The sequence below is a fragment of the Amborella trichopoda genome, chromosome 11 (genome assembly GCF_054954075.1).
Source record: "Amborella trichopoda isolate Santa Cruz 75 chromosome 11, AtrichopodaSantaCruz75HAP2 v2.0, whole genome shotgun sequence".
Classification (NCBI taxonomy): Eukaryota; Viridiplantae; Streptophyta; class Magnoliopsida; order Amborellales; family Amborellaceae; genus Amborella; species Amborella trichopoda.
The window spans coordinates 5,413,908-5,556,656 of NC_142346.1; the positions used below are offsets into that span (position 1 = coordinate 5,413,908).

The 142,749-nt window shown below is 34.6% G+C and overlaps 6 protein-coding genes and 1 long non-coding RNA gene across 7 annotated transcripts in view; 5 read left to right on the plus strand and 2 right to left on the minus strand.

Annotated features, from left to right (window-relative positions):
* Positions 1–2,362, plus strand: part of LOC148779700 (serine decarboxylase-like) — a 15,437-nt gene extending 13,075 nt beyond the window's left edge. Inside the window, exon 6 of the mRNA XM_088851677.1 lies at positions 1,679–2,362. Within this exon, the coding sequence (XP_088707803.1) occupies positions 1,679–2,245 (567 nt within the window). The 3' untranslated portion in view covers positions 2,246–2,362. The remainder of the gene's footprint in view (positions 1–1,678) is intronic.
* A 26,531-nt stretch (positions 2,363–28,893) lies between these two features.
* Positions 28,894–33,915, plus strand: LOC18444520 (serine decarboxylase). Its single transcript, XM_006854458.4, has 6 exons — positions 28,894–29,359; positions 29,741–30,115; positions 31,604–31,835; positions 32,049–32,242; positions 32,330–32,466; positions 33,222–33,915. Exons 2-6 carry the CDS (start codon positions 29,779–29,781, stop codon positions 33,786–33,788), a joined length of 1,467 nt encoding a protein of 488 aa, XP_006854520.1. The 5' UTR covers positions 28,894–29,359; positions 29,741–29,778; the 3' UTR covers positions 33,789–33,915.
* LOC18444291 (abscisic acid 8'-hydroxylase 3) lies at positions 33,216–37,795 on the minus strand. The gene is made up of 9 exons (XM_006854459.4): positions 37,290–37,795; positions 36,135–36,453; positions 35,852–36,004; positions 35,248–35,502; positions 34,823–34,912; positions 34,639–34,717; positions 34,422–34,528; positions 34,216–34,334; positions 33,216–34,120 (listed from the first exon to the last, which is right to left on the minus strand). Exons 1-9 carry the CDS (start codon positions 37,505–37,507, stop codon positions 33,994–33,996), a joined length of 1,467 nt encoding a protein of 488 aa, XP_006854521.2. The 5' UTR covers positions 37,508–37,795; the 3' UTR covers positions 33,216–33,993.
* Positions 37,796–41,249: 3,454 nt separating this feature from the next.
* LOC18444327 (transcription factor VIP1) lies at positions 41,250–54,564 on the minus strand. Its single transcript, XM_006854460.4, has 4 exons — positions 54,044–54,564; positions 53,415–53,547; positions 42,281–42,365; positions 41,250–41,841 (listed from the first exon to the last, which is right to left on the minus strand). The coding sequence occupies exons 1-4, from the start codon at positions 54,553–54,555 to the stop codon at positions 41,588–41,590; spliced, it is 984 nt and encodes a 327-aa protein (XP_006854522.2). The 5' UTR covers positions 54,556–54,564; the 3' UTR covers positions 41,250–41,587.
* A 17,870-nt stretch (positions 54,565–72,434) lies between these two features.
* Positions 72,435–75,288, plus strand: LOC148779701 (uncharacterized). The gene is made up of 2 exons (XR_016044139.1): positions 72,435–72,597; positions 72,700–75,288. It is a non-coding gene; the product is annotated as an uncharacterized LOC148779701 (long non-coding RNA).
* Positions 75,289–101,299: 26,011 nt separating this feature from the next.
* On the plus strand, positions 101,300–103,398 carry LOC18426794 (vacuolar iron transporter homolog 4). The gene has a single exon (XM_006833432.3). It carries the CDS (start codon positions 102,502–102,504, stop codon positions 103,126–103,128), a length of 627 nt encoding a protein of 208 aa, XP_006833495.1. The 5' UTR covers positions 101,300–102,501; the 3' UTR covers positions 103,129–103,398.
* Positions 103,399–121,592: 18,194 nt separating this feature from the next.
* On the plus strand, positions 121,593–122,371 carry LOC18444284 (vacuolar iron transporter homolog 4). The gene has a single exon (XM_006854461.3). It carries the CDS (start codon positions 121,617–121,619, stop codon positions 122,253–122,255), a length of 639 nt encoding a protein of 212 aa, XP_006854523.3. The 5' UTR covers positions 121,593–121,616; the 3' UTR covers positions 122,256–122,371.
* Positions 122,372–142,749: the final 20,378 nt, after the last annotated feature.

A 142,749-nucleotide genomic window follows, 5' to 3' on the forward strand; every position in this document is an offset into this window, starting at 1 on the left:
TATTTGTAAGACAAAAGCAAGATTGTCCCAAAATTTTTTTAAGGTCAATCACAAATAATAAAATATATTAATAGCCTATAGCCTAACCAACCGGGTAACATTAAATAAATAAATGTGAAAACTCGCTCGTTTACAGGTGTTCGTTTTTTTTACATTTGGAAAAAAAAAACCGGTTTTGAACTGGTCAAGTTGGGGGTTCCAACCCTTGGAGGGTGGACCCCTGGAACCAGTAAGTACTGGGCTCAGCTAGTGGCTAAGTCTATGTAAACTGGCTTGTTCAAGTTCAACCCGCCCACTGCTCATGCATGTATGGATATCAGGATGATGGAGGAGAATAGGACTTATTTCGGGTTGGGTCCCACTCCTCCATCACCATCCTTCCTTTCTTTAGATGGTGGTACAACAATGGTTTTTTATATTCTATTGGCTTATGGTATGTGCAATGATATCTCTTGAAAATGTAATACGTAACTTAAGCAATAGTATATTTGAGATTTTATAGGTATATACTGTAATCAAATAATTGTAATAGCCAATATTTTCAATAACGAAATCGCAAAGATTCTTTTGATTGTTAAATTAGAATTAAGTTTGGAGGAATTTTAAATTACAACATGCACCTTCCTACAATTGAAAAAAACCACTCAAAAGTAATTATTAGGCACTTTAACGCAATTTATGGTAAAAAAGAATTAGGAGAGAGATTTTGTATGTTCAAAAATAAAAAAAAAAAGAAAATTTGGATCACCACTACGATGGTGAATCCTATAAATACGTGCACACACTCGTGGTAACAAGAAACAAGCTTTTACTAAAGAGGTTGGACTTTTTTTGGGGTGTGGTTTACATAAGTTGTCAATCAAAGTAAGGCACTCCCCCCAAAATTTATCAATAGATGCAATTTTGGTGCCCTAGACTCATGTGATAGTTCAAAAATCTATTTTTAATACTAACTATAAAATTTACGGAAAATTTTTATATGAAGCCGAGGCTCTAAACAATCACATTAGAGCCCACATCAAAGATTTCACTAGAAGAGGTTGTTTGGATGCTCAAATATTCTCAAATTAACATCTCGACATCAAGATGCTTGGACATGAGAAAAAAAATAGATTTCAAGTTTTGGAAATAGTGCATCTTGTAATGCATTTTTGGGCCGTCAATTTTCATGATTTTCAAACTTTCATATATCTGCTCGATCTACACTACTTTTGAAGCTTTAAATTTTATAATTAAAGTTGAAAATATATTTTAAAGCTATTAGAAAGCTTTTCAAATTGAAAGCACATTTCTCGATACTACTTGAAGGTGGGCCTTACTTTGATGGTTTAGAGCCTCGCCTCTATAAAAGCCGCACCCAAAATCAAAAGCTCCAAAAATAGTATAGATCGGGTAGATCTAAAAATACTTAAAAATCATGAAAATGGGTGGTCCAGATAATGTCTTAAAAAAAAATACAATATTTTTAAGCCTTCAAAGTCATTTTTCTTTGTTTTTTCATATCTATACATCGCGAGATCAAGATAATAAATTTGAACATTTTCCAATATCAAAACCACTTCTATTGATAGGTTTTTGAGTTCCACCTTACTATACAATATAAGATTGATGCCTTGTATAAACTTTCTCCCGTTTCTTCACTATAAAGCTCTTGTACTGATTATCCTCATGCAAACAGGCACCAAAACTCAGTTTCAAGAGGCCAATTGGAAGCATCAGTATATCCGGGCACAAGTTCATGGGATGCCCTATGCCATGTGGGGTTCAAATAACAAGGTTGGAGCACATCAAGGCCCTCTCTAGGGATGTCGAATATATTGGTAGTAAGGATGCAACCATCATAGGTGCCCGAAATGGCCATGCGCCCATCTTTTTATGGCACACTCTCAATAGAAAGGGCCATCGTGGGTTCCAAAATGAAGTGCAAATGTGCATAAGAAATGCCCATTACTTGAGAGATCGTCTTAGAAGTGCAGGGGTCAGTGCCATGCTCAATGATCTGAGCAACACAGTGGTGTTTGAAAGGCCACAAGATGAGGAATTTGTTCGAAAATGGCAGCTTGCTTGTCAGAGGAACATTACGCATATTGTTGTTATGCCCCATGTCACTGTTGAGAAGCTCGATGATTTCATGAAAGAGTTGATTGAGAAGAGGTCGACTTGGTTCGGGGATGGGAAGGCTCAAGCTCCTTGCATTGCTGATGAAATTGGGGATGAGAATTGTACTTGTGCTTGTCACAACTGATGCCTGATTCATGCCATGGCTTTTAGATTCTATTTTATTCGTTGTAATGGTAATAGCAGTAGTAGGATGTCAACTTCGGACCGTAGCACCAACACAAGGCATTAATTTTATTCACTTATTTTTAATTCAATGTATAATTCTTTCCTAATGAGTTATGACATCACTGACGGTATGGCTTTTAATAGGGTAAAATGATGGACAAGGACTCGTTTAGCCAATCTTAATTAATTGAAAAAAATCTATCATGATGATGATATAACTCTCCTTTTGTAATTTTTCAGCAAGCGGTCTTAAAATAGAATATGCATTTTCCCTCCTTTTATATTCAAACTCCAAGAAGTCTACGCTTATTTTGGTAAACTGATATGGAGTTTATATGGGAGTTGTCCTATTGTTTTGCTTCGAGATTGCCGTTATGTGAAAGGCACATAGGCTCAACAACGATCGGGTATTTGCTCTTGGGCATGCGACCTAGTTGTCTTCCATCAGTGGCGTCAATCTTAAAAGAAAATAAATTTTAAATTTTAAGTCATTTGAAGGGATTATACACTATATGACGAGTTATATCTAGGAGGCCGCAGTTATTTTTAGTCATTAGAGGCAAATTAGACGGTGTGAGGTATGTCATACAGTTTGAGAATTTTTTTTTAACTGTTACTTTAGTCAAAGACACTCTTACACCAACGTGATTTAAAATTTGATGGATAAGAGTGATTGTGACTTCTTTGTACAAAAAAAAACAAAAAAACAAAAATTGTATACAATGAGACCATTTACCTTTCATTCAAGGTAGTCACAATTACTTATAGACATCTGATGTGAAATTTGATAGCTTTGAACCGTCACAAAGTTCGAAAAAATTTATTTTGAAGTTTGAGCTTGGTCAATGGAATAAATACATCCATTCAATTTTACATCCAATAGTCAAGATTAATTATGGCCAATTTTATATCAAAAGTAAATGGTCTCATTCTATACTTTTCCAAAAAAAAAAAATCTCATTTTATTCTTTTCCTTATTTTAAAGGGTATGATTTGTACAAGTTGCCAACCTTATACTATAAAAGTAAGGTGCATCTAAAAAATCCACCTAAAGGGCGGTGAAACCTTTGCAATTAAAAAATAATAATTATTTTTTCACTTTAATTATGAAATTGAAATCTCCAAATACGGTGCAGATCGACCAACCTATATGTACTTGAAAATCTTGAAAATAGATTATATAGATAATGTGTTATAAGATGCACTATTGTTAAGACGTGATATCCATTTTTTCTTTCATGCTCATATATCTCAAGGTTAAGATAATTAATTGCAAGGTTTTTTTACATTGAAATAACTTTTTGGTTTGATTTTTTAGGTGCACATCACTTTAATAGGATGAGGTTGACCCCTTATATAATGCTTCTTCTATTTTAAATTCTGGCTTTGGACCTTCTAAACTGTTTATTTTAATTCTTTTGGATTATTAAATTTGAACTTCTACCAAAATGCATCTAAAGCAACTTAGGAATGCTTCATATCGTACAGCCAAAAGATTTTATGATATCATGGGAGTACATTTTTCATGTACTCTCTTGAATAAAACCCAATTTAGGAGTAATCTTAATAATCCAAATTTTGATGATGCAGCCTCTTCAACATATAGATTAAACTCAAGAAGAAATATTCTAAATCGCACTCTCTATGCAGTTAAAAAAAAAAAAAAAAAGAGGGCCAAAGATTGACCAGAGATAGTCTAATTTTTTGAAGGCGCGATCTACTGTTAGAACATTCAAAAACAAACAAACAAAGAGAAAAGAACTGTGTTAGAGAACTCAAAATTTAATTTTATATTTTAAAAAATAATCATCCATTCATTATTTGGTGCTTTCTAAAATTTCATATTAAAAAAAAAATAAAAATTTGATAGGGCTGCAGTTCTATGATAATAACAAGGGCTGCAGCCTCCACGCGGCCCATTAATTTGGACGGTCCCTATCATTTCCACAGTGAATCTCAGTCGCTCTAAATTTCCTCTCTTCTTCCTTAAATCCCTCTCTGATATCCTTGAAAAATTAGAAGATTCATTATATTTGTACTCTTCATTTTCCCTCTCATCTCTTTATGTACTTCTCCATATCCATACCTCTCTCTTCCAACTGCCCGACTTTCGCTATGATTGTCTGTTTAGATGAGTGGTGTAGAAGGCTGCAGCTCAACTCTAATAAAAAGGGGTGCAGCCGCGGCATCTTTTAAAAAAAGATAAGCTTTATATGCTTCCTCTACAGCATAAAACTTATATATTTCCTCTTATCCAACCATCTATTTTGAATGGAGCGTTAAGATTATTCCAATCATAATGTCACGTCTCTAAATTATTTTATTTTTAATTTTTTTTATAAACTATTTTGAGATCAAATTTTGGACGTCTAATCCTCTATTTAACTCGCATTAGCAAAAAAATATAAAAAAATTATTTCCATTAAAATAAAATGACCAAATATCCCTAAAAGTTTCAAAGGGTATTTTGGTTATTATATTTTATCGAAAAATTATTTTTCATATTTTTTATAGGTGCGCCCCAATGGGAAAATGGCATGTACCAAATTTCATATTCATACAATTTGTACAAAAAAAATAAAAATAAAATACTTTGAGATGTTGGATCTAAGATCAAACGGTGAGTAGCTCTCTTGATCAAAATTGGACGACTGGATGGTACGGGAAGGATAATTCTTATGTACAATAGAGAAAGTATAGAAACCTTTCCCGTAAAAATTTTCCAAATTAATTTTCGGCGCTGGTACGTGTATATCCATTCGTAGATTTTCCCAATATGCCGGATTTGGACCGCACCTCGTGTAAGCACTCGATGCGGTTTCTATGCGGCCAGACCACATATTATAGAAATGCAAGCTTGGCAATAAATATACTTTTTAAATATAGTTTGATCCTAATATTTAGATAATATATAATTTTTAACATGGAGATCATAAATACGAAAAACGTAAAATTTTAAAAATTAAAAATAATAATTATATTGAGAAAATATTTGGACCGTTAGTTACCATTGTTTTTAGATGGACCACCTATTTCCATCCATCTTTAGAATGGATGCTTTAATACCTCGGGACACCGCCGTAAGGAAGAAATATTATCCAGCCCGCATGAAACAATTTTCCTTAAGCATTTCCCTTATGGGTGCAGTGGGCATAGGGATGCATCCGTAGCGGTAGAGGTAACGTTCACCTTCAAATTTTATCATAGTATAAATTTTTGATATAAAATATTACTAAGATTATGTCATAATCTATTTTTATATCTAATTATAAAATTTTAAATTTCAAAAATGATTAAAATCAAGTAGATCGATAAACATTTAAAAATATTGAAAATGAACGGTATAGATAATATGTTGTAAAATATATTATTTTTTACACTTAAAATCTTTTTATTTTTCATGATCATACATGAGATTATATGATTAATCAAAAGGTTTTGGATTTTTTTAGGTGCATCCGTAGCTCTACAATATACGGTTACATCCTTATATAATTTTTTTCCCACCCTTTTTCACAACTTGGACGTTAATGATCGAGAGAGTACAATTATTGGTGATTGCCATTGCTCACGTCACGTCAGCATCGTCGTGGACATATTGAATATTCAAGGACTCATGCGGGCCACCGCGTCGAATTATTGAGTCGCTCTACTCCCACTCTTCTCTCCTCCCGTCGTTTATTGTTTTTTGAAAAAAAATATGGGTGGCCCTGATCGGCCACCCCAAAAATCTTTTCCAATCCATCCATCCATCCATGATTCGAATCGGGCAGATTCACAGGTTTCAATTCAAAAAACCTTCTTAAAATATCACTAAAAATTTTAAAACCAGTGTTTTTTGAGTTTCCCAAAAAATTAAGGATAGTACATTATGTATTTTCATTATTTTATAAAAATACATGAATATTGAGACATCATTACCTTGTCTAGATGCCTATTAACGGTTCATTCATACTACTGGAAAAAGAGCTTCTAAAATACAAACTAGAATAGAGTATACAACAATCAAAATACAAACTAATACTAAAATGAAAGGTGGTGTCGTTTTTTCCTTTTCATCGCCATGATGCATTTCAGTAAATTCTTTCAACAATTCATTATGTCGATTCATGTACGCTTCAAAATCCTCGGTGCCAATCTGACTATACTCACAACCCCCGCGATTGGAGAACTATTGCTCTTATTGCCCGAAATCCCCTTGTCCAAACATCATCGTAACCTCTTCGTTCTTGCTCATTATTGTTTCTCTTAAAATAGAACACATGCTTGCACATTGCATCTAAGTAAATAAACTTATATGCTTTATGACATTAAAAAAAATTCATCAAAACAATATTGCATAAAGATCCGGAAAAAAACTGTTAATAAAAAATACTACCATATTATCTAATTAAAGAAAAAAGACATAACTTTCGTAAAAAAAGATATGTTATTGATAGAAGGAATATATTGTCTACAATAACATAACTGGCTACATATATATATATATATATATATATATATATATATATATATATATATAGTGCGGTTTGTATAGAGCGTAGGCTCTAAACAATCATATTAGAGCCTACCTTCAAATAGTATCAATAAATGTGGTTTCAATATTTGAAATCTTTGTGATAGCCTTAAAATATATTTCCATATTTATTTATAAAATTTAAAGCTTCAAAAATAGTGTAGATCGATGTATCTATGAAAACTTAAAAATCTTGAAAATTGACGGTCCAAAAATGTGTTACAAAATACACTATTTCCAAAACTTGCAATCCTTTTTTTTCTCTTGTCCATGCATCTTTATGTCGAGATGATCAATTTGACGATATTTGGGCATCAAAATAACCTCTTCTAGTGAAATTTTTAAGATAGGCTCAAATTTGATTGTTTAGAGCCTCGGATCTATATAAACTTTTCCTTTTATATGTATATATATGCTTATTATCTATCCTAAAATGTAGTGTATGATTGCATATTAATGCATCTAAATAAATGAATAAATATATTTTATAACAATTTAAAAATCAGAATAATATTGCATAAAAAATTCAATTAACAAAAAGATAATAAAAAATACTACCATATTATCAGATTAAGTCACTAAAGTAAAACAACATACATGCATAAATTTTAAATTTTATTGCATTAAAAAATTGAAGATAAAATAAAAAATAAAAGTTTTTTTCCATGAAATTGTAAATTCATGAGATAAAATTAAATATAATTACAAAAAAAAAATTGAAAACAAATACTAATTCTCATGTTGTATATATCAAGAGCCTATATTCGTCAAAATCCCTAATTTTATTCAGAAAAATAATTAAAAAATAATTAATTGGAAAAACCCTATAATGTATCAAGAAGTATTTTGACAAAATTGACCACGAATCTTTGTAATAAGACAAATCCAGTTAATGATCGTGTGAAAAACTAGATTTTCTTCAAAATACAAAAAATTTGATACATAATAGTCTAAATCGAGCTCAAAATCATAGGATTGGCAATTTTTTCAAAACCACGAGAAAAAACATAGAAAAAAATCATAACAAAAATAATATAAAAATTGCGAAACAATAAATCAATATCCAGATAGATTTGTGAGATAGATTTGTGAACTGAAGCTATGAGGATCAAAATGCATACCTTAGTTTGATCAAAATTGACTTGATTATCAAACGGGTTGTTCAAGTTGGATCACCGTCAAAATCAAAATTTCGAACAAAATTAACCTTGAATATTTATGCAATCAAACAAATCAACCCAATGATCATGTGACGAACTAGATTTGCTTGAAAACGCACAAAATTTGACATGGTTCTCAGCCCGAGAAAAACTCATAAGACATTGTCACCAAAAATTTCATATATTTTTTTTCAATTATTAGATCATTGTTTTATAACCAATATACAGTCAATTCAATTCAATAACACACTGAAAATATCTTAAGAAAGCTTCAAAATCTCTGAAAAAGGCATCCAAAGAGGACCCCGTGATTTCAAAAGCTGTGAAAAAGCCACGATAAACGGACTTGGCGATTCATTGTAGCGAATTGCCGATCTGGATCGCGTGTAACTACATTTTATAATATGGATCATCTAGATTCCAATATATTGAGGGATCTAGATCTGGATCGTTATCGATGATTCTCAATCTAGATCTCAATATATTGAGGGATCTGGATCGCTGTCGATGATTCTCAATTTGAATCCCAATATATTGAAAGATCTGAATCGCTATCGATAATTCTCAATCTGAATCGAGCAATTCCGATATGAATCAATGAATTTTCAAATCCTAATTGAAACGGTTCAACATAGCCAACACGCAACAAAATAACACAACACTTGCATGATGACAAGTGGCAAAGTACTACAATGAGGAGAGAGACAAAACATCCTTCACTACGAGTAACATACACCGCCACTAAAACTATCTAAAAATTATCTAAAAATTTCTAAAACTACATCCATACCTCTTTTCCCATACTTTTATTTTTTTATTTTCTGAAATACCTTTCATGTATCAACTGCTATACACCCCATACCACTCTGCTTCACCCTATATGAAGAGAAGCATCATGACACTCACAGTGCGGCAATGCTCATAAAGTAATAGAGGGAAGAGAGTATGGGGTGAAACAAGGAGTTATATGATGGGTATTTTGGAAAAGAAAAGTAAAATGTGGAAAAATGTGTATAAATATAGTTTTAGAAAAATTTAGGTTTTTCTCAAATTTCAAGAAAAAAAAAGCAATCTATTTTTTATAATTACCCTATATAAAATATGATAATTGTTTAAAACAAAGATTCAAAATACTAACAAATTAACATTTCATGCACCCAAGCTCTCTAGAACTGCACATTGTACATCTGATATTTAGGGTTGATTGGCATGCATATCTTGACTCGCCGGCGCACTTGGAGGTTGTCAATCGAGTTCTCAATATTCATATCTTCTGAAGAAAGCAACCATGCTAATTCTGGTTAAGTTTTTGTAATCAGATCATGGAACTGATGCATGAATTGCATAACAGATTGGCTCCACATTTTCTTAAGGAGACGATCACAAGGTTTAGAAGATTGCCTCGGCCAAGTTACTCCGCCCCTGACCTAGGAGAGTAATTCAACTGCATTTGGACTAGGCGGAGTTGCGTAAACCCAAACAAATTTTTTTTTTTTAAAAAAATAAAGGGTAAAATAATTACTAAAAAATAGTTTCAAAAAGGAAAAATAAGAAAGTTTATATAAATTATTAGATGGCTAAAAAGATGAAAAAAAATCTACAAAAGATGGAAATGTTTTAGTTAGATCTTGAATATTTCTAAACAAATTTAGACAAAGAGAAAATAAATATGAAAGTTCCCAAATCACTTTAAGAAAACTATCAAAATAATCTAAAAACTTAATTCTAACTAATTTAGTGGCATTTTCTAAAAAAATTGCATCTTTTTTATTTTTATAATTTTTACGTCTTTTATTAGGGTGGAGCAAACTGTCATGGAGCTCGCCCCAACTCTTCCTCAACATATTACTTGGCCGAGCCCGAGTGGACTTGGCCAAGTTTCTAAACTGTGCTTCAAAGGTTCAACCGTGGACCTCACTTGTACAAATAAGGTCGATTCGCCACAAGACCAATGGCCACACAACATCAAGATAAGGATTTATCATAGGACAATAAGATCATTACTTTTGGTTCGTACCGCATGCTATCCGATTTTGCATCTACCATCAATAATGATGACTATGACCTCCTTGTAACAATTTAATATCTAACTAATAAAGGTGGTCGGGACCTCACATATGATCTTGTAATATATTATTTTTTATTTGTTTTATAGTTTAGCTGTATTGTAGAATCAAACAAATGCATATACACCAATAGATTACAAGCACGTGTTCTTTAGAATGCGTCTTTTTAGTGGACACCAGGGTTTTAAAAAACGCCGAGTCGAGCCCGGCTCGACTCTGGAATCGCCACAGAAAACGGGAACCGCTCGTGTTTAGAGAGAACCGAGCAGTTTCAAACAGTAAATCGTACTCCGACACGTGTGACAAGCGGACACGTGCACATGGACACGTGCGACAAGCAAACACGTGCGACAAAATCACGTGTGAGGTTACCCCAATGTTTCCGCGTAAATACCTTAGTTCATATTACATAGGCATTTATATACCAAAGTTGAATACCCATCTTTCGATGTGGGATAATTTCCAAACATCATTAAACGAAAACGGAATGTAAATATATTCTATTAATCAGCAACTTATAATCACATGTGGCGAGACAGCGGGATGTTTATGACCTTTGCTACTTTGCTTGATGTCCTAAGGTTGAATCAACCTTGGGACATCAAGTGAAGTAGCAAAGGTCATAAACATCCCGTTGTCTCGCCGCACGTGTCTGTGTGCACATGTCCTCTTATTGCACGTGTCGGAGTGGTGACGTTAGAACCGCCGGTTGATGACGTCAGAACTGCCGGTTGATGATGTCATCGTACGGTTTACTGTTTAAAACCGCCCGGTTCTCTCTAAACACGGGCGGTTCCCTTTTTATGTGTGGAACCGGCTCCTTCTGTGGCGATTCCCGAATCGAACCAGACGAGTCCTGCTGGACTCGACGTTTTTTAAAACCCTGGTGGATACCATTAATATTTGAAGCTTGGATTTTATCAATTGGGTTTGAAATGGATTGGACATTTAACTTTAATGTACGGAGCATAATATTGCCGCATGGCTTCATATTCAACCTCCCCTAGATTCAAACAAATGAGAATTGGACGTTAGGGCTCCATTCATTATTTTCATGACAATAATTTCATGTTTCTTGTGTATTTGTTCTATAAATAACCTTCCCTTGATTCAGACAAATGAAATTATGTGTGACATCGAAATTCAAATTTAGAAAACAAACATAAGTTAGTTCGAAATAGAAATGGACCACATCAATAATTCATTTTCAAGTTCATATTCTGGAACACCAATATAGGTATACCTGCTTCTTGTGAATGATATGGGGCAGGGGAATGCTTTCAACATTTAATGTGCCAGCCTCATGCATTGTTCTTTATTTGTTTCTCATATGCTTAAAATCCCATTGGAAAAACAAACCATGTGTATTTTTGTAACATATGGACTCTTGAGAGCAAATAAAAGTACAAGGTAGAAAAGCTCAATTTTTTTGTTTAAGCTAAGGAATTTATTTTTAAAATGATGAATTCAATGATGTTTTATAAGTAATTTTCCTAAACAAGTAATAAGTTATTTCCAATCGAATGTCCTCGGTAATAAATGTATATTGCCGTGCAGATGCCTTTGATTCAAACCAGTATTTGATCACTAGGGTGAGCTGTTGAGTCCGAGTATCCCGGATCGGACTCAGGGATCTTAAAAAATTTCAAATATATTTTAAGAAAGAGTAATGATCCTATAGGATCCTCTCCCACCCATGTGTATAGAACCCTAAAGGATCACCATTAAATTTGACAATAAAAATTTATTTGTAATATATATTTTTAATATTTTCTATCATTTTGAAAAAGATTAGAAATTGTTTTGGCCATAAATATTTATTTTTACATTTTCCCTTCGTTTTGAATTATTTCTAAAATACCCCCATTATGTATATTTTTTTAATAATCTATTTTTCACTGCGATGCATTTTGTTCATTTTTACTTAAAACATTTTTTTCCATTTTTGGGACTTTTTGTATTTTTATCTTTTTAACATTTTTTGGCTTGGCTGTATGTGGCCTGAGTTACTCGGCTTGCCCATGGGCCAAGCACCGTTTTGAGCACTGGTTCAAACAAGCAAAATTATACGGGACAAGGACACACGGAGCAGCTACAATGTGCAGTAGGGGTGGTAATGTATCGGGTCAGGTCTGGGTCGACCAGGACTTAGACCCGATCCATACCTAACTTGGATCTAGGGTTTTGGACACGGTCCCAACCCATCAAGACCAAAACTTGGACCCAGACCCAACCCCAGTTCGGGTCTGAGTTTAGAACCTAACAAAAATATTTTGAAAAAATATTCAAAAAGTATATTTCAAATACCATCCCTTAAATTTTCCCTTCACTCACCCTAAGCGCACATAAAGGAGATGAGTTCCATTAGGTAGCCAGCCAATGTACTTTGCCACATCTTATCATGAATCTTGAACCTATGTGTGGCTTTTGATAGAGCAAAATGGCGAAACAGGATTCGTATAACGGACCCCAAATGTTTGGAAACAGGCTGTAATGATGATGATGATACACACACACATCATACTATTGTCATTCCCCAAAATTTACAATAGTGAATTTAAACAAAAGAAACAAAGAGAAAATTTCATCATAACTATGACTTCTTCAAAAATTGGTCCTGTTGTGCCTTCAACTATGGAGACTACAATTACCCTGAAAATTTTTTACCATAGTTTGATGAGTTTGGCTACTCGGTAAGTGATCATCATAGTCCTCAAAAATAATCATAGTCGGAAGATGTAAGCATTTTAAAAAAGGGAGGTCTATTAGAAACAATGCGAGCAAAAAACATTTATGGATAACAATTGCACTTTCAGAAATGCACAATTAAACATAATCCAAATAATTGAAATGCATATAAATATTTTAACAACAATGCATAACTCAAAGGATTTCATAAAATACCCTACTGGCGTCCCAAGTAGGTCACCTATATACCCCACCAGCATCCTGGATGGGTCTAAACAACCCCTGCAGGTCCAAACATATCTCACAGGCGTCCCGAATAAGTCCAAATAGTTCCTATCGGCCTAACCAGATAGGTCCAAATAATCCTTGCAGGTCCAAACATACCTCATCGACGTTCCGATGAGTCCAAATAGTCCCTAGCGGCATAAACGGATAGCTCCAAATAATCCATGCAGGTCCAAATGTACCTCATCGACGTACCGGATGAGTCTAAATAGTCCCTATAGGCGTCCCAGATATGTCCACATATACTTAAATTATCTCATAAACTCTTTAACATCAGTAAGCATCAACATCGTATATTCAAAGTATCATTGAAATCATTAACAGGAATTCACTTGAAGCAATTTAAACAATTACTTTCATTGAAATATTTGTAAGTAACCAATCAAACAATTTGGATAAAAATTGCAGAAAGGTAGCAGATCGAACAGGTATATTTGAAATGGAATCCAACAGGCAGTCGATTATCAATTTAAGAGCTTTTATTGAAATCCAAGGTTAAACAATGGAATGTAATTTCATAATTAATTATTTTACAGGAATAGGTAAAACTTATAGTATCTAAAATTCATAGAAAAACAAAAATACAATTAAATGCAGAAATGCGTAAATCTCACAGTATTGGCAGTATTATAATTAATTGTAGAAATATCAATTTTTCACATAATGATTTTACCAGAAATGACATCACTTACACATATTTAAAAGTCATAATAATAGGCAGAAATTTTATTTTTAATAATTTACAATGTCTAAATCTCTAATAAACAAAAATAATAATTTTAACAGAAAAAAAATGATACCATATGCTCATAAAATTACAGTATAAAAATGGTGAACAGAATATTTTTCAAGATAATGAGATCATTTACCTATAATATTTGAGAGGAAATTTTCGATAAAATTCGGCTAGAGAGAAGGAGTTTACTGCGTTCTTTAATTCACAAAAAGGGCTCAACGTTATTGAGAGGGAAGGGCGTAAGTGAGAGTGTTTTTGCAAAGAAAGAATCCAACTCGTTCTCCTCTTTTTAAACATAAAAAAAATATTATTATAATATATTATTAACCCACCTCATACATAAGGTGTATAGAAGGTGTTACATTAACACTTAAAAGCCCACGTCCCTAAAGAGCGTGGCACAAGAAACAAAAGGTGAAGGTAAAAAGAGTCAAAAAAAAAAAAAATGATGGTCCCTAAAGACCAAATTATTTGTATGGACCATCAAAGGTAAAAGAATTTTTTTTTTTTTTTTTTTTTTTTTTTAAAAAAAAAATTTAGGATTGTTACACATATATAGGCAAATTTAACAAAATATCTTGTATATAGTATGTGTGTGTATATGTATATATAAGTAGTGATTTCATGCAACGATTGTATAGTAATATAAACAACCTTCAAAAACGATATTATGACTATTTGTTTGATCCAAATTTTAAATTATATATTCTTTTCATTCTAATGAACAATCACAAGAAATAAAAATTTGAAAATACAACTTAAAAAGTGTTTTTTTAGCCCAATTAACATAAACCATTCATTTTGATATATATATATATATATATATATATATATATATATATATATATATATATATATATATGGCAATTATTTCATGCAACGGTTGTATCACAGTAAACTTACACACACATTCTCTTCATCCTCATAATAAATCCTACGGAAAAAATAATTCAATTTACACCTTAGATATGGTCAAAATTAGTACCCTCCAACATTGAAAAAAACTATATCTAGGGCATTTTTTCAAATTTACCTTGGATACAAAGTGGTCACAATTCCTTACAATTATTTGATGTGAAATTTGATAGCTTGGATGTGTCATAAAGTTTGAGAATCTTTTGAAGTTTGAGCTTGGTCAATAGAACAATTGCAACTGCCCAATTTCACATCCAATGGTCAAGATTAATGTGACCACCTTGTATCAAAGGTAAATGATCTCATTCTATTCTTTCCCTTATTTTTATTTTCTTTTCATGATATTGTTTGTAGGGAGTGTGTATGAGCTTGTTATTTGTTATCCTATCCAGCCCAAAAATATTGTCCAGAATGGCAGGGTCTGGAGTTTTATTTTCCCAAGTTAACAACATTAATCCCAAAATTTAATAAAAAATAAAAATTGGAAAATGGTTTGATAGGGCTGCATCCCCGTCTAAATAAGTAAAGTCTTACTTCATAATTCATTAAAAATTGCAATTCAAGTGTTGAAAAAACTTTAAATCGATCATCCCTGCTTGAACATTATGGTTGTGCAAAAATTTTATGATTTCAAATTCTAAAAATGGTGTATATTACAATAAATCTTCTAGACCACTCATTTCACCCCAAAAAATAAGTGTTCACAGATCCACAAAATCAATACTATTTTTTAAGTTTCAAATTTTATTATCGATGTTGAAAATTAATTTTAGAGCCATCATGGAGATTTCATATACCAAAAGTGCTTTCCAAATGAGGATTTGAAGTGAGGCTCTTTTTTATATATATAAAGCCTAGGCCCTATAAAAACTTCATCAAAGAAAAAAAAAGAGCACAGCCCTGCATTACTTTGTGTGTGTGTGGGGATTTACCACACACCAAGGGGACCATGAATTGAAAGGGATGGAACATCTGTACTTTAACCTATTAAGGACCACCTTTCGCTACCATGGCGTCATGTTTATGAAATGAATTATTAGGAGTTGGGACCCCCTTTCATCATTTTGGTGACAACACCTTCTTTTAGATTTCTTGTATGTTTTTTTTCAAAAAATTATCTTTTATTTCAAAACTACTATAAGATGAAAACCTTATATAAATTTTTTTCTTGGTTAACTTTACCATGACGAATCAATGGAAAGTTGTATATGCATCATTAAAAGAAAACAGAAATTTTTTTATATAAGGTGTCACTTAAACAATTGAAGTAAGTTGCCCATTATAAATCCTCTCAAAGACATTGTTTTAATATTGAAAAACTCTCCAATTGATCATCTTGACCCTGGTCTGTATAAAATGAAGAAAGTCTTGAAAATTATTATTTTATAATAAATTATCGAGATCATCTAATTTTAAAATTTTTAATTATTTATAGATCCGCTTGATATGTACCTTTTTTTTAAGTTTAAACTTCACAGCTAGGCATGTAAATAGATTTTCAAGAAATTATAAGATTTTTGACCCCCAAACTGCATATCTAAGTAAATTTTAGAGGTAAAGTGGGAGCCTTGTACGAACGTCACCCAGTCACCAATAACAATACAAGCATGTGTTTGAAATAGAAATGTATAGTGGGGCCACAACAGCAACTTTAGGAATAGCATACAAACATGTGTTCGAAATAGAAATGTATAGTGTCCACATCACCCTCTCTCAAAAAAAGGGGTTGAGGTGGTGGTGGTAGCATCTGCGCACCCACTTACTACATTGTGGTTTCCATTTTTACAGGTAACACTTTTCAATTTTAACTTTCTAATTTATTAAATAAAACGACAGAGGTTGTCTTCCCCACTGAATTACCCCAAAAAAAAAAAAAAAAAACCTCTCTCTAAAAGCTTGATGAGAAGGTTTGTGGATTAGAGAATGCTTTCAAGAACTAATGTGCCATATATTGCATTATTAGGAATTTAATTTTGGACATGGTGTTGGTGAGTTAGCTGACTCACCTATTACCGTGTAGTCCCTTGCCTATCTAATATCCATCTCTAAGATGGATGTCAAAAAATGTTACATCCATAAAAAATTAAAATGCATAGTGAAGAAAGGAATTCACAAAATAAAATTTAGATTTTTTGAAAAAGAAAATTTTTAAATTTAGATCGATGTCATGGTTGAGATTATTAAATTCTGAAATTTTTTGATCGAATACTCATCTTTGAGATATATTTTATAAGGAGACTGCACAAAAATAATATGAGTCGGCATACTCACTAAACACTTTTCTTTTAATTTTAATTACCACATAATTGTAGAGGAGTAATTTAATTTTTATTTCATAACTTTGGAATTTTAATAAATAAAGGCATGTGTTACCTTTACGTGATATCAGTGAATTAGAGGACCTCAGTAGGATAGGTCATTTGTCTCAAAATTTTAGGAATCTATTACAAATTATACGATTATTCAAAATCTATTACAAGTTATGGTTTCTTTGTTAGCTGAGTGATTCACAAAAGGAAAAAGTTGATATAAGGTTGCAGCCTTATACTGAGTCGCACAGTCTTTTGGTTCACTACCTTGGGCTATTCTGATCTCATCAAGGGATGATCATACTAACCATCATCAGTTGTGCTCTACACCTAGGTTTTCCAACTCGACTGGCCTAACACATTAACTCAAGTCTGAGTATCGGTAAATGGCATTTGCCTCTCTTGATCCCTCTTGACCATAATCTCTTGGTCCCTACGGACCAGACTCCCACTATAATTCATTGTTCCACTATAATGCATTGTTCCACTCAACAGTAAGTATCAAAAGAGTTTGAAACCATTAGTTCTTTACCACTTTGATTCCTTACAAAGAGCATCTAGAACTAGTTTAGCATCGCTTTGATTCCTTACAATGAGGGGTTTGGTTGTTGTAGACTAATTTGATTCCTTAAATTAGGCGTATGGGCACTAAATAATTCTTGGGGTGTGGTTTCCATAAGGTTGCAACCTTAAACAATCTCTAAATTTTATCATATAACTTTGGTGTAAAATTTTTTAGAATTATCTAATAATCTATTTTCATATCTAATTATAAAATTTTAAGTTTCAAAAATGGTTAAAATCAAGTAGATCTATAAATATATGAAAATCTTGAAAATTGACGGTCTAAATAATATGTTGCAAGATGCACTATTTATGGGATTCAAAATCTGTTATATATATATATATATATATATACACATTACATCTCGATGTCAAGATTATCAATTACAAAGGTGAAAAACATTAAAACAACCTTTTCCGATGGATTTTTGAGGTGCCTATGTAAACATACATTTTAAGATAGCAACCTTATATAAACTTTTTCCTAATTCTTGACCGCTTTTATTTCTTACAATCAAACCACTGATATTTCAAAATAACTTATAAGAAAACAAAAAAGAACAATAGCAAATAAATATAAAATATATGTGATATTTTTGTAATATAAGTCTTGCATTAATTTAAAAAGAGTTTCGGGGGACAAAATACTCAACCCTCAAAAAACATGAAATTAGGGGACATTATTTTAAAGTAAGTTTTTGTAGAAACGTGCGTTTTTAGGGACAAAAATAATTAGATCCACATTTGAGAAAGGGCCCAAACCGGTGACCTCTTCAACTACAATCTAATGCTCTACCACTGAGCTATGGAACCCCCATATGTTGAATGGCAATCTCGTTATATTTATCTCATTGCTTAATAAAAGGGTCTTTGCCCATGCTCATGGGCGACTAACGTTGTAAAATATTGGATATAAATGACTCCTTGTTTGAAGTTGAAAGGACTAAAAATCAAGAAGTAATGAAAATCCTTTGTCCCTTGAGCCACGTGAACAACTAATTGGAATAGAAAATGTGTTTTGGGGGATAGGGGTGGCAATGGACCCGGACCCGACTAAGGATCCGAGGGGTAGACCCGATTGGGGTTTTGGTATAGGTCCAAAAATTGGACCCGGCAGGTCATATCATGTCGAATGAACCCGACCCGTTGCCACCCCTAATTGTGGGTCAGTAGACTGACCAGCCCGTTGACTCACAAATATCCATATTAAACATGAACCTCCACAACTGAATATTCCTAAATCTAATGGTTTTAAAAAGAAAATGTTTTAAAATTTTGTTTCATTTTATTTTATTTTTTATGTTCATGATCATTATAGTGTAGATCATGAATATCTACAAATTTGGATCCAAGATCTATATTAAAAATGGTTGTTAAAGGGAGCCTGGTGCAAGAATAGTATGACTCAGGGGACTCATAAAAATCGGGTCCATTGGAACATAAAAAGGTTATATTAAAAACAAGACCTTGAGGAGGATTGCAACCCTTAACATGTATGTTTAAAAAAAATTAAAATGTATTTTTGTCTCAGATTTATAGATTTGTAACTAGATATGGCCCTTGATAAAGCAAAATGACGGACTAGGATTCGTTTAACGGACCCCAAATAGTTAGAAAGAAGCTATGATGATAACGATTTATAGATTTGGAACTCCAAAAACAATGTAAATCTACTAGTTCTTGAAAATTTAAAATGAACCATCTTAAAAATGTGTACAACATAGATTAAGGCTCAATTTTTTTTTTTTATGTATTTATGATCGTGGTGGTCTAAATAGTACACCCACAAACTTTTGGATTCAAAATACAATTGGATTTGATGCAGCAATACCCCACCCTTAACAAACGTATACATACCATATATATATATATATATATATATATATATATATATATATATATATATATATATATATATATATATATATATATATATGCAGTTTGTATAGAGCCTATGCTCTAAACAATCAAATTAGAGCCCACTTTCAATTAGTATCGAGAAATATTATTTGAATTTATGAAATCTTTCTGATAGTCTTAAAATATATTTTTGTTTTAAATTATAAAATTTAAAGCTTCAAAAAACAGTGTCGATCAAGCATATCTATAAAAACTTGAAAATCTTGAAAATTGACGGTCCAAAAATGCGTTACAAGATGTACAATTTCCAAAACTAAAAATCCATTTTTGTTTCATGTCTATGCATCTTAATATTGAGATGATAAATTTGATTATATTTGGGCATCAAAACAACCTCTTCTAGTGAAAATTTTGAGGTGGGCTCTAATTTGATTGTTTAGAGCCTCGACTCTACATAAACTTTTCTATATATGTGTGTGTGGAATAGATCCTGTCAGCCCACAGGATAACAGCTACAATGTCAGCCAACAGTCCATATGGAATCTGGGCCCAATCCAATGGTCACGACCTCATTTCGTATTCGAATTTTCATATATTTTTTCTACAAATCCAAATTGCTTGAAATTTTGAAGGTCTATTCTTTAAAAATAGGAGAATCTAATAAAAATATTTTTAAAAAAAATTAAAAATTAAATTAACTAAAATACCCCCAAAACTTGAACTAATGTATAATAACTAGACTAATGTATATAGATTGTGAGTTTGATACAATCAGCAGCAGCAGTGATAGTAGCAGCAATAGTTTGGTAATTCACATTCAATTTGCTCCAATTTTATGCAAGAATGTTTCAAATGCAAGATAGAATGGCTTTATGTTTGCCTCAAGAGCCATTCTTCCAAGTTTGAAGCTTGAGCCTCCGTACAAATGAAGGGGACTCACCATGCACCAAAGGCCAGAGGATTGAGCATCTTAGCTGCAATAATTCTAATGGATACCTTTCAGCATGGCTTCAAATCATCACATGAGCATTGGGGCCTCAAGCTTTGTTTTAAGGGTGGCAGGCTTTTGCCATTTGTTTTGTAATTTTGCAGGGTAGCTTGGATTCAAAAAAGCTATCCAACAAAATGTTCAAACTTTGTCATTGAGGTCCGCATCAATAATGGTTCTAGCATGGTGTAGAATACCTCCATAATCCAAAAAGGGTGTGGTTTGTATAAGGCCGAGGCCCTAAACGATCAAAGTAGGGCGCACTTTCAAATAGCTTCGAAATATGTTGTTTAAGCATAAAAAATCTTTTTGATGCCCTGAATATTTGTATTCATCTCTAATAATAAAATTAAAGTTTCAAAAATGGTGCAGATCAAAATAGGTATTATGATTCGCTCATTAGAAATACGTTATGTTTGTAAAAGTAGATAAGTAGTGCAATATGTTATGCTTGTAAATTGTATTATGTTGTGCAATCTGCTCAACTGGTGCTTTGAGTTTAGGCGTCTCTAGAGATACCCAAAGAAAAGTAATAGTAACAATTTTGAATTTTACGAACATGTAAGAAAAATCTATGAAAAACTTACATTAAATCAGAACAAATGAAACTCAAAAAACTAAAATATAGATAAGTTGATATTATACTTATAAAATTATGAATAGTTGATTAATATTCAAAATTAACATTTAATTAATAGGAACATGTGTTCTGTACGTGATTTGATAGAAGTAACTAAAAGATTTTTGTTAAAATTTAATTTTTCTAGTAGTATTTTTAAGTAAACTATTGCTTAGAGCATCAAACTCAAACTTAAACCATTACGATTTAACTGGAATTAGGAGTATGCCTTAAAACTTAGAAGATTGACTCCAGTTAAGAGGAGATTCTACCCAAATTTTATTACAATGAGTCAGAAAAACCAACAAAAAATTAGGTGTATAAATATGTATTTGTTGGAGAAGGGTTAATTACATTATAAACGAAGTACATTAGTTCAACTTCTTGTTTCCTCAAATGAAGATATTTCAGATTGCAAATTGACAAAATTAAAAGACTATAATAATATGGCAAAAATTCATTTTCTTCAAGAAATAGAGCTTTTATAAGTTATTTTGAAAATTACGAATTCCATAAGTTATTTACAATATTATGGTATTTTCAAAAAATTAACATGTTAAGCAGAGTTGTGTTTATTGGGCTTGAAATGCAAGTTTCAACGATGTTAATCGAGATGCAATATTCACCCTGCATCACCAGCAAAAGACTATAATCTAGGAAACTGACCCATTAAGCACGAACCAGCCTGCTCCTCAACCGTCCACTATGTGGAAAGAATGGTTGACTCTGATTCTTAAGGTCAAAGTCCATCAAGGGTGCACTCAACTTGATAAGGAGAGTGATGAAAAACTTTTTAAAAACCAATGAAGGGACCTCAATCTTCATGTTTTCACATAATATAAACTTGTTTTCACAATTACTACTAATAATAATCAACGTACATCTAAATTATCCAAATAAATTCATCTTCAAGATACGAAAAACAAAGTGTTATCTACCTAAAAAAGGAACATAAGATTGAAGCATTATCTTGCATGTATAAATGCACAAGTGTTAAAAAATCTAAAGTGCCAAAGTTGTCTATTTTCATAAAGGAAGTAAATTTGATAAATAAAAAACCTTCTCTCCGTGAAAAATAAAATTCAAGGCCCATTTATATAGAGACACCTTCACCCCATGTGGTGTTCATTGCACTAATCAGATGAAGAGTTGTGACTCTTCAATTCTCAATTTTAACTATAAAAAATAGTTAATTAGTTGCAAATGACACAATTGGATACCCAACATGCACATGTTTCTGAGGTGCCTATCTGGGTTCTATGAAACCAAATTAATGGGTTGCATTCCCACTGCTGGAAGCCAGCCCGACCCGTACATGGCCACCTCTTGCTCCAATTCGCCATTCTGCCTTTCACACATGCTCAAGGGTTGCTATACTCTTTATAGGCCTTTTTTCTCTTAGTTCTTAGAAAACACTGAAAAATGGCGTTGCCATATTTAGGTATAACTTTCCTTTTTGCATTCTTGTGGCACACGAAACCTCTCTGCAAATAAAACAAAACACATTTTCTAAAATTGAAAATACATATTATTTTGAAACAATTCCATTACAAAAATACAACAATGGCTACATGCAGTTTATCAATGCCATACTTGCCTAGGAATGGGCAAGAAGCTATCCCAATCAAAATTATTCAATTGTAGGTCCAACCGAAAAAATATAAAAAGAAAAGTTTAAAATATAAAATATATTACGAAAATTTTTTCCTAATATTGTTTAGCTTATAAATAGTCAAAACTGGTCAGTCTGATTAGTCAATATTAATTAAATATTAAATTTATCTTATATTCAACCAAATTTTATTTTTGCATGAGATCCTATTGGCCAAAGCATTAATCAACAGTTCAACTAATTTGGTCCAATCTTGATAACTATGTAACATGAAAATAAGAGCTTTGTGTAAAGCATCAATAGATGATTGGATAAGGGTGGCAACAGGCTGGGTTTGGGCTAGGCCAGCCTTGGCCCATGTCCCTATAGGGCTTGCCCGGGCCCGCTCCGGCCCTACAGGGCTAGGACCGGGTAGGAGCCGGGCTAAGAGGAAATGAAGAAAAATAAATGGAAAAAAAGAAAATAAAAGAGGGCAGGGCCGATCCGAATCAGGTTGACACTGGCCCTAACCGGCCCTTGGGCCATAGTTTGTGGGTCAAACCCTACTTTTTAAAGACCAGGCCAACCAGGCCGGACTTCGCCACCCGGCCCATTACCAGCCCTATATTGGACCTGGTTTCTATGTGTGCAAGTCTGCATGCCTATGTAAAACCTACACCATCCAACAGTGAAGAATGCAGCGCCACAGTGTAATCTACACCACCCAACTAAGTTAGATGCAATAGGTTACATGCGGCCCAACCCGCATGAAACAATTATACCCGGATGAGATAATTTATCACGTGATCCATGACCACATAGGGTGGTAAACACGCCTTAGCAGCCGGAGAACCAAATAAAATGAAGAAGAGTCATCTTAGAAAAGTTGAGACTTTATCTTTTCGGATGGGGCTACAAAATTTGAAACTTTATCCTTGGGATGGAGATTTGGTGTGTAACACATGTTCAAATGTGATCTCTTTCAAGAAAAATATTTTATTTCAAATGTAATTTCCTTCAAATATCTATGAAAAAAGTTTTTATGACCTTAACCATCAAACACCTGGTTTTAAAATGGGAGGCATAAAGAAGGCTCAAACAAAATTTCAAAATAGATGGTGCAAAAAAATTTGAAGAAATTGTCATTTTTAATTTTTTTTTTTTTATACATAAAAAGAAAATGACTAACCATTTTTTTAAAAATTGTAATTTATTTATTTTTACATCATCATGATCCACATATTTATATTATGGATTCTTAAAAGCTTGGATCCAAAATTTATGTTTAACACATGAATCTTTGATGGGGGGTGCATATGAATCGATGAGTCAGTTGACTCACCAAAACTGGATCCAACATCTATTTTATAAATGGATTTTGGGTACGAGATTTTATACATCACAAAAAGAAAATAGATTTTTAAATTTTAAATTGAATTATTTAAAGTTTTTCTTTTGGACCTTTCATCACAATTTATGTCAGGAAAATTCATCTATCATTTATATTTTGTTGAATTTTAAAATATCCTCAATATTTAAATTTTTATGTTCAAGTCCCTTTGTTTGAGCATGTATCATATTTTAATGTTAATTTCTTTTTGCATATATTGGATTAAGCTCAAATTTTTTCGTTGTCCGTACTTCTCATCATTATGCACCTGTAAAAAATACAAAAATGTTAGTTTTAAATAAATAAATAAAATACTTTTGCAGGCCATTTTATTTCTATTGAATTACTTGTTATATTTTTTACCGATGCAATAGTGAGAAGTACAAATATACAAAATATGAAATCTACCGAAATATATATTAAGAAAAACATGTAGAATTGAAATACTTGACATATTGGTTTTATTTTTATTTTAATTGAAGTGTTAACTTCAAGAATGGAGCCTAAGTCGTTTAGAAAGTGGGATACAACATAAAATATATTGAAGACAGTTTTAAAATTCCAAAAATATAAGAAAACAATTACTTAAATTTTTCTTTACTTTATGGATCATCAAATACAAAAAAATTGATCCAAAGCCTCTTGGGTTATGTTCCATGCTCTAAATCCACATCTAGGTTTTTGAATGTTTAGCGGAAGCCATTTGAGTGGCAGATTCTTAATTTGGACCATGAAAAAGGTCATATAAGGTGTCAACATGATACTGTACAAGTAAGGTATACCTAAAAACACATTAAAGAAGGTTGTTTTTATTCTGGAAAACTTCAAATCGATCATCTCGACTTTGAGATTCATAGACATGAAAAGAAAAGAGGATTTGTAGTCCTAATATAGTTAATCTTCTATAAAAAAAAACATGGGGACCACTGCGATTACACAATAATTTTTCGCACCATATATTTGTGAACCCCACACTTAAAATCTCATTAGTACCTACCCCATTTTTAAATACACCATAGTGAGAGAGAGAGAGAGAGAGGATAGAGCATGATTCTCTCTCCTTTTTTTTTCCCTTGGGCAGTACTGGTTACATGAGCTCACTTTTAGAGGGATCTCTCTTTACATGTGCTCTGCTTCACACTGAGAAAGGAGCAAACAAGGTTGTCAAGTCAGTATTTTTAGAGGGAGAAAGGAAAAGAAGAGGGCTAGAAATGGTGCATTGTCTCTCTCTTTCTCATCTGTTAATCTTAGACACTTAACTGGAGAAAGAGCAAAATGGCCGAGTTGGTGGAAGGAGAGCAAAATAAGATTTTTTTTAAGTTTTGGGGTCTGAATTCTTAAGATCGAAGAGATTAGAAAAATCCACTGTTTGCTGATCTCAATGACTAGGATATAAAAATCAAGAAAATTAAAACCTTGCAAGTCTATATTGTTTTTCCAAGATTTCATTTCCACTCGAAAACTTGTTTTTTTTAATTTCCATGTTTCAAAGTCCAGTGGTTGTTTTATATGCATATGGGTGATGTATGGATTCATGAAAGTTATAATATATATATATATATATATATAATGGGTCATGTGGATGACGTCTCAACCCTCCTAATGACCAAAAATATCCTTATTAAAAAAATACTCAATGTATAAAATAAGGGTATAGAAGTGTCCGAAATTTGTTGAGTACAATAGTAAATTACTCCATAATATGAGAACCCTAACATAACCCTATATATATTTATAGATATATAGAAGCATCTATTCAACGCCTATCGCCGAAAATGAATAGTATTTTCACCCATAGGCTTAACACCGTCCAAAAAAAACAGGCGGCGGGCGTTTTTCAACCACCACAAACCTAGTATGTTTGTGGCAGTACCATCACTGATATGCTAGGTCCGTAACAATAAAAAAAATATGCGGAACCGCAACGAACAGCACACCGTCTGTTGTGGATCCGTTCAATGACCCACCATGGACATAGCAAGTCTGTAACAGTGGCAAAACACTATAGCACTTCACCTATAATAATTTTTTAGGTTTTTCCTATATATATATATATATATATATATCTATATATGTATATATTATGGTATGGATAGTCTGGATAGTCACACCCTATTGATCATGACCATTTTTGGATTGTTTCTGATTATTTTGGCTTGTCGGGGCCATGCCAAATTATATTTTATTGAGTAATTATGCATTGTTAAATAACTGTATTTTATAAAATATTTATTTTTAATAAGCACCATATTTTTTAGATAAGCATGTTTTTGCTAATTAACTATACTTTAATAAATATTTATATTTTAGTAAATATTTCTTTTTGTAAATTAATCATGGAATTTTAAATAAATGTCATATTATTAAATAATATTATTTTATTAAATCAACCCACTTTTTAAATATTCATATTTTAAAAATAATGATTTATTAAATAGAATTGTTTCAATTAATATTTTTGTTTTTTCTTAAAATCTCATGTATTATTAAATGGGAAAGGTTTTTATACTTCCCCTACTGCATAGAAGATCTATGCTTTCCCTACCAGCCAGGTATTCAATTTTGATCAAGAGCGCCACTCACCATTTGATCTTGGATCCGATGTCTCAAAGTATTTTATTTTTAGGTTTTTTATACAAATTGTATGAATATGAAATTTGGTACGTGCCATCTTCTCATTGGGACGCACCTATAAAAAATATAAAAAATAATTTTTCGATAAAATATAATGACCAAAATACCTATAAAAAATATTTGTTTTATATTTTTCTTTAGTGCGAGTTTAATAGAGGATTGAACGTCCAAAATTTGATGTCAAAATAGTTTATAGAAAAAAAATTAAAAATAAAATAGTGTAGAGACGTGACACTGTGATTGGAGTAATCTTAGCCCTCCATTTAGAATGGACGGTTGGATAAGGGGAAGTATATAAGTTTTATGTTGTAGGGGAAGCATAGCTTGCCCTTATTAAATAATTGTAGTAGTTTGCCAATTTTATTGTTGTATACCAATTATTTGATTAAGAATCATGTTCCATGAAATTACTAAATGTAACTATTGTATACTAATTGAGTAATGATCTTATGAGACCCTCCCACACCCATGTGTATAGGACCTCAAAAGATCACCATTAAATTTGGCATAAATCTCTAGAAAAGTTATTATATAGATATGGGATTTAACTTTTTTAGATATTTGTACCAAATTTAAATGTAATCTTTTGAAGTCCTACACACATGGATGTGGGAGGGTCTCACAAGGTCATTTCCCACTCTAATTATTTAATTAATGATCACGTTTGATGAAATTATTAATTTTTGTTCACCTTTTTTTAAAAAATAGTACAACTTGAAAAATCCATACAAAACAATAGACATGAAATAATTGTAAGGAATCTATTAATTTTCTAGTGTATATCCAAATATGAGATTTGAGGAATTGGGGATAAAAACCCTTGATGTAGAAAATCTAATAGATTTTTTATGTATTTCACATATCCAAAATTCCTAATTTCCTCCTACTCAAAAACGCGTCAAAAGATTCATATGTGAACATTTTTCTTTGGTAAAAAGAAAATATAATGATTTGAGTTTGGACATTGGATTGTGAAACTCAAAGCATTTATCATCCAGTTTGTGGACCATATTTTTTACAAAAAAAAAGAAGAAAAGAATAGTGATTTGAGTTTGGATGCCGAAACTCAAAAAAATTGCCTTTCATTTTGTAACGTCTTACTGTGGCAAAATATGAATACATTTTTTTATAGAAAAACTAGGTTCGAGTGTAGAATAATATAAATTAATTTTTATTTTTTAAAAGTTATTTTGAACTAAACAAAAAATATAAATTATATTTTAACTCCAAAATCTAAAAGAAACAATTTTTTTATATAAAGCGGGGCCTAAACAACCAAATTAAGGCGCAAGTAAAAAATTTCACTAGAAGAGGTTATTCTGATGTTAAAAAATCCTCAAATTGATCACCGCAACCTCAAGATCAATAGACATGAGAAAAATAGATTTCAATTCTTGAAAATAGTGCATCTTTTAATACATTTTCACACTATCAATTTTTTTAAATTTTCAAACGTTCATTGATCTGCTCTATCTACAATATTTTGCTCTATCTACAATATTTTTTATACTTTAAATTTTATAATTAAAGATGAAAATAAACTTTCAATCCACCACAAAAATTTCCAATGTTGAAACAACATCTTTCGACACTCTACGAAAGTGCGCCGTACTTTGATTGTTTAGGACCTCAGCCTCATACAATCACACCCATAAAAGAGCCTTCTACAAATCACACCCATAAAAGAAACCAGGGACCGAAGGAAAGTTGTTTCATGCATGTGGGACGGTATTTCTACATCTACGGTTCAAAAAATATACAGCATCTATCTTAAAAATGGATGCAAGTAGGTATTCTATCTAGAAACAATAGAAATTAATGGTCAAAATGTTTTCTTATTAGAATTATTTTTTTAAGTTTTAAAAATTTATTTATTTATTTTATATTTATGATCTCCATGTTAGAGATTACATTTTTAAAAAAAATTGAGGCTTAAAATCCATCTCAAAAATAAATTTATTAAGGGGACCTCATTTCTACGTATACGGTTTTGGCAGCTAAAAAACAGGGTCCGAAACCAAAATTCCTTGAAAAAGAAAATCTGATTTGTCTCTCTTCGAGCCTCGTACGAGGCAAGATGGAATCTTTTGGGTGCTCTAAATTTTACGACAATGGCCTCGATAAATGGAAACCGAAATTTCGTCAAATATTTCGGCACCACCTATATTTCGTCATCTACGTCCAATTGTTCAGTCGCTCTGGTCCCACCCTTTCTTCCTCGAGTCAGTCAGCTTGGTCGACTCGCTCTTCCTATAAATAAGAGCACTGAGTGCGAGGCTTCCCCCTCTCAATTGTAAGCCACGCCTCTCTCCTTTGCTGGTTCAGAATATGAGAAGAAACCCTTGCCATTAAACTTTTGTGATGTACTGCAGATTCTGAACCAGAACTCCGCGAGAAACCCTACTTTGTAACGAAAGCCCTATCCTTCATTTCTTTATTTCACCATTAAAGACCATTTTTTTCTTTCCTTGGTTCTGAACCTGCTAAAACCCTAGCCTTTAACGATATAATTTGTTGTTGATTTTACCTGTATTGGTGAAAACCCCAATTTTTTTAGGAAAGCCTTCAGCTTTTTGGGTCGTATAACCTCCATTACGCCAACAAACCACGAAACCTTGGCGTTCCTTGCGTTTTGTTCTTGATCCCTGATTTTGAGGCATTTTCCTCTGAATATTGGCTGAAAAAGTCTCGCATCTGAAGCTTTTCGGTCAAATATCAGGGTTTTTGTGGCTACATATTGTGTATTTCTCAAGTAAGGCTCTCGAATATCAGTACCTCCTTTTTAATCCATCAGAAAAACACTTAACTTCATAGGATACAAAACCATTTTTCCTACAACTCCTCTTCTCCCCAAAATTTCATTCACAAATTCTCAGTAAACTTAAAATTTTGGTGAAGAACACAAACAGTATATAGCAAAAAAAAAAAAAACAACAACTAAGATTTAAGATTTTACCGGAGTCTGCGACATTACCTTCATCTTTTCCTTTCTCTTCATTTTGCTCTAAAAATTTCTACATCTTTTGGATTCTAGCCTATATCCTAGATTTTCTGCTTTCTAGCTTAGTGACTGGGCATGACCTTAAAAGTCGGACATGAAAACTGATTTCTAGGTCCTTCCTCGAATTTGTAGGCCTTCTTTATAGGATCTTTTACATCTGGAAAGAAGAAATGGTAGGAAGCGTGGAGACCGTCTCAGATGTAGTGAATGGAATCGTGAAGGAGTATATGGCTGAGAACGTTGAGCCTTTACCAGAGGAGTTAAATCCCAAGAAAATTAAGGTGCCTTTGCATCTGAAAAATGAAGATGGTGCAGACAATGGTGAGAACAGTACTTTAGTTTCAGGTAAAAGGGAGATTGTTCTCGGAAGGAATGTGCACACGAGTTGCCTTGAAGTTACAGAACCTGATGCTGATGATGAGGTTACAGGAGACAGGGAGGCTTGTATGGCCAGCATTTTGGCGAGGTATCGGAAGTCTCTCATCGAGAGGACCAGACACCATCTGGGTATGAGTTTCTCAATTCTGTCTTCTCTCAATCAAATATGGATTAAATAGATAATCAAATCCTTTGGTTTAGAAATTAGTGTTTTTAACTTTTAACCGGTAGAATGTCTATGCTTTGGTTTATGATATCGTCCATGGGTTTCTCTTGATAATGGTTTTGTGCTACTCTTGTTCTTCATTTCAATTTCTTTAATTTGCTAAAGTAATTTTGGGCTTTTTGGATGTACTCATTGTCACTGACAATTCACTCAAAAAATTAGTCCTGAAATGAATTATATGTTTTTGACTGTGTTCCTCATAAAATTACCTGAGATAAACTTGCTGGCAGTTTTACATATGCATTAACCTTTCTGAAAGGTTTTTCACTTTATTCAAAGTAAATTGATCAAATTCATATGTTTTTAACCAGAAAAACTAAAAATAGCTGGAAATTAATACGTTGTAATACAAGATATGTACCAAGCAGCTAACAAATTAATATGATGCAGATTATACAGATGAAAAAGATAATCTACTCCTGGTAAGATTAACTGTCATCCAAACAGGCCCTCAGTTTGGGAAGAGATTGAATTGTTGCATTTAGGGAAGCCCTCTCCCTTTAATGGGCTTTTTCATTCTTAAGTTGCAGTCTTAAGTTCATTTAAATTTTACTCTGGCTTATCGTCCATACCTATCAAATTAATATCATGCAGATTATACAGATAATAAAGATAATCTACACCTGGTAAGATTTCCAAACAGGTCCTCAGTTTGGGAAGAGTGGGCGTTTTCATTCTTAAGTTGCAGTCTTAAGTTCCTTTAAATTTTATTCTGGCTTATCGTCCCTACCTATCAATTATCGAATCAATCAACTCAACCAGACATATCAAATATCAAGCCAAAATGAATATGCATTTGTTGGAGGCTCAAATGTTGTCTGGTTTGGGGGAGTAGTTCCACTCTGTTTTGGACCTTCCATGCACCAAATATATGCACAATTTGCCTTGTTACTTTGTGATTCCTAAATGTTTAAGAATTATTGATCTCATCATGTGCAAGTTTACTTAATGTGTTTACTGGCGAAATGAATATTTCAATCTTATGATTATTTTTTGACTGTGTATGAAGGATGAGTAATTGTTTTTAACCACAGGAGTATTTGCCTTTCTTTGACATTGGTTTCCGTCCTAGGTTCCTATCTTGGTTTAGGGCACCCAGTCAATATACTCTTTTATGCTTTCCCAATTGGTGATATAACTTTTATAAACCTGGATATGTTTTAGTACCTTACTACGTGTATACTGCTCATAACAGTATTGTGACCAGCATGTCTAATTTTCCTGTTTACTTTACAGCATTTCATATCTCATATTTCTTATAAGCTTCACTTGCACGAAGTCAATAACGGTGACCAGAGCTTCTTTTTCCTTTTTCTTTTTGACTGTTTTAGTGCTATCCAACTTTCTCTTATTACTTTTCTGTGCTAATGTTCTGATCAATCTTATTTCAGGTTATCCTTACAATCTGGACTTTGATTATGGTGCTCTCGCACAACTGCAACATTTCTCTATCAACAACCTGGGCGATCCATTTATTGAGAGCAACTATGGAGTTCATTCAAGACAGTTTGAAGTCGGGGTTCTCGATTGGTTCGCTCGTCTCTGGGAATTGGAGAGGAACGAATACTGGGGTTACATAACAAATTGTGGAACAGAGGGCAATTTGCATGGCATTTTAGTTGGGTAAGTAAGCAATAAACTTTTCATTCTATGGTTTGTTTAATTTAACTTTTCATTCTATTGTTTGTTTAATTTTAGTGTTTGTCTTCGTTACTGTATTAACCCTGTTAATCTTGGCTCAGTTATTTGGTAGTCTTCCCGAGACTGGGAACATTGTTTTTTTTTTTTGGCACTATTTTCTAGGAAGAACTGAATCCCTATTTACTCCTTTTGCAGGAGGGAAGTTTTTCCTGATGGAATTCTCTATGCCTCGAAGGAATCCCATTATTCTGTTTTCAAAGCTGCACGAATGTACCGAATGGATTGTGTTATGGTCAATACTCTGGTCTCTGGTGAGATTGACTGTACCGATTTTCGAGCTAAACTCCTTCAGAACAAGGACAAGCCAGCCATCATCAACGTTAATATTGGTGATTCCTCAGAATTTTAATCAGGGAATTTCCATATTTTTTTATTGCCAGAAAGCTCATTTTCACTATGTTTTCTGAATTGTGCAGGTACAACTGTCAAGGGAGCTGTTGATGATCTGGATTTGGTCATTAAGATCCTTGAAGACACTGGATTTAACCATGACCGGTTCTACATTCACTGTGATGGTGCCCTGTTTGGGCTCATGATGCCTTTCGTGAAACGGGTATGCTTCGACACGTGTATAGATACTCGTGTATCACATTTCATGCTTTCATGCGGCTGAGGCCCACAAAATAAGGCACATGTACACAGCGTTTCAAGCTTGTCCACACTGTGATGTTAAATCAAGGATTAGCCATCTATCCAAGTCGTGCTCCAAAACGTTCTCAAACTTGCACTTTTATAGTTTTGCATGCATACTCGCGCATGCATGCATACAATGTTGATGATGGAGGAGAATAGGACTATTTGGTGTCATGTCCTGTTCTATCGGGTCCCACTCCTCCATCACCATCCTTCTTGTCTTTGGATGGTGATTACACCAATGGACTAATCTCATTGAATGTGTAATGCTTAAGTTAAGCAGGAGTACGTCTCAGATTTTAATTATATGTTGTAATTCAATAATTGTATCGCCAATCTTTCAAGTATGAAATCTGGTTTATTAAAGATTCTTTTGATTTTAAAATTAGAGTTAAATTAGGAGGAAATTAAATTACAACATGCACCCTCCTGCATTTGAAATAACCTACTGACAAGGTAATTATTAGGCAGTTTAGGGCAAAAAATGGCAAAATTTTTTGGAAGAGATATTTTTTGTGTTAAAAAACAAAAACATTATTAAGGTTCCCTATTACGATGGTGCATCCTATAAAACACCCTTTATCCATACGCATATGCACTCATGGTAATAAGAAATGAGCTTTTGGATTTTTCTTGCTTGTAAAACTTTTGTACTGATTATCCTCAAGTAAACAGGCACCAAAAGTCAGCTTTAAGAAGCCTATCGGTAGCGTGAGCGTATCTGGGCACAAGTTTGTTGGCTGCCCTATGCCATGTGGGGTTCAAATAACCAGGCTGGACCACATCAATGCCCTCTCTAGGAACGTCGAATATCTCGCTTCTAGGGATGCCACCATCATGGGCAGCCGAAATGGTCATGCACCCATCTTTTTATGGTACACTCTCAATAGAAAGGGCTATCGTGGGTTCCAAAAAGAAGTGCAAAAATGCTTAAGAAATGCCCATTATTTGAAAGATTGCCTTAGAAGTGAAGGAATCAGTGCCATGCTCAACGAGCTGAGCAGTACAGTGGTGTTTGAAAGGCCACAAGATGAGGAATTTGTTCGAAGGTGGCAGCTGGCTTGTCAGGGGAACATTGCACATGCTGTTGTAATGCCGAATATCACCATAGAGAAGCTTGATGATTTTGTGAAAGAGTTGACTGCGAAGAGGTCAACTTGGTTCAAGGATGGGAAGGCCCAAGCTCCTTGCATTGCTGATGAAATTGGGGCTGAGAATTGTGCTTGTGCTCGTCACAACTGATGCCTGTTTCACGCCATGGCTTTCTGATTTATTTTGCTTGTTGTAATGGTGGTAGTAGTCCTAGTTGTTGTTGTAGTAAGAGACTGAAGTTCTCCTGGGGAATATGAATAGAATGTCTGTTTTATTCTCTCTGCTCTATAGTTTCCTTTTTTTTCTGTTTTTTTTTTAATTTGGTAATCTAATCTGGATTTATGTGGGAGCTGTCCTATTGTTTTCCTTCGGGATTGTGGTTATGTGGAAGGCAACAAGGCTCAACAACAATCGGGTATTTGCTCTTTGGCATGCGAACTAGTGTGGGATGCAAGGAGTTGTCTCTGCTCAGTGGCTTCCACCTGCAATTCCATTGAGTATTTTGAGAGAGACTTCAGCATTATTTTAGACAGGAAGAACAGCTCTCTTTCTCTCCCTCTTTTTCTCTCTCTCTTACTTGTATCTGCAAAGTAGTTGATGGATGAAAACAGAAATTTCAAGTCTGGCCAAGTTAATTCCTGGACACATACGAGGTCCGCCGCCAAATCCAAGAAAGCTGAAAGGTTTCAACGATTTCTGCAAAAGAAGCCACAAGTTAGTTTTATGTAGTTTTATGTAGAACACATGATTAGGGAGAGGATTATGTCACTAGTGGAAATTTACATCAAATCTGGATGGGTCAAATTTCTCGGGGTCCATAAAAAGGTTGGGATCGTGGTGCACAGAGACAACATCCAAGTTTATGGACCATCCCTTCTTGATTTCATACCCTGGAACAAGCTCAATTTTCAGTATTAGATCCATGTGAAGTTGATAGATTTGAAAATGGTAAATGATAAATTCAACTGTTAGAGAGGAAAGGAAAGGTGCATATTTGGACCATCAATTTCGAAGTCTTGGGCTGCTTTCCTTGAGTTCCATGGCAGGATTGTTGCTATCCTCAATGTTTCATTGATAACCTGTCAATTGGAAGAATACCAGGTGATGAAGTTTGTAGAATCGAAGCTAGGTAATTCACTAGCAAATCTTTTCCTTTTAGTACACTAAGGTAATGCTAAGCTTACTTTGTTGGTATAAGGCATGTTATTAACTTCGGACCAGCTGAGCTGTGGGATGCCATCCCTCCTCCTTTCCCATATTTGTTGATGCTCTTCCTGTTTTTTTTTGAGAAGATTGATACTCTTCCTGTTAGTTGCTATTATCATGCTCTTGGGTCCATGGAACCATAAACTTAAATTTGTTTAAGAAGGATTTGGGATTGGAAGCGTACTATGCTCCATGAGACTCTTATATTGGTATTCCAGGGATAGGATACATCTACCATCTGTTTGCAATCACCGATAGTTAAAGATTACAGGAGCCAGAATATTCATCTGGATACTCTTAATCTCCAACCATCCTTCGGTGGGAATAGATGGTGGATATATCCTTGCGGTATTATTATTTAACAGTGTCAGTAAAATTGTAGTATACTTGCGAATTTCCTTACCCTAACTTTTTGCAGGGCAATTGGATTTTCCTCTAGGAATTTGATCACCCAGGTAAGAGCTGCAGTTGTGGTATCATGACCTGCTATTAATAGAGTCAATATGTTGTCTTTCAACTGTGAATCTGTGAGCCTATCTTCTTCTGTTCTGGTGCTGTAGTTTGTTATCAGTGATTGTAAAAAATCATCACTGATTTTCTCTCCGGACCTCCTTTTGTGAATTATAATGTCCAACATGGAATACATACGATCCCTTGCCTGCACAAGTTGGAAATAGCAACTTATTATAAGCCCCATTCCTGCTCATCACAGGAATATGAAATGATGAGGGACCTCTTATCCTGCAAAAGAGCTAGAGCAGAAAATAGTTCATCAATAGATATCGGGAAGTTCCATTGAACTTTCCTCATGTAGGCTTGGGGCCTTATGTAAACCTCCTCAATGCTTCTTGATGGCATGCATTTGCATTTAAGATCCAAGGGATTTCATTTATTGTACTGCAGTGTTATTGTGTTTATCGTTGACTAAACATTACAAACGCCTTCCTCTCTTTGAAAATGGGTTGTGACATATCATAGAGAAGTGAAAGCCATTTCCTGAACAATACCTTGATGCCCTTGTAGAATGCAAAGCCTGGAATTTTGAGAGGCAAGGTAGCAAAAGCTGAAGATATAGTCTTAAAGTTGTTTCTGAAATTCTCTTGCTCCTCACCATGCGACTCCAAGCTCATTATGATATGCCCAATAACCTTTAGCGTGAACTGTCAGCACAAATTATCCACAGTACTCTCAAAATTAGGTAACCATTGCTATTGTTTTTGTTTGTAACCAAACTCCAAAGCTTTTTTCAAGAATCCAAAAACAAAACACAGGAGTATGGTTTTGACTTACGCTTGAAGCTTCTTCGAGGACAAATACAGTCCGTCCAGCCCATTGGTCCAGTGTATCAGAAGCTAGAGAGTCGATGAAAGGTAGATATTTCTTGAGAGCATCCAAACAGAGAGGTTCTCCTATTAGTCTACGAAGCCTTTTGTGCTCCTCACCAGTGGTTTGAAGCAAGCTAGTAGGTCCCATAACTTGCTTTCCTGTGTAGAAAAGATTCAAGCTAACTAACCCATCTTTCCCTGACAGCAAGATCTTGCTAGCTTCTCGTCCAGTCATGAAGACGGTTAGCCGCCCTAGGATGCTGGTCTTGAAAACCTTGCCGTACCTGATACAAGCCGTTGTGTTAAGCATTGTAGTCCCCAGTTGCAGAAAACAGAGAGTAATATCTCCAGATTTATGACATCACTATAAAATTATCTAAGTTCAGAAATATTTTCTTTAATTGTGATCTATTCCATTTATTTTGTTCTTTGATGACCTTAAATGGTCGATATGATCTGAATATCAATGCAAGTTGATAAGAAACTAGAAAAGATTATATGCTCCCATGGGAAGCTTGCTCCCTTTGGGAAAGACCTAGATAGGAGTACTTTTTGGACCCTAAATTTGAGCACATAACGTACTCAACCTATCTACCAATCTGAAAAAGATAAAGAAGTTGAGCGGGCAGCTTGTGACTGCCCGAAGAAAACCATGCTCCAAGATCGAACACGAGAAACATGTGAAAAGTTGCTCCAAGATTGAGCACTTGTTAATCCTATGGTGATTCTAAAGTGGATCCCAAATTGGAGATTGAAAACATCCTCCTGAGTTAGTCCTTTGCCTAACGGACAAGTGTAAATTTGTTCCTGCCGGAGCATGGCATATACCCCATAAGAAGTACATACCAATAAAAAGAATCATACTTTTAGAAAATATGTCCAAAGGGTTAGAAATCTAAGCTCTTGGAACCTTTAAAACTAAAAAGTGGGAGAGATTTCTTCTTTTTCTTAAGTTCTTTCTGATTTGTGACTTGCCTTTATCTTTTTCCTGACCTTTCTGATATACGTTAGCGGCACCAAGATATTCAGAATCTCTTGGAGATCACCTCAACTGGTGATCAATTATTTTAGTTCATTGAAAGTTTTTGGATTTTTAGTTGCTGTGTAAAAGAAAATATACCTCTGTTGCCTCTTTTGGATGAAGGCATGGATACCAGATGGAGTCGAAAACTCTGCCATGAAAGACAAGCTCTCTCCTATTATGGGCCAACCTAAGGAGCCTGGTATCTTTTGGATGGCCCTCAAGGTTCGCCTTGAACTTAGCACGTATAACAATGCAGAGATGATAAATGAAAACACCATGAGGGCAAAGGAAATCAGGAGACTATGAGGATCCATGAGAACTGGTTAGGTGGTAATTGGGCAAGATTTGATGATCTAAGAAGCGTGGCCGAGACAATCTAATTTATAGTGATTTCGTGATCTTGGCCAAGTTTTTCAGCATATTCTCATTTTGTCAAATGTCTCTACAGCAGGTATCGACTCTTATGGCTAAACTTCTCTCTCTATTGTGAACAGCTGAGAATGGATTTATATGGTTTTTGGATTGTCTTGGAATGAACTTCACTGCGGATGTGGATATGTGAGGTTGCATTGGGCAAACCATCGTGTTGTTTGTTGTGTATTGGTATTTCTGAGAAATCAAGGCAAGTGGTTTAATGTGGGGAATTTCTGAAGAGAGGAAGTTCAAGGAGCTTGTCCTTATTTGTATGGCATTTGTCGAGGGGAATATTATATGCTTTGTGGGCCGGCTGCTCCAAAGTCCAAAGGTCAGAAAGCATTTAGTAACAGAGATTGGAATCTTGAAAAGAAAAAAACAATTCTCCAGAGTCCAAAGATTACTGGTAGTGAGAGAATTTGTGACGGAAATTGGAATCTCGCAAATGATTTAAAAAAGAAATGTCTGGGAACTGTTAAACAAGCTGATTCTTAGATTACCTCATCTGTTTCTCATTGATATGTGGCATTGTTCTGGGCCTATATCACTAAAGGAACCAGTTTCAAATTAGGGGTTGCAACTTTAATTGTAGAATAAGATTGCCACACACTACACGGTCCCGACTGATTAGCCTGGTCCATCTGGGGAAATTGCTTGCCAAGTTGGATCAGGCTACGGCTAATAAAGAAACCAAAAATAATAAATATGGAGAATTGGGATGATTCCAGAATCCTCAAACCATAATCGTCCACCCCTCATCCTGATTTGGGTCAGCGATTTTAAATTCACTAAGCGGATGTGGTCCTACCCCAATAGTGTATTTTATACCTTGAACAGTCTTACTCTTGTTTATAATAGTAATAGTAATAGTAATAGTAATAGTAATAGTAATAGTAATACTAATACTATTACTATATTACTATTACTATTACTAGTAATAGTAATAGTAATAGTAATAATTAATAGGAAAAAGTTTAAATTGAGCCAAAACTCCAAACAATCAAATTAGAGCTCTTCTCAAAACTTCCACTAGAAGATATTGTTTTGATGCCCAAATATCCTCACATGCATGGACATGAGAAAAAAATGGATTTCAAGTTTTGGAAATAGTGTATCTTGTAACACATTTTTGGACCGTCCATTTTCAAAATTTTCAAGTTTTCATAGATCTGCTTGATCTACATTATTTTTTAAGCTTTAAATTTTATAATTAAAAATATAAATATATTTAAAGCTTTGACAAAGATTTCCAGTATTAAAACCACATTTCTCGGTACTATTTAAAGGTGCGCTCTACTTTGATTGTTTAGAACCTCGGCTTTATACAAACCGCACCCATAATAATAATCTCTACGCTAAGAGGGAATTTATGAGGCTTGTTCGATCCCATGCTTGACTCTAGGAACTAAAACAAAAGTCAGAAATTAAGGAGGATGACATGTGTGCTTTTGTGTGCAGCAACGACACTCCCTCGTTCAGAGAGCGCCTATTCTTAAATATGAGCAATGATTTCATGCAATGACTGTATCGCAACGGCATTTTTAGAAAATCTTTTTTGGAGTATTTGTATGACCCAAAATTTTGCACACACACTCTCTTCATCATAATAATCAATCCCCGCCTAAAAAAAAAGTTCAATTTGAACTTTAGATATAGTCAAAATAAGTCCCCTCCAAAAACAAATATAGACCGTTCATTTGGTGAATTTCAATGTCTTAGCTTTTATAAGTTCAAAATCATTTTTTTCTTTTTTCACATTATTCATCTAATGGTAATAAAGCCATCTAAAAAAATTGAAAATAAAAAAATCCTTCTAAAGCTTAGATCTAAGCATCTCACCAAAATGAACTGCCTATGTTAATTGGGCTAAAAAAATACTTTCTAGATTATGTTTTCAAGTTTTTTTTTTTTGTGATTGTTCATTAGAATGAAAAGAATATATATTTCAAAATTTGGATCAAATAAATGGTCATAACATGATTTTTGAAAGTTGTTACATCATATTACTATACAACCGTTGCATGAAATCATTGCTTCTTAAATATATATTTCATTGGCTTAGTATCGAAAATAAATATATATTTCATTGGCTTAGTATCGAAAATACACGCTCAGAGGTTAATGTTTTATAATGTTCCAAAAAAAAAAAAAGCCAACGTCTAATGCATGCGTAACACCTAACCAGCTTGATGACAGACTTCCAATGGAAACCATGGTTTACGTGACTCTTGATTGTTCTCTGTTGTAATGTATTCTAGCCCCAAACATGATTGTGTGTTGATTAGAATTAATATTACTTAGGCTTCAGCTCAGTGATAAACATGCCAGTTTAGAGAGGTAAAGAGGAATGCTTTATACCTCGGGGGACGATGTAGAAATATGTCTCTGGACACCTGGAACAATTTACCTTTAATATATGATACGACAGCAGTTACATTTGGTTTTAAAGTTTTAAATGAAATTTTATATCTGTGCACTCAGTTAATCCTTCTTTCTCAGATATATTACTCGACATACCGTGTACAAATCTATCATTTAAACAAAAAAATAGAAATATATATTCAAGAGAATTATTCTTCCATTTTCCGTCCCACATATTATCTGATACCGTTATAAAGACGACCAGCCCCTACTGTACCCATTCTCTTGAAGCTACGAATTCGATGGTAATAGAACTGGTTTTTGAAGGAGAGAAAAAGGCTTCCATTCATGCAAGAGCTCTGAATTTTTGGATAGGAGCTAATATAGTTTAGAGCAATAAATCTGCTAGGTGGTTTATAAATTTTGAATAGCCAGCATTATAGCACCCCATGGTTCCACAAATTAAATTGGAGGATGAAACCACCCTTTGAAACAAATGCTCCTTTGCGTCTTTTTGTCCACTACTTCACTCTTTTGTAGAATGGAATAAGAGGCTACTCCTTACTGCATGGTGCTCGAGTGTGTGGAAAATGGTCATACATTGTAACACAATGCTATGAAACATCCCGAGTGTGCTACATTACAAAAATGGACAGTTAAGAACTTGACATGAACCATTCATCTTCTCGAGCCATCAATGTCTGCTTGAGCTGGTGCATAGATCATCTCAAACCATCAGTCGAGGCCATGGTTGAGGTCACATTCAGAACACTGTGCTTCATACTCATGGCTCTTATATCACATACATAAAAATAAAAGCAGTGTGTTTGTCATTACCCTTTCCACTTCTTTGAATCACATCAATACTTCTACCATAAAACGTTAAGAGATGAGGCACATCACTGGGTAACACAGTTTTAATTCTTGAATGCCTGGCACAAGAACTGATTTTCCTCATTTGTTTGAAGTAGCATAAACAAAAGTATCAACATAGGCAATATAGTATGGCATAATCCATATGGATCATGGAAAAGCAGTATGCCCATAGGGTCATGACTATGCCATCAATCAATAGAACGGACCGTGATGGTGGGACAATGCAACGTACATTAGGATTAGTGATCTGGTTGGTGGGACCTGTTCACCCAACATAACCAATCCAACATATTGATGGGATGGTTTTAGTGATATGGATGGTGGGAACTGTTCACCCAACATAACCATCCAACATATTGATGGGATGGTGATGACCCTCATGGCCATGCCATTGCCATTATCATATGGAACATACTATACTTTTCGTAATTGAAAAATTAACTGTACCAAATACATGCAGGTAATCCTATAAGGAATACAATGATATTTGCACATAATTAATTGTTATATATAGCAACAACAGCTAAGAATAATGGAAATACATAATACTACATGCATGCTAATCTCTCTCTCTCTCTCTCTCTCTCTCTCTCTCTCTCTCTCTCTCTCTCTCTCTCTTTTTATACATGGCACAGCTATGGAAATTTGTCCATCTCTCATCATCTCTAAGACTGAACAACCATTAAGTCTTCAGCCAAGAGATTCTAATATCCACTGGACATTTGGAGTGAAATGATGCACTCTTATTGGGCGCCATGGTTATTAGTCGTAGATCCTCTCAAGAAATCAAGATGCCCATGTTGAGATTGGTTATTGGGGGGAGATGGCTGAGACACATGGCGAGGAGGGAGTTGGTGAGAGTGCATTTGTTGTTGGGGGAAGAAAGAGTGGTTTGGCTGCTGCAAACCCCTATTGAAGTGGTTCCCATTCACTCCTTGGATTTGACCAGTAGCAACCTTCAACCTTTGCACTTCTTCCCTTAGGGCCTCATTCAGTGCTGGCAAAAAATCCCAATAACAAAGGCCAGCTCATTATAAACAAAAACAAAACATAAAAACACCAACTTCTTCTTAACGGGTATCAGAATAACTAACCAACAAGATTAATGTTAGGCATCCATTAGTTACTCATTCTCCATATTGGTAGACAACATGCTCAATGGTAATGGGCTGATCCCTCTTATGTAGCATGCCATATAAATTAGCTCTTGGTTCTTTTATTTATTGATATGATTGGAGATGAAACACCAAACCAATAGGATGAAACTATCTATGTCATTTCGATAGGAACATACATTAAATTCATTTTATAGAAATAAAAATTAAAGTAACCATGCAAGCACAAATAGCAATTCAGCCATTAAAAAATAACAGAAATCACATAATAGCATTTCTAGGTACTTGTTTAATTATTGAGAAAATGGTAAAGAAGTATACCATCACGGAGATGTGCCTGTTGCTCCATAGCTTGCAGCCGTAGTTTAAGCTCCTTGTTTTCTTGGGTCAGCCCAGTAGTGTCTCGCTGTTCAAAGGAGAAAGTGATCAATTTTTAGTCTGTAATCTTAATTAGGAAGTAAAAATAACATTAACATCATAAAACCATGAAGGCACCAAGATGGAACATGCTTCAGATTGATAGATCATGTGGATACATTTCAGATCATGTATTGAACAAGAAAAGTATAAGTACAAAGCTGGTCATAGGGCAGGTTGGTCCATATTAATTCATTAGCCTACATTCTGTAGCATTTCAATCCAGATCCTACATATGGAAATAAAAAGTTCATGGATCATCCAATGTCTGACTACTTAAAGCAAGCTTGACAAGACTGAATCGAGACACATTCTGTTGCATGTGAATAGGCTTTTGCACCTTGTTATGCAAGCAACTTTTGTCGCCAGGCTTGAGAATGGATTAGGAAGGAAATTTACAGAGATAAAACTCATGCATTCCACACACCGCCCACCTCCCCCCCCCTCCAAATTTATTTTTTCCAGGGGTCCCAGTCTGTCGCATGGATCATTGGCAGCAGTCATTTCAACCTGTGGATTGATAGAAATGAGAGAATATTTGAGGATAACCCTTATCAACCATATCAAAGCCATAGTAATCCTCTGGGCCCAAAATTGCAAAAGCTTCAAAGGTTTCTTGAACACCAACTTCCTTAACAGTTGGCAAAACATCTTGATAGCTAGGCCAGCCTGTATCTCCCAGTCCTCACTTTGGAGACCCCCTGAGACCAATTGCATAAAACTAAATTTTGATGGTTGCTCCCTTGGCAACCCGGGCCCCACCAGGATATGAAGGCATTTTCAGAGACCACAATAGCAACATCCTCCTCTCATACTCCAGTCATATCGGCATTGCTGAAGCTACTGCAGTTGATGCAATTACAGTTTTTAGAGGGAATCAAGAGATACAACCATGATTGGGAGGACTTCTTGGTTGTTGAGGGAGATTCAGAAAATGTTATTGCATGGGCCTCAGGTGTAGCCACGTGCCCATGGTGGAGGAAAGTTGACTATTGTATTAAGTAAAAGAGATATACAATGAAAAGTGTATACAAAAAAATTGGCCACCTAGTTCTTGGGTTCCCTATACAAAAAACCTTGAAGGGCCCAAAAAATGCTCTACGGCAGGAGAAAAAGGAGCAAAAGCGGGGATTGCTGGTTTAAAAGGTGCCAGCAGTCCCCAAAGAGGAGCTAAGCCTTGCGCCTTCCCTAACTAGTGCATCGGCAGCTTTATTCGCTTCCCTGAAAATGTGCGTCCAAGTAATTCGCAAAGTGCTGCTAATTTGTGCAACTTCGTCAAAGATGTGGTCGAGTCTCCAGGGACATGGTGCGCGACCAGAGGCCCAAGTGATGACATTACTAGAGTCCCTTTCAACCACCAGGACAAGATTCCAGCTAGGGTTAAGTCTTCGAAACCCCTCTAAAAGAGCAAGAGTCTTTGCAGCTTAGAAGTCCAAAAACCTAATGGACACGGTTTCTATGCGGCCAGCCCGCATATTGTAGAAATGTGGGCTTGGCAATAAATATATTATTAAAAATCTAATTTGATTCTAATTTTTAGAGAATATATAATCTTTAACCTGGAGATCATGAATATGAAAAAAGAAATTGAAAACTAGAAATAATAACTATATTAAGAAAATATTTGGACCGTTAGTTACACTTGTTTTTAGATGGACCACCTATTTGCATCCATCTTTAAGGTGAATGCTTTATACCTCTGGACCGCATATTGTAGTCATGCGGTCCCACCCGCATGAAACAATTTGAATTTCTTTCTTTTCTTTTCTTTTGTCTTTTTTTCTTGAAGGGATGGCACTAGGTGGGCCCCCGGACCACCGAGGCACCCGCCTAGGCGCCCTCCTTCGGCATGCATGCCCAGACCCCACCACGTAGGCGGTTTGTCGGCCAGGCTGCCTAGGCGGCATGGCAGCTAAATTTTCGTTCATTGATCGACGTTTATCTTAGTTTGACCAATGTCAGGTGGTCACCACAGGGAAGCACGTGGGATCCTTAAAGCTCTCAAGTGCAAAAGGTACCGCCAGTTGTGATGGAAGTCGGAGGAGGCGAAGTCTCTGAAAGTTTTGTGATTCTTGGCCCAGAGGTAAACTAGTGTTCTCATTTTATTGATCAAATTTGGAATTGTGGCGCTCTCCCCCCTGAAAATTCTGTTGTTCCTTTCAAATCCAGAAAACCCATATCATGGCAGCTATCAAGGCCCTACTGGGGAGATAGCCAGACCTAGGCCAAGGGGTGTGGAGGTAGGCTGTGACTAGTTGGGAGATCGATAGTGGGGCGACCCAAGACCAATTAAACATGTAGAGCAAGTCACTCCAAAGGCCAGATGCTCCTGCACAAATGCACATTCGTTTCTTCATGCTCCAAACACCTGGCACATCTGTTAGGTAGAGGGAGGCCCCTTCTTTGGAGTTGATTAACAGTTAGAGCCCTTTCATGAATGGCAACCCAGCAGAATACTTGGATCTATAGTGGGATGAGGGAGACTCATGCTTTGGCAGCAATAGAGGGAATGACTGGAAGGGTGGGTGGCAAGGGCAAGATAGAAGGAAGGCACCAAAATGGAGCCGGGGACCAAGGAATTTTTCAGCCCCGTATACATATACATATATATAAAGGCAATCACAGGTCAAAAGTACTAGCTTCTTCTTCATAGGGTCAGTGGAGGACAAGGGCATCGCTTTCTTCAGGCAAAGCCAAGCAAATCACCTTATCGAGAATGAAATCACAGGTCAAGGATACCAGCTTCTCCTCAAAAAGGTAGGTTGAGATGTAGGGCTTCATTGCAGCATCGCCCTCAACGGAGCTTTATTTATAGAGGAGAAGGGGAGAGGCAATGAGCTCCCATTCATAAAGCCCAATGGCCGCTTATTGGGGGAGGAATCTCATTGGTTGAGCACATGTGTCCTTTGGAGATGTGGCTTCTCCTCATTGACATCTCTCTCTCTTATTGGCAGGCGATTGACCCTCACACTTTTGCTTTCTTTTTTCTTTTTTTTTTTTTGGGGAGAAATTCACACTCTAGCTTTTTCCTGGCCCATGAGCAAGGAGTGCCTCTTATCGATAGGCGAATGTGTTTTATTCCTCTTTATCTTCTCTTATTGGTGAATGGGGCACTACATAACTCTGCCATGGCTGGCCCTAAGCCAGTAATGCCGGTCCTAAGCCCAAGTAAAGGAGGAGGGTTGTGTTAGGTAGGGTAGCCAACGTAAAACTTTATCAAATCTTGTCATGAATCCTAAACCCATGAGCAGAATGGCAGCACAGGATTCATGTAGCTGACTTCAAATAGTTGGAATAAGGCTTAGATGATGATGATGATTGGTGAATGGGCCACACAGGGACTATGACACTAGAAAATGTCCTGTAATAATCTTGTAAGGATTATTGAGGGATGGTGCTCCATAGCCATGTGAGAACTATGCTTGCAAAGAATGATTGGCCCCTTGCAATGTCTTTTAAGGACCATTGAAGGCGAACGCTTCATACTCATTTGACTAATCAACATATGTATTTCTCTCCCTAGAGGAGTATGAACCCCACAAGGTATCAAGATTAAATGGCGAGAGGAGACACACACACACTCTCCATTTCTCACTTAGGCAGTGAGCTCTAATATCTAGAAAGAGAGTGGGGAATGGGCCCCAATTATAGTGAGAAAACCCCAAGTTAGCTAGAAAGGGAGCGTAAATTCTGCATCCCATTCAGTTATGTTGCAGAGAGGAAGTGGGGCAAGGACCCTATCCTGCAGGAAGAGAAGTTGGGCAAGGGCCCCATCGCTAAGGAAAGAAAATGGAGTTGGACCCCATCCTATGAAGAGAGAACATGGGGCATAGTCCCCATCTTCTAGAGAGAGTGTATCCAGGCCCCTAAGGGAAGGATCAGAGATCTTTATTTTCTCAGACCCACAACTATCGGCTGAAGTTATGATTCAAATAGGGATATGCAGATTTACATACACTTGTTGTAGGTGCAAGTATATTCTCGTCTCATAAAATAATTCCTATTTCAGAGATTACAAGCTTGAGAGATTTCAAGATAGCATCATATGATGGATATGGGTAAATTACTAGTTGAAAGCTTTAGTTGATGGGGTGGTGGGATAAGTTGTTGCTTCACAAAATCATAGTAAAACTCAGCTCCTCAATTCAAGTATAGGTGTTCAAGGACTAGAAACATGTATCGGATAAGAAAATGAACATGTACCTTTATTAAAATGTAGACTTATGCCATAAAAACGACTCAGAATACAAGATATCAACTTATGTGACAATAAGGGTTTCATGATCTTTGAATGAAACTGAAGAGCGATAACTCAATTCTTTCTGAACAACAATACAGGCCATGGGATTGCAACATTGTCATCACTACACATGACGCAATAGTACAAGGTGAAAATTCACTAGAAAGGTATTTCATGATGATTGCTAGGGTTTGATATAAAAATGGATGCATGACCATGTAATGAAAGAATGATTTAATCTCCCACGGGGATAAATATTGAAAGATGTCGGAGTGCTGCAATGATGTAAACCACCTTTTGTTATTCCAAAGATAGACATCAGTTTGTCATCTTTTCCTTGTTTTCTCTTTTTTGTGAAAGGAATGCCAGACTCAAAGTTATGCCAAAGAGATCTTATGGGATGGAACCAGAGGGGTGTTTCTGTCCGGTGACCTAGTTTAGGGATCTTACTTGGTCAGATGGTTCTTGCGAATATTAGGTAAACATACTCAATAGTATACATGCTAATTTGCACGAACACATGATCGGATTGTAAAGATTACAGCTGCAAAAGGAGTCCCAATAATTTAAATCAGATTTTAATACTCCTTGATTAACCACCACACTAGCCTCAGCATGATCCTTTCAAATTCATGGAGATGGCCATGTTTAAAGCATAAGCTAGCACATAAATTTTTTAGTTCCTCAGTTGTCACAAAGTTTCACAAGCCAAGAACACCCATCCTGCTCATAGACTGAACGCTGATATAAAATAAAGATCTTTTGGAAGTAATATGAATTTGAACAGGGGGAACTAGTGACAAGAACACACATTTCACGCATAAAGCAAATGCTAAAGTTAAATAGACAACTGTTGAAGGTAATATAATTGTGAAGCTTGATATCATTGGAAGCAGAGGACCATATGGAATGGAGATTATTATGTAATGTGATTGGATCAATTCATTTTTGCTCAACATTGACATGAAAGGAATGATGAAAACAATATGAAACACCTCAAGGCAAAATTGGGAATAAGAAAAACATCTGTTTTCTAATGCAAGTTTACACAGCAGTGGCTACCAAGAGTCCACTACATATGATAACCGGCCTGCTTTTTTTATACAAGACACAGGAGTAACATCTTCAGAGATTTTAATCAACAAGTTATGTGCTAGAGCTGCTTTATAACTAAGTGCTAGAATGGTAAGAGGTTGATGCTCAACAAGCATGGGCTCCTCCATTTCAACCATGTCTATATTATCAGTTCTTATTAGTGTAAGCACATGGGATGCATTTTTAAGAATTTCTTCTCTAAGTAGAAAAGGTGCATGGAACCCAGTCTCATGATGTGAAGCAGAAAGAGATTTAAAGATTTATAGATATCATGGAAACATTAATAAGATGGTTCTTATGAAGCTACAATCAAATTGACTGAAGGACTCTGTTGGATTGTTATGCTAGATATAAATAGTTTGAGGCATCCGCCTCTACAGAATACAAGACAGAGTTGTAGGCCCCATATTTAAGAAGGGGAAAATAGTTAGATGATGCAGGTTGTCCTAGATGAAATTAAATGATTGGTGAGAACTAGTTGGTATGATTGTGGCATTACAACTGGATCAAAGATAAACCAGGGGTGGCTAAAGCAAGTAAATAGCATACTGAACATGGCCCACAACAATGGATGATTTCTCTTTGATGAGACCACAAACTTGAAGGAAGCATTTGACACTTATTTGCAGATTGTTGTGTAGTATGAGGTGTATGTAGTGGGTGTCTGATATCTCCAGTGCAAGAAATAACCAAGCTAAGTCAATTCCTAATGGAAATAGTTTCTTGTGTGATCAACTACTTCAACAGTGGTGCACGATGCCTAGGGATTTTAAGGGCTGGAATTTAGGGATGTTCCTTGATTCACCTAGAGATCAAATTAAAATTATAGCCAAAAAAAAAATCGATTTTGAGTCTTAAAACTCTAGACCTGGACAATCCAAAAAAAGACAGCTCTAGAGCCTTCGCTTGGTAAATTGTAATATTTAGAGTTTTAAGAGCTCAAAATCCTTTTGTTTTTTTTAAATTAGTCGTAAATTGAACCCAAGAAATTTTACCAAAATTTTAGACCCTAAAAATCCCTTTAACAGGGTCGCACACCACTGTAGAAGTAGGCAATGTCACACTATGAAGTCTTCCCACTGTTAATAGCATTATGCAGAGAAATTCCAAGCCAAATGTCAAACAAGAAGTTGGAGTCCTAAAATTGCCAGAACTCGTCTTTTAGTTAGTGAAAGATCCACAAACCATAGCACAGTGAAGCTCTTAATGTGAGGAACTAAATAGGCATCATCCCCCATTGGACATATTGAAACTTGATAAAGATGGAGTTTGTCAAGGTATCCTAAGACCAGGATGGGGTTCTGGAGTATTTCAAAATTCGAATTGGGCTTGAAAGGCATAAATTAAGTATTTTTATGGTCATTAGTAAAATAAGAGAACTGAGAGATTTTGGGCACGGTGTTCTACCATAACAGACCAAGTATTAATTTTATTGTTGGGAGCGACTGAATAGCATTCAAAAACCTCACTTAGGAAGCCTAAGAAGGACGCCTAGAACAGACAGTGGGTACATCCTTTTGGGTCAGTAAGCAGGTGGGACTGGAACCATTGTTACATTACAGTTTCACAGCCTGAACCACTAAGCAAACAGCCCCTTTCAGACAGTGGAAACATCATGATACAAAGGTTCCAGTTGACTGGTTTAACATTGATCATGTGCATAGTCCTGTGCCTAGGGCTCATGCCCACAACAATTTTCTAGATAAGCTCAGAAACACCAAAGAAAATTTTATAAACACAAATGGCACTTGATCTATGAGATAGCTCAGACCAACATAAAACTTTGGCAGAAGATGTAGAACGAAGAAAAACCAAATGCCAATCTGTTCATGATTAATTTTGAAGTATGATATATGCTATAGATTGAACCAGTGAGTTAAACTAATCCAAACCTTGTCCTTAATCGGACAGAGAACTCTTTCTTTTCTAGAAGAAAACCAGGAAAATTCTCAAAACGTCCCTTCACTATGGTTATAATCAAGAAGTTCTCAAAACTTTTGTCCTCATCAAGAAGAAAAAGTTCTCAAGACACACCTTCTCAACGGTAATTTCGCTAATAAATCATTTCTTGAAAGACATTGAAAATGGGATCAAATTTGTGTTACTGCTATCTCGCACATAGGACCTGACTATAAATGATCATTAAGGATGACTATTGCAAAGATGACCTGGAAAAGATGGTGATATGGAGTTCGCATTTTTTCAGGCCGCATGTAGATGATACTTTTTTCAGGGACCCTAAACTAACCATGTGAAAGATAGAATGGGAATAAATTTATCATTGAGTCATCCTTGGGGAGGAAGAATTAAAAAAAGATAGAGACATAAACTTTACTTTCAATGTACAAAGCAACACCAGAATACCATCAAACACAATTAAAGAGACAACGACATTCTGTTTTCATTTTACTGAAGAAGTGGGAAATGACATACTCCTTTGGAGTCAATACATGTAAAATCCTTGAAGTATGAATATAATCCGTGGACAGTGGATGATAAAAACCATCAAAGGAACAGCTCAACTATGTCATGCCCTTTTTCCTAAACGAATGACTGAACAAAGATCCTGATTTCCATCACATTTAAAGTTCAGAATATGCACAAATCACTACATATTGCTAACAATCAGTGAAGCCACAGTATCCTCAAAGTTACTTTAAATAGAATTACTTAACTTGAATGAATTTAGGTGTGGCTCCAATAGGCGAAGATGAAAGAATGTAGACTTAGGTGGGCTAGGCATGTGCAGTGCAGACCTAGTACAACATTTGTTAGGAGGTGCAAGTTGGTTCAAGTAGAAGGCTCATAAAGGGCAAAGGGTAGGTCCAAAAGGTATGGTTGGAAGTAGTGAGAAAAGATAAGGGGACTTATGGCCTCACTGAGGGTATGGCCCTTGATAGAGCAAAATGGTGGACCAGGATTCGTGTAGCCGACCCCCAAATAGTTGGGAAAAAGCTCTGATGATGATGATAACTTACCTTAAATAGAATCACTTTAAATATGCAAACAACTAACTCCATTTTATTGAAAACTATGCAAAAACTGAATATACTTCATCTAAGGCTACCCTTATCAACCCCTCCAAATGAACGAATCAAGGACCCCAAGCAAGGATTTTGGGCCATGCAGAAGACAAGAATTCACATGCGATAAGCCCACTGAAAATTGAAAATCCTTGGCGCACAAGAATCTACACTGCACATGCTCGACATAGACCCAAGAATTCCAAACAAAATACATGAGAAGAAATAATTTCTACAGTTGGAAAAGGAATCCTGAGCTTTGGATAAAGGTCAAAGATCCTTTTTCAAAAATCAGCAGAAAAAAAGAACTTTTCATTCAGAAAAATTTCATAACAGAGTTCACAAGTATCCATTTTTCCATTGTCAAAAGAAACTGTTATTCATTCAGAGACCAATCCTTTATACAACACAAAGTGTAAAATTGACCGCTGAGGCACAACTTAATGAGTTTAAGCAGAAAGCTCAGCATAAGTTTGAAAATATTTAAGCATGTAAAGAAAGAAGTGATAAGTTTAATCAAAGAACAGCTAGATTTCTAGAATTAACAAGTTGACATAACAAAAAAAGCGATAGGAAAGATTCCTAAAGATATTTTAAAGGAAAACAAAGGAAAAAATAAACACAACTAGAACCTCCGGAGGTGAGAAGTTATGTGGAAATGCTAATAACTAGTCCATTAGCTGCTTTATTTTCTGGAACTCTGATCCTTGTGTGAACCACAAAACTAATTATAAAAAATATGCTAGGTTACATAGAAATGGACACGTGTGTCCATTTATGACACATGCGAATGTTAGACATGTGAACTCTGAAAAATATTATCTATCACGACAAGTGCATATAATATATGACTATATGTGTGTATTTGTATATCAAGGGTCAGCACTGGGTCCATACCTCTTTGTTGCAGTTATAGAAGAGTTAGCTAGGCACTTACAAGATGAGCTACCGTTGTGTATGTTGTTCGTGAATGACATAGTTTTAATTGATGAAATTAGGGGCAGTGTTGTCTTCACAGAGTTAGAACGTTGGAGGGATGCTCTAAAATCTAAAGGATACTTTGTCTCCCTAGTCTAAAATAAATGAATAGAAATACAAACAATAAAAAAGCTCTCTACATAAACCTAATTCTCTCTCACTAACTAAAAGGAAAAAAAATTAAGGAGGTGGCACTAGGAGGGTGCCCAGACCCGCCTAGGTGCCCGCCTTGACCCCCCCCCCGCCCCGCCCCCATCTAGAACATATAAAATAAATAGAATAATAATAGATGCAGGCTAATTATTGGTGAACATTTGGCCAGTAAAAGAGTTTCTATGATTACACATCTTATCCTAACTAAACAATCTCCTACACTTTTGTTTAATACAATAATCAAACAATAAAAAAAAAGGATTATAAGAGAACTCTTTGTGATGATACAATAAAAAAAATGCTTATCATAGGACTCGCCATAGACATCATTGGTGCACAAATTTACTAGGGGCGAAGCCTATTGCAAAGAGATTGACTACTAAATCTTCTCAAAACAATGAGCTCTTTGTTACAAATGAAGAGGAACGATATGAGTTAAACATATGAATGCACCTTACATGGCAAGATGAGAAGAAGGGAAGAAAGGGAGGTTGAAGAAACGATGAGATGGAGATCACAACTTAGTGAGAGAGAGAGAGAGAGAGAGAGAGAGAGAGAGAGAGAAACTAGCATTTTTAAAACTAGCATTTTTAATAGATGTGAAAAAAGATATACTTTTATTGGGAGAAAGGTTCAAGTAAACTCCAAGTAGAAAAATAAAATTAAGAAGATTATCATAAAAATGGTATTTCTTAGTTTCTCAAATCACAACTTGTCTCAAGACATGCCCATGGTATTGGACACTCATTGGTTATGTCATATTGGTTTCTAGGGGTGTCAACATGCATGTCAATGTCACCTAACTGTTGTCACATGATCAGACCCCCAGACACACGTGTCCTTGCTTAATAGAAAATATAGTATTCTTAAGACAAACCACCAAGTTTTCCAAGACAGTTTTCATGAATTAATTTCAAAACTGCTAATTCATAAAGTAACAATTCATGAGAAAGATTAGAGATCTCAACGCATACTGACGATCGACAACCATCCCTAGCCATTATAGGACAAGCATGGCATTAGCTGGGGATCATGACACTATCAGATTTTTGTTTCTATAATCATTCATTTATTGAAACAAATGAAGCATACATCAAGTTGAAAGAAAAGGCACTATAAAAAAAGACCGAATAGATTCAGAAGCATTCTGACTACCACAAAACCTAGAGAGGGATCCATACCATTTATCTTTGATATGGCCAAAACTATAAACAAATTCTTAATTCACTTCTCAACACCAGATATTACAGTTTCCCAAAGAGAATCAAGTTCCAATTACCTCAAAATCAATTCAATTGCATATTCAATACAATTACAATCGGCAAATATACAAATAATGAATGAAACCACCCTAAAGACAAATGCTAGCTTGCAACATAACAATAGCTCAATTGTCTAGCAATCATGACAAACACTCAGTTTCATATGCAGTAAAGGAGAATAAAAGTTCTATGCAATCATAAAAAGCAAAAATACTCTCAAGAGAAGATAACAAGCAAGAGAGAGAGAGAGAGAGAGAGAGAGAGAGAGAGAGAGAGAGAGGCTATACCTGAAGAAGAGTGAGCTGTGCAGAGAGGGTAGTGGCCTCAGTTTGAAGAGTTTGCACTTTCCTCTCAAGTTCACTCGTGTAGCGTATTTTCCGCTCCTTTGATCGTGCAGCAGATTGCCTGTTAGCTAGAATCCTACAAGAACAAAAGAAAAAGACCAAAACTTCAGTGTTCAAATTGCATTAACTACCCACCGACAAAAAATCATTTGACAGACATAACAAGAAAAATATAAAGCTAATAACACAGTTACTACAATCCAAATTCTATCAATTAAACATGAGAACATATAGATTAGTATCATTAGGGGAGAAAGAGAGAGAGGGAGAGAGAGAGCTCAGGCTATAGCTTGACCTTGACATGGGGTATTGTACAGAGCTATTTTTCAATGAAATTCCTTGAAGAAAATGCAAAAAGAATAATACTGTTAAAGAATAGGTACCGTTTTAACCCAGCTCAGAAAAATAAAAAAATCAAATTCGGAGATGCCAAGTTCAGCACCACTTCCATAGAGTCCAAACCAGTAGCAGAAAACTGAAGTACGCTAAAAATCAAAAAATAAATTGAAAATAAAAATGAATAGTAGAAGCAGTATAGAGAGAGAGAGAGAGAGAGAGACTCAACGACCGACCTCTTAGCCCTCTTAGGATCAATCAAAGAAAGCTCTGCAAGCTTATCAGGCCCCATAACCTTCTTACCTTCGCCATTATCCCCTAACTCCAGCCCAGAACCAGAAGAACTTACTCTCCTATGCCCACCCTTTCTCTCTCCTCCCCCTCCCTGTAACCCTAAGCTCTCTAGAAACGCAGCATCAACTGATAAACTCCTCATATGGCTCGAACCACTACTAAAATCCTTGGATTCCTTTACCCCTCCTCCATTGCCGGAATCCTCTGATTTTCCGGCCAAAATATCGCCGGAATTTGCCTCTTCAGAAAAAGAAGCAATATCAATTCCGGCAATTCCAAAATCGAGTTCTGAATCGAATAATACATCGTCAGGTAAACGAAAGGCGATATCAGAGTGAGCTCGACGATGAGAGCCACGAAGAGGGGTTTCCGGCATGTGGTCTATGTCTTCTTTGCTGAAATTTTGGCCGGAAAACCTGTTCCCGGCGTGTATGGGAAAGAAACTCGAGTCCATAAGTGGTTTCCGGGCACTTCGGGGCGGTTTCCCGGTGCTGAGAGTTGGAATTCCGTCGAAGAGTGAGGAAGGGGCATTTGGGAGTGGGGGGTATGGCTGTTGTTCGTGTGAGGATGGTCTTCATTATGGGAAAACTATCGGTAAAAAGAAAATAAACAATTTACTACAGTATGGCGTGGAAAATATTAAATAATTAGGAAAATAGTGGAAATGGAAATTTGGAATATTGATTTATTTCGGACTTATGGAAGATTAGTGAGTGCTTTCCCATTTGGACTTCCTAATTTGGGTTTAGGTGCTTGTTTGTTGCATAAAATCCACCTTTCAAATTTCGTTTGGGAGATTGATTTTTGGATAGAAGCTGGCACAACGATCGTTACTCTCGATAAAAGATAATTATATTGTTCTATGCACTAAAAAACTGGTGATTCGGATTGAGAATCGTTGATCTAGATCGAGAATTGGTTGCAACCAATTGGCTTTTGGGAAGGTATTGATCCGGGCCCCGACCCTGCCCCATAAAAAATTACCTTTTTATATGTATATTTTTTTCCTTTTTAAATGTCTCCCATAAGTCTTTATTTAAATATTTTTGATTAAATTTTTAATTCTTTTTGGATCTCTGATTCAAACTGATATAAATCAACCATTCGATAATATGATACAGTTATGTGTGGTGCATGATCCACCCTAGTGATTTTGGTGGGTTTTGAAATACTACTTCCATTCAATTATTAAAGGGTGTATTAGACATATGGAGTTTTTGGGAGTGGAAGGGACTCTCTCACAAATTATAGAAGATTGCTCTTCCATCATTTTTAACACTAAAATTGAAGCCATTTTAACACTAAAAAAAAGTTGTATGGAAGGTCGCCCTTCCACTTTACCGCTTCCACACAATAATATCAAACATGGAAGTGGGACATTTAACTCCCACTTTCATAAACTTCCACTTATCAAACACGTCCAAAAGGTCATCATACGCATTGGTTTTGGATATTGGAAGTCACGTCCAAAAGGTCATCATATGCATTGGTTTTGGATATTGGAAGTCTTGAATCTAGAGAAAACAATTTTATAGTGATTTGGGATTTATTTTGGATGGCCTTCGAAGAAAAGCAGGGTGGAAGCATGAAGAAACTAGCATAAAAAAGAAGTCAAAAGATTATGTTTCGAGGATTTCCTCTTATCACAAGGGGAAGGGCTTCGGTTGTGGTGCCCATTGAGACCTTCAAAAAGCCAACTCCTAATATATTTGAAAAAACATGTAGGGGTTTGTCTTCTCTAATGAATTACCAAAAAAAAAAAAAAATTGTAATCTTTTTTGCCCTCTTTGAGGGAGATAACTTGATCCACCTGGAGACTAGCAAAAAAGACGAGCTCTAATACGCAATTTATGTGGAATAGAGACAGTCCGATTTATACTCATTAACATCATCATCATCGTCAAAGCTTTTTTCCAACTAATTGGGTTGGCTACACAAATCGTTATTCGTCATTCTACTCTATTAAGAGTCATACCCGCAATGATGTCATAAGTCCTCATATCTTTTCTCACTATTTCTAACCATATCTTTTTGGGCCTACCATTTGCCTTTTTTTAACCTTTCACTTGAATTAACTCGTACCTCTTAACAGGTATTGTATTGGGTCTGTGCCATACACGACAGCCCATCTAAGTCTATCATCTCTCATCTATCGCTTATTGGTGCCACATTTAAATTTTTTCGTATGTATTCATTTCAAATTCTATTCTTTTTTGTCTTGTCATTCATCCATCTCAACATTCTCACCTCTGCCACACTAATTCTATGAGTATATTATTTTACACCCAATATTCTGCCCTATAGAGTGACACTGGTCTCACAGTTGTCCTATAGAATATGCTCTTAAGCTTCATTGATATGCAGTGATCACATAAAATTTCATTTGCACATCTCCACTTTGCCTACCCAGCTCAAATTCTATGCGCGACATCTTTCCTCAATCTCTTCAATTTCTTGGATTATTGACCCAATATATCGAAAGTTCTCTCTTTTGGTATTTCCTGACTATCAATCTTAACTACTTCATCATCTCTACTTCTAGAATTACTAAACTTGTATTCCATATACTCTGTATTAGCCCAGCTAATTTTAAAACATTTAGATTCAAGAGCATCCCTCAAAAGTTCTAACGTTGTATTAACGTTGTTTCGTTCTTATTAATCAAAACTATATCATTTGCGAACAATATGCGCCACAATACCTCATCTGGTAGGTGCTTAGTTAAGTCGTCCATAACTAAGGCAAAGAGGTATGGATTCAATGCTAACCCCCAAATGTAGATCTATTGTTACTGAAAACTCACTCGTCTCTCTACTAATTGTCCATACATTACTTAGTGCTCCATCATTCATATATCTCAGCAAATCGATATAGTGTCTTGAGATTTATTTCTTTTTCAACACCCATCATATCAAATCTCGAGGTACCATCATAGGTTTTCTCTAGATCAATTCTATACTATATATAAGAGCTTAAAATTCAAATCTCCTTTATTTTAAATATCATCTAGTGATTTTTTGGTGGAGTTTAGACAAAAAAAAAACCTTCCTAAAAGAGTAAATGGACACTATGTCCGACAATTGGAAGAAGAAAATGATATGTACGGATTTTTGTCTCCTCTTAAGTGAGAAATCCCATAAACCTATTGGGGGATACTTAACTATGTCAACTGTTGCGATGTTAAAATATATCTTAGTTTTACGTTGGTTGCTTTCAAAATGATGAACCTCCTCTTGCCGTTTCATTTTTTTAAGGAAAAAGTTTATATAAGTGCGAGGCTCCAAATGATCAAATTAGGGCATACCCAAAAAATTTCATTGGAAGAGGCTGTTTTGATACTCAAATATCTTTAAATTGATCATCTCGACCTCAAGATGAATGAATATAAGAAAAAAATGGATTTCAAGTTTTTGAAATGATGCATCTTGTAATGCATTTTTTGACTGTCAACTTCCAAGTTTTCATAGATCTGCTCGATGATCTACACTATTTTTAAAAGCTTTAAATTTTATAATTACAGATGAAAATATATTTTAAGGCTATCACAAAGATTTTCAATATTGAAATCACATTTTTCGACACTAATTGAATAAGCGTTTTACTTTGATTGTTTAGAGCCTCAGCCTTATACAAACCACACCATTTATTTTAAATGCACTTTTAGGTAGGGAAATGATTGGTGGCTATGCGGACCAAATTATATAATTTGTTCCTACAGTCAAAACCTTACTTGATTATGCATAAGCCTTTTTTACTCGTCTCTATTCATTCAACTCCAAGATCAGTTACCAAGAAAAAAACATTTGAAGCTCGCACTGAGTTATAAATCACTCTCCCTTCAAGATTGACTCGACACCACCTCTTTATTGAACATTGATTTTATGACCTCAAATTCAATTTTCCTTTTGTTCAAAATTGAATACAAGGTGGGGCAAAATACTATTTCAAAGTTTGGAGATTGCAAAGTTCATCTTACATGGACTATGAACTTGAGACTAAATGTACAATTGGTTCCCGCAGCACCACCATATACAGCAGTATTTCACCAAACTATCAATATTTTCATGAAAAACTTATAAAAAGCCTCTCCATCATTTAATTTGGAACAAAGTTAGGTGCAAACATATTCAAATCCAACCTAATCCCAGATATTGGGACCATCCAATATTTGACTTACCACTCACTTTTGAAATAAACTTAAGAAAATAATTTCCATTTTTTCACAAGTTAGGCAACTTTTCTTTTATGAAAAGTAGTCTATGAGGCAGGGGGATGCATTTCTACATTTGTCTGCTCCATGGTATCAAACATCCATCTTAAGATGGATGTAAAGGTGCGCTCCCTCTTAAATGAATAGAATCTAACGGTTCAAAATTTTTCTCCAAAAAATTGTCTTTTATAGTTTTATTTTATTTTATTTCATTTTACGTATTAATGATTATTAGAGATTACACATTCTAAAAAGTCAGGTGCATAACCCATCTTAAAAATTGATCAAAAAGACGGCCTGCATATCTATATATGAGTCCTATGAAACCTCATCTTCTTCTTTTTTTTAAGAAACATTTTCCGTATAACCAAAACCGATTTTAATATGATAGATTTGGATCATTTACATTTTGCACGGCCAAATGAAGCATCCTAAAGTATTGTCTTTCTCATAGTCCAACTGGTTACCCAACAATGGCTCTAATTTATAAACTCAAAGCACAAAGTTTTAAGCCCAAAAACATTTTCAAGCCGAACTTTATGAATTTCAAACAAGACTTACGATATTGAATTCAAGAATGGTTGGGGTTTCATTTCTCATAATTTTGACATTTTAATATGGAATATTAAATTATATAGTTAGAAATTCGGAGCAATGGTCTAGAATCTAAATGTTTTAAAATTTGCCACACGAAAACATAGTATTCGTAATGCAAGTTTAGTAATAATAAGAGTAGAGACGAGGAAATAGTTAACATTGATGCCCAATAAATATTAATAGAGCACACTTTTGATATCTTGGGTCAATTCTTTAATAATATAGAGAGATTGAGGAAAATACTATCGGATTTGATGCTATCCAAAATCACTCACACAAAGAAATCTCATATTATGTGGGATTGAGATATTCCTATATTATGTGGAATTGAAATTAAAAGTGATATTGATAAGTTTCTTAAAAGAAATAGAAATCCAATAGAATTTAGACTCTTGCATATATCTCTTGATCTTTTGAGATATATGTAACATTAATAAGAAGTTGCCTATTTAGTATGGATTCCTAATCTTATATATATGGGATGAAAGTGCAGAGAATTTGTGTACCCTATTTGGGTCACCATATGAGAATGGTGTAGAGAGAGGGGGGCATTGCCTTTTCTGCATAAGATGTAAGATTTCCTCTTAAAGAGAAGAGGGCTTCGCAACAATGAGGGCTTTGACAAGACATGGCTACCGCTAGCTTGCATAGCAGAGGCTTCAACTTCCAATAGTTTAGAGGGCTTTGTTTGCTTGTTGCTATCACTAGTGTAGCACAGGTATAAAATCCCTAGGAGCGAGTGCTTTGATGTGTAGCCTATGCGAAGCACATATGGAGCGAAACATTGATGGTACCTCTTGTAGACTCTTCGATATTGAGAGGCTTTGTTCCTGATGATTGAGATGGTTGTTTCTTGTAAAGAAGTGGTTCTTATTGAGATTTTGGGTGATTTCACTTTTAGTTTGAGAGAAAATCAATTTCTCATTGCTCTTGTATCTCTATCTGGTATTGTCGATAATGGTTGCCAGAATGAATGAAGAGTGGTTTAAAAGGTTTTGCTCGACTGTTTTTTCGTCGAGGTTTGTTCCAAAATCTTTGATGTAACTTTCATTGATATAATGGATTTCAGTTTGTCGTACCCGTGGATGTAGCCCTTATGGGGTGAACCACGTAAAACTTGTGTTCTTGTGGTTATATGTTTCATACTTTATTTTCCAAAAAATCTAGCCATCGAGTTTAGAGCTTTCGTGCATAACAAATACCGCACGCAAACTTAGAGCAAGGTGGGTGTAATAGAAATGTGCTACCACAATTTTACATTATTACCACATACTAATGAAACTGGAGGGAAGATTCTATAGGAGAGCTATGAGACTAGCTTTGTTTTATGGGGTTGGAATGTCGCACAATTAAGAAACAACATGCCTAAATGATTGAGTATAGCTCAGATGATGATGTTGAGATCGATATGTGACAAGTGAAGAAGGAATAAAATTCAAAATAAATACAATTGGGAGAACTTAGATGTGGCTCCAATAATCAAGAAGATGGGAGAAAATAGACTCAGGTGGGTTGATCATGTGCAGTATAGACCCAATACAACATCTGTTAGGAGGTGCAAGTTAGTTCAAGTAGAAGGCTAAAAAAAGGTAAATGGGAGGCTCAAAAATATATAGTTGAAAGTAATGAGAAAAGATGTGAACAATATAACCTAATTAAGGGTATGACTCTTGATAGAGCAGAATGACGAATCAGGATTCGTGTAGTTGTCCCCAAAGAGTTAGAAAAATACTCTGATGATGACAATAAACTATCTAAGTACCATAGACTTTTCCACCCCTATATATCTTAAAAAAAGAGGCACAAACATTTGCACAGGTCCTAGAACTTCCATCAAGCTTATCCTCATATCTTAACCATGCATCACATATCTAACTAATGTTATAAAGACGTGTACGCATACATCAAAATTTGATGCGCATATGAGTGTTAAAAGTGCTAATCTCAACATTGGCCTTTTAGACATAATGTTTCTACACATTTTTTAAAGAAGGAAAAGGTTTCTATACTTCCCCTACAACATATAAGATGTAAGCTTCCCCTACCATCCAGTCGTCTAATTTTGATCAAGAAAGCCACTCACTGTTTGATCTTAAATATGACAGCTCAAAGTATTTATTTTTAGTTTTTTTTTATACAAATTGTATGAATATGAAATTTGGTACATGCTATATTCTCATTGGGTTGAACCTATAAAAAATACTTAAAATAAATTTTCGATAAAATATAATGATCAAAATACCTCTTGAAGCTTTTAGGGGTATTTTGGTCATTTTATTTTATTGAAAATATTGTTTTTATATATTTCGCTAGTGCTTGTTTAATAGAGGACTGGACGTCCAAAATTTGGTGTCAAAATGGTTTATAGAAAACAATTAAAAATAAAATAGTGTAGAGACGTGACATTGTTATTGGGACAATCTTAGCCCTCCATTCGGAATGAACGATTGGATAAGGAGAAGTATATGAGTTTTATGTTGTAGGGAAATCATAGAAAGCTTGCCCTTTAGAGAAAAGGGGATGGGGGATGGGATTTTACATTAAGAACTTGTATGGCGAGATTTCAAGAAGAAATATCGAAAAAAAAAATGTCTAATTTTATGAAGTGTCTAACATGGGATCACTTCCTTGGTCTATAAATGCCCTCAAAGGACCATTATCACACATGTCCGTGGTACATAAGTCATAACAATTCAATTATGGTTAGAGATTAACGAATATTACATATATTTATTGATCATATAGAGGTTTGCACATCTTCAGTGGATGTTGAAAATCCACCTTCTAGCATTATCTACACCTTCATGAATATTTAGATTCTAGATATTCATGTTGAGACAAAAATATTAATGTTTTAAAATACACGGGCTATTCATCATCTTAAACTTTTCTCAATTAATACACGGCTATTATCAGGCCAAATAATTACACTTTTGAAGATGCCCCCATTTTAATGAACCTTTCCAAATAATAATTGTGGTGCGACTTTTAGAGCCACAAGAAAATCTTAACTTCCATTCAAAATTGGTTTTGTTGGTTGAAGTTTTGAGTGGGCTCTAAGGGAAACGGTCTCTTGGTTTTCTTTGAAAAACGATTGAAATCCATCAATTGTTCAAGCAAAGGACCAAAAAGCCTATAATATATGATAATCAATTTCCCTTTAATTTGGGGGAGTTGTGGACTATGTTAAAGTCTAATTGACATGATAAAATAAAAATTTATAAAATAAAAATATAAAGGGAATATCAAAAAATATTAAATAAGCTTAAAAAAGAAAAACATAAAAAGATTTTAGAAAGGAACCAAATACTGATCCATACCATGCCAAACCGATTGGGTCTTGAAAGTTCCCGTCCGAATTGGCACTCCATATCCGAAATCACGTGATTTAAAACATTATTTCTCCCCTAGAAAATTAGATGAGTATTTTTCTCAAACCTTAAGCATGGCCCATGATACAACCCCACTTATCTATGGCTTTGTATGTTTTTGACCTCTTTGTAGTGAAGGTGGAAGTGTCATTCTTGTGTATCAATCAATCACTTGGTCTGCAGTGAGGCACACCGCCTTGGTGTCGGATCCCTTCTCCTGAGCGCCGTCTATCATATCAATGGTTATAAGTGGAGTTTCCACCTAGTCCTTTGCGGATTTTTTTTGGTTTTTTCGTTTTGGACAAGGTTAAATAGAACTTCAAACGTTGTGCTATGGAAACCCAGCTTCTACCGACTCAATAGTTTTCCTCTTAGTATTATAAAAGAAGGGAAAATATGTGTTTTTTCCGATACCAAATGACCACTATTTGGTGGCATAAGCAAAAAATAATAATTTAAATCCCATATACTAGTCTATGGAAACCCAGCTTCTACCGACTCAATAGTTTTCCTCTTGGTATTATAAAAGAAGGGAAATATGTGTTTTTTCCGATACCAAATGACCACTATTTGGTGGCATAAGCAAAAAATAATAATTTAAATCCCATATACTAGTCTATGGAAACCCAGCTTCTACCGACTCAATAGTTTTCCTCTTAGTATTATAAAAGAAGGGAAAATATGTGTTTTTTCCGATACCAAATGACCACTATTTGGTGGCATAAGCAAAAAATAATAATTTAAATCCCATATACTAGTCTATTTAAACTGTTTCTTATGTGGTTTTTTTCTCTCCCTAGAGATTTTCCATAATTTTGAGATATGGCTGGAAATAGACATTACCAAGTTATAACATTGTTTCGAAATATGCCAATTCAGACTGGCAATCAATAGCTTGAGCCGAGATTGGTGGAGACCGACTTAGTTCTTATTAGAGTCTCAAGTTTTTATGAAGAGACTCTACTTCCATTAATGTATAAATATACAAACTGGTCTTATATAACCAAATAACAGATGATAAGAATATAAAGATATCAAAGACAACCAATAATACAACCACACTTCATACAAAAGATAACATACTACACTTATCCTTCCCATATATATTAATTATAATATACACACACTTTCCTTAACCGTTCTTTATCAAAACTAGGGAACTGATGCAATTAAAGGAACTCGCCTGGTTATGTGAGAGCACCGAGAGGGAACAAGTGATGTGGATAGTCCAAATTGCGGAGTTCTCACCCCATTTTTTTTTTTTTAATAATATATTTTATTCTTAACTATTTTGAAATATAAATATTATATTTTTGTTCTCCATATCGGCACCCGAATCCAGATAAGGAATTCTCTCAAATAACCGATCGATTCACCATGCAGGCTTCTTAGGTAAGTACTACAGGTGGGTCTAGGCCGAGTGGCCTTGCCCTAAAAATCTAGGGCCTGGGCCATAATGTAGCTCGAGGGCTGGGCCTAGGCCATGAGCAACCCAATTAGGCCCAACCCAGCCTTGTTTTCTTAAGGTTTTTCTTTAGTTTTTTATGTGATTATATTTAGCCCTTCCCCGGCCCCGGCTGTCCAGCCCCATGGGCACTAGGGCTGGTATGGGGCTAAGGCTGGGCCCATGCCATGAGGGCATCCACTGCCCATTCCTCATGGCCGTTATATGTACCAAGCATCTTCCTATGTGCATGCGCCAGATGCGTGGTTTGGGGCTTTGTAGTACCTCCTAATTGATATGGGTTTGTCATGGCGTAATAAGTATTACAATTCTATCCTCCTTTCCCCCATCTTTATGCATAGTATGGAAGTTTTTGTTAGTTGAGTAGAGGCGAATTTACTGGGAAAGGGTTCTTTTGCATTCCAATTATATGAGAAAATTCAAACTGAGGGGCAATCTAGATTAAGAATTACCGTATCGGATTGGGAATTAGTGTAGACGATCGGTTCCTGTCAGAATTGGGCACCAATCTAGCTCTCTTGAAATCCTTGGTTATGTTAGGGAACTGGGTGATTCGTCAGTGAATTGGCCATTGCGGACCAGCTCAATGGCTTAGTTTCCACATATTTTTAATTTTTAATCTTTATTTTTTTTTATTTTTTGGACTGATCCACACAGAATCAATATGATTTGCCGTGGCTGATTCATCCAATTTGATTCATCCAAATCGATACTAAAGCACAAACTATCTTCTTTCAAACTAATATGGATAAATCTAATCTGGTAATACCTAAGTTCATATGTTGAAACAGATAAAATTACTTGAACGATGGTCTCTCCAGTCTGAAACCCAGATAACAGCTCCTGAAAACAAAGAACCAAAGCAAATTATCGAATTTCCCCATGGAGAAATAGAAATGTAGTTTCTATCTTCTAGAAGAACTAGGTTAAATATTTTAGATACAGTTCCTAGAATTCCACCTAGAACTTCAACCTCTTCTATTCTGCAAACTGATTACCAAAAGCCTCATCATGACATAATTATTCTTGAAGGACTTTGAAGAAATCCAAACCAAGTCTAACACCCATTCTATAAAGTTGATACTCCTAGTTCTTCCCAAACTGAACCCTAAGAACTAACCTTTTCTGAACTTGATTTTGAAGTTCTTACACTTCAAAAATCAGATGAGTTTATTATAGATAAGGAATGGATTAAAAAGGATTTCCTCTCTAATGAGAACGAACAAATAAGATATTGATTTTTTCAAGAATTCAAAGAAGAATTAAGCAATGTTCTCCATATAAAGTTTAATAAGTTCATGATACAAAATAAAACAAATGTAAAGTTCTTTAAATGGCTTAAATATATTCTTAAAAAAGAAGGAATCAAATATCCAGAATTTGTTATAAATACAATTCAAAATACATTTCGGACTTATCATACAGTCAAAGGTGAAACGATTGAAGCTATTTATCCTCCTGAAACAAGCTTACAATTAAAAGGGGAAAGACATAAAGTAAAAGCTTCACCGTTCAAGCTTGGGCCAAAAGAATTTGATAATCATATGACCAAACTTGAGGCAATACCTCATATAATAGAACATAATAATTATATCTGAGTTACAGAAAGTATCTGAGTTAGAGAAAGTTTTTAAGCCAAAAAGCGTAGATATTAATCGAATTGATTATGAGAAAGAAACTAGGCCTGTAGCTCCTACCAGGATGTATTACCCTAAACCTACTCCTGTGGATCTCCATATTGAAGAAGACCTGATTGCAAGTTTGGTATCCTATTCAGAATTATCTATAGTAAATTGGAATATGGATGATATGCCTGAAAACCAAATCCTTGATCTTATGAAACATATGACCATGTATGCCACCTCTTGTAAAACAAGTGGAAAGAAATATCATGAGATAACCAAAGCTATTATATGTAGTTTTACATGATGACTTAAAGGCTGGTGGGACTTTCATATGGATGAAGAAGCCAAAGATCAAATCTTGAATGCCACTATTTACCTAACAATTAGACACAGAGTATTCATGAGTTTGTAGCAGATCCTAAAAACAAATGCTAGATTTTGATATCCAAGATCCATATCAAAACATTGGGTTTTAAGGTTAAGGGTTAATACTTTTAACAAATTTGGATATGATAATGCTACCGAGAAATTCGGAAAGCAATTAAAGTATATGGGTCCGTTGCAGAGAGTAGATTCAACAATCCCTAAAAGAGAGTCGTTAAATCTCTTGTGTCTACTGTCTCTTAAGCAAAGTAAAACCGAATTATATATATATAAAATCTACTTTCCTTCAAAAAAAACTTGAAATTTTCCCAAATTACATGAATCCTACATCCATTCCCATCTACGTGGATTTTTTTTTTTTTGCCCTATGTGATGCTCCAAAATTCCCTTGATGCCCAGGGTCCTAAAAGGACCATCATGGTTCCATTGGAACTATGATGATCCAACTAAGTCTCAATCTTTATTATGGCACTATCAATGTCACGATACCTACTATCACAACAATATTAATATCGTGATCCTTATTTTTGGCCACTTTTGGTGATATTTTAAAAACCATTTAAAAAAATTATGTCAATTCTTAAAAATTAATATATTTATTGGCAATTCATTTTTTAATGTTTTCATTTTGGCAAATAGTGGAAAGCGTTTTGGCCATTAATACTTGGAAAAAAGTTTACACAAAGCCGAGGCTCTAAACAATCAAATTAGAGCCCACCTCAAAAATTTCACTACAAGAGGTTGTTTTGATGCCCAACTATCCTCAAATTGATCATGTCGACATCAAGATGTATGGACATGAAAAAAAAATAGATTTCAAGTTTTGTAAATAGTACATCTTGTAACACATTTTTGGACTGTCAATTTCCAAGATTTTCAAGTTTTCATAAATCTCCATGATTTACACTATTTTTGAAGCTTTAAATTTTATAATTAAAGATGAAAATACATTTTAAGGCTATCACAAAGATTTCTAGTATTGAAACCATATTTCCCGATACTATTTGAAGGTGGGATTTACTTTGATTGTTTAGAGCTTCGGCTCTATACAAACCGCACCTTTAATACGTACTTTTACATTTTGCCTTTTTTTTGAAAATTTCAAAACTGCCCCTCGGCACAAATCAATTTTTTAAAATCCATTTTTTTACTAATTTTCAACTTCATTCTGATGTGTTTTTTTTTTAATCATGGTTTAAATATATTTTTCATATGTTTTAGACATTTTTTGTATTTTTTATTTTTTTGAACATTTTTTTGAACAACTGGGACTTGCTCGATTAGACCGGTTTATCGATTACTCAATATTGGCCATTGGCCGGCTGGTTTGATTTTTCAAACACCGGCACTAAAAATACGTAATAAGCATCACAACACTAATAGTACCATGCCTCCCATGGTGCTTTCAACCTAATGAGATGTCACACTACAAATAATTCCCTGATGAAGATCAAGGACGATGCTTGTACCGTAACGGCCCCATTAGAATTGTGATGGCCTTTGCCACCAAGTTGGACCGTCATTGTTTTATGGGAAAATTTTATATAAGGTTGCAACCTTAAAATGTAGAATTACAGATGCACCTCAAAAATCTATCGGAAAGGTTGTTTTAATGTTGAAAAACCCTCTATTTGATCATCTTGACATCGAGATGTACTAATATATAAAAAAAAAAAAAAATTTTGGGTCTCAGAAAGAGTGCATCTTGCAACACAGTATCTAGGTCCATTTTCAAGATTTTCATATGTTTATAGATCTCTTTGATTTTAACTATTTTTGGAGTTTAAAATTTTCTAATTAGATATGAAAATAGATTTTAAGATAATCCGAAGAATTTTATTTTACAAAATTACATGTGATGATAAAATTGGGAGGTGCGCCTTAATTGGATTGTTTAAGGTTGCAACCTTATATAAACCGCACTCTTGTTTATTAAAAGATTTATAGTCCTTTTAGAATTGTACGTACCAAGGAGCCCTTGGAGCATCACAGTTCTGAATCATGAATGGAATTTTGAAATAATAAATAAAATAAACCATCATGTAAATGAATATAGATGTAGATTTAGAGAATTTAGGTATATTTGAATTTTTTTTTGAAAGAGGATATTTATTATAATTATCCAAATTAATATAAATATGATCCTTTTAAGTAAGTCTTTTACGCAAATGGAGCTTCACAAAAATAAAAGTATCTAAGGCTCTATTTGATAGGTCCATAATATTAGGATATTTTAGAATATTTCAAGATATTGAAGTTTCTTAATTCGATTTGGTCAAAGAGGTGTTTGATAACACCAAAATAGATTACATAATATTTGAATATCACTGCAAAAATGGAATAATAAAAAAAAAAAAAACATGTCTAACTTGAATGTTAGAAAATTTGAAAAAACACTAACTTACATGTTAGCGCTTCTATGTCAAAATATTGGCACAAGAAGGTTTGCTCTCTCTCAACGTAAAAAAAATTTAGCTTTCCTCATTTGGTGAAAAATTTAACCTCCCTCCTCTGGTGGAAGGTGGGACTCCCTATGGTGGAAGTATGATGCTTCTATTCAACATGATTCTTTCTCTCTATCTCTAAACTTTTCATTCTAGTTTCTTGGTTTTACTAAAATCTTTATCTCTCTAAATCTTTATCTATAATTTTTTGTAGTATAAGTTTTGTGGTTAAGAGGAGGATGTGCAAAGTTTATCCTGTTGAAGCTTTCTTGCCATCTTTCTTTTCGGTAGGTCATAATTAAATAACTTAGGTATGTTACTCTTTTTCTTTAATCCCTCAAATATCATAAAAACTGATTTTCTCCAAAGCCTTAATATCTTGAATATATTGACATGCTTCAGGACACGTATCTATATGATTAATCTTGTAAGCCTTAGCTGCAACCTATTTGATTAATAGAATGATCTTATAAGCCTTACTATTGTTTACTACTTTGGATATTATTTGTGTGAATGAATAGCTAGCTTTTAATGGCCATATTTACTTCTCCCTCATCGTGTCGTTTCTTTTTGTCAAAAAAATGCTATGATCTTTGTGCATAAAATTTGAAGCCCACATGTTTTTCTTCGCTCTCTTCATGGTCTTGGTGCATTTAATGTATATTCTGTTTTACATTCTGTTGGTTGGTCTCTCTTTCTCTCTATTAACCTGGTTCTAGTGGTTGTATGATGGCTTTCATCCAATTCATGCCTTGAGGATCCAACACAGTGTGACGCCTCGCATTCATTCGTGCTTTCATGCCTTGAGGATCCAACACAGTGTGACAGCTTGTATTCATTCGTGCTTTGAGAATCCAACACAGGCCATTTATGGTGATTTTGTTACAAATCAAATATATGCTTAATGAAAAAAATATAATTTATTGTGATTTTGTTTTCCAAACAGTCAAATATCTTATGTATTAGAAAGTTCTAAAATACATATAGATAGTCAAACATGTACAAAAAGATACATATCATGATAATATATAATTCAGATATATAAAAAGCAGGCAATCCCTTTATTTAGATTTTAAAAAATTTGAATATTTTAATCTTGTTTTGTCAAAAAGACCCTAAATCTTTTTCCACAATGAAGTGCTACTTGTATATTTCAAAATGTTAAAGATCACATAGTTACTTTCTAAAAAAGAACAATAAAACGGGTACGACTTGGATAAGGAAAATTGTTTCATGTGGGTTGGGCCACATTTCTACAATATGCGGTCCCACGGTATAAAAGATGGATGCAAATATGTGATCATTATTTTTTTCATAAAATCATCATTATTTTTATTTCTTAGTTTATTTTTCATAAAATCATTATTTTTATTTCTTAGTTTTTTTTCATAAAATCATTATTTTTATTTCTTAGTTTTTTTTTTTTCACAATGAAGTGCTACTTGCATATTTCAAAAATGTTTTTATTTTTTAGTTTTTTTTTTTTTTATATTCATGATCTCCATGTTAGAAATTACATGTCATTAAAAATTGGGTCTGAAAATCCATCTCAAAAATAGATTTTTAATAGTCAAATCATTTCTAGATGGACTCATAGAAACCGTGTCCTTTGTATAAGGCTTAAACAATCAAAGGCATGCCTAAAAAAAGTGCTAAAAGATGTGATTTTGGTGCGTGATGGTATAAAAAATTTATTTTGTTCATAATCTTGAAATTTAAAGCTCTAAAAATGATACATATCGAGTATATCTATCAATATTTGAAAATCTTGAAAATAGACGGTCCAGATAACATGTTACAAGACACAATTTTCAAGACTTAAAATCATTTTTATTTTTCAAATCCATACATCTTAAGGTCAAAACTTCAAGACTTAAAATCATTTTTATTTTTCAAATCCATACATCTTGAACCAAAACACTCTATTTAAAATAATAAGAGGGTTATGCAATTTAAAAACAAACTATTTAAACGGATTTTTTTTACGTGTCCCTTACTTCTATATTATAAAATTGACATCTTATATACATTTTTCTATGAAATAATGTGCTTAAACCAGTGTTTAAAAAAACGCTGAGTCAAACCGGACTCGCCCGGTTCGACTCGGGAATCGCCATGGACGGATCGAATCGGTGAAAAAAACGGGAATCATCCGGTTCTAGAGAGAACCAGACGATTCTGTACAGTGACTAACCGATTCACTATACGGAATCGGCGAGTCCCGTACGGAATTTTTTTTTTTTTTTTTTGTAATCCATGATAGATTTTTTTGTAATAGTTGATCGATTTTTTGATCGATTTTTTTGTAATCCATGATCGAATTGTTTTTTTTTTTTTGTAATCCATGATCGAATTTTTTGTTTTTTTGTTTTTTGTAACCCATGATATAATTTTTTGTAATCCATGATCGAATTTTTTGTAATCCATGATCGAAATGTTTGTTTTTTTTTCTTGTAATCCATGATTAAATTTTTTGTTTTTTTTTTGTAACCCATGATAGAATTTTTTGTAATCCATGATCGAATGTTTTGTAATACATGATCGAAATATTTGTTTTTTTTTTGTAATCCATGATAGAAATGTTTGTTTTTTTTTTTGTAATCCATGATCGAATTTTTTGTGTTTTGCTTTTTTTGTAACCCATGATAGAGTTTTTTGTAATCCATGATTGAATTTTTTGTAATCCATGATCGAATTGTTTTTTTCTTTTTTTATAATCCACGATTGAATTTTTTGTTTTTTTTCATTTGTTTTTTTTGTAATCCATGATCGAATTTTATGTAATCCATGATCGAATTTTTTGTAATCCATGATTGAATTTTTTGAAAATTTGTGATTTTTTTTTTTTAATCCATGATCGAATTTTTTTTTGTAATCCATGATAGAATTTTTCGCAAATTTGTGATTTTTTTTTTTAATCCATGATCGAATTTTTTTTTGTAATCCATGATAGAATTTTTTGAAAATTTGTGATTTTTTTTTTAATCCATGATCGATTTTTTTTGAAAATTTGTTTTTTTTTTTTTAATCCATATTATTCAAAGAGATTAAATGCTATCCCAGCCAAAGAGAAATGAGAGAGATGATGATTCTGAGGCCACCCTATCCCAGGCATATTATTCACATATCGAGTCCCAACAGCAACAGTGTAGGGATGAGCACGGCAGTGTAGGTGAGCATGAAGGATGGACAATCTTCGGGGATTTTAGATTGGGAACACAACAAAACACTAACACTCAGGGATTTGGGAATAGTTAGATGCCTGTTAATATCGATGATTCGTTTTTAGATCGAATCAATGAATTGTTAAACGAATTCAATCAATAGCACCAGCGTGATCAAGAAGAACAATAACGTCGTCTATCATTTTATTTTTAGATCATATGTTACTAATTTTATGCTTTATTGTAGTCCATGTATGTTGATATACTTATTCCATGATAATTATATGTTTATCCTTTTGTGTGATGTAAATTAAATGCTAAATGGCGGTTCATGCAGGGAAAGAACATATCAATATTCGTATATTCATTCAAAAACATGAAAATTCTTAATGGAGCACCCTCATTTCTTATTGAATTCCTAAAAAACAATATTTATAATGAATTTTAATAATTTTTCGGATTTTTTTTAAGCTTTATTCTGACCGATTCACCCGATTCCCGATCCGAATCGCCGATCCGGATCGGTTTTTTAGAAACCCGATCCAGATCACCGATCCGTTTTTTAAACCATTAGCTTAAACTATCGGCCTTTATCAATTTTCAAAGCTTCGTACGTTTCGAGGGACTCCTGGTACCAATTATATTCAACATTAGACTCCAAAACGTGGCACAATCAGAGACCTCACTAACACGTCCTGATATTGACACGTCGCAAAATTAACAGGGCTCACAACTAGGTAGCTCTTTCAACGGGTCCGGTCAGAGTCCCGCCAGACCTAGACCCGAACCCAAAGAAATGATATGATAACCCGACCTAGACCTAGACTTAGACCTACCTAGACTCGAATTCACCGAACTTAGACTAAAAAATATAGTGAGGGACCTGGACTCAGTTGGATTGGAATTAGACCCAAATAGTGTTTGGATCCAAAATTTGGACCATGACCATGTTGAGATGTGATGCAAATCACACCCGATGGTATTTTCTTTCTTGTTAAAGGGTATTTTTGTCACTAAAATAAAGTTTTTTTAGTTGAGGCTTATAAAAGCGGTTTTTTTTAGAGAAAAAAAACATAGGTGAGTGAGGGAGAAATGAAACTTGTAGAGAGAAGAAGTTTGGGGTTGAAAATTACGGGTTTTTGCAACAAAACCCTAGCACCACCATTTGGGACTCATCTTGGGCCGTTTTTTCGGCATTTCTTTACGACATCGGTGAGTCGAAGAAATGAGTCTATTGTAAGTGGTTTTGTGACAGAAAGTTCTTTTGTTTGAGTTTTATTGGAGATTGTATGAGGTAACTCACATAACACTAATCTTGTAAATTTTTCATCTTGACAGTGAATAAACGTAGTGCATCTTGGGTGAACCACGTATATGTGTATGTCCCTCTCTATTTTCATTTGTGTTGTGCTTTGATGATTTTCCATATTACTTGTTTTATTGTTTTTATATTTTTCCCAATTATATTGCACTTGTTATTACATCTTGAACATGTTATCTGAACGTTGAGCAGGGATTAAGATATTCCGATTTGCTCAAAAAGGAGATTTGGGTTTTCCCGATTTTGCAACAGACCCGACCTACTAGGTTAAATTTTTGGATCCATACTTAGACCAGAATTGGGTTTGCCCTTGGGTCCCAGATCGAGTCTAGGTCCATTGCGACGCTGATTTTCTACAGTTGCTTATCACTAGAATTAGAATTAAATAGCAAATAGTTTTCTATTTATTGTGGCTATGCATTGGCTTTAGGGCATCGAGTGAAAACATTGACCGTGACAGCCTTATCTAGGCACACAACCTAACGCCTCATGTTCACACTTTCAACCACAAACCTCACCGTACATTGGGTACTTGTTAGGCTTTTTCATAACATTGGACATGGTTGGTGTATTTCATGTGTGATTTTGCGCCGACAATTATGTGAACAATATTGTTAGGATGCAATTGCTATAAGGCTCAGGCTTTATATCAATAAAGTAAAGTCTTACCTCCAATCTTCATCTAAAAAATAGTTTGGGCATAAATTGTTTTTCATGGTGACTTTAAAATCAATTTCTAACACCGATTATGACATTTCAAACTAAAAAATTGGTACAAGCCTTGCATGTTTATTCACACTCATTTCTAGGGTGAAAATGGATATTCTAGATTATAGATAATGTATTAAGCAAAATTGTTTCATGTGGGCTGGACCGCATTTCTACATATGCGGTCTAGAAAGTGTAAAGCATCCATCTTAAAGATAGATGCAAGTAGGTAGGTGTTCTATCTAAAAATAATGAAAACTAATGGTCCAAATGTTTTCTTACTAGAATTGTTATTTCTATGTTTTTAAAATTTATTTATTTTTGTAAAAAATTTATATAAGTTTGCAACCTTAAAATGCGGAATTAAAGATGCATCTCAAAAATCCATCAGAAAAGGTGTTTTAACATTGGAAAACCCTCTAATTGATCATCTCGACATCAAAATATATGAATATGAAAAGAAAACATATTTTGAGTCCGAGAAATAGTGCATCTTACAACACTTTATCTAAATCGTCAATTTTCAAGATTTTCATATGTTTATAGATCTACTTGATTTTGACCATTTTGGAGTTTAAAATTTTGTAACTGGATATAAAAATGGATTTTCAGATATCCCAAGAATGTTTTACCCCAAAATTATATGTTATAATAAAATTTGGAGGTTTGCCCCCTAATTTGATTGTTTAAGGTTGCAACCTTATAAAAACCACACCCTTTATTTTCCAATATTCATGATCTCCATGTCAGAGATTACATGTCCCTAAAAATTAAATTCTAAAATCCATCTCAAAAATACTTTTATTAAGAGGCCTGTAGTTGTACATATGTAGGCTTGGCCGCATAGAAACAGGATCCATGTGTTTAATATACACTATTTTGTAGAAAATTATACAAAAGAGACCATTTACTTTTACTATAAGAAGGTCACAATCACTCTTGTCCATCAAATTATATAGTTGTGTGTTATTGATTAGAATCAAAGTTCAAAAGAAAAAAAAATTAGAATTTTGTAACATACCTCAAGCCATTCAATTTAACAAGTAATTGTGAACTCCTTATAACAATAGTAAATGGTTTCATAGTATATAATCCCTATTTTTAGAGCTTGAAATCCCAATTTTTTTTACCATTATAATGATCAATCTGACCAGATCGATTTGAAGGTTTTATGACACACCAAAATTGCAATCTTCGGTGAGTTTTGAGGTGAGGCTTTACTTATTGAAAGGGCTGCAGCATCAAGAAAAGATTTTCCGTTACCAAAAGATTTCATACTCCAGAGGGAGCATACTGTCCATTTATTCTTTGGGTAAAACTAATCTAGCAGTAATTTAAGACCCCAAATTTTAAGGATGTAATGTTTTCAATATATTGACTAAACTAATAAAATATTTTCCAAATTGCGCTCTCTGTGCCCTTGAAAAAAAAGTGGTATATTACGATTCAACGGAGACCGTCCAACTGCGTGTGAGATCTAGGAGTTGGAAATTCAGAATTCAAGTTTCATTTGAGAAGTAATTATTTGGTGATTACTAGATGATTTACAAAATTTCATATTGGCAAAAAAACAATAAACCAAATTGGTCTTGGAACCAAGGAGTATCTATAGTATGCTCCTACAGAAGCATAGAATGCATGCTTGTAATCTTTCAGAAAACGTGTGCACAATATTACTATGCTCATGCTCACTACTAATGCGATGCCCCTCTAGCGTGCATCTATCTTTCATAGCATTGGATGGTGGAGATCAGTGTTTTGAAAACTCAAAATAGGCTAAAAACTCTAGGATGGGCTGGAGGCGAGTTGCCCCATTGAGCCTCAAATTGGCTGGCCGATTATGGCCAATTCTCCATAAAAGAAGAAAAAAACTTAAAAATTGCCAAAAAAATATAAAATAACTTTTATAGATCTAAAAGATCATGATACAGTTATTAGGGCTGAGAATTTACCAATCCGGATCAGAGACTGAAACTTGGGATCCTATCTGGATCCAAGATTTGGATCTGAATTCAGATCTGAATCCAAAATTTAGATTCGAATAGTAATTCAGGTCAGATAGATGGATCCGATCTTTATCCGACCCGATTTTTAAAAATAATATATATTATTATATAAATATATTATAAAGTTAAAATATAATTATAAAAATTAAAATAATTATATATATAAATTAATAAATATATAAATTATAATAGTATCAATGGTTAATGTGGATTCACCCAACAATCCCCTTTTATAAAAATACCACTGAATATAACTTGGCTCTTATACCATACTTGAATATAACTTGGCTCTGATACTATAACTTGGCTCTAATAGACCTAATTTAGAATATTTTGGTCAATGTTATAAATATATATATATATAATTATTTTAACTTCTATAAATATATTTTAATTTTATAATATACAAAATTAAAAATAATCTAGATCCAGATCCAGACCTGATTTGAAAAAATCTCAATCCTAACGGTTATGCGATTTAAATTTGGGGCTCCTCAAAATGAAGAAAGAGGTCTCGAATAGACCACATCTATCAGCTCCGGGTGGATCCCCGAGACTTAGCTGGGCCTCTTGGATTGCCGGAATCCTAAAGGGAAGATTGGTTACTATAATGAACCACCCTCAATTTACTACATGGAATCCATACGTTGAGCTCGATTTGGGATGTAGAAGGTTTGCCATTCTGGGATAGGGAAGTAATGGTAGAGAGTGAAAGGAATCCTAAGATGTTCACAATAAATATGGGAGAGAGAGATTTGAATAAGGAATTTGGAAAACCTAATCCATACTGATTTTGAATAAAGAAGCCTTGGGAAAATCTCATCCAGATTAAAAATGATGATTCAAATAAAGGAATCTCGATCCTTTCCTGATAGTTCATATTAAGATAGAAAAACTAGGAGGGAACTTCACTATGTTATGACTAAGTGGAGGTATTCTAAGATACTCCTTTAATTGTCTCAAGACACTAAACACTAAAAAAAAATTTAAAGGGAAATTTTGTTTTTACAAAAAAATACAATATGACCATTTATTATTGATACAAGAATTATCTTTAGTCATTTGATGTGAAATCCAGTAGTTGAGACTCAAAGTCTAAAAGAACTTTATTTGAATTTTGTTATACACCCTAGCCACCCAATTTAACATCTAATGTCAAAGAGGATGATGACCAAAGGTAAGTAATCTAGTAACATACAATCTCAAGATTTAAAATGATTTAAGATGATAATTGTGAGCCCATTAATACTCATGTGAAAGGGATTATGCACTCAAGTTCTAATACCTACCCAAAGGAGTAGAGCAAAAAGATGCCTCTTGTACCCTACACAAGGGCAATCAATAGTTTCACGTATGGACGCGGTTAGCATGCGGCCAAGCCACATATGTAGAAATGCATGCCCCTCAATAAATCTATTTTTGAGATGGATTTTTAGATTTAATTTTTAAGGATATGTAATCTCTAACATGAAGATCATGAATATGAATAAATAAATAAATTTTAAAAACTAGAAATAATAATTCTATTAAAAAAATATTTGGATTGGTAGTTTCAATTGTTTTTAGATGAACCACATATTTGTATGCATATTTAAGATAGATGCTTTATACTTTTGGACCGCATATGTGTAGAACCACATATTTGTATGTATCTTTAAGATAGATGCTTTATACTTTTGGACCGCATATGTGTAGAAATGCCGTGCAGCCCACATGAAATAATTTTCCTTTTATGTATACCTTGTTGTGTATGTGACCTACTACATTGTAGGACATATCATGCAAGTTGTGAAAATGATACTTTGAGATCTCTAAGGAATCTTAGATTTTTTGCTGACTTTCTAAGGAAATGATAAGTTTGAAAGCATGTAGTGGCACTGATTGAACATGTGAAAAGCAAATGCAATGCATTCAAGTACTAGAGAATCTATGAATGTGTTTTGTAAAACTAGCTTTCATAAAAAAAATTCTAAGCCATAGTAAGACAAAAACTATAAATATTAAAAAAAATTATTTAAGGTTGAAACCTTACTTGTAGAGATAATATTGCAGTCAAGGTATAAAAAATCAACGGTTTGGATCTGAATCGCCCAACTTAAATTGGATTTCCCATTGTTCATTCCAAATACTCTTATATCTCGGGATTCACTTGATTCCCACCTTGGATTGTCGGAGCTCAAAGTCTACTTTTAATTACAATTTTTGAAAATTTCTAGCTCATCATTTGAAAGGCGTCAACCAGGGTGGTCCAACCAAGCTTGTATGTGTGGAAAGAGGCTTTTTCTCTTTTTAAATCTTCGGTGCTCTTCACTCTACCGGATGAAACCACTTTGGGGCGAATAAATTTTGAGGTGAATATAAATAGCGCATAGTGCATAATTACCCAAAAACATATATAAAAAAAATGCACAGTGCACGGGACATTAAAAAGCAACAAATAATACTAGTTTATAGGGTACCTATAGTCGATACGCCTATTTTAAAATTTGTTTTCTAAGTTTTTATTGTTTTGGGTGAGTTATTGGGGAGAGTGCCCAGACCTTGATAGGAATTGAGCTTAGGACGTAGCGATACGAATCTTCAAACACTAACCAATTAAGTTCGAGTCCTGTCTTTAAATTTATTTTCAAGTTTCTCTATCCATTTGTCTCATTGCAAAAATAAATTTATTTTTTTTAATTTCATTATAATGTGATTGTAAATTCATGTTTTCTAAATTCTATGTTTATGTCTGTATAATTATTACAACTTGGATCTATTTATTTGGCATCATGTACTTTTTTGCTTGCTAAATCTCCTGTAGTGAAGGTTTTTTTGGTTCCGTTTTCTTTTCTTCTTTTTTTTTTCGTTTTGTTTTTTTGTTTGTTTGTTTTTGTAATTGTAATCATGTGGCACGATTTTGGAAATGATTTAACTAATCTAAAACTTGAGGTTAGTTCGAAAAAAAAACTTTGTCAAAAAAAGAATAGCAAAAGCATGTGTTGAGAAAGGAGTATCGTAGCTTTTCCACGGTTGCCGTTTTGATTTAATAAAAACGCAACAGCTCAATGTGGGTGGTCACGACTTTTTTTTTTTCTTTTTATTAAATCAAAAGGTCCAAAACTATTGTGCTATTTTTTTTCACTTTAAAAATTCGAGTTGGAGATCCATTTTATTGCAATGAGTTGCATTTTAAATCTTATTTTGACCACATAATAGATGTAATGGATAACAAAAGCTCAGACATGAGACATATTCTCAATATTTATGTATTTTTTAAAATAATAAAAATTATAATGTAATTCTATTATTTTCTTGGACCTAGACTTTTAAGATTTTCTAATGATTTTTAAAAATTTTTTAATACGGGGTCTTGCCAATTCGGCTGATTCTCCGATTTGGATCGCCGATCCACAGATCCAACACAGTCTTTATGGTGGCAAATCTTGGTCACCGATCCCTTTTTTTAAACCTTGGTTGCAATTATTTACACTGCCAAATCTTATTTGGATAGCGGATTTAGCACTATCTTAAAAAATGAGTCACTTTTTAACACTGTCTTAAAACACTTGTTGAATCTATATTATCCAACTAAATTGGATAGTGTAGAAAATTTGTAACCTTATTTCTATAACTAAGGAAGCCACCTTATATAAACTTATTAAGTAAGATTATATGTGAGATGTAATGGAAAGGAAAGAGATAGTCATGGTACATATTCCCAATACTAGAATGGAAGTAGATCCGCTTACAAAAACCTCTGACTCGAGAGATTTATGGGGCTAATCTCAAGGGTTTGGGACTTAAGAGCCCTTAATTGTATTTTTGTACCTTATTCATCCAATTCATTATGCATATGGATGTTATTCGGGTTTGTGTTTTACTAATGATTGAAAAATCATGAATCTGGATCGGAAATTCCTGATGCGGATAAGAAACTGTTTAAGACAAGGCCGATTCCTAATCAGAATGTACAAATAGGTCATTATATAATAAACGAATTTCAGGTTTAGTTCAACTTTTGGTGAATAAGGGTAGCAGTGTAAGAGGAGTCTACTAGGGAGCATAAACTTTAGAAATTGATAGTGAAAGTAGATAGAGGAATCTACTGAGGAACATAAGCTCTAGAAATTAATGGTGAATGTAGATTTATAGTAATTCAACAAAAAAGGTTTACATAAGACTCATCACTAAACTAAAATTCTAAAAAAAAAAAATTATGAATTTTTGTTCTTGTTAATTTTATTTATGACCAATCTTTTAAAGGATTTTTAAAGTTACAAAAAAATATTTTTCACAAGAAATAATTTTTTATTAGCACTTTTAAATAATAATTTGTAATTTATTATTTTCAATTTTCTTAAACAATCGGTTTTTTTTTTGTGTTGCTATGCTTTCAAAAATTATAGTAACTTTAAAATTTTATTATAAATTTTCAAATATTTGAAACTAAATATATTCTACAAAAAAAAGCAGACTAATTTTATTTTCTTAGATTTTTGAGTAATATACAAATTTCAAATACAAAGTTTTATGTCGTACATATTATAAAAGTATAAACTTAGATTTATAAACTTTTAATTTTTACTGCTTTAAGTCTTGGTTTACACATTTTCCTTTTCTAAGAGTTTTAAACCATAAAAATTGAGCTCATCTTTTAGCAAAATTTCCATGCTTTAGAAATAGTTTCATATCATTCTCTCAATTATAATACTATAGTATATATTGGATTCTATCTGGGTCACTCTTCTCTCATGATCTTTTATAGTTAGTATAAGTATATGCTTTTTTGTTATTGGTATGGTTTGTTTATCTTTCATATCATATGCACGTAATATGGTTTTGACAAAAGAAAGCACACAACTTCTTAGTCATATGGTATTGACTATTACAAAATTGTTTGTTATGATATTGTTTATTTTCATTTAATACCTAAGAAGTATCACCCTCGGTTTGTATAGAGCCTAGGCTCTAAACAATCAAATTAGAGCCTACCTTCAAATAGTGTCGAGAAATGTGGTTTCAATACTGGAAATTTTTGTGATAGCTTTAAAATATATTTTCATCTTTATTTATGGAGTTTAAAGCTTAAAAAATAGTGTAGATTGATAGACCTATGAAAACTTGAAAATCTTGAAAATTGACGTTCCAAAAATGCGTTACAAAATACACTATTTTCAAAACTTGAAATCCATTTTCATCTCATGTGCATGCATCCTGATGTCGAGATGATTATTTGAGGATATTTGAGCATCACAACAACTTCTTCTAGTGAACTTTTTGAGGTAGGCTCTAATTCGATTATTTAGAACCTCAATCATATATATATATATATATATATATATATATCGTTTGGATCATTTTTGCACATATGTAGATATCATTTTTTCCAAACTTTTTTTTTTTAAAAAAAACTTTCCAAACTTCTGATTTTATGGTAAAAAAATGAACATAGTCGTTTTTCATGTTTGCTAGCTAATGATTTCATTTTCACCTTAGTCCATCACAAATACCTAAATGAATGAAGCTCGTCTACATATCTTCAAGAATATCGATCTTCATATGAATCGGGGATGTCAACAATGTCTTTTATGTTTATGATTTGATTGTTCTTGCATTGAACTAATCTGCTCAACCCCTACATGTCTCTAGAGAAAGTTGAATATTAACTGATGTGTGAATGCTCTCTTTATTGTTTTTTATATTGCTGGTCCTACAAGGGAGATTGCTTATAACATAATTAATTATAAGAGACTTGATTCTAATTAGTGATAACCTATGTTTAGGTTGTTTGTGTTCATGTTCTGGTTTTAACTGTGACCACATTTAGAGACCTTCATAACCAAGGTTCACTTTGCTTTGCTCTCATTGGTATGTACTTGATCTACACCAAACGCATGCTATTTATTGAGATTAAGGTGCTTATTTTCATGTCAACATTAGTTAGATGAACAACTTATTAGTCTCCTATTTTAAAAGATTTATATTGTTGGCTTATGAAATGTTTGGATTTAATCAATTTAATTTGTAGAAATAGTTTATTTTTTTTTATTTTTTCAGGTATTTGCCATGAATTGTCAATAAAGTGAATTTCATCTTCCATAACGTGAATGGATATTGATATTATGTCAAATATATGTATGTGTAATTTAAATTTTGAAAATGTATAGTTACATTTATTTAAGTGCTAATTAAATATTATTAATATTTATATATTAAATATTATTTATATAATAACACTATTCGAGTCCGTTCCACATTGACTTGGACCCAGACCCAAATAGTATTCGGGTCCAATATATGGACCCGGATCCGACCCGTCGGTCACGTGTCGGGTCTAGGTCCATGGCCACCCCTAATGTCAACGAAACTTCATAGCTTTAGGAGTATCATACCAACCACCTATAGAGTTTCATAATCATCCTTTATTGGATTTTGCATAGAAAATGGTTGGCTTGATCTAATGGATCAATGGCTAAGCTTATCAAGCCTATTTGACTAGTCAAACATGACCCGGTTTTCATGAAAATATTTTATATAGGCTTCAAGAGCATTATTCCAACTACTTGTAAAGTTTAATGATTTGAATAAATTTTCTAGGGTTTTGTATTGGAATGTTGGCAGGTTTAATGGACCGACCACCAAGCCTAATGGGGGGCATGCAAAGTTTGTTGGACCCTTTTCACCTCCAATCAGCCAAATCATGGCCTAATTTCCTTGGACTGAACTTACAGGCTGATCAGCCTTACAAGTATCAGGTCATCTGAAATCCATTGGGCCATATCCTTTATAGAGGGGTGGCTAGGCTTTATAGCCATGGCCAATTGTCCATTCTTCATACTTCTATTGTTTTCAAAGCTGTTTGAGGTATGTGTGGTCTTTATGATCCAGACCAATGTTCACAAACTCCGCCAATCCAACTTGGAACCGAGCACTAGCCGATCTGGTTTTGGTGGTCCAGCTGAGTAATTTAAAAAATATCGAAAAGAAATATTTAAAATCTCATAAAAGCAATGGATTTTTTTTTAATGTATTTTTTAATATTTTTTTTTATCATTTTGACAAAGATTGGAAAGTGTTTTGGCCAAAAATACTTACTTTTATATTTTCCAATATTTTTTAAAAAGTTTTAAAAAATACTCTTTGGCACAAATCCATTTTTTTTTTAACTACTTCTCAACTTCATTTGGACTTGCTTTTCTTAATCGTGTTGCAAATATACTTTTCATATTTTTTGTATTTTTTTTACTCCTTTTCGGACCTTGCACGACCTGTCGATTCAATTTTTCAAATACTGATCCAAACCACATCAAAATAGTCAGATGTACTCGCCAGTGATGATGTGTGCCGACTGTGAATGAGAGATGTTGGCTTAAGAAGGTTCTCCCATGTGGGTGAGTCCTTATTGAATTGGAAAGCTGCCAATTGGATTGGCAATGGTAGAGATAGAAAGGAGCATAAAAATTTAGGATGAGTGAATGATTTGGGCTAGGATTTTGGAAATCCTAATCCAATATTGATTTTGGATAAAGTTGGTTGAGGGTGAACCTCATTCAAACTGGAAAAGAGAACTTAGATGAATCTAAATTACTCCTAGTGGAAAGGGTGTGTTCATCCTAGGAAAGCTGAGAGGAGGCTTCATTATAGAAGGAAGAGAGGAGAGAGTGAAGGGGGATGCGCTTCCTTCAAGAAGGATATCCACCATGCCCATGAAAGGGGTTGGGTCGAGGTGGCAGCACCCCCATACCTAGTTATTGTGTTGTGATTTTTAATCCTATTGACACTACCTATTGACACATTAAAAAAAGCTAATTCCCCAATCTATATGAAAATTAGGCAGTGCCAGTCCTCCCCACTGAATTATCAAAAAAAAAAAAAAAAAAAATCCTCCCATACCCCTCTGTCTTGTATTATTTGTATCCCATAATTAGCTTGTGTGCAAGAAACTCTGTGCCATCTTAATTGATTTGTCTAGTAATCAAAAGGCCGGCAATAGGTTGCGAGTTCTGCTTTCTTAAGGTTTTGGAAAGGAGTACATACCCATGTGAAAAGAAGCAAAATCCACATTCATTCTTTTGAGAGGCATGTGATTTCTATCCGATCCATGTATTATTTTTAATGCTACTAATGCGTACTGGCTCTCCTAATAACCTAACATCCTGGTTTGGAGCCCTCCAAAACCGGAACCCGCATCCCTTGTTGACTGGGGTATCACCGGGGTCGACCCAGCAATTTTTCATCACATGGAGATCGTATGATATGAGCTGCAGCCTGCAAGAGAGCAACAGTTATAGTGAACGCATTGAACATATAATCTGTCGTCACTACCATGTCCACCTCTCAATGTCAAATGTATGGAAGATGCTGGATACTGGTAAAACAAGGGGTGCCCAAGAAGAGACTCTATTGTAGTGGTCCATGGTGTATGATACATATCTTTTGATCTCTGACAATCTCAGTTCAAGCATCTATTCCTTTATCGCTCGGCCAGAAAAGGGAGGGGAAGTTCTGATCACGCTCGATCGGCAAGGGATGGTGATCAGGTGGAGTGGAGATCAAAAAGTTATGGGGGTTCGGAGGGATGAGATAGAGGTTCCATTCCTTTACCCAACACCGGAAACATACTTTTAATTTACTGTTACAAAAATCGAACAATTTGTTATCAAAGTTGATAGTAGATACCCCTTTGTAATTAATCACTTAATCAACCACACATCAACAATATGCTTCACTATTCCGCTATATACATTTTCCCTACGTTTGTTCTCTATTTTTGTTTGTGTATTTTTTTTGATACATTTGTAACTGAGGTCTTAGAGGCCCCATAAGGAATTTAGCAGTGATTTAAAAAATGAATCGGTGACTCGGATCGAGGGATCCCAAAAATCGGTCAGGATCAATGAATTGGAGGTTCGGATCGTTGTTTTACTATGCAAAAAAAGCAGTTAACTGGGGAAAATACACGTGAAAAAACAGTGAACAAGCCAAAATCCGGTCCGGATCGCCGTTTTACTGTAGAGAATCTCTGTTTTACTATATGGAACCGCCGGTTCCTTCTAGAATCGGTAGTTGTCCTACGCATGCAGAACTGGAACAAAGTGACCGATTTCCGAGTCAAACATGACGATTCCGTGCCGACCCAGTATTTTTTAAATCAATGGAATTTAGGATGAGGCTAAGCTACCTCAAATGAGGCCTTAGAATTTGCATACATGAGCACTGGATTAGGGAAGTTCGCTTTTCCTATTTTAAATCTAATAATGAAGAAGGTTATGAAAGGTACCCAAACACTCTAAAGGAACCCACAATATTGTCTTTTAATAATTTCCGACATGAAGATTGCTTACGGAAAACCAAAGAAAACATAACTGCAACAATTTGTCATACAATGCATAGAAATACCAAACACATTTATGAACCAAAGAGCAATGGTTTAGAACCTTTCGCAATAAAGTCTGTTTTATTCTTGAGAAATTTGCTCGTATATCCAATTTAAAAATTGTAATTATGGAATTTTTTAATATTACGTGCAGATTCCTTTTGTTTGTCTTTTTCTTCTCCCCCCCTCCAAAAAAAAAAAAAAAGAGAAAGAAAACCCTCAATTTAGAGATTGAAAATATAAAAAGAAAGCAAATCCCAGCGCAAGAAACCAGGTACATCTCTATCTCTCTCTTTCTCTCTCTCTCTCTAGCGTATCCTAACCCAAAAACGGGTACCCCTCCCTCTCTAGCAAATCCTAACCTCGAAAACCAGGTACTCCTCTCACTCTTTCTCTCTCTAAATGTTTGATGCATCAGTTATAACAAAAAAACTGGTAACTCTCTTTCTCTCTCAAAATGCCTGATGCATCGGTTATAGGAAAAAAATAGGTAACTCTCTCTCTAAATGTGTGAATTGGCAATGGCCAAAAGAACAATTACCCCTCTCTTTCTCTCTCTAAATGCCTACTTGGGTGATCATACATTTTATAGATTTTCATTGCTCCATTCTCAAATCCGATAAGCTCCATTATCAGTTTTGGGATTCTGTTAAGCTTTCATTTTTTGTTCACTTATAAAATTGAAGTCTATTTACTCTTGTTGTTGCTTGGATAAAGAAAAAGAAGAAAGAAGCAATTTTGGGTTTGTGTTCAATTATTTATTCTTTTGTTTTTTAGATACCTCTACTTCAAAACTATTTTCTCTATAATTGTAATTCCTTGTTTCGTTACTTCCCACAAGAAAAAATTATGGCAATTGCATTTGATTTATGTAGGGATTCTCTTGATTGCTAGATGCTTTATTTTCTAATTATAGATTTATCGTATTGGTTCTTATTGCATCTTCTACCTAAGTTCTCAAATTCATTTTTTATTTTTAAGTAAGTGTTTGACTATCTTCATTCCCATTTTCTTGACTTTTGAAAATTAGATGATGCAAAAATGTAAAGTTAGATTACTAAAACATGAAGAACCAACTCATTTTTTGTAAGCAATTGTAGATCAATTGTCTTAAGATTTTGTGCTTTATATGATGAATTGTATTAGAAGATCCTTTTGTTGGCTTCTTTTGGTTCATGGTTCATGGTGCTTGCGCTTTATACTTTGGGTGTTATGGTGCTTATGACGGACTGGTTTTCTACATAAGGATTTTTACATTTCTCTTCACTTTGATATTTTTTTGAAAGCCATGTCAAGTTGACGTTCTCTTAAAATTTATTATCTCTCTCTACAACCTCTAATCTTATATGTGTTCGGAAAATTTAAAAATTATAAAGTCCTCATGGGAATGATGCTTCATGCACAGGTTATTATTGCATACATAATGTCATGGATATCCACGACAAAGATCAGAGTCATGCCCTCACCAATGATGTTGTCAGTTACAGTGAGATGAAGTCTTGGGATATTATTCCTATTATAGGTGAGGATGAGTATACAATTAAAGATTTCGTGGGAGCTTCTCATTATGACAATGATGATGCTAGAATGATAGAAAATTCTATGGTAAAAGTTGTAATTGAATATAATGAAAATTTAAAGTTTGAATCGTTTGAAGGAATAGAATTTAAATATCCTAAATCTACGAAGGAGTTCTATAATGAATATGCTAAGTGGGTAGGATTTAGTAAGCGTATTAGTACCTTTTATTATATGCATGATGGAATTGTTAATGCTAGAAGATTTGTTTGTCCGGAACTAGGATTTAAAGAGAAAAAATATATGGACAATAAAAATAGAGTAAAAAAACCACGTGCAATTACTTGAGAAGGGTGTAAGGTATTGATGATGGCGAAAAAAATTGGCAGTGGAAAATGGGTCATTAGGAAGCTTGTGAAAGATCACAACCACTTGCTACGGTAGCCTGAAGAAATTCAATATCTACGATCACATAAGAAGATGACCAACATGGCACAACAAATTATAGACACATACACCAGTGCAAGATTACGTCCATGCCTTATAATATCTATGGTTAGCCAAAAAGTAGGTGGAAGTAACAATCTTGCATTCACTGATTGTCATTATCGAAATCACATTGTGGCAAAACATATTTGAAAAAGGAGATGTTTAACTTGTACTTGAATACTTTAAAAATATGTAATTTGAGAATCCTGCATTTTTCTATGCGATGCAAGTAGATGAGAATGGACATTTGACTAGAATCCTTTGGGCTAATGCTAAATCAAGGATGAACTATCAATATTTTGGGGATATTGTATTTGACACAACTTATTTGACAAACAAGTATCGAATGCCTTTTGCGTTATTTACATGAGTAAACCACCATCTTCAATCTGTGTTATTTGGTTATGCTTTACTAGTTGATAAAAGTGAAGAGTCATTTGTTTGGCTATTTAAGACATGGCTTTAAGCAATGTCTGGCCATCATCCAACTTCAATAACCACTGATCAAGATATTGCGATGAGAGCAGCCATCAGACGAGTATTTCCAAATATTCACTATCGCCTTTGCTTATTGCACATTTTGAAGAAAGTAGTAGAGAAGTTGTCTCATGTATAGACAGAACATGGAAAAAGTTTTAGTGATGATTTTCACAAATGCATCCATAATTCTGAGACACTACAGGAGTTTAAATCGCGTTAGCAAACAATTATTGATCACTACAATTTAAGAGAGAATGGATGGTTAATCATAATGTATGGCATTCGTTAGCAATGGGTTCCGGCATTCATGCACAATACTTTTTTTTGCAGAGATGCCTACAACCCAACGGAATGAAAGTATGAACTCATTTTTTGATGGCTATGTAAATGCAAAAAGTACTCTAAAAGAATTTTTTGAGAATTATGCACTTGCATTAGATAGTCGATTTAGAAAGGAGAGAGATGCAAACTTTGAAACAGTTCACAAACATCGGATTTTGAAAACTTATTTTCCAATGGAGAAAGAAGCAGCATGCATTTATACCAAAGCAGTGTTTGACAAATTCCAAGAGAAATTGTGTCAGAGTATTGACTATGGTTACAATAGAATATGAGAAATGCCCATTCTATTATAATGAACTTTGAATTGGGTACTGAGTGGATCAATGAATTCAATGAACACCAATCTATACAATTTTGAATACTTATCTTCTCATTCTTTGCATCTATTTAGTTCCTCTCATATAAAGTGGAAGCATTGTATACATTGCATCTTTCTTAAAAGAAGTTAAAACTAATGGTTGCAGCTCAATGGTCATTCAGGTTATACACACACAATATATTTATACAAAATTGCAACCCACTGTTTTTTTTTCTCCCCTCATCCATGGAAGATATTAGATTTCATGAGGATAATGAACGCACATAAGAATAGAACCAGCCCATACTTAGTGAGTAGAAGCCATGTGTAATCAAATGAATCTACCCTTGTTGAAATGACAAAGTTGTTAGAATCACAACTTTACTAATAGAGAGTTAGTGCTTCAATTGTAGCATTCATGTAAAGTCAAAACTATGGTAACAATTCCTCAAAAGTCTAGGAAATGAATTACAAAAATGGCATTGAAATTTTACAAGTATTGGATAATCCAATTACAATGAACTTTCACTCCAATGAACTCTCAAACCAATTACAATGAACTTCCACTCCTTTGTATCGATTACATTGACTATCCCTCTGAGTTTCCAATCGTTTTCACTTATTATGTTATTCAGACCACAACGTCCTTCTTGGGTTTTTCATTGTCCATGCATATCCATGGCTGACATCCACGATTCAATCAGCAGTCTTTAGGCCACAGTGAATATCTGAAGTGATCCCCACCAACTAGATCATAGAGCTTGAAGAGATCAACGTCCGGCAAGCCCACCAAATGAAAATCATCAACTGGGCCCTGCCCCAACCCTGAGTAGACAGAGTTAGGGATTAGCATCTGAATGAGAACTCAATAAACCCAAAAGAACTACGTGACAAGTAAAATAGAGACGAAATGACTAAATTAACCCTATATAAGTAGAGTTCAACACATAGGCAAGATACACAATTACCTCATCCTTGTGATCAAAATATAATTAAAACCATCAAATACAAGTAGAAACATCCTTGTGGATCATGAGATAAACCGGCAATAGTGCAATGTGCATGACTTGATGTGCCATATGCAGCCCAATACTAAGCACCATTCCTTGCAACACTAACTTTAAGAAGTCACAAATCACATGACCCTAAGAATGTAAAAACGACTTAGTGAGCACCAAAATAATTGAACTACTAAGACAACAAAAACACATTTAAGGGGCAAACCAAATCAATTAGAATTTGAAAGACTAGCCCCACATCTCAAAAGTTTCCTACAATCAAGTTTCTAAGTAACATAACACCAAGAAAATAAGGGCAGAAAGGAATATGACAAAATTGGTGATTCATGGTAATACAAAAAACCTACACACACCCCAAGTTGGCTCGAAATTTAACCAACCTGAGTATCTTTTCTTTTCACTCTTTTTAATTGAGGAGAGCAATTTTCCAATCTTAATCTAGACAGGTAGCAAGAATGAACCCACTTGAGAACATGGGAAATGTGACTAGCCATTGGAAGGATATTCCTAGAACAAATCATACATTTAAATTGAACCATTCCATCAATGAACAAATCGTACATTTCAATAGAACCATTCCATCAAGTCGAGATATATTGAGGAGGATGTAACCACCAATTGGCCACTCACTCTTGGTTGTGTTAAATAGAAAGATCTTAACCAATAGTAAAAGAAGTTTTAGAATGGGAAACATACATATTATTTGCAGGAAAACAGGGAAATCTCTGGACCATCACTGCACGCAATCAACCTTTAATTTAGATACTTGAATACATGCCAACTCATTAAACCCTTGTGTACTTCGTCTTGTACCTTCTAAAACAAAATAAAAAAAGTATTTCACTTTACAGATGTTTTAAGCCTTAAGAGTCAAAAGGACTACAAAAAAAAAAAAAAACCAGAGTCTAGGGCACTGCCCTGTTATTTTCTCATTAAAACTCAAAATGCTTGTCTAGGAATTGAAGTTTCAACTGTCTGCTCTTAATAAAAAACACATCCAAGCATCACAATGCAATAAGGCGAACATCACAAGGCTGTCAAGAAAAATGCAGCTTGAAAATTGGCAAGCTAAGTGAATTGATAGGGAGCAAAACCAAAGAGAACCAACATTGAAACTGATGTATATGTACCTGAAGCCGCCATCATTTTAGTTCAAGCGGGTCTTGTAATTCATATATCTTCACATGGGCATCTACAAACGCAACATACTGAGAAGGTTGCAGTGACATTGAGTCGATCATCAAACTGAGAAGGTTGGGGACCAAAGCAAAAGCGGAAGTTAGAGAAAGAAATAGGATCAACATGTGCAAAACAAAGGGGAAAATAGCAATTCAATCTGAAGTATCCATATTCAAGTTATTAAATGGAATATTAAGAACATAATTCCGCATAAGCAAATTCCACTTACTTTTTAGAGGTTGTGGTAAGCATAAGGCTCAGTGACAGAAAGTAAGTTGCACCTCATCTCTATGATGGTTTGAAACTCTATTTCTTATTATAGTTATAGCCATAAAATAATACAGATCTAACGGATTTGTGAGCGCTTGGCCGTCCAAATAATATATAACAAAAATCACTATTTTCAAGGTTTAAAATCTAGTTTTCAACCCTCCTCAACCCATACCAAAAAAATATGTACTTTTTAGGGTTGAGACTAAAGGCTTTCCAATACCACAAGAACAATTTCTCATGAATTTGAGGTAATGCTTTTCTTTTTACTTTGATAAAGTTTGAGTTGAGGCTTTACTTTTTTCTCATAAATTGGATCCTACGCTGACCCCTGCAATGGATACATGCAATGGATACATGTAGGGCGCGGTTTGGATAAGGCTGCAATCTTAAAATATCAAATTAAGGTGCACCTCCAAATTTTGTTATGAGATGCAATTTTCGTTTTGAAAATTCTTAAGATGATGTGAGAATCTATTTTTATCCCTAATTATAAAATTCTTTCCAAAGTTTGTTATGAGATGCAATTTTAGTGTTGAAAATTCTTAGGATGATGTGAGAATCTATTTTTATCCCTAATTATAAAATTCTAAATTTTAAAACTAGTTCAAATCAAATAGATCTATAAACATTTGAAAATAGTGAAAATAGATAGTCCAAATAATATGTTGCAAGATGTACTAGTCTTAGGACTTGAAATCTCTTTTTTTTCTCCATATCTATACATCTCAATATTGAGATGATCAATTAGATATTTTTCCAACATGAAAACAACTTTTCTCGAAGGATTTTAGATGTGCACCTTATTTCTACATTTTAAGGTCTCAACCTTATGGAAACTTTCTCCTTGCATATATTTGTCTAAGGTGATGGGTTTCCAAGCTCACCCCCAAGGCTCTATGCCCTTGTTCAACTTGAATATATTTTCCTTTTCTCTCTAAACTTTTTTTTGGCTTTTAGGAGGAAAGTTCAACATTTTCATTGATGACAATTGTAGAAACTAGATATTGAGTTTCTTATCTTATATATTACAAGATATTAAGTTTTTTATATTGAGTTTTCTATTTTGTGAGATTACAGTTGTAGTGAGATTTATTTTTTAAAAGACAGGAGTTGTAAATCTGTAAATTTCTGTTAAACCAAAGTAATTTTCATGAATGAGATACTGGTTTACCTTTTATAAAGGTAGGCACCATTGTCGAACCACGTGTATATGTAGTTGATTTTGCTCTCTCTTCACTATTTTTTCTTTATAGCAAATGGTATCTAAAACCCTCAATCACTTATGGGAAAGCCTTCTATGTTCTCCTTACAACAGAGAAGTTCTATGTTCTCCCTTATCCAACAATCCATTTTTTTAATGGAGGGCTAAGATTGCCCCAATCACAATGTCACGTCTTTACACTGTTTTATTTTTAATTTTTTTCTATAAACTATTTTGACAACAAATTTTGGACGTCCATTCCTATATTAAACTCGCACTAACGAAAAATATAAAAAAAAATATTTTTAATGAATAAAATGTCCAAAATACCTCTGCAAGCTTCAAGGGGCATTTTGGTCATTATTTTTTATCGAAAAATTATGGTTAATATTTTTTTATAGGTGTGCCCCAATGAGAGGATGACACGTACCAAATTTCATATTCAAAAAAATTGTATTAAAAAAACTAAAAATAAAATACTTTGAGACGTCGGATCTAAGATCAAACTGTGAATAGCTCTCTTGATAAAAAATGGACGGCTGGATGATAGGGATAAGGAGAACATAGAACTTCTATATTGTAGGGGCACATAGAAAGCTTTCCCATCACTTATAACCGTTGAATAGTGACCCTTATCATAGACGCAATCTTTTGCAATAATAAAGGCAAACAAATTGCTTGCTATAGAAAGATTGGAGTATAGACTGTCATTCACATGATGCGTCCATGCATGGATGTATAACATGCATGTGTTCATATAATGTAGAGGCATGTGCTCTCATACATGCGTATCTAAGGTTATATGCGTACCAAAAAACGTTTCTGCATGTGTCATGAAGTAAGATCTGCACCCAGTGCAATGTGTCCATGATGTGTGCTTTCTTTATAGGTACAGGCATAATAACACGCAGGGGTGGTAATGGGTCGGGTATGGATCGGATCTGGGGGGATCCGGACCCGGACCTACACTCAATGGGTCCAAATTGTACGCCCCTGTACTACCCGATAGGTAATTTTGGATCCGGGATCCGGACACAGACCCGAACCCAACATAAAACAGCTAAAAAAAAAAAAAACTCCTGAGTTCAGTATTCAGAACCCTAAAAAAATTCCCAAATGCAGCAAGAAACCCAGTTCTTGTGCGTGCTAATAATGGCCAACAAAATACCAGCAAAAGCTACAAAAACAGGCTTAGCCAAAAACCCTCTTCCATCTTTGATATCACCAAGCGCCATTAAAGAATCGATCAGATCTTGAACAATAGACAAAATCTTCATCAATTTCTTCTCCTCCAATATCTGCAGCTTCTCGGCTTCTTCATCAAACTTTTTCCCCTGCAAAAGCTCCACTGCAGCCCTTAACCTTTATTCATCTTCATTGATCGTCTTAAAGTCTAGGGTTTTCTGGGAAATGTTCACTATGTAGCTAATAAACTCAGCCCAGGTACTAATCTTCTGCAAATTTTCGAGTAATGGCCACTGATCAGGCCCGCTTTCGATAACCAGATGAATTGCCCCCCTCTCTCTCTACGGGTCCCTTACCATCTGAACCTATAGCTAAGGGTCTATTATTAAGGACCCGGACCCTACTTGTGGTTTCAATGTTTAGATCCATACCAGGACCTGTATCGGGTATATCTGTCGGGTTGGGTTTGGGTCCATTACCAGCCGTAATAATACACATGTTCATATATTATATGTAGAGATACACACGTTCATATGTTATATGTAGTTACACACACCTGCACCCTTTTTGGGAAATATGCAAATGAAATTACATTATTAAGATCATTACCAATTTCTTGAGTGATATGATCCAAAGCAAAAACTAACTAATTTATCAAGATCACAACCAATTTCTTGGTTGATATGGTCCAAAACAAAAAACTAAATTTAATCCCAGACATGCTCCAATTGATGTTTGACATTTAGATCAGTTGACCAGCAAAACAAGATCGGGAAGCTCTTTTTTGTATTGCATTCATATTTTGGATTATTATTCTTAAATTTTCTTTTGTAAAAGAATTTGGTTCAACCTATTAACATGTGTTAAAGATTTGGTGGGTGAAATTTTCTGCATGATTTGCAAAAATGAACGCTCGAACTCTTCTTGCTTTCAGGCTCACACAAACGCTATCTTAAGGCCATATTTACCCCCCTTCAATCTAGAATTTGATGTGCATAAGAAGGGAAATTCGTTTTCGGGATACATGAAAATAGAGAGGTCTTTTACAATGTTCCTATGCTCTATGCACCCGAACTTGGAAACCACACAATAGTCAATATAGTTCTGATGTATTAGATTGAGAGAGAGAGTTGGTTCACTAGTTTGTTTGTTGGAATTGCAGAGAAAATGTGCATTGAAAAGCTCAAAAGTGTGATGTAAAAAATTAACTCATATGGGTTGGAGGGCGTTGTTATAGAGCACCAAGAGGCTGCCCATTTAATGTTGTAGTGGTTACATGCACTATCCAACAATTACAGGTTACATGCACCCCAACAACTACAAGTTACATGTACTTGATGACTGTTGTTACAAGTCTCAATCTCATCAACGGCTAGATGACCGTTAGATGTCCCACACCCATCAACGGTTAGATGATGCTAGATGACCATTGGATCTCCTTACGAGTCGGGCTCACAAAAAGATAACGCGCCACAAGCCTAACCTTTGCACCTGCTCAGGCAAGGGACACCTCACGCGCCGATGCGAAGTGCAAAGTGAAAAGTGCGCCATCAAGCGGCCTTGCTCCCTTCCACACACCCACGTACATGAACACGCGTGTGCACGGGGCATGCTTCATATGCTCCGCACATGCGGCTTCTCTCTCCTTTGTACCACATTGAACCTATAATTTTGAGGTTACAAAAACTAAGTCGGGTTCCCATTGTAGATGATTACTCAATGGACTCTAGCTCCATTCGAATTGACATCTTACTAATGTCATCCCTTGCAAGGCCTTTACTCAAAGGATCAGCCAATTTTTCCTTTGATCTTACATATTCTAGACTAATCACTCTATCCCCAATTAACATTTTAATGGAGTTATGCCTTCTCATAATACGTGTAGATTTTCATTATATACATCTTTACAAGCTCTCGCAATAGTAGCTTGATTATAATAATATATTGTTATTGCAATCATTGGTTTTGGTCATATAGGAATGTCATATTACAAATTCTTTAGCCATTCGGTCTCTTTGCCGGCAGAGTCTCAAACAATAATTTCAGACTCCATAGTAGAGCATGACATACCCGTTTGTTTTTTTGACCCCCATGATAGCATTCCACCCTCTAATGTAAATATCTATACCCTTCCAACACTCCGAGATACCCTATAGTTGCTTTCAAGTATCTTAATACTCGAGATATAGCATCCCAATTACCTTTATTTGGGTAACTTGTATATCTACTAAGTTTGCCCAATGCATATGCAATGTCAAGCCTTGTACTAGTCATTACATACATTGGACTACCAATTACCCTAGTATCAAGTTGAGATATACATCTCCCATTATTTTATTTAACTTAATATGATGATATATAGGGATACAAATTGGCTTATTATCAGTATGTTCAAATTTATTAAGTATTTTCTTAATGTAGTGAGCTTGAATCAAAATTAATATTTTTTCTTTTCTCACTATTTGATACCAAGTATCACATCAGCATCTCCTAAGTCTTTCATATCAAAGTTAGATATGAGGAATCTTTTAGTTTCCTCCACACTTTCAAGATTAGAGCCAAAGATAAGTATGTTATCTATATATAAACAAATTATGACATATAAAGAATTCATTTGCTTGTTATATACACATTTATCAGCCTTATTTCTCTTAAAACCATTTGGTATCAATACATTGTCAAATTTCTTATGTCGTTGTTTATGTGCTTGTTTTAGTTTATAAAGTGATTTAACCAATTTACAAACTTTATTCTCGTGACTTGGCGTTGCCAACCTTTCGGGTTGTTTCATATATATTTCTTCATCAAAGTAACCATTTTAAAATATAGTTTTTACATCCATTTGATATATGACTAAATGATTAATAGAGGCTATTGCTAAGAGCAATCTAACAGTAGCAATTCTTGCGACATGTGCATATGTGTCAAAATAATCAATTCTTTCTTTTTGTTTAAAACATTTAGCAAATAATCTCGCTTCATATTTATTAATAGAACCAATAGAGTTCATTTTTCTTTTAAAAATCCATTTACAGCCAATGGGTTTAGAACTAAGTAGAAGATCTACTAATTTCCAAGTTTTATTAATTATAATGGAATCCATTTCATTATTTATAGCTCCTCTCCAAAAAATTGCATATTGAGATACGAGAGCTTCATTTAGAGATGCAGGATCTTCCCCCACATTTGAGACTATGGGTAATGAATTCAATATTTTATTTTGATTAGCCTCAGCAAGATAAATTTAAAAATCATGTCCAAAGTTATAAGATGGATATCCTCTAAGTCTCTTACTTCTTATTGGCTCTATTATTTCATCATCATTATTTTCTACATGCTCTTCATCAACATATTTATCACTTTTATGAATATTTTCATTTTGCATGCTACTTAATTCATGTAATTCACTTTTACAAGTGAGATTTTCAAAAAATTCAACATCTCTAGATTTCATTATTGTGTTAGAATTTAGATCAAAAAATCTTATATGCTTTGCTATTTTGAGAATATTCCACAAAAACACATTTAGATGTTCTAGGACCCAATTTATTTTTTTTAGGATCTGGAAGTCTAACATATGCAACACAACCCCATACTTTGAAAAAACTTCAAAGAATGTTTTTTATCAAACCAAAGCTCATAAGGAGTCTTAACATACTTTTTATATAGAATTCTATTCAAAATAAAGCATGCAAATAATAAAGCTTCACCCCACAACTTTAATGGCAAAGAAGAAGAAAGCAGCATTGCATTTACCATTTCAACTAAAGTTCTATTTTTTTTTTCCACTAATCCATTTTGTTTAGGGGTATATGGAGCAGTGACTTAATGAATAATGTCATTATTTTCACAAAATTTATTAAAATCATTTGATAATTGTTATCATCTTCTATTACTTCTAATAATTTTAATTTTCTTACTAAGTTGATTTTCAACTTCCGCTTTGAAAACTTTTAAATTTTTCAAAAGCCTCATCTTTATGTCTGGGTAAATAAACATAAGAAAATCTAGAAAAATCATTAATAAAGGTAATAAAATATCTTTTACCACCTCTAGTTATAACATTATTTAAATCACATACATCACTATATATAAGTCTTAGCAATTCACTATTTGAAAGAAATGATGTATGTAATTTAAATAATGTTACCAAACTCTTCCGTGAGGTACTTGGTTTCAAGTAGTTTCCAAAGTTCTCTCCCCGTGCCAATGGAGGCATACATGTCATAGACCCCGTCAGGCATTTAGGATATAACCCTTCCATATATAGTCATCCTCCATCCATCTCTTGTATGATTGAGTTTACTCATTGGTGGAGTCATCTGATGGTGCTGGAGGTGTAGGCATTGACCCGGTGACTTTGTAAGCCACTCTAAGAGTGGTAAGCAAAAAGAGAACCCTTTACTGCTATCTCTTGAAGTTCAGCCCATTAAATCGTTCAAGTCGAGTAAAATCGTGATTCATGACCTTCAAAAAAGTCATGGCAGTCTTTTTCTTTCACCCATAATATCGTCTTGAATTGTTGGAGATTTGGTGGTTGACATGGAGGTAGAAAATGACACGATTTGCAAAAATGAAAGCTTGAACTCTTCTTGTTTTTGGGCACGTAGAAACGCTATCTCAATATGATATTTGCCCCCATTCGATGTAGAATTTGATGTGCATAGGAAGGGTAGTTCTTCCTCGGGATGCAGGAAAATATAGAAGTCTTTTACAATGTTCCTATGCTCTATGCATTCGAGCTTGGAACCCACACAATAGACACTAGAGTCTTGATGTATTAGAGAGAGAAAGAAAGAGTTTTCCCACTAGTTTGCTTGCTGGAATTGCAGAGAAAATATGCATTGAGAGACTCAAAAGTATGCTATAAAAAACTAACTCATATGGATAGGAGGGAGGGCCCTTGTTATAGGGCACCAAGAAGCTGTCCATTTAGTGTTATAGTAGTAACATGCACCACCCAACATCTATAAGTTACATGCACTTGATGGTTGCTATTACAAGCCTCTACCTCATCAACAACTAGATGACTGTTGGATGTTCCACACGCATAAACGGCTAGATGACCGTTAGATCTTCCTCCAAGCCAAGGTGCAAAGTGCATAATCAAGCGCCCTCACACATGTGTATTCCACACATGCATATTCTCTCTCCTTTGTACTTAGAGTATATTGTATGGAAATACGTGTACTTAAATACAACTCAATAAACTCTCTCTACTTCAATGTGAAACTCAAACATTTTTCAAACCAATACTAACAACATGTTGTTGGACTAGTTTTGACCCGAACAATTGCCAGCTAATATGATTTTGATAACACTTTATGAAATGCGCATGCATATGACCACAATATGCATGATAATGCAAATGGAATGAAAAAACATAAATGAACTTCAACACACACCCCCATAACTACGAATCTATGGTGCAGGTGTCTCACATGCACATGGTGCATCACAAATAAACACATGCATATACAACGGTGTTTGACTATTCGGACGAGCCAACCCAGACACTCCTGAGTAACTCAGGTCCTCACCCTAGCAAGCCTAAGTATCCCGTGTTTGGTAGTCAAGCTTGGGAATATTAAATTTTTTTAAAAAATATAAAGTTTTTCTAAAATAATAAATTTATTTGAATATATATATATATATATATATATATATATATATATATATATATATATATATATATATATATATATATATATATATATATATATTCTTTTTTAATTATTTCTAGAATATCTTTGGTTACAAATTGATTTTATCAAAACTCATTCTTTCACTACATTTTTAACCTCATTTATATATTTTTTGTATAATTTTACTTTAAACATATTTTTCGAGATTTTTTTTGTATTTTTATATCTTTTAACATTTATTTTCCTTGCTGGCCCCTTGCCCGCCTCGGGTTGAGCAACTCAAAATCCCCCCGAGTCACTCATTTGCTCGGGCACGGCCCATGGCTCGAGTTCCGTCCCCAAGTCGTGATTTCCTACACTGGCATACACCATGATACATGCATACAAGCATGATAGATGGGTGCATGTATGCATGTTACATGTTATTGAAAAAGAAGAAACACTCCAATAAGGTTCCAAAGTCACAGACAAGGAATCAAGGTAGTGGTACAAAATATTGGCATAGTGAGGCACTATTAGTCAATTAGAGGCTCAAACCCTAAAGTGAGAAAGGACAGGATTTGAGCATAGTGGAGGCAAAAGAAGGGACATAAAATTGATGCAGCAATACATAATGGGAGGCCAGCCTCGTGGAATGCACACTCTCTTCGATTATAAAATGCTTATCCGATCCCATTTTCCCCTCTCTTCCTCAGAGTGGTGGTCGACTCAGCAATCCACGTCCCCCTTATATTGGGGACACTGGAGATCAAAAAAGGAGGACCAAATGGCTTAAGAATTTATAAGATACGCTATTGAGTGCCGTGTACCAAGTTCCGCAGGAGCATGCTATATATTTACTCCTTATATATATATATATATATATATATATATATATATATATATATATATATATATATGCATGTTAATAGGTAGGAATTGAACCTTTAAATGTTATTTAGTGGCTCCACTACCAAGCTGATGACACTGGCTAAGAGCGCCTTTTTGGGGGGAGCTAGTTAGGTAAGCTTTTTCCGTTGAAATTTTTTCGGTGGACTCACCAAAATAATTGTTTTGAAAAAAAAAAGTTCCATTTTAATTGTTCTTAAAAAAGAGTTATTTATGCACAAACATGAAAACAATGGGAAAATATAAAAAGCTCCATTTTTTTGCAAAAATTATGTGCGAGGTCAATCGCCTCGCTTCCTGTTTTTTCCCAGATTGTCCCTCAGTCTGATGTTGGCAACATCGGACTGGTTTTAAATTTCTTTTATTTATTTTTTCTCACTTCAAGGCGGATTTGATGTCCCGAATCTCAGACCATTTAGTTCGGTGACCCATCTGAGGTTTAAGACCTCATACTACTACCACGTGGCAATAGGGCGCGCAGAACTAACAGTTTGAGGGCCTAAACCTAGGATCACTTAAACCTTGCCGGTCCAATGTTTAGGGGATTGGACCTACCACAACCTCACAAGATAAACAAAAGGAATTTAAAACCGGTCCGATGTGTAAATTTTTTCCCAAAAATGGAGCCTTTCGTATTTCCCTTTTTGTTTCTGTGTCTGTAGCTAAAAATAAATTAGGTCTATCGAGCCATAAATTGTAGAATTTATTCTTGAACATTAAAGAAATTGCATAATCTATGTTATATTTTTTGACATTATCTTATTAAGACACATACAAATTCATTTGATCTGACTTTTTTTTTTTTAAGGTTGATTATCAGGTTAAAGATCCTACATTTTCAAGTTATGGGTTCGATAAAGTACTCCTAGGTAGGTTTTACATGAGGGAACGAGTCAAAGAAATGCTCCTACAGGAGCATAAAATCTTTTCACGAAAAAAAGGACACAGAGGGAAACCATTGGACACCCCTACTCTCATTTGACGTAAAGGATACACTTCGTATCTCTAGAATTAAAGGGCAAAAAGACCGAAACGGAAACGTTGCGTTTTTAAACTTTAAACGCCGTTGGCGTCTTTATTATGGTCATACACCTTTGATATGATTCGTGCCGGTATAACTGCCCAAAAGTCTCTCTCTCTCTCTAAGTACTCTCTCTCTCTATCACGCGCACAACATTCTTTAATCTCTTTGTCTTTCTTGCTCGCACATTCATGGATACACTATTATTGGGAGCGAGATTGAAGTTGTGTGTTGTGGTAGTACTACTGGAGCTTCAGCTATCTATCGATTTAAATTTTAAATTTTAAATTTTAAATTTTTATTCTCGACACATTTGAAAACCACTAACTATTTATAAAACTGACAGTGGTTCCAACGCATTACCTAAAAAATATTATGGATACGCCACTTTCTCTCTCCTCTGTCTTTCTCACCTCACACAGTGCATTTCCATATTAGTTTGGCACATTGAACTGCAATCTGGAAAATAAGGACAAATGCTAATATTTGCATGCCGAAATAAATGCGTGCAATGCATGTGTATGATTTTTGTATCATAAGCTTTGCCCATTATTTGAAGGACTCTCTTTACATTCACATTGCATGTTTGATGGAACCATTGCCGGTTTGAATTGTTAACAACCTACTAAAACAGGTGCAAGTATTTTTGTCAACTATTTCAAAAACAATTGGATAAGCTTTCTATGCTTTCTCTACAGCATAATAGTTCTATCTTCCTTCTTATCTAACCGTTTATTTTGAATGGAGGGCTAAGATTGTCCCAATCACAATATCACATCTCTATTTTTTTGTTTTTTTCTGTAAACTATTTTGAGGCCAAATTTTGGACATCCATTCCTCTATTAAACTCGTACTAGCAAAAATTAGAAAAAAATATTTTCAATAAAATAAAATGATTAAAATATCCCTGAAAGTTTCAAGAGGTATTTTGGTCATTCTATTTTATCGAAAAATTAGTTTTAATATTTTTTATAAGTGCACCCCAATGTGAAGATGACACGTACCAAATTTCATATTCATACAATTTGTATAAAAAAAGTAAAAATAAAATACTTTGAGACGTCGGATCTAAGATCAAACGGTGGGTAGCTCTCTTGATCAAAATTGGATGGCTGGATGGTAAGGAGAAGATAGAACTTCTATATTGTAGGGGAAGCATAGAAACCTTTCCCAAAACAATAAAGGACTGCATGTATTTGTTCAATTTTTCTCAAAAAAAAGAAAGAGTGCTAGTATTTGTGTCAACTTTCTCAAAAAATAAAAATAAAGGCCTGCATGCATTTGTTAAACTTTTCTAAAAAAATCATAAAAGAGTGAAAGATTTTTGTCAACTTTCTCAAAGAATAAAAATAAAGGACTGCATGCATTTGTTCAACTTTTCTAAAAAAATAATAAAAGAGTGCAAGATCTGTGTCAAGTTTTAGAAAAATAAAAATCGAAGGAGTGCAAGTATTTGTGTCTACTTCTCTAAAATAAAAAATAAAAAGGCACAGATTGGTGCAGTACTTCACTTTTTTTTTTTTTTTTGAGTAATTCATTGGGGGGAAGACCGACCTGTTTAAAGGAGAGTTTTTTGAAGGTGTTATTAGTGTTGTTAGGAATAGAAACCACGACCCCAAGCACCTTTACCAAAATTGTGTAGTATAGTACGATTCGAACCCTGAAATAAGTTGAAATTTATGGGTTAGTATTAACCGGAAAGACATCCTAGCCCATTTAATGTTGTTGAATTAGCCAAAAAGGGGCATCAAATTTAACCGAGGGAGAAAGGCAAACAAGTGAAGAGGGAGAGCAAACAAGTGTAGAAGCTTAGAAAGAGAGGGATATTAGGGTTGGCAATGGCCGGGCAGCCGGCTCAGACTAACCAGCATGCTCGGTCAGCACAATCCTAAAAAGTAGGGCCTGGGACACAAACTGTGGCACAAGGGGGATACAAAGAAAATTACAGGGATTATAGGAGTGTCTAAAAAAGGCAGATACATGAACAGAAGGTCTAAATTAGTAACTGGGTGGCCTTTGGTGGAGGTTGGTGTCAAAGGCACAGCCATAGGACTAAATTAAACAAAAAATAATAAACGCTTAGAGAAGCCCTTCTTCCTCCCTCTCCATAAATTGATGCTGAGGCGCGTGCTCTCCACACGCCTTTATCCTCTTCCCCACTCTCATCAACCTCTCTGCTCAGTTAAATCCATCCCTCTCTCTCTCAGTCATGGCCATGCAGCATGGAAGCAACAACCTCCAGATGGTTGACAAGCTCCCCGACCTAGAATCCCCTGCCCCCGAACACATCGACTACTCGGAACGCTCCCAGTGGCTCCGAGCTGCGGTACTCGGTGCCAATGATGGTCTTGTCTCCACCGCCTCTCTCATGGTAGGCGTTGGTGCCATCAAAACTGATCCGAAGGCCATGTTGCTCTCTGGCCTTGCTGGCCTTGTAGCAGGGGCATGCAGCATGGCCATCGGTGAGTTTGTCTCGGTCTACTCGCAACTTGACATAGAGGTGGCTCAGTTAGAGAGGGAAAGAGTGGGAGGAGAAAAGGAGAGCGAGGGTCTGAGGCTCCCGAGCCCCTTCCAGGCTGCGGCAGCGTCGGCGATGGCGTTTGCGTTGGGAGCAGCAGTCCCAATACTGGCAGCAGCGTTTGTGAGGACGGTAAAGGTGAGGGTTGGGGTGGTGGCAGTGGCGGCGACCGTGGCGTTGGTGGGGTTTGGGGTGTTGGGAGCTAGGCTTGGGAGGGCGCCAGTGGTGAGATCGGCGGCGAGGGTATTGGTTGGGGGGTGGCTGGCCATGGCTGTGACTTATGGATTGATGGTGCTTGTGGGGTCGAGTGGGATTTAGAGGGTGCTGTCTCTCTCTCTCTCTCTCTCTCTCTCTCGTGGTGGTGGTGGTGAGCTGTGGATCGATGAAGCCTGTGGTGTCAACTGCTCTCTCTTTCTCTCTAACTTTTAAGCTCTCTCTCTTTCTCTCAATGTTTATGCCCCCTGTGCTCTGGTGGGTACTTGATGCTGGTTGTTTAATGATAGAAGATCTAGTCTGCATTTTGGGTTGGAAAATGTGTATTTTGCTAACCTAGATGCTAATTAAAACAAGTCCATCCATTTTTCCTTCTTTTCTTTCAATTGAATGACATATAGTTCATTGCATTTGGTCAATCTCTTTTAGATGGAGAATTGTAGCTTCTCATATAATATCATGAATGACATATCAGAATTCTTGTAGCCGACCTCAATTAATCAGAAAAAAAATTGTTATGATGATGATGATGATGTAATATCATGAAAACAATTACCAATATTTCGTTCCTTTTTTATTGTATCTCTCTATGTCTCGCTTCATTTGGGATCAATCTCCAAGTTTCACAAAGCACTTTGCTTTGCTATGCCCCACACCTATCCCAAGCCTAAGCCCAACTAAAGGCGGAGGGTTGTGTTACGTAGACAACTAGTGTAAAACTTTGCCACGACTTTTCATGAATCCGAATCTAAATCCCGAATATATGTTATGTGCGCATGATAGGCATTCATTATAAATGACTCACTGTACTAGTAAATCAGATGCAATGAGAAATGAGCAAAAGTTAATTAGGATGTTAGAACATAAATGAAAGTAATGAGAATAAATATAATAACTTATAATTTCATTAGCCCTTGATAGAACAAAAGTAATGAGAATAAATATAATGACTTATAATTTCATTAGCCCTTAGAACAACATGGTGGAATAAAATTCGTATAGCCGATCAAAATAATTAAAATAAAGCTTGGTTGATGATGATTCCAAAGTTTCACAAATCATATTGACACTTTAAAACCCCAAAAAAGCCAACCAAATGTTTGTCTATTTATGTATTTATCCTCGGATTTATGAATGAGGAAATTATGTCACTTGCATTGCATAGTACATTTATTTAGCACAAATTAATAGTGGAATACAGGTGTAGACTGCGCGTTCACAAACTTCCCATATTGCAGGTAATAAACATGTCGTGACAAAGTAGTAGCAATCCTTGGTAAACATTATGTTTTTGACTTAACAAATTCAAACAAGAGTTCGGTGAAATGTCAAAGGAGGTAAATTTTCGGTAAAATTATATATATTCCTGAATTTGGACTTTTGAGGTATTCTCCCTCTAATAGTTTTATACCACGTTAATAACCTACTATTATTTATTTTTTCACCCACATGCTAAGGAAAAAAGTTTATTTTTGGGACAAAATAACTTCATTTTAACCCATATTTCCCGTTTTCCCTCTATAAGCGCAACTTGAATATAGAAGCCGGTCTGATACATCTAGCACTTGGATTGTGAATGTAAAAATAAATAGTATTCAAGTTAATAGTGTGATATCAAAAAGGATTTTTTTTTCTTTTTTTTTTGGGGTGGGGGTGGATCAGATAGGGGGCTTTCCTAGAAAGGACAAATTGTGGGTCTATATAATTTTCTTAAATATTAAAGGAATTTTTTTTAAAAAAATGGAAAGCTTATGTAGTATTGCAATATGATCCAATTTTTTCTAAAATTTATGGGAGATCCTATTCCCCTCAATTTTTTTTATGTTTTTTAGTTTTGCCCCTCCTTTTGATGTGAACAACAAATGCTTTTAGTTTTTATTTTTATTTTTGTGCGATCATAGGGCTGTCATTTTGTGTAGGGGTCAGCCCGATGTTCAAACCATTGGACTACCTTACATTAGGTTGCTTGATGTCTGAAACATCGGACATCCCCATTTTTAAGTATTTGCCCTATTGTGGGTCAATCTGTGATTCTAAACATGAGAAAGGGAAAAGCTCATTTTTAGGCACTTTCCCTTATTTTGAGTTAGTCTGATGTTCTAAGCTATATCTTGAGCATTTTTTAGGCGGGCTTTCTAAAAAAGTAAAATGATATAAGAATAAATGTCATAAAAAATGTGCAATATATGATAAAAAAATGTCTAACTTTGCTGTGTCAATCCAAGTTGTAAAAAGCAGTCATTTAGAGTAACTCATATCGATCAAATATTGATTTTGACAAGTTTTCGACCAAACACAATATTCGCTTTAGACCAGAGTAGCTATGATATTGATCAAGGGCCATTAAGTTAAAGCAACTCATGTAGTTCGATCTTGAGTAAAAGTGACTCCAAAGGAATACTCCTAAAATATTATGACAAGTTATGCATCGTAAGCGTGCTCAATTTTTGATACAAGAAGTGAACTTTCAAAATGAGGAAGCGAAGTAGCATCTGTGGTAACATTTGTTCACTATCAAGAAAACAATGTCCGCAACTGATAAGTGCGTCAATAGCTACCTCAAGAAAAGTAGCATTGGTGCTAAGAATGGTAACAAGGAAATTCTTACTGACAAAAGCCCACGAGGGGATTGTATACTTTAAGACTATTTATCATTCTTGCAAGGAGGTAGCAATTAACTATTAAATTGGATGGTTTGGGGTGTGTCACGAAGTTTGAAAAACTTTGTTTTGAATTTTGAGTGTAGTCAATGACACACTTACAACCACCCGATATAAAATCCGACATACAAGAGTGTTTGTAAACTCCTTGTACTAAAAATAAGAGTAAATTACGTACGGATACACACACTTACAACCACCAGATATAAAATCTGACAGGAGTGTTTGTGAACTTCTTGTTCTAAAAATAAGAGTGAATTACGTACGAATACAAAACAAATACTATAATACGAAATGAGTCAATTTTTGGTTAAATTTATGCGGAAGGTCAGTGAACCTGAGGTTTTTTATTTTTTAAAAAAATTACTTCTTGGTCTGAGGATACCGGACTGTATTTTAATGTAGTTTTGGAGATTTTTTCTATAGTAGAGATGTGCCCTAATGTTTGGTGCAGTGCCTAATCGGTTCAATGTTCATCATCAAACCACCTTCTGTGGTGTTCTTCAAAGCAGTTCGAAGTTGGTATCCTCGGACTAGAAAGACTGAATTTGTTAAGCATTCAGAGGCGGCCAGAGTTGCCCATTCTCGAACCGCCTTTTCTAGTGCTCTTTAAGGCGGTTCAAGGTTGGCATCTTCAGACCGCATTAGCTCATTTGTTTCTTAACAAATAAAGCGGTTCGAGGATGCCAATCTTGGACTGCCTTCTGGACTACACACAGCCCCCCACACTACTACTAATGAAAAACTAAAAAACAAAGAGTTGTCCGAGAATGGCATCCTCAAACATAAAAAAAATTTAAAAAAAAATAAAAATTATAGGTTGACCAACCTTCTACATAATTTTCACCCAAAATTTGTCATTTCATATTTTCCTTTTTTTTTTTTTTGGTCCGTACATCAATTACTCGAAAAGTAAATATTCTCTCTTTGATGGCAGCTTAGCCCCAATAAATAAGTTATGCAACCCTGCGCTGGCCCAGTGGATTGACGGAGGCGTTTGTGGTTCATACAATGAAATAGGAACGGTAACAATCGTATTGCTATTTGTGCACATAGCAGCTTTTGCTTGGGTTACAGTGAGCGTAAGTCCACGATTTTCCTGAAAAACAGTATAGTTGAACAAATTCTTCACTTGAAATGCAATTCTGGCAATTGAAGTCTATTTTGGAATTTTATTTTTGCTTTTAATTATGAAATTTAAAGCTAAAAAAAAATGCAGATACGACATACGACGGTTTATTGAAAATTTGAAAATGGACAAGTCAGATAATGTCTTAGCATCATTTTTAGGGTTCACTTCCACTTTCTTTTATACAATTTAAAACTCTAAAAAAAGTGTATCACTTGAAAATCTGAAAAATAGACGGTTCAGATAATACATTATGAAATGTGTTATTGTCATGAATTACAATCACTTTTTCTTCATATCCATAAATCTAGAGGTCGAGATGATCAATTAGAAGGTTTCTAGGGCGAGCAACTTTTTTAGATGGGTTTTTGAGTTGCACTTTACTTCTATAGTTAAGGTTGATACTTTATACAAACTTTTCTTACCAAAATAGATTTTTGTTTAAAATTTTGATAGAAATAAATTAATATCAAGACCTAGTTGGACCAGTTGGGCTACTAACTGGTGCCCTGGCAGTTTCGATATAAAGAAAAAAAAATGTTTGGTTGAAAACCACGCAAAACTAATTTTTTAAAGTTATGGTCGATTATTGTTTATGTTAAAACAAGGTTTGGCAACTTTCTTAATAATATATTTATATTTTTAAGTTATTATTCCTATGTGTGCTTTAATCTTTAAAAAAGGATTCCAACCTTTTCGACAAAAAGTGATACTGTTTTAACCTGACCAGACCGCTAATTGGTTGGTAGGTAGATTGACTCCACTAACTATGTATATATCAATCATCTTAGGTATGGTTTCCATAAAGTTGCAACCTTAAACAATCCATTTAAGGCGCATCTTCAAATTTTATCATAACATATAATTTTAATGTAAAATATTCTTAAGATTATCTCAAATCTATTTTCAAATCTAATTATAGCATTTTAAACTCCAAAAATGATTAAAATCAAATAGATCTATAAACATATGAAAATCTTGAAAATAGACGGTCTAGATAATGTGTTGTAAGATGCACTATTTCTGGGACTCAAAATCCTTTTTTTTTTCATAGTCATACATCTCGATGTCGAGATGATCAATTAGAGGGTTTTTCAACATTAAAAGAATATTTACCAATTGATTTTTTAGGTGCATCCGTAGTTCTACATTTTAAGGTTGCAACCTTATATAAATTTTGCCCATCATCGTATGATGTACATTTTTGTTTGGAAGGAATCTCAACTTCGAATGACAGAACCTACTTGTCTTTAGGTCCAACTTCTTGACCTAGACATCTAAAGTCCAAACCCTTTTAGTATGGATCTATTTATATCAAATATGGGAAGGAAAATTTGAAATTAACCCTCTTTGATTTGGGTGAAAACTTAAATAATTTGAAGTTGAAAAGATTATAGTCCAGCCAAATTACAATTTACAGTTTAGAGATATGGGGTCCCTTCCCTGTAAAACAAATCTGGGTTTCTAGGTTTGACCCAGGTTTCTAGCTTAATTATGGGTTTGGTGATCTAGGTTAGGGATCTAAGGTAGTATTGAACTCCATGGGATTAGGTTTAGGTTTAGGTTGAGGAATTTTTTAATTAGGGGCTTCTTCTTCTCAAGGAGCTCTCTTTATAGAACCCCTAGATGCTTTCTTATTGACTTGTCAGAGTTGTAAGAGTTTCTAAGATGATGCTCTAATAGGTAGGAGGAGTTTGAAGCCTAGTATCTTAGAATTCAAAGATGCAGATTAGGATTCCAAATCCGTATAAAATTATGAACAATTGTTTCATGCGGGCTGGAAAGCATTCTACAATATGTGGTCCAGAGGTATAAAGCATCCGTCTTAAAAATGGATGCAAATAGGTGGTCCATCTAAAAACAATTTTAACTAACGATACAAATGTTTTCTCAATATAATTATTATTTTTATTTTTAATTTTTTTTTTCATATTCATAATCTCTATGTTAAAAATTATATATTATCTAAAAATTAAGATCAAATTATATTTAAAAAATATATTTATTGTCAAGCCCACATTTCTACATATGCGGGCTTGGCCGTATGGTAACCGCATTAGCATGAAATGCATAAGGGACTGATCTAGAATTGGGTGGTAAGTTATTTCACGGACCATACGGTAGTTTCAAATATTGTTTAAGTATTTTGCCCGTAACTTTCAAACCACATATCGGAATTGTGTGCTTCATGGACCACTTAAAATCTTATAACATCCCCTATAATTTGGGAAAGCTTTCTATGTTTCTCTACAATATAGAAGTTCTATCCTCCCCTACCATCCAGCCTTTTATTTTTTTTCAAGAGAGCCACTCGTCATTTGATCTTAGATCCAACGTTTCAAAGTATTTTATTTTTAGTTTTTTTAATACAAATTTTTTGAGTATGAAATTTGGTACGTGCCAAAATATTAACAATAATTTTTTGATAAAAAATAATGACCAAAATACCCCTTAAAATTTTCAAAGGTATTTTGGTTATTTTATTTTATTGAAAATATTTTTTTTATATTTTTTGTTAGTGCGAGTTTAATAGAAGAATGGACGTTCAAAATTTGGTGTCAGAATAGTCATAAAAAATTTAAACATAAAATAGTGTAGAGACATGACGTTGTGATTGGAGCAATCTGAGCCCTCCATTCAAAAATAGACTATTGGATAAGGGGGAGGATAGAACTTCTATGTTGTAGAAAAAACATAGAAAGCTTTGCCCTATAATTTATGATGTCTAGACTCTAAAGGCTCAATTTTAGGGAAATTGGCTTTTAGACAACTAGATAGGGTATTGTTTTTGGGGTCAGGCCACAATGGGTCTAGGATGACCAAGGAATGACATATACTAGGTTAGATCATGGGACCCTAGAAACACAATCAATCTAAATGGGATGTCGACATAATCCTTCCTGTTTCTTTTTTTTTTTTTTTCTTTTTTTTTTTTGTCTGAATCTTAACTGTATAATTTCATTAGTTATAAAAATGATGTTCAATGAAAAAGACGTACAAAGTTCCTTCCACCCCCCCTCCTCCACCCAAAAAAAAAAAGGTCTATCAATAGTATACTCATAAATGAAACTTATTAAGCCTCCCTATGAAAAGACTTGGGAAATTTCCAAGCAAACCGATCTGAGCCTCTATTTAAAGCATCAAAACGTCTCTGATCCTAAAATTCTGGATATTAAGTTGTAGGATGATCGCAAGCGTAAAACTAGGAACACAGCGACGCAGACAAGGAAAGCAGACACCAATCAAAAGACATTTTAAAGAAAAGACCTCCTATTGAACACCAATTCTCACCAACTGGACTATGTTATGGTTTCATTCCTTGTTTGTCTATTGAAAATTGGCTCCCTGTCTCTTAGGCCTTGCTGCATTTGATCCAAATAAAAAATCCGAGCCCATGGATTTTATATCCTCTGCACCACATGATTGCATTAGCCAAATCACCCTCAATCATGGCCCTATAGTGGGAAGGAAGCAGGGATTGAATTCCATGATTAAGCGCCTTTGATTGTCTCATTTGAGGAGAAGGACCTGAAAAAGTGAATAAGGTTAAGGGTGGTGGCATTGGGCTGGGCCGGCCTTGGCCCTGGTCTGGGCCTTATCCCTATAGTGCCGATCCTAGCCCTATCAGGGCCAGGTCTGGCCAAAAACAAATAATAAATAAATAAATAAATAAAGGACCTGCCGGGCTGAATCGGGGCGGCACTGGCCCTACCCCAGCACTCTGACCATAATTTGTGGCCAAGGCTCTACGTTTTTAGAGAAAGGCAGATTGGGCCGGCATGGGCCACCCAGCCCTAAATAAAGTGTACATGCTTGTCACGAAGAATCCCACCAACACCTACAGGGCCTATGTAACCTTTTAAGCTCCCATCAAGATTTAACTTCACCCAACCTCTCCATTGGATGGGACGTAGCTTGCTATGGTGCTAAATATGTTTAACCTGTGAACCTTTCTAGTTGGCAACTTAGCCATTGGTCCAAGTTCTTAGTGAAATCTTCCTTTGAATATCTTTTAAACTCCTTTCTAACAAGACCCACCCCACAGTAGTGGATAGAATTATCGATTTCATACACCCTAAATCATGTTATGGACCCTTCCCTGTTAATTCCACTTGGAGTTGGAAGGCTATTCATCTTAGGGTTGCAATCCTCAAGTCTAGCGCAAAGAAAGTCATTTTCTTTAGAGAAACACATGTTGGATTTGGTGCTATCCAAAATCACCTATATAAGGATATCCTATATTATGTGGAATTAAGATATTCTCAAATTATGTGGGATTGAGATATTCCGTAGAGTTGAGATATTCTCATATTATGTGGGATTGGGATATTTCCTTATTATATGAGATTGATATTGATATTCGATAAGTTTTTTAAATGAAATAGAAATCCAAAAAGATTAGGACTATTGGATGGATATATCTCGTAGTTTTTTGAGATATATGTAACACTAATAAAAAGTTTTCTATTTAATATGAAATTCTAATTTTATATATATGAGATATAAGTGCAAATGATTTTTGTGCCCTATTTGGGTCACCAATGAGAATTGTGGTTTCCTCTAGTGATAGAGGGATGCAGGGCCTCCTGTGCCTAAGATGCAAAGTTTCCTCTTAGGGAGAAGATATATTCATTTGGATAAAAGCATTGTGATAATGCCTCTTTTAAACTCCCTAAGAGAGATTCATTTGGATTAAAACATTGTGATAATGCCTCGTTTAAACTCCCTAAGAGAGATTCATTTGGATAAAAACATTGTGATAATGCCTCTTTTAAACTCCCGAAGATTGAGAAGCTTGTTTCTTGTAGAGGAGTGGTTCCCATAAAGATTTTGGGCTCTTTACTCTTTTAGAGAGAAATTCGGTTTCTTGTTGTTCTTGCGTCTCTATCTAGTATTGTCGGTAGTAAAGAGAATGAAGGATGAGTGGTTTAAAAGGGTTTGCTCGACTCCGTTTAGTCGAGGTTTAGAGAGGTAACTCTTTGTGTTCTTGCGATATGTGTTTCATGTTTTATTTCTTATACTTTATTTATCAAATATTAACCCATCAGGTTTAAAGCTTTCGCACACACAACAACATCATGGTAGATAGAGAGAGAATGTTAGAGAAATAGACAAAATGACAAAAGGGTCGTGCAATAGCGTTATAGTTGAATTAGTTGAATTAGTTGAATTCTTAACCCATCAGGTTTAAAGCTTTCGTACACACAACAATATCATGGTAGATAGAGAGAGAATATTAGAGAAATAGACAAAATGACAAAAGGGTCGTGCAATAGCGTTATAGTTGAATTAGTTAAATTCTTAAACCCCCCCCCCCCCCCCCCCCCCCACCCCCTTAAGTAAATGACAATACGAGTTAAGTATTTTCTTGTTCACAAGAAATCTTGCCTCTTCCAAGTCCTTACTTTTGTAAAAATACCGGCCTTCAGCATACTAGAAGCTATAAAAAGGTGAAAGAGACTACAATCAAGAAAGCAATTACTAGCATAGTGACAACCTGCAATAAAAATTGGGCAAGTTTCCCCTACAGCTTAAAACTTATATCCTCCCCAATCCAATCGTCCATTCAGAATGGACGGCTGAGATGGTCCCAATCACAATATCACATCTCAATATTATTTTATTTTTAATTTTCCTTTTCCATACTATTTTGACACCAAAATTTGAGCTTGTGTAAGAAATATAAAAACAACATTCTCAATAGAATAAAATGACCAAAATATCTCTGAAAGATTTAAGGGGTATTTTGGTCATTATATTTTACTATAAATTTATCTTTAATATTTTTTTTAGGTATGCTCTATTGCGATGATGATACTACCAAATTTCATATTTGTTGGATATAAGGATATCCAAAATCACCCACATAAGGAAATCTCATATTATGTGAGATTGAGAATTTTTTTGGGTAAGTTACATAAGATTGAGATTGATATTGATAAGTTTTTTAAATAAAATAAAAATCCAAAAAGATTAGGACTATTGGGTATATCTCTTGGTTTTGAGTTATATGTAACATCTATTGTAAGTTTCCTATTTAGTGTTGACTCCTAATCTTATAAATGGGATGCAAGATGAAAAATTGTGTGTGCCCTATTTGGGTCACCATATGGGAAAGGTGGCTTCCTCTAGAGAGAGCTAGCGCCTCATATACTATGATGTGCTTCTTGTAGATTGAAAGGCTCGTTTCTTGTAGAAAAACAGTTTTCATAAAGATTTTGGATAGTTTCTTTTTTAGTGAGTCTCAGTTGTTCTCAATGATCTCTTCCTGAACAGAGTTTTAGCTATGGAATAGAGATGGATATCTTCCTAGACAGTAGTCTAGTGGTGGAATAGAGACGAGAGATTGGTGGGTGTGTCGAGCGGGAGAGCGGGTCTAAAAGGGTTTTCTCAACTGGATTTTGTCGAGGGTTAGAGAGGTAATTCTATGTCCTAAAATCTTTGATGTAATTTTCATTAGTATAATAGATTTCAGTTTATCATGCCCATGGATGTAGCTCTCTTGGGGTGAACCACATAAATCTTTGCGTTTTGATGGTGCATGTGTTTCATGTTTTATTTCTTGTATTATGGTTCGTGCTTTCTTTTATTTTGTCTCTAGCTAGATAAGTATATGTTTTTGGTGGAATCCAACTTTTGGAATTTCCATTTTCCCCATCTAAGAGGGTTATTAAATCCTAACAAGTGGTATCAGATCGCATTGTTCAGTACAAGGCTAGTGTTTGTGCATTCGGTTGAAGAAAGCACATGACAAAGTATGTGAGTATTTTATTTGAGGTGGAGAAATATAATAGCAAGCATTATTTTTCTGCAATAATGATGAAGGAATTTATTTGGCAAAAGATGAAAAATTCATAAAGTTATCCAATAGATGTTGGTATAGTGAGCAGGTGATTTTGATATCAAGGTTGAGATTGTTGGATATGGTGACATCTAAAATCACCCATATAGGAAAATCCTATATTATGTGGGATTGAATTTGATATTTATAAGTTTCCTAAGGGAAATAAAAATCCAAAAAGATTAGGACTCTTAAATATATCTTCTAGTTTTGAGAAATATATCACATCTATGAGAAGTTTCCTATTTAGTGTGGACTCATAATCTTATATATATATATATATATATATATATATATATATATATATATATATATATATAGGATGAAAGATGAAAAACTGTGTGTGCGCTATTTGGGTCACCATATGGGAAAGGTGGCTTCCACTATATACAGTTAGGGCCTCATTTGCATCAGCGGCAAGGCCGCCCCTTCGAGAGAAGAGAGCTTCCTATGAAGAGAAACATCATAATGTGCTTCTTGTAGATTGAGATGCTCGTTTCTTGTAAAGAAGAGGTTCCCATAAAAATTTTGGGTAGTTTTTGTTTTTAGTGAGAGAAAGTCTTAGTTACTCTCAAGAGTATATTTCTGGACAGCGGTTTAACTGTGGAGTAGAGGTGGGACTCTTCTTGGATAGTGGTTTAATTATGGAATAGAGATGAAAAATTTGTGGGTGTGCTAATCCGGAGAGCGGGTCTAAAAGGGTTTGTTCGACTAGGTTTTGTCGAGGGTTAGAGAGATAACTCTATGTCCCAAATCTTTGATGTAACATTCATTGTTATAGTGGATTTCAGTTTTCCATACCCGTGAATGTAGCCCTCTTGGGGTGAACCACGTACATCCTTGTGTTTTTGTGGTGTGTGTGTGTGTTTTATGTTTTATTTCTCGTATTACGGCTCGTGCTTTCTACTATTTTGTTTCTAGCTAGATAAGTACACATTCTTGTTGGAATCCAACTTTTGGGATTCATGTTTCTTCTTCAAAAGAGGGTTATTGAATCCTAACAATATTCATATAATTTGTATAAAAAATTAAAAATAAAATACTATGAGGCATCAGATCTAGATCAAATAGTTAGTAGCTCACTCGATCTCAAATTGGATGGCTAGATGGGGGAAGCATATATTCGTAGGGGAAGTATAGAACCCTTTCCCATAATGGTTTTCCCCCCATTGAAATACTGCAGTGATACAATCATGATGAAACTTTGCCTATCTACATATAACTAAAAATTGAAATATGAAGGTGGCTAAGATGAGCAAAAAATAATACAGTCTCTTTGGCAATAAAAAACAACACATTATTAAACTTTAGCCTATAACTTGGGTAGTAGTGGGAGGAACGGAACTCTGGATGTCTTGTGGGAACCCGTAGTCCTGACCGTCCAAGCATAGATTATCATCATCATCATCAGAGCCTTTTCCTAATTATTTGGAGTCGGCTATCCAAATAGTGGTCTACTATTTTAACGTAAATTCAAGATTCATGAAAAATTTGGCAAAATTTTACGTTGACTTCCTACCTAATACAATCCACCTCCTTGACCCTGGCTTGGGGCAGGTTAAGGGAAAGTTTAAGGTCTTCACCTTTCTTAGACCACCCAAGCTTAGATGTTATTCCTAAAAAAAGATATGTCAGCTTGTTTAGTTATTTTTAGGATAAACTTGACCCCATTACCTCTCTAGTAACTTTTCTTCTCAAAATATTTTCTTAGTTTTACCCTTAAAGTTGGATTATGTAACCCGGGCAAGATAACGATTAAATTTTTTCTCTCTTTTCTTATTTTTCACCATCCGGATTACTTAGAAATGTCTAAATACATAATAAGAAACAACAAAAACACTATGAATCCCATTGGCTCTCACTTACTGTCACTTTAACATTTCTTTTATTACACAAATAAAATTGCATAAACTTTATATTGCGCTCATGAAGCACATAATATGTATGAGAATAAAAGATCAAAAGAAAGCATAAAAAGAAAACGCTAGATATTGCCTCAACCGAGCTTAGTACACCCCATACCGGGTCTCCTCCTTCAATGGTGCACGGGATCAGTTGTCTATCTCGGATCTATCAAGTATGATAAAGTTTAAGGCTAAACCCTACTCAACTTGAGAGCATATGGAACTATTATGAGCCAAGTACTAAGGCCTTAATGCCTTAGGCTATGGGTGTGCCCTCCTTCACAAGCCTAGATGGGGTGTGCCCCCCTTCACAAGCTTATGTGAAGTGTGCCCCTCTAAGATATTATGAGAGAGAGAGAGAGAGAGAAAATATCTTATAGAGAGAGAAAGAGAGGGAAGCCCCAAGGGTGGTGTGCCACCCTTCTAGAGAGAGAGTAAAGAGAGGAGAGACAGGTATAGGAAATATGGGAGAGGAGCCCCTTATTTCTAGATTTTCATGAACTAAGGTTTTTTCAGTGTTAGTCATCCTCATACAAATTGAATCAAGACTTTTGATCATGTGAGACATGTGGGATGAGAGATATCTGCCATCATGGTTCAAAGGATGATGCAGAGCTTTATCCTTTAGTTTATTAAACTCAATCCCATCAAATATTGCAATATAGAAAATATTATCATACTTTCTTATCTTATGAATAGTTTCTCTTATTCATGCCATCTTTGAATTTTCAAACTTCTTAAACATCAAAGGTTTCCAAAACATATTTACTTTATTTTCAATCTTAGATGGCTTGAACAAATTTTAGTAAGCCATCACATTATGAGTGGAGTGTGTCACCCTAGGTGCCTCTCATGGACCCCACCCAATATTACCATGTGCTAAATGATAGTAGCCCCATAACTTATAGTGGGCCCCCACAAAGTTTAGTAAATTAAATTTATTAAATTGATTTTTAGATTATAGGAAATAAATTTTATTTATCTCTTAATATTAAAACACTAAAAATTGAATATCTTTAATTTTATAAATTTATTTTATAAAAATAAGATATCCAGAGATTCATAAAAATTAAAATAATCAATCTAAAAATTATTTAATATCAAAATATTTAAAATTAAATAATTTTGATGGGAATCAGATCCGACAATGTCTAAGAATTAGAATATTACTAGAGGACTTCATCTTTTATTGTGGACTATAATCCACACTTTCTTTTTCAAACTAACTCAGCAGTTCCTATGACCCACAGACTATTGCAGGGTTTCATGATTGTGCTACCAAATTCAGCTAATAGGGAAGGGGATACAATCCAAGTCTATGGACTACAGGTTACGAACCAATGTCACCTAAAATTGATGCAATTACAACTTGGCGGTGCATAGAGGTAATATCTCGCACATGTATATGTTTCACCCTGAAAGGTGGTTCGCTTTCTCAATACAATTATCATATGTACATACCGTGTGATGGTTCAGTGATAAGGGTTTGGCCCTTGTCTCTAAAGGATAACCATCACACACAGTCCCTCAGCTCATTCATCTGGGCAACTCCTACCTCGTCAAGGGATGACCTACAAAACCCTCATCGGTTTAGTTTCATTCCTATGTACCATGTGTTTTTCAACTCGACTGGCCTAGGTCGTCAAGCCAAGTCTGAGTATCAGCAAATAACATTGACCTAGTATGGTTCACTAAGGACCATACTCTAACTGAGTTTATGTTCTACTATATTAGGATATTAGTTATAAGTTCTCATAAGGCTTTCAATGACCACAAAAACCCAACATCACCTTCTAAAGATGTAGAAAAATTCATTAGCAAGAAAGTATTTCCTATGTTTTGTAGGGTATATAGAGATAGTTGGGACTAGGAAGAGCTCATTAATAAACCCTCTAAGTTTAGTGGAGTTTTCAGGTCACTTCATGATTATAAGAGCAAATTTTTAAGGTTATCGATTTCAAGAGCGAAGTTGGATGTTCCACAAAATGAAAAGGCGTGATTGTCATCATTAGAGCATTTTATCAGTTATTTAGAATTGGTTAAGATAATGTAGATTCAAGATTTAGAGAACATTTTGGCAAAGTTTTACGTTGATGGCTTACCTAATACAACCCACATCCATTACCCCGACTTAGGATTAGTCAAGAAAATTCCTTGAAATTAACAACCCTCTTGAAGAAATTTTGGAAATGTATAAGTAAATAGTGCATGGTAAATTATAAGTAATATGCAACACAAGCTCATAATAGTTTTAAAAAGGGATTGTCTATAAAGAGACTCTTTATTTTTTATACATGGAAGCTACAATCATTATTATCCTTTAATTTTCAAAATCGATGGTTGTAAGAGTGTTATTGAATAGACACAAATATCAAAAAAAAAAAAAAATTCTCATACTTCGTGACTCATTTCAAGCCATCCAATTTGATATCTAATGAGTATGAATGATTGTGACATCTATGCACAAAACATAAATAATGTCTTTATAGATAATCCCTTTTAAAAAAACTCTACAGTTACTTCACACATTTATTTTACAAAAGTCCAAAATAAAAGAAGATTATACGTTACACACAATAACACGAGGTTTTGTTGGAGTTTATACTCGACCATTATTTCATGGCTATGCTTAAAAGTTGTAGGGTAACACACCCGACAAGCCTCCTCTCTTTTTTCATCTCTATCGTAACTTAAAAGTCCAGTAGGCTATGGTTCTTATACTTCCCTGCCCTTGGACATGTATTTGCATGGGTGCGCATTGCTCTGCATTTAATTTTATTTTTTCAGGAAATTTATCAAAACACACATGAGAGCATGAGTTAGGATAGTTGAAAAAAGAGAAAATAGTAAAAATTTTAATTATTCAAATTATTTTAATAACTTTCTCTCTTTTTGTGGGAAAATTATGCATACCACCACCACCATTGGAACATACACCTAAAAGAAAACTTTTAAAATCACACAACTAAACGAATTACTTTTTTGCGGCCACCACCGTAAGGAAAAATATATCTTTGTTTTGGATGAAAGTACCCCCAATGGATAAACCAACAATTCTTTCTCATCCCTACACTTTCTCCCTCAAGGCTTTTAGTATTAGATAGTTTCTCTCTTAAGAAACTTGAAATTTGAGATAATTTCTCTCTCTGAAAATTTTCGGATAGTTTTTCTACGGTAAAACTTGAAATTTGAGATATGGTCTCTAAAAAAACTTGAAATTTGAGACAGTTTATTGTTTCAAAAAAAATTGATATAGTTTATATCTTTAAAAATTGAATTTTGAGGTTCTATCTCTAAAAAATTTTAGAGTTTCACTCTAAAAATTAAAATTTCAAGCTTTTAGAGAGAGGACTGTGTGATTATTCGCATAGGCTCTTTGGGATTGGCTACAAATATAAATAGCTATTAGATTAATTGCATGATTTAAAAAGTATTTATGAAGGATACGCCTAAAAAGTATAGCCAAGGGATATGTATCTAACTTTCCCTTTTTATTTTTTTTCTTTGAAATAAATGTTTAGGCATGGTTTTTATTCTTTACGCTGGGGGCACGACCCCCCTCTATTTGTAATCCATTGTTTTCTTTAAGATATTAGGGAGAGGAGAAAACATAAGAGAGAGAGAGAAAAAATGATAAGTGCATGTCACCATCAGTATACTTTAGAACATGAAGAGAGGGGTGCCGTTTGTATAGAGCCGAGGCGCTAAACAATCAAAATAAAGCCCACAGTCAAATAGGATCGAAAAATGTGGTTTCAATACTGGAAATCTTTGTGATAACCTTAAAATATACTTTCATCTTCAATTATAGAGCTTCAAAAATAGTGTAGATCGAGCAAATATAGGAAAATTAACGGTCTAAAAATGAGTTATAAGATGTACTATTTCTAAAACGTGAAATCTATTTTTTGTTTTATGTTAATGCATCTTGATGTCAAAATGATCAATTTGAAGATGTTTTGGCATCAAAACAATCTCTTCTAGTGAAATTTTTGAGATAGCTCTAATTTGATTGTTTAGAGCGTCGGCTCTAAATTAACTTTTTTTATAGAAAGAATCAACATGAAAACCTTTTCCCACCTGCTTAATGGCGGGCGCGTGCTCTCCACACGCCCAAGTTCCACTTTAGCCCAAGAGAGAAAGGACAACGCTCAATCTAAATGTGCGATGAAATAATCAACGGTGATATAGACAGAGAAAAAAATGTATCTAAGGTCTTCTCTCATTCCGTCACCACTCATCATTTTGTGGCTGACAGGAGTTTTATGAGTCTCCTGGCTCATACTATTCCCATGTGAGCCCTCTAACACCCATTTTTTATGTAGATCTTGGATCCAAATTTGTAGAGATCCATTATCTAAACTATAGTGATTATGAATATAAAAATTAAATTAAATTTTATTATTTTTTAAAAAATATTTATCCATTGGATAGGAATCTTTAGTTTTATAGATTCATGTTAAAGATGGACCTTTGTGAACTAGTGGGCTAGTGTGTCCGCTGGCACAAAATACCATGACTTTAGAGTTCATTAGACCGCTATTATCTAATGGGAAATTAATTACATCCTAACCCTAGTTTTTAGTGGTGGTCGCCATCACACTCACGATAGATGTAAGCTTCTTTCTATTAAAAAATTAAAGGAATATGCTGCCACCGTCAAATTGGACCCGCAGGCGCGTGCTCCACACATGCCCATATCCATACTCATTTATATAAGTTTTGTAGAGAAAGAACTTACACAAACCTTAATATTTAGACACAATGTGAGATGCTTAAGTAAGGGTGGCAACAGGCGGGGCGTGAGCCGGGTTAGCCTCGGCTCTTGTCCGTATAAAGACAGCCCAGGTTTTGGGGTTGGGGGAGCCAGGCTAAAAATAAATAAAGAATAACAAAGAACTAAAAAAAAAAAAAAAGGCGTCAAACAATGGCACTAACCCTAGCCGGGGCCTTGAGCGATACTTTGTAGCCCAGGCCCTGCTTTGAATGGCCGGGCCAACTGGAGTGGGTCGCCCAGCCCATTGACATCCCTAGCCTATAACAAATTAAGAATAGTGAGGATCGATATCCGACTAATTGAATGAGTTTGCTCGGACTTGCTTGAGGAACTATGGCAAGCCCGAGTATCCCAGGATTGGGTGTCTAACTGAGGGATTTTAAAAAAAAATTGAAAAAATAATAAAAAATTTAAAAATAAGAAATCTATTTGTAACATGATTTTTTTATATAATCTATCATTTTTGGTTTTTACATTTTCCAATATTTTGAAAAAAAAATTGCTTTTTCAAAATCTATTTTTTACTAACTTTTTAATTCCATTTAAATGTATTTTGTTTAAGGAAAAAGTTTATATAAGGTTGCAATCTTATATTGTTGACGTAAGGGGCACTTAAAAAATCCTACATTGGAGAGTGCTCCGGCATAGTAGAACGCTCCACCTGAGCATCTCGACCTTAATATGAATAGACATAAAGAAAAAACAGAATTTCCAGGCCAAAAAATGGTAAATCTTGCAACAAGTTATTTGGATCGTCTATTTTCAAGCGTTTCTTAATCTGCTTGATCTATACTATTTTTGAAATTTTTAATTTTACAATTGAGGATAAAAATAAATTTTGAAACCATCATAATGTTTTTTATTATGAAACGACAACTCTAAATAAATTTTATAGGTGAGAGGCAACCTTGTACAAACCTCACACTTTGTTTGAACCTACTTTAAACATATATTCTTTATTTTTTATGGTTTTTCATTTTTAAAATTTTTTAACAACTTTTATGCCTAGCCAGTATCTACCAATTGGGGCCAGTTGCCCGGATCGGTTCTGGGTTACGTAGACCCGACCCATGGCCGGGTTCCGGGGGCGGTTCGTGCGGTCGAGCAACGGTGTAAAGTGGTCAAGTACAGGCGAACCCACCGTAGGTAGAACAAGAAGTTCTATAAACTTACGCAACAGTACCAGTAGTCTCAAAAAAACAAACACCCACTTTTTCTCTCTATAAGTATGTCTCCATGGCGTGTGCTCTCCAAACGCCCAAATACCACATTCCTCTCTCTCATGGCAGAGGCCATTCATCCAGAAACCCCTCACAAGCCCCTAGATATAGAGGCCCCTGCGGCTCCAAACGCTACCACCACCATCCCCGACATAGACTACTTCCAGCGCTCCCAATGGCTCCGAGCTGCAGTCCTTGGCGCAAACGATGGCCTCGTCTCCACTGCCTCTCTCATGGCCGGTGTCGGTGCATTGAAAACTGACCCAAAGGCCATGCTTCTGTCAGGTCTTGCCGGCCTTGTCGCCGGAGCCTGCAGCATGGCCATCGGTGAGTTCGTCTCCGTATACTCGCAAGTCGACATAGAGGTGGCTCAGTTGGAGAGAGAAAGAGAGGGAGCAGAGGAAGAGAGAGAGGGCATGAGGCACCCAAGCCCTTCGCAGGCGGCACTGGCGTCTGCAGTAGCGTTTGCGTTGGGTGCAGCAGTCCCGATACTGGGGGCTGCGTTTGTGAGGCAGCCGGGGGTTAGGGTTGGGATGGTGGCAGTGGCGGCAACAGCAGCGATGGTGGGGTTTGGGGTGGCGGGGGCAGTGCTTGGGAAGACGCCAGTGGTGCGGTCGTGTGCAAGGGTGGTGGTGGGAGGATGGCTGGCCATGGTCGTCACCTATGGGTTAATGAGGGCCGTGGGGACTACTGGGTTTTAGGTATATGGTCTGTATTAGGTTGAGGCTCTAAATAACGAGCACTTTCAAATATGCTGTTTCGGTATTAGAAATCTTTACGATGACTTGTAAATTTATTTTCAGCTCTAATTTTAAAATCTAAATATTCAAAAATGGTGTAGATCGAGCATCTATGGTTATTTAAATAATTGAAAATTGACGATTTAGATAATACCTTACAATGTGTACTATTTTTAATACTTGAAATCCTTTTTTTTCCATATCCATAAATCTTGAGTTTAAGATTATTGAATTAAAGGTCTTTCAACATCGAAACAACATCTTCTTGTTAATTTTTTATGTGCACCTTAATTTAATTGTTTAGGATCTCGCCCTTTATATAAACTTTTTCCATCTTAGAATATGGTCCTTAGCATTTTCCTTTCACAAGAAATGCGAATTTACCAATTATTTAAAAGAAAAGAAAGAGAAATGCTTATTTACCTATATGGCTATATGTTGCATAATATCTATACGCAGATTAAAAGTATTTAATATTTATAGGTAGTTTGCCCAGCCCATGTAAGATAATCATGAAAATATGTAAACTAAGGGCGATCATCGACCGTGTTTCAAAAAAAAAAAAGGCGATCATCTAGCTTGAATAAAATGTTGCGTGTAAAGACATCTAATGCCTTTTAAGTAAGGGGAAACTTTATATTATATAATGATGTATTATTATTGCCATTCGTAAGTGATAATCATTATACTTGCTTAAAGTGAAAATAAACAGTATTTTTGTCTATAAGCTCGCCACAATCTGAAATTTTTAGACAGTGGGGGGAATCGACTGCCATAGACATAATATGTCTGTGGCGGTCGATTTGTCACATTAAATTGCAACAAACCTATCATGTTTACTGTGAGGGTGAAAATACTATTCACTTCGCATATAGGAGTTGGAAATTGTTTTTCATATATATTGTTATATAATTTGTCTAATATAATCTTTACATTAGTGCAAGCTGAGTTTGGTTAACCAAATTGTATATAAATTTATAAAGGGTGCAATTGGCATATGGATACATCCGTAGCTGTAGTGGTAAGGTGCACATTCAAATTTTATCATGTATATAATTTTGATGTAAAATGTTTTTAGGATTATCTCAAAATCTATTTTTATATCTAATTATAAAATTTAAAATTTCAAAAACAGTTAAAATCAAGTAGATCTATAAACATATGAAAATCTTGAAAATGGACAGTGTAGATAATATGTTGTAAAATACACTATTTCTGAGACTCAAAATCTTTTTATTTTTTATGGTCACACATCTCGATGTCGAGATGATCAATCAAAGGGTTTTCAATATTAAAACTACCTTTTTCGATGGATTTTTTAGGTGCATCCGCAGTTCGGCATTATAAGGTTGCATCCTTATATAAACTTTTTCCTTTTATAAATTTGATCCAAAATATCATTTTCTGTCTTTTTCTCTGCATGATATTGATCATCCAATGCTTCTTTATCATAGCACCATTTCGCATTTTTTAGAATTACTTGTGTAATGTATTCTCTCTTGCGGTTACACTAAGAACAATAATATGAACATTTGTCTTTCCGTATGTATATTTAATTTTGTTTCCTTCTCTCTCTTTAACACATGTAATAAATTACCATACAATACAAATCTTGAAACCTATAATTTATGCACTCATGGTATTAGAACAAGTAGATGCAAAAGCCTGCCTCACTTCCAACTTTAATCATGGCTTTTGTGCTTCACTCTTCATATAGTTGGGCCTATCTGAAATACTTCCCTACGTGCAAGATAACAACTCATCTCACACCATGGATAAAAAAGATCTAGGGTTTGAAAACCATGACTATTTTGATAACGGAATACAGAATGTTTTCTCTTTAGTTTTATATATTTAAAATATATAAGGTTGACACCTTAAAATATAGAATTAAGGTGACATCTAAAATCATCTGAAAAAGGTTGTTTTGATGTTTGAAAAACATCTAATTGATCATCTCAACATCGAGATGTATGGATGTAGAGAAAAAAAGGGAAAAGAAAGAGATTTCAAGTCCTAAGAATAGTATATCTTGCAATACATTATCTGGACACCCATTTTTAAGATTTTCATGCATCTATAGATCTACTTGATTAAACTATTTTTGAAGTTTAATTTTAAAATTATAGATAAAAATAGATTTCCGTACTATCCTAAGAATTTTTAACACCAAAATTACATCTCGAGAAAAAAGTTTGGGGGCGCACCTTAATTTGATTGTTTAAATTTGCAACCTTATGAAAACGTGTACATATCATCATCGTCAAAGCTCTTTCCCAACTAATTAGAGTCAGCAATATGAATTCGGGTGTGCCACTCTATTCTATCAAGGGTTATAACCTTTGTGAGGATACAAGTCCCCATATCTTTTCTCACTACCAACTATATCTTTTTAAACAAACCCCTTGCTTTTTTTTAGCCTTCCACTTGTACTAACTCCCACCTTCTAACAGGTATTGTACTGGGTCTATGCTACACATAGCCAATCCACCTAAATCTACTCTCTATCATCTTATCGTCTATTGGTGCCACAGCTAAATTTTTCCGAATGTATTCATTTCAAATTCTATCCCTTCTTGTCTTGTCATTCATCCATCTCAACATCCTCGTCTCTGCTACACTTATTGTATTGGTTTTTTTTTTTTTTTACTAACCAACATTCTGCCCCATAGAGCAAAGCTGGTCTCGCAGCTATCTTATAGAACTTATCCTTCAGCTTCATTGGTATGCAGCGATCACATAAAATTCCAGTTGTACATCTCCACTTCGTTTATACAGCTCTAATTTTAAGTGTGAAGTCTTTAGACACTACATCGACTAGTGAAAGATATGTACGATGGGGTACTAACTAGTTAACGAACAATTAATGGAGAGACAAGTGAGTTTTCAATGACAATAGGTCTACATCAATGGTCGACATTGAGCTCACACCTCTTTGTCTTAGTTACGACGACTTAACTAGATACCTACAACATGAGGTGTAGATGATAAGGTTTTAATCAATGAGACCCAAAACGGTATCAACACAAAGTTAGAGCTTGGGAGGGATGTTCTGGAATCTAAAAGTTTTAAAATTAGTCAAACTAACATAGAGTATATGGAATGCAAGTTTACTAATAATAGGAGTAGAGACGAGGAAGTTGTTGAGATTGACGGTCAGGAAATACCAAAAAGAATGCACTTTCAATCTTGGGTCGATAATCTAGGAAAATAGAGAGATTGAGAAAGATTTCACACACAGAATTAGATATGGGTGGGCGAAGTGGAGATATGCAACATGAATTTCGCCGCATACCAATAAAGTTAAAGGGCAAGTTTTATAGGACAATTTTGAGACCAAATTAGCTCTATGCGACAGAATGTTGGGTGGTCAAAAAACAATATACCTATAGAATGAGTGTAGTAGAGATGAAGATGTTGAGATGGATGAGTGGCAAGATAAGAAACGATAGAATTCAAAATGAATACATTCAAAAAAATTTTAGGTGTGGCACCAGTAGGTGATAAGATGAGAGATAATAGATTTAGGTGGGTTGACCATGTGTCATAAGTGATAAGATGAGAGATAATAGATTTAGGTGGGTTGACCATGTGTGACACAGACCCAATACAACAATTGTTAATAGCTACGAGTTAGTTTTAGTGGAAGGCTAAAAAAAAACATGGGATAGGCCTAAAAAGACATGGTTAAAAGTAATAAGAAAATATGTGAGGACTTATGGTCTCACTGAGGGTGTAACCTTTAACAAAGCAGAATGGTGGACCAGAATTTGCGCAGTTAGCCCCAATTAGTTGGAAAAAGGCTTGGACAATGATAATAATAATGTAAGAGTTTTAGACACTAGAACTCCATCTTCCAAACGTGATCTAAAGGTGAGCCTTAATTTAATTCTTTTAAGGTTTAACGGGTTATATAAAACACGCCCTTGCTTAAAAGATAAAGGATTTTCTCATCACCCAGAGAGAAATGTAGTAGTGTCACCCAATGAGGTGGACCATCCATATGTTAAACACGGATTTCGTTGGTGATTCTGTTATTCTCCAAAAAAAAAAATGAATAAAACAAATCGACAAACAACTTACTTGGATCTGTCCTTAAATCACACGAGGGACTTAAGGTTCTATACCAAAACCTATAAACCAAGTCATCCGGTGACAGGCTACCTTGAGAGTCCACTTGGTGAATCTCTTTCACCAATTTTTCATCCTTATCTTTTGTTACTTGAGGGGTTAACCTCTTTTTATAAAGAATCATATTTTGTAACTCTCACATTCATGGTTTATAAGAGTTGACATCCAAGTATAACTCCTGCTTTAATTTTCGTAAGTGCAGCCAATTAGGATTAACAAGTTGTCACCAAACTTTTAATCCTATGCAATGATTTAAACATGTCATTAGTGCACTAATGATTCTCATAATAGGATGTCATCCAAGTATTCCTACAACTTGATAAAAGATATTTTGAAATTAAATAATTATGTACATCTATAATGTAAAAAAAATCTTATAAAGAATCCAAATACATCACTGGGTTTTCCCTCCAATGCAACATCCTATAAAAGCTCCAAAATAGATCCTAGTATATGCATTGCCTCATATCAACCACATGAGATTTCACATATACTATACAATATAGCTTTCGTACCATTATTGAAAATAAATTCTTGGGATAAAGGGGTCTGATAGGCCATATTTCCAACATCTCTCATTTAGCCTGAAGACCCTTTAACTTCTTGTACATGGCATTGCCTCATGCTTTCCACATGAGATTTCCATATACCCAGCCTGAAGGCTCTTTGACATCTTGCATATGGCATTGCCTCATGCTTTCCATATATACATCCACCAATATGATTTTATGAACCATTATTGGATTTCCATTTGGATTTATCTTAGTCCAATAGCTGCTACATGTTTCTCGAAAATTTTCCTGCTCAAAGCCTTACTTAATGGATCTGCAATCATCTCATTTGAAGGTATGTAATCAATTGTTATATCTCCATATTCCACTACATCTCGAATATGGTGGTATCTCATGCGAATGTGCTTGGACTTAGAGTTTATTTTTTAATCATTGATAACGTCAATGGCTGCTTGATTATCACATAACATGTTTATAGGCTCATTTTCAATGCATTCGAACTTTAAATCCCTGAGAAAATTTCTCAACCAAACAACCTCTTGTGATCCTAAACTGTAAGCCACATATTTTGCTTCTATGGTTGATAAAGCAACACAATCTTATTTTTTACTGCACCATGATATAACACCTCCACCAAGTGTGAAAACGAAACCCTAAGTAGATTTACTATCATCATAGTCACCACTCCAATCTACATCATAGTAACCCTGAGGCCTAAGGGAAGAACCTTGATAGTGCAACACCAAAACATAGATCTGGCCTAGTGCATGACACAGCATAATTAATACACCCAATTGCTTGAGCATATGAAATATTTCTCATATCATCATTATCATTAGTAGGACATAGATCAATGGATAATTTAACTACTTTATCAACAGGGATGGAACCGGCTTGCATAAATCCATTTTAAACTTTTTAATAACAGATTCTAAATAATGCTCTTGAGATAAGCTGAGCACCCTTTTTTATCTATCTCTTGTAATTTCAATTCCTAAAACATATGATGCAACCCCTGTATCTTTCATTTCAAAGTTGTATTTCAGCCATGATTATGTTTCATTAATCATATCTATGTCATTTCTAGCAATCAAAATATCATCCACATATAAAGACAATATCACCATCTTACTCCCACTAGTCTTAATATAAATACAATGATCACTTTCATAAGAAACAAAACCAAGTTTCATAATTACATCATGAAATTTTAAATATCATTGTCTAGAATATTGCTTCAATCCATATAGTGATTTAATTAGTTTGCACACTTTATTTTCTTTACCTTCAACAATATATCCTTCAGGTTATAACATATATATCTTTTCATTTAAATTTCCATTGAAAAATGTAGTTTTAACATCCATTTGAAATAATTCTAAATCAAGATTGGCCACAATAGACATCAAAATTCTAACATAAGGAAATCTTACCACTGACGAAAAGTATCAACAAAATCTATACCTTTCTTTTGGTTATACCCTTTAACAACAAGTCGTGCTTTATATTTATCTATACTACCATCAGCCTCCAGTTTTCTTTTTTAATATTCATTTGTAACCAATGGGTTTTCTCCCACTAAGCAAATCTACCAACTCCCATATATGGTTTTTAGTTATAGAATCAATTTCTTCATTCATAGCATTATTCCAAAAATCAGATTCATCAAAGTTAATAGCTTCTTTATAATTGGAAGGTTCGAGAATATCTTGACAAGCAAAATTATAGTATTGATCGCAAGTGTCCATACAAATAAAACTATTATATGGTTCTAAATGATATGATGCTCTTCTGTTCCTAGAACTTCTCCTAGGTTCACTCTCATCTACATTAGTAAGTTCAAATGTATTACTCCCACAATTTATGTATTTATCAAGGTTTTCTACATTAGGTTCATAATGTTCTATGTTTTCATTTACTCTTTTGTTATTGTCTAATTCATGTATATCTATAAGAGAAAGTTTGTCTATTTTCATATGTTCTTCTAAAAAATGTGCATCTCTAGATTCAACCAAAGATTTAGTCTTATGGTCATAAAACCTATAACCCCTTTAAAAGTATTAGAGTATCCCATAAATGAGCATTTCTAGTTTTAGCCTGCAACTTAAATCTCTCATGGCTCGGGATAAGTACATGAGCATCACAACCCCAAATTTTTAAATGTTTCAATCGAGGTTACGTCCTGTCCATAACTCATAAGGAGTTTTCTCTACGGATTTTGAAAGAACCCGATTTAAAATATACATAGCAGTATGCAATGCTTCACCCCAAAAAATTGAGGACAAGTTAGCATGACTCATCATTGATCGCAATATATATAAAAGTTCGATTATTTCTTTCGGCAACACCATGTTGTTGGGGTGCGTGGGGCATGGTCTTATGGTGTATTATCTCATTTTCTTTACAAAAAAACATCAAACAAATTAGAACAATATTCCCCTCCTCAGTCTGTTCTAAGTATTTTAATTCTTTTATCTAATTGGTTTCCAACTTCTAATTTAAATTCTTTGAACATTTCAAGTGCTTCAAATTTTCTACTAATTAGATAAATATAACCAAATCTCGAATAATCGTCAATGAATGAAATAAAATACTTCACACCCCTATGTGTTTTTACATTAAGTGGCCCACAAATATCAGAATGAATAATAGAAAATAAATCATAAGATCTAGTTGCCTTACCAAAGGGTTTCCTACTCATTTTTACCAGATAAACATGGTTCACAATTTTAAAAATCTAAATTTGTCATTTTAAAAATCAAGTCATCATTAACAAGTCTAGATATTCTATTTCTACTAATATGACCCAAACACATATGCCACAAAAAAGAAGTTTCATCATCACACACATTCAAGTAAGCGGAAGAAGATGGAATTTCATTTATTTTATCAAGCAAATACATATCCCATCGAGCTTTCCCCTATACAATGATTTTCCTATTAATCCCAATTGAAACTTTCCCATCCTTGAAACGAACTTCATATCCCTTGGCATCAAGCCTCCTGACTGACATCAAGTTCCAACGTATGGAATGAGTATAAAGAGTATCAGAAAGGAGCAAGAAGTTCCCATTTGGGATGGCTAATTTGTAAGTACCAATACCCAATACATCAGACTTAGAATCATTGCCCATAGAGATGATATGTTCTCTAACTTTAAAATGTCCCATCTTCCCACAAATGAAACATGCCCCCTTGGGTCCATTGTGCATAGGCTTATTGTTTTTGTTTTCAACATTATGCCTTTTATTATTGTTCTAAGGTTCGTAAGATTTTCTTTTGTTAGAGGATTTTCTTTTGTTAGAGGATTTTGATATTGAGCAATGCGAAGTGCATCAGCCCTCCTAGAAGATCTACGATCCCCTTCAGATTTCAATTCAACAACAAGATTTTGAAGTGTAAGATCCTTACGGTTTAAAGATAAAATAATCACAGCAGATTCCCAAAAATTAGGCAAGCTATTTAATATAATTAGAACTTATTATTGATCATTCAAAGCATAACCAACACATATAAGTTGTTTGCCCAACAAAATCATTTTCCTAACATGTTCAACCACAGAGTCATTTTCTTTCATCTTAAAAAAATAGTACGCTTGAGTTAATACTCTTAAATTACTCATAGAAGTTACCTCAAATTATATATCCAATTCATCATAAATATCTTTGGCATTTTTAAATTCATCAAAGCTCAATAACAACTCATCATCCATATTTCTCAAAATTATATTCCTACACCTCTTATTTTCTTTTTCTCAATTAGCATAAGCTGATCTATCTGCCCTATAGCTAACATTAGTGGGCGCAGTGGGAACTTCAGTTAAAATAATATGATCTAAATTTTTCATGCTCTAAGATCAAGGCTAATTTTATTTTCCATGTATTATAATTCAGCCCATTGAGTCTTTCTATCTTCAATTCTAGTTTGAGATCCATCATGATAAAAAAATTACAGTCTAAAAATAAATAAAATCTAGTTTATAGTTGCGATCTCACCGGGCGATAGTAATAAAAAATATAGCTCAAGAAAAAAATATGCAACAGCCGGTAAATGGAAGAAGCCTCAATGTGAATCCAGCTCAATCAATAATCCTTTCATCCCTTCTCATCAGATAATACCCAAATAGCAAACAAAAAGCAACATATGGGGTTCCAGTAGATTAATTTCTTGCTCTAGATTTGGGGGAAAAAAATGATAATAATAATATGGATTAAACCGCAGTGAAATAAAAAATATGCACAGATTATGATAACACCAGAGAAGATGAATCTCTATTCTCAGGATAATAAACAATAATGAAAATCAGATATATGAGCAGGAGAGGAGAATACACAATGTCTCAAATAGGGAGGACAAAAATTGATAGACTGATTTTCGTTGAAGGGTTTAGCCCATTCTTTTGTAGTGCATCTAAGCAGCCAATAAAAAAGGAAGAAAATTTAAAATAAAAAATAAATAAATAAACTTACCGTTGGTCATGGATGCCAATTACATAATTCTCAATCTATGAAGTATTTTGAGGCCTTTTCAAAATAAAAGTTTAAACTATGACATAAATCTTCCTATCCAAGCCAATTTGAAAAACATTTGGACTCCATTTGGTTTTTCAAAGGTCCGTGCCAAGCAAGGTGATAATTCTAAGTTTTATCCAAACTGTCCACAGTGACCTATTTTTATAAAATAAAGCATAACTTTCAATCTAATAAGAATTTATAACTAACTTCTAGATGCAAAGTTCTTCCCACTCAAGGACCTTTCAAATGGCTGTAGTTTGTCAGGAAATTGACCTCGTTTGGTTAATTAAATTCAATAACCACAATAATATTAGTGGAAAATCCAGGGAAAACAGTCAACAGTGACCTATATATTTTGAAACATAGCTTCATTTTTATAAAAAATTTAAACAGTGGGTAAACATGAACATTTCACTAGACTTATATATATTTCCAATGGCCGTGATTTGAGTCCAATCGAACCTCGTTTTGTTGGCCTCAAATCAAACGAGGGGGGAGGGGGAATCGGAGAGAAGGGGGAGGTGGGGAGCAGGGACGGGGGATGAGGGGAGGGGGGAAGGGAGAGGTAGGGAGAGGGAGGAGGAGGGGGAGGGGAGGGGCGAGGGTGAAGGGAGGGGGGAAGGGAGAGGTAGGGAGGGGGAGGGGGAGGGGGAGGGGTGAGCGAGGGGGTTACTAACTATACCTCTGTGTACATGGAACAACGATATCCCCTGCTTCGTATTACTATAATTCTCAAACCATGAAGTATTTTGAGGCCTTCTCAAAATAAAAGTTTAAACTATGACATAAATCTTTCTAACTAAACCAATTCGAAAATATTTGGACTCCATTTGGTTGTTTAAAGGTCTGTGCCAAGCAAGGTGATAATTCCGAGTTTTATCCAAACTGTGTCCACAGTGACTTATCTTCATACAATAAGGCCTAACATTCAATCTAAGAAGAATTTCAAAATAGTTTCTGCATGCAACTTTTTTCCTACTCAAGGACCTTTCAAATGGTTGTAGTTTGACAAGAAATGGACTTACTTTGGTTAGTTAAATTTAGTAACCACAGTATTGTTAGTGGAAAATCCAGGAAAAACATTCAACAATGACCTATATGTACATTTTGAAACATAGTTTCATTTTTATAAAGAATTTCAACAGTGGATAAACATGAGCATTTTACTAGACTCGTATATCTTTCCAATAACGGTGATTTGAGGTCAATCAGACCTCATTTGGTTAGCCTCAAATCAAATGAGGGGGAGAAGGGAATGGGAGCAAGGGGGAAGGTGGGGTGCGTAATGTGGGGAGGGGGGATGCGAGAGAAGGCGGGTGGGGGGAGGAGGGTAGGGAGAGAGGTCGAGGCGGGGAGGGAGGGAGCGAGGGGGGGAGGATGACCAGGGAGAGAGGACGGGGAGAGGGAGGGAGGGAGGGAGGGAGGAGGGGGAGAGGGAGGGAGAGGGAGGGAGGGAGGAGGGGAGGGGTAATGGGGGAGCGGGAGGGGGAGGGCAGGGAGGGGAAGAGGCCGAGGGGAAGGGCGAGAAGGGTAGCGGGAGGGGTAGAGGGCGAGGAGGGAGGGAGATAGGTGTTGGGGGAGTGAGGGGCAAGGGAGGGGGAGAGGGTGAAAGGCAAAGGCGAGGGAGGGGGAGAGAGGGGGTAGGGGGTTACTAACTGTACCCTGCTGTGTACATTGAACAACGACATACCCTGCTTCGTATCACTATAATTCTCAAACCATGAAGTATTTTGAGGCCTTCTCAAAATAAAAGTTTAAACTATGACATAAATCTTTCTAACCAGAGGCTAATTTGAAAACATTTGGACTCTATTTGGTTATTCAAATATTCGTGCCAAGCAAGGTGATAATTCTGAGTTTTATTTAAACCGTCTACAATGACCTATCTTCATACAATAAGGCATAACATTTAATATAAGAAGAATTTCAAAATAATTTCTGCATGCAAAATGTTTCGTACTCAAGGACCTTTCAAATGGTTGTAGTTTGGCAGGAAATGGACCTCGTTTGGTTAGTTAAATTCAGTAACCACAATAATGTTAATGGAAAATCCAAGAAAAACAGTCAACAGTGATCTATAGGTACATTTTGAAATGTAGCTTCATTTTTATAAAGAATTTCAACAGAGTAAACATGAATATTTTACTAGACTCATATATCTTTCCAATGGCACTGATTTGAGGCCAATCGAATCTCGTTTGGTTGGCCTCAAATCAAACGAGTGGTGAGAGGGTAATGGGAGGGAAGGGGGAAGTGCGGAGGGAGAGGGAGATTAGGTGAAAGGGGACCAGGGAAGAGGGGGGAGGGGGATGGGGCGAGGGTGGAGGGAGAGACAGGGGGAGGGGTCATGGGGGAGTGGGGATGGGGGGAATGCGAGATGGGAGGTGAGGGGGAGGGGGGATGGAGGGAGGGAGGGAGCCAGGGAAGAAGGGGGGAGGCGGGAGGGCGAAGGGGGAGGGGGCGAGGGAGGAGGGAGGGGGAGAGGTGAAGGGGAATAGGGCAAGGGGGAGGGGGAGGGGGAGGGGGAGGGGGCGAGGGGGGAGGGAGGGGGAGAGGTGAAGGGGAATAGGGCAAGGGGGAAGGGGAGGGGGTGGGAGGGAGTAAGGGGTTATTAACTGTATCCTGTTGTGTACTTGGATCAATGACATAACCTTCTTCGTATCGCTGTAATTCTCAAAAACCATGAAGTATTTTGAGGCCTTCTCAAAATAAAAGTTTAAATTATGACATAAATCCTTCGAATCAGGCCAATTTGAAAACATTTGGACTCCATTTGGTTGTTAAAAGGTCCATGCCAAGCAAGGTGATAATTCTGAGTTTTATTCAAACTGTCTACAGTGACCTATCTTCATAAAATAAAGCATTACTTTCAATCTAAGAAGAATTTCAAAACAATTTCTACATGTAAAGTTTTTCCCACTCAAGGACCTTTCAAATGGCTGTAGTTTGACAAGAAATGGACCTCGTTTGATTAGTTAAATTCAGTAACCACAACAATGTTAGTGGAAAATCCCGGAAAAACAGTCAACAGTGACCTATATGTACATTTTGAAATATAGCTTCATTTTGATAAAGAATTGCAACAGTGAGTAAACATGAACATTTTACTAGACTTGTATATCTTTCCAATGGCGATGATTTGAGGCCAATCAGACCTTGTTTGGTTGGCCTCAAATCAAACAAGGGGGAGGAGGGAATGGGAGAGAAGGGGGAGGTGGGGAGGGCCATGATCTTTGCTTAATTGTCTGAATAACTACCATAGGCGTAAAAAAAAAACATCCCACTTTTCTATTTCTTCTTTTCCCTCACTCAAATATTGGACGAACCCGTAGGGAGTAAAAAAAAACTGAAAGGAAATGGATCTTTCTCCATTGAAATAGCATGTGCCAAAAAAAAAAAAAAGGTAAAAACAAAAAAAAAATGCATCTTTTGGCTCAATAGAGTTATTGCTAGAGAGGAGCCGTTAAAAAATATCCCTTTGAAGATTAAAATAGAATCAAATCAAAAAAAAAAAAAAAACTTACCTCATTTGCTCCTCTTTCTTAGCTGTTGAAAAATATCCGTTCAAAGATTAAAGATATAATCATACCAGAAGAAGAAGAAAAAAAAAAGAATACTTACCTCATTTGCTACTCTTTCTTTGTCCTTGAATATTCAAAATCGGCAGAAGATTTATGGATCGTTATTTGTAAACGAAACAAGAGAAAATCGCTCACTTTTGATGTATCAAGAGAGAGAAGATTGGCCAAGAGACTATGCTTGGATCTTGACAAAGATTTGGGGTCGGATTTATGCCAAACAAAATCTTTTGTAACGAAAGTTTTTGAGAGAGAGAGAGAGAGAGAGAGAGAGAGAGAGAGAGGAAAGGAGCAGTAGTTTTACGGGAGTTGTAGGATGGGAGACTTATCCTTTTAAGTATAAAGGGATGGGTGGAAAACAAATGGTCAGAATTGCCCTTGTAAAGGTTTTGAATTTGAGCTATAATAACTTGTTATCGGCAATATAAGTAAATTACTATATAAGTGATAAAAAAAAAAAGACCAAAAAAATAGCTCTGATTTTATTTATTTATTTATTTTACACACAAAAAAAGTATGTATATCGATCTTCATTATATAGTTAAAAAAAATCCGACAAGTTGTATTTTGAAGTCAATTTAACCAATCTGGCTCTGATACCATTGTTAGTCTCAAAAAAAACATTTGAATAAAATAAAATCGACAAAAAACTTACTCATATCTATCCTTAAATCACACGAGGGACTTAAGGTTCCATACCAAAACCTATAGACCAAGTCATCCAGTGACAGGCTACCTTGAGAGTCCACTTGGTGAATCTCCTTCACCAATTTTCCATCCTTATCTTTCATTACTTGAAGGGTTAACCTCTTTTTATATATAACCATATTTTGTAACTCTCACATTCATGATCTATAGGAGTTGAGATCCAAGTATAACTTCTACCTTAATTTCCTTAAGTGCAGCCAATTATGATTAACAAGTTGTCACCAAACTGTTAATCCTATGCAACGAGCTAAACATATCAGTAGTGCACTAATGAATCTCATAATATGATGTAATCCGAGCATTTTTACAACTTGATAAAAAATATTTAGAAATGAAATAATTTTATATCTATAATATAAAAAAAATTCTTACAAAAAATCCAAACACATCACTAGGTTTTCCCTCCAGTGACACTGGGTTTTCCCTCGAGTGCAACATCCTATAAAAGCTCCAAAATGGATCCTAGTATATGGCATTGCCTCATGTCAACCACATGGGATTTCACATATACTATATAATATGGCTTTCGTACCATTATTGAAAAATAAATTCCTGGGATAAAGGGGTCTGATAGGGCCATATTTCCAATAAATTCTGCTTTTTCTTAAAAACACTACAATTTTTATCTTTTGGTTTCTGTTTCTTTTTTTATTGCCCCTTGTGATAAGCAAATGTAAATTACATAATTTAAGAATAAAAGTAGTTTGAATGGTTTACAGCGAGAGAGTTACCACTTGGGTGATGAAATCCTCGTTCTATTTAAAATATATAACGAGACTATTTACCTTTAGTACAAGGTAGTCATAATTAATTTTGGCCATTGGATATAAAATTAGGTGATTGTATTTATTTTATTGACCAAGCTTAAAGTTCAAAAGAAATTTTTTCGAACTTTGTGGCACACCCAAGCTATCATACTATACCTTGGATGGTTGTAAATACTAGTGATCTCCCAGTGCCAAAGGTAAATGATCTCATTGTATACAATCCTAACAAATATTTTAAGATATTTAATACCCCAATCAGGATAAAATAATTTGGATACTATAATGGTATGAAAATGTCCACCTTAATGGTATGATAATGTCCACTTTCTAGAGTAATCGTTCAACCTGAAAACAGGGGCAAGAGCAAACATGTTAACACCATTATGGACCCAAAGAGAAGTATGGACTGTGAATTATGGATTTGACATTCAACAATTACGCTACATAGACAAGGATACGTGCCCAGATACCACACACATTAAAGAATATGGGAAGTGGGATTTTACATGATATTGAATTTTGGCAAAATTATAAGGACTAGATTTTCTCCAATCTTACAGTTTGATCCTTATTTTTGTCAGATTTATGCGTAGACTTCCCTCCCCTACCCCCGGCCCTTTTTTTTTTTTTTTTTTTCAATTTTGCCCCATTGTCTGGCATTTCAAACATAGGACAGCCCATGCCAGACATTTCTAACATCAAACATGTAATAATTCACCATATTTTTCTATTTCAATTCAGCTTAAAATACTTTTTTCTATTTATTTTTTATTTTTATTTTTAAAATTATCTACTAAATGTTTGAATTGTTTTAAAGAATGATGCCTAAATATTCAAAAATCTCTATTTATTTTTAAATATTTTTAAATCATTATTTTTAAAAATAAATCCTCTATTCATTATTTAATATTTTAGCATCATTCTTTTTAAAAATGGATTTATTTTTAATATACTTTTTGAAAATAAAATGTAAATTTATTTTTACAATATATGCCAAAATACTCGAAAATAAATAGAGAATTTACTTTTGAATTTATTTTCAAAAATTGAATAATAAATTCTCTATTTATTTTTTAATATTTTAGTGTCATTCTTGTTAAAACGTCAATTTAAATAGATAATTTTTTTAAAAAAAAATAGAAAATATAATTTTTAAAACTAAATAGAAAATATCAAAAAATGGTGAATTTCTCACCTGTTTGATATTAGAAATGTTGGACACAGTTGTTCTATGTTGGAAATTTCGATATAAATTTAGCAAAAATATGGATCAAACAGTAATTCTGAGGAGGGGAACCTGGTCCATACGTAATTTTGCCTAAATCTTTAAAATGGAATTTCAAATAAATTATTATGCAGTATTTTTTTTGGGTGAGTCAATGGGGAGAGGGCCTCTACCTTTGGTAGGAATTGAGCCTAAGACATTGTGTTACAAATCATTAAGTGCTAACCAATTAAGCCTAGGCTCTTTTCCTACAAATATTAAGAAGTATTTAGATATCTAAAATTTCAAACACAAGCATCAAAATAATATTTAGTATATGGGTGCAGTTGGCATACGGATTCATTCGTAGCTGTAGAGGTAAGGTGCACCTTCAAATTTTATCATGTTATATAATTTATGTAAAATGTTCTTAGGATTATCTCAAAATCTATTTTTTTATCTAATTATAAAATTTTAAATTTCAAAAATAGTTAAAATCAAGTAGATCCATAAACATATGAAAATCTTGAAAATGGATGGTGTAGATAATATGTTGTAAAATGTACTATTTTTTAGACTTAAAATTTTTTTATTTTTCATGGTCATACATCTCGATGTCGAGATGATCAATCAAAGGGTTTTTCAACATTAAAACTACCTTTTTCGATGGATTTTTTAGATGCATCCATAGTTCTACCTTATAAGGTTGCCTCCTTATGTAAACTTTTTCTTAGTATATTGATGTGCTAAGGAGAACAGTCGATGTTTGCAGCCCAAAACTTACAAAACATATTTTCCCTAGAATAAGCTTTTTTACTGCAAAATACAAATTGGCTTTTAATAATGGGACAAAATTAACTACCACTTATTGCAACACATATCAGGTACATGCAATAACTCCTCCAGAACCTAACCTTGTGTTAGACTCGTAATGTACTTATTCCAGATCCAATAAAAATAATAATAATAATAGATGACGAAGGAAAAAGTAAAAAGAAAATTGTTCCATGCGGAGTGGACCACATTTTTTCATATGCAGTTCAGAAGTATAACGTATCTATCGTAAAGATAGATGCAAATATGTGGTCCATCTAAAAACAATTGAAATTAACTGTCCAAATTCTTTCTTAATAAAATTATTATTTTTAATTTTTAAAATTATTTATTTTATCATATTCATAATCTCCATGGTAGAGATTATATAATATTAAAAATTTAATCCAAAAATCCTTCTTAAGCGTGTGCAAAGTAAAATTAAGAGCCCAAGCTTAATTGGTCAACGCTTGATGATTTGCAACATTATGTCCTAGGTTCAATTCCTACCAAGGTTGAGGCCCTCTCTCCACTGACTCACAAAAAATTAAAAAACCAAAAAAAAAAAAAACGCTGCTTTCCCTCACGATTATGCCATGATGGACTGTGATAACATCTATTCTTCATTATCCTCTGTCTTTTTCATTTTTCTTTTTGTCATTATCATCATCTTCTTCGATTTGACTTCTAGTAGTGTAACGAACCTCATGGATGATGAAAAGTGTTTATGGCGATGAAGGATTGATGAAACCTGTTCATGGAGATGAAGGGTTGGTGTCACCCATTAAGTATCCAAAACTAGAAAAAATTTATATAAGGTATGAAGCTTATATCGTAGGAGCAAGGAGCACTTTATAAATTTCACCTGAAAATGTTGTTCAGATGTTGAAAAATCTACAATCAACTATACGGAACTCGAAAGTATGGATATGAGAAAAAGGGGATTTCAAGCCTCAAAAACAATGAATTATATCACACATTATCTGGACTGTCCATTTTCAAAAAAATTAAGAATTTATGGATACGTCCGATAGCTTTAAATTTCATAATTTAGAGTAAAATAGATTTTTAGGCCAATGTAAGGGTTTTCAACACTAGGACTGCATCTTTTAGCATGATTACTTTAGGGTTGCATCTTACTTTGATTGCCTAATATTGGCACCTCATACAAACCGCACTCATAAAAAATTATCCTCGCCTTAAATGGTGGAAATAGATGAGGTACACCCATTCGCATACGTCCCCATGTATAATCAATTGCCATGATTGAATCTGGGATGTTGGAAAATCATAATTAAATTTTATTTTTATTTTTCTATAAATAAATACATTTGATGGAATTTAGGTTTGGCTTCAATGGGCAATAAGATGAGAACTTATTGAAAAAACGTACGTATTGGTGGTTTGGCCATATGCAGCATAGACAATATAACACTGGTTAAGATGTGCGATTTAGCGTAAATGGAAGGCTCTCAAAGGACAAAGGGAAAGCCTAAAAGGACATAGATGGAAGTAATGAGAAAAAATATGATGACTTATGATCTTACCGAACGTGTTGCCTTTGATATAGTCAAATAGCAAAACAAGATTCATGTAGCCGATCTCATGAACTATGAGGTGCCTATGCGAATTCAAGGCACCTCCAATTAAAGTTAAAAACAATTCAAAAAACTAACCAAAATACTCCTCAATCTGTCATGGGGTTTTTGGCCAATTTTTTTACTTGAATTCTTTCTTTTAGTTTATTAATACCCTAGTTTGATGCATGAACATCACAAAATAATAAAATAAAAATAAAATAGAACTGTGGTTGTGTATTCGGCCAAAAGTAAATGTAGGCAGTCAGCATACACTGTTCTGTAGTCCAATCGTTGTTACTAACAAGTTCGAATGAGGGAAGAAAAAGGCGTAGAAATTGAGAGCTGTTGAAATGCGCCGCAATATTTTCCAACCAATGTTTCAAGCAGTGTTTTGAGACTCGCCCTTGCCCACTCGGTGGGCGAGTAACTCAGCCTCGCTCTATTAGAGGTGGCAAAAGGTCGGGGTTGGGACTTGGTTGACCTGGACTTGGATCCAACTCGGGTCCAGGATTTTCAACCTGGATCCAACTCATCAAGTCCAACACTTGGATTCGGACTTTACTCGGCTCCTGCGTTTTGGACCCAGACCCACTGATCCAAAACTTGGACCTGGACCCGGATCCAAATCCGGTCAGCCAAACCCGCTCTCCACCCTTACGCCCTATTGGCGAGGTAAGTTTGGGTGTCCAACAACCCCAACTCCAAAACATGTCAGAAAATAATAATTAAAAATATGGAAAAAAGACTAGAAAATAGCAATTTGTTTCTTAGTTATATGTCTTCAGATCTATAATCAATCCACAAAAGCATTTATTTGGATTGAATCTATCATTTCCTAGATAGTTTCATGTAACAAACCCTAGGTTCGTGAACCACTTCCGCATCTCAATTTCTCATCGCGTAGTCATCCAAAATTCCTGTTATCAGATTTGTTGTGATGCTCATTAGATCCTTTATAGATTACATGTTTTTATTTTAGAAAATTGTTTCATCCGGGCGGGACTGCATTTCTACATATGAGGTCTAGAAAGTATAAAACATCCATCTTAAAGATAGATGCAAGTAGGTGTTCCATCTAAATAAAATAAGAATTAACAGTCCAAATGTTTTTTTACTAGAATTATTATTCTAATTTTTAAAATTTATTTATTTATTCATATTCATTATCTCCATGTTAGAGATTACATGTCCTTAAAAATTAAGTCTTAAAATCCATCTCAAAAATAAATTTATTAAGAAGCCCGCATTTCTACATACACAGACTTGGCCGCATAGAAACCGGGCCCTTTTATTTGTTCCGATCATAGTTAGATAGACCTGGCTTTAAAATCTCAGGTCCGTTGATGAAGACAATGTTCTTCAACCCGTTCAAGGTTGGTTGCTTTAATTTGAGCAAAAAGCTTGTGAAAACTGGCTACAAAATATCGGGTCAGCTGAAGAACACAGTGTTCTTCAACCCGATATGCCGTTCGCTAGTTTTCTCATCATTTCCTAGCTAAATTTCGTGAAATTAGTTTCATTGTGAAGCTTAACGATCTTTAACGTGATTTAATCATTGTGGGACTCGGGTCGCCCGGTTGCAGTGAAAAATAGGCAAGGGTTCTCACGATAGCCTAGACGAGTGCGGGTAAAGAAGCTAGTACAAGATAATAAGATTCGTCTAGCTATATAGAATGTAGGAATGCTTACAGGTAAGAGTATGTAAATCGTGGATACAATGAGAAAAAACTAAAAAAATAGATGAGTATAAACTTTGGTATACATAAAAGGATAATAATAGAAACAGCGTAGGCATAATAGTAGACAACGATTTGAAAGATAAAGTAGTTAATGTTAAAAGAATAGGTGATAGGCTCTTATTAATTAAACTTGTATTAGGAAAAAAGATAATTAATGTAATTAGTGCTTATGCACCACAAATAGGATTAGATGATAGAATTTAAAGACAATTTTGAGAGGACATTGATAGAATAGTCCAAGACATACCAAATAGAGAGATAATTTTTTTACAAAAGGACTTAAATGGTCATGTAGGGAATGATAGTAAATGATCTGAAGGGGTACATGAGGGATATGGATTTGGAGAAAAAAATGAGATGGGTGAGACTATTCTAGATTTTGTCATGGCCTACGACCCAACAATAGCAAATACTACTTTTAAAAATGAGATGAACATTTAATAACCTACAAAAGTGGATCACATAAAAGCCACATATGCATCGACCTAATTAAGAAGGTAGATCGACCATCATGTAAAGACTACAAGGTTATCCCAGAAGAGAGTTTGACTACCCAACATAGCTCATGGCTATGGACATCTACATAAAGACATGGAAGAGAAGGGGTGAAAGTAATTGACGTCCAAAAGCTAGGTAGTGGGATTTAAAAAATGAGATATTAGAATTATTTAGGGATAAATTAGTTGAAAAAAAAAAATGAAACTCTGACCATGATGTCGATGTAATATGGCATGAGATAGTTAACTATATCAAAAAAGTGGCAAAAGAAGTTTTAGAATAATCTAAAGGGCAAATAAACTACAGTAAGGAAACTTGTTGGTGGAGTGATGAAGTTCAGAAGGCTATTAGGGAAAAACAATCATGTTATAAAACTTGGCAATGTAATAGAAACGATCAAAACTTAGAATA

Coding starts and splice junctions, on each gene's coding strand:
- LOC18444284 (XM_006854461.3), top strand. CDS start 121,617: ATGGCAGAGGCCATTCATCCAGAAACCCCTCACAAGCCCCTAGATATA.
- LOC18444520 (XM_006854458.4), top strand. CDS start 29,779: ATGGTAGGAAGCGTGGAGACCGTCTCAGATGTAGTGAATGGAATCGTG. Junction 30,116..31,603: donor GAGGACCAGACACCATCTGG/GTATGAGTTTCT, acceptor ATCTTATTTCAG/GTTATCCTTACAATCTGGAC. Junction 32,243..32,329: donor CATCATCAACGTTAATATTG/GTGATTCCTCAG, acceptor TGAATTGTGCAG/GTACAACTGTCAAGGGAGCT.
- LOC18426794 (XM_006833432.3), top strand. CDS start 102,502: ATGGCCATGCAGCATGGAAGCAACAACCTCCAGATGGTTGACAAGCTC.
- LOC18444291 (XM_006854459.4), bottom strand. CDS start 37,507: ATGGATCCTCATAGTCTCCTGATTTCCTTTGCCCTCATGGTGTTTTCA. Junction 35,503..35,851: donor CATTCTACAAGGGCATCAAG/GTATTGTTCAGG, acceptor CAACTTGTGCAG/GCAAGGGATCGTATGTATTC. Junction 34,913..35,247: donor TTGCCCTGCAAAAAGTTAGG/GTAAGGAAATTC, acceptor AAAAAAAAACAG/GAAGAGCATCAACAAATATG.
- LOC18444327 (XM_006854460.4), bottom strand. CDS start 54,555: ATGGACTCGAGTTTCTTTCCCATACACGCCGGGAACAGGTTTTCCGGC. Junction 53,548..54,043: donor GATCCTAAGAGGGCTAAGAG/GTCGGTCGTTGA, acceptor TTGTTCTTGTAG/GATTCTAGCTAACAGGCAAT. Junction 41,842..42,280: donor ACAGGCACATCTCCGTGATG/GTATACTTCTTT, acceptor ATTTTTTGCCAG/CACTGAATGAGGCCCTAAGG.